The following is a 142,906-nucleotide window of genomic DNA, read 5'->3' on the forward strand; positions in this document are numbered from 1 at the left end:
CAGAGCATTGATTAATGGAAGTCTTAAGTAATTTAATTGATATTAATGTTATCGTACTGTCAACACCACTGCTTGCAAAGATGCACACTGATCCTTTTGCTTAAGCAAGACCCCTGCAAATACTGGGCCTGATTCACAGCTATCTGCTGAAATTTTGCACCAGCAGAACTTCAGTGCTCTCAGTGGAAGTAGGCCAAGTTTAGTGATATGAGACCGGGAGCAGCAAACCTAGCCTGTACATTTTCTTAGTGTTTTCCAAAGTCTTCAGCTGTGTTTTCAGAGTCTCTGCATTTCAGTTCAAATTCAATTATTCATGTTTGACAGAACCTGCTCTCGCACTATTGTGCTTTTAAAAACTGAAAACTCCTCCAAGGTATAGAACAGAAAAAAACCCCAAACTCACTCTATTGTCCTTGAAGGAAACACTGCAAGGCTGCTGATTCTGTTATTTCAAGCAGACTGATAGCTTTTTGTCCTATTGTGTCTGTTCATAGTTGCTGAATATATTCTAAAATGTCTCAATTACTCTCTATTTTACAGACATTTTTATTAGATCTATAATTTCATGCCTCATATCCTCAGAGGGTCCTCAGTGCTCTGCCATTGCAATTATCAGGGGGATGTATTTTCTCCCTGATGGATTATAAGCTTTTCTTCCAGAGGCTAGATTTTATTGCACATTTTATGTTGGGACAGTAGAGGCTCATTGTTTCTTCTTAATTGTTCCCAGTAGAAGTCAAAAGCATAAATACAGAAAGAAAACCTGGACTGATAATCCAGGCAAGAGAAAGCAAGCAATTTTTGATGTCCAACATCCTCATAAAAATTCATTTCATGTTCCTGCTGACCTCTTTCTTGTTGATTCATGGCAGATAAACAGAACACATATCTCTTTTTACCTCTGTCATAATGCATCAGAGAGGCCAGGCTTCTCTCTTAGCCAGCCTCCTTACTGCAGAATAACAGGCTACACAGTGGCAGATAATTTTGCAAACTTTCATATTTTTGCTGTTCTTTCTGCCCATGCTTTTCACTTCATCCTCTTCATATCCTGAAAAACGTCACCCACCATAGGTAGTCTTAATTTCACGAAAATCACCACTAAAAAAAATGCTAATGGCGTCCCCAGAACATGATTATTTCAGCTATCTGTTGTGCTTTCAACACAAGCAGAACTACACAGAAATATACTTCTGTCTTTCAGTTAAAAGTGCCAAATTCATTAATCAGCTTCCTATTTAATATTAAGTCTAAACCTCCATTGTCTTTCCTCCAGTGATCACTGAAGCAATCTCCTAGATAAATAAGACTTCTCAGGAGCATTGCACATGACCTGTTTCATTCATACAATGGGCACATCCAAACAGATGTTGTAAGGAATACATATCTTAATGAATTGAAAGGACAGCATGTGAAGGAATCAGGCTAGATTCTCAGCATCAGTATTTGGGAGATTTCCTACCAGCTGGCTGCTATGAAGTTGCCAAGACTACAGACTGCTGATATTCTTTAGGATGAAAGGAGAAGATGGGGAACATGGAAGTCAACGACACTTTGAGAAATGCAACAGCAAGGCAATCACAATAGACTTGCTTAACATAACTCCGATGGGTCCTTATGGAAGCACGTAAGACTGCAGCATAAGATTTTTCACTAAAAGGCCAATCACTGCAATGATTTTACTGATTTTGCTGAAAAAATATAATGAGGCTACCACTTCCAAGTTTTTTCATTTACTCTTCCTTCATTATGAACACCTTCTTTGCCATGCATTTGACAAGCACTTGAAATACCACTACAAAACAAATGCACACAGATTCAAGCTGCCATCCTTTTGAATAAATGTATTATCTTTAGAAACGCATATATTACTTTGGAGCCAAAGCAATTTTTAGAAATGTCCCCCAGAGGAGCGATAGGGTGAAATTATATCACTCTCCAGTAGAGTGCCAAAGACAGTAGCCTCTGTTGGGAGTCACTTATGAATTCTCCCACCTTAACAAAGGATGATAGGCTGATGTCTGAACAGTGCTATAGCTTTCACAGGTAGGATGTAGGGTCTCTCTCATCACTACAGAAACTGGCTTTCATCTACCTAGGGTGCATGTGAGAAGTTGGACCAGGTTCCTCATTATCTCACCATTCATCTCATTATCCACCTATCTCACCAGTAAAACTCTGAGATGCTTCATTCTTGCCAAGCAGCAAATTTGAGAAGTAAATAAATACTCATGGTTAATATTAAAATATTTAATATTTTAAATTAACTCTTGGGGTTTTCCCCCCCCCCCGCCAATTTCTTGCAAAGGTTACCTACTGCCTCCTTCCCAATCCTGGCAGCTGCCTATGTGTAGGAAAAGTCATGGCTTGGTAAGAAAAGATCTCATAACAATAGATTTGAAGTACTCAAGCCTCATAAGACATAGCTTTCAGGTTTAGAATGACCAAAACCCAATGTTGTGGGTCTTCCTGTATTGCTTCTTTAAAAGAATAATACAGTTACATGTGGCTCCTTTTGCTATTTTGCACTTCTGATCTGCCTTTTAGTTGGATCTACCCGGGTCTTAGGATAGGAACTAAACATTTGTGAAGGGCAAACGATGAGGGCTGACTGGGTTTCCAACCAAATAGCACAGTGCCTTACACAACATAGCTTGCTATGACTTGTGCTTCTATGGGGCAACTGCATTACAGTGTCTGAAGTCTCTTCATTATTTCCTTTAAATTGAAGATCTCTTTTGTTTTGTTGTCTCTCTCTTGTAAAACTACTGTTGTAAAATGTTTGGGACTTGGTTCTGCTGTGCATCTTTGACCATGTGCACAGCTAGCTCTGCATGATCCTGACCCCGAGCTAGGTTCATGAGAACTGGCTCTGCTAATTCTGGAGCTGGGAGCCTTAGGGGGTTATCCAGCTGACATCTGCAGAAGTGCTGCTCAGTTACTCCTTGTGTCACTCAATCAGCACACTGGCTCCATGCTGCAGTGCAGGGATGCTAAAGCTCAAGTCAGCCCACACCATGGCTCTCTGTGCCCTGCTCCATCCCATGGAACTCTGCCTGTCCCTCCTGGACACAATAATGCACAGAGAGGTTTTTAGGCAGTTTATCTGGGTTTGATTCTTTGTATCTGTGAGTGGCAGGACCCGCCTTGTGGTCATGGACAGCTGTCTGCAGAAAGCGAAGGTTTTGATTGTGTATATCCATGTTTTTATCTGCTTCAGTACACTACCTTGGGCAGAAATGGTAGGAAGATATTTGCCATACAATTACGAGGGAAAATAGAGTCAGGAGAGAGGACTTTATAGACCTACTCAGTACGTGAGAACCCCAATGGTACCACAGCCCTGACTGTCCCTGGCCATACTCCTGGGGCTCCCCCACACTGCCCACCCCATGTCAGCCCCCCAAGGGCCATCAGCCCCTGCTCCAGAGATGCCACAGCAGCACCAGGCTGCAGCTTCCTACAACTCTGTCCATCTTGTCCCTAACCCCAGGGCAGTGACCAATGCTGGTGCCCCTCCTTTGCCCCTCTCCCAGCCCAGTTTGTGCTCAGGCGGTAGCAGCTCTGCTGCTTTGCCTGAAGCTGTAGGACATGATGCTAGGAAAAACTACTGAGTTAAAAAACTGGGAATGCCAGACACAGGTTGTCAAGAAAAATGAAGATATTAATAAGAAACTAAGCATATGGCTACTAGGTCTGTATTACATTTCATTTCACCTTCACAGAATTACCCCTTTCTCCCTGTGAGACAGGCAGGGACTGGGTTAGTGTTACACAGGGGAGCTCACATCTAAGCAACTGCCAGAGCATTCTCAGCTACAATATGCCGACCTGCAACTTTACAGATGAAATGAATTTTTTTTTTTTGCTGTCAGCCCCCTTCTGCTTTATTAAAATTCAATTTTATGGTGCAACTTTCCCTATAGACATGTTTTGTTATTTGTTTCCAAGATGTGACAGAAACATTCATGTGCTTCTAGCAACTGCTGAAACCTAAGAGAAAGAGCTGATAAATTAGCAGCAGCATGCTGTAGTATAATAAACTCCTTACTTCTTTTGCTCTTTTGCTACAATATATGACCATTTGTAGCAGTTTTAATGCCCAGATATATACTCATCTATTAAATAACATTCTGTGTGCCAAACCTTTTACTTCCACTGTATTAAAGCATGACTGAGACCATTTTTTTTTTTTTTTTTTTTTTTTTAGGACTACTAAAAGCACCAGCAGTTAATGAAACCCAAAGTGTCCAAGGTCCTGCAAGTTCAGAAGTGTTGCCACTTTCCATTACCATCAAGATGTGCAGTTAGAGTGCTGGGAAATCTCTCAAGTGATGATTCTCTTGAGAACAGGGGATGAGAGCCTTAAACTTTGCAGCAATTCAAGGGAAGTCTGTCTCATCAAACAGCAAGAATCATCGATGTTATTTTGACTGTGTAACCTCAGCATCTGAAGGGAGATAACACAGTCATTGCATTGAAAGTGTCTTGGCATCTAGAGACATTTTTTAGAAAAAGAATTGTGAAAAAGGGTTAAATCATCTGCCTCTTTCTGGAATTATCTACATTGCCCACGGTTTTTGATGCTTCTGATCAGGGATGTTTTTTGACTTTGATCTGCAAGCTCAGAAAGGCAGACTTGGAATAGTGCATCTGTAGATTTCCATCCTCTCCTAACCCAGATCTTTGCACAGCAGATTAGAGCTGCGTAGCAGGGCTGTCAGCTTTAATGTGACAGTTCAGTTTGCCTGCATTCATTCCAAAAACAGTACCACTGGTTCATTCCCACAGCTTCAGGATTTGATTATACCAACTATGCACCTCCTATACATTTTGATGTCTTTTTGATTCCCAAGTTACTCTTTAACATACATTTTTCTGAACTCCAGGCTTGTTTTTTTTATAATCACACAGCATGATGTTTAACATGGTATATTGAGTGTTACAGATGTTTGAGTCTGCATTTCAGGTTAGCCATTTTCATCCAAACCTTATGAATGTTTGACGTATTTTACTTCCTTTATTATTTTAAAGACTGGTTGTGGGGATTATTTCTTCATTTGGTACTTTCAGTATTCTTATATAAGCAGTCCTTATTTGAATGCAATAAAGGTATTATCCCCTACTGTATCAATGAGCCAGTGGAAGAGGTTGCTGCTATGTATCCTTGCTTAGTTAAGGGCAGAAAACTGCTATCACTCTTTCCCATTAAAATACAGTTGAATTTATGTGGGCCCCTATGCTTATAGTACTTGCCTGTGTGTAATTCAGCAAAAACCTAAATAAGATGAAATTCACACAACCTTTCCAATCACAATTTTGAAAGTTTTTTATAAGTGATGTTGGCTTATTTTGTCTGTCCTTAATTCCAATAATACAATAAATCTAAAATACCTGCATGGCATGCTTTAAGGACTTCAGTAAGCCATTTATTTGTTCTCTACAAAAACAAACAAAACCAACCACAGAGAATTTAAACATCTCCCATGAAAAGCAAATAATCACCTCTGAGGTGATCAGGCAGTTGGACTAGATGATTATTATAGGTCTCTTCCAACTGAGCACTTCTCATCTCTTGCTCTTCTCTAATATCAGAAACTTTCTGGGTTTAATATTTTATTTTCTTTTTACTACTTTTGATAAAGTTTCCCTCTTTTATATTATTTTCCTGTACAATTCCTTTTTTCTCCTCTTACATGAAGGCAAAGTAGCTTTCATGGTCAATGAGTGAGCAGGTCCATCCCTGGCAATACACTTCCCTTCACAATAGGGTCTACACATTTGCTGCCATGACCGTAATGACAACAATTCCTGAAGAGGATTACAAAACAATAGTATTCTACAACCATGCTATTTATAGAAGAGTCTTATTATTTTATGTTTGGACATCACCTTGGTTACTGAAAATTATTTTAATTCAGCTAAGAAATTCTCATTTGTAAAGGGGAAGAGTGTCAGTCTCTCATGTTCCTCAGAGCTTGCTTTAGATCTGAGAAGGGAAAATATTTATTTAATTTGATATAAAGTACCAAAAAGAATTAATTTATTTGCTTTCAACCAAAGATCGTAAATGAAACTCTTAACTGTTATTTTTCTCTTTTTTTATCATTCAGCCCACTTCAACCTAAATTCCTGAGGATGCAATACTTCCATAAAGCCATTGTTGAATATTTATTGCATCATTCTCAGTGGTATATTTTTAAAGTAGTGGAATTACTATTAGTTTTATTGCTTTGTCACTGGTTTTCATTTTGGCAGTGAGATTCTGCCTCAGCAGCTGCCTGTGTTTCAAAAATTCATTCTTTGGCTGTATTCTGCACCTTCTCCAAAGGCAGCTAGAATAATCAGCCTAAGGCAAAAGATGTAAAGAGAGGTCCAGGAGAACAAAGGATAATGAAAATGAAAATAGAAAAGGAAAAACGTTCATGAAGTGTAATATAGTCATTTGCAAGTGTGTTCATTTTCCTTCACAAATATGGAGCATAATCCAGTGTCAGCTGTTGTATAGGGCTCATCACAGTAGTCCTGGGTTTCCCCAAAGAATGAGCACAGGCAGATGTGTTAGGAGAACAAACTGGTACCTGTGGCATGTTACTGAATGTGCCAAGAACAAGCTCTGGGGGAAAACTCACAGGAGACTAACAGCCTCAGATATGTTAAAAATTATTTTAGTGCACCTACTAGATCTACCTGGTCTAAGTAATGAGAACACCAAGTAATAGCCACTTTGACTATAATGAACAAAGAAAGGAGAGATGGTCCTTTGACATAAAAGAGAGCAGTAAAGTCATCCATGACTATGACATGGTATCAAGATCAGATATTTAAAATACAATGAGTGGGAAACAGAAACACATCATCTTAAAAGGAAAAAAAATGTGGGAATAAAAAGCCAAGTTAGATAACCCCACTCATTTTCTGCACTTTTAAATCAATGCAGAATTTATCAGCAGTGGAATTGCATCAGCAAAGATAATCACCTAAGGAATTAATACGATTGGTTTATGTCACTCAAGGGCTATACATATTTCATGCTAATAAGATTATTTTGGCAGAAAAGAAATATACAATAAAATGCAAAACCACCAAAAATGAAAAGCAAAGGTCCTTTGCTTAGTAATAGTGATTTACTCAGTGATTTGAACTCTGTGTTCAAATATTAAATAATGATTCTACAAAATCTTATTTCAAAGCAACAGAAAGTGACAGAAAGAATCTCTCCAGAAAGAATATTCACAAGCATCAGCCTGTGCTTACTGTTTTGAAAACACAACATTCATTTATACATTTAGGATTCAATAAATACAATTTGCTCAGGTTTTTTTTTTTAATAGATGTCTAGAATCTTGCAGTTTGTCCCTGTTTTCTCTATGTGCTTATGTCATCAGCATTATATTTCAATAACTCTATGGGGAAATCTCCCTGAATATAATTTGATACAGGGATTTGGCATCCATTTATACTGTAGGAAACTACACATAGAAAAGGCTACCTTTAAATGAAACGAGTGATAATTTTACCACTGGAAGGGCATTTCCAGCTTCCAGTTGTCAAATAGAAAGTTTGTTCCCCTAAAAGAAAATGAGGGGGAAACAGTACAATATATTATTTTTTTCTGATGTTTTATATCAAACATTGTCATTAGGCCTTTTTTAAGACTAGCAACCTCCTGGACTGTTTCCAAGAGAGCAAGAGGCTATGTAGCAAAAGAGAAGACTTCCTCAGGCAGAGTCATCCTGTTCCACAAAAGCACCTTTGCAGACCAATAGACAATATTACAGCTTCCTATCTCATCAAAAGAAGCTTGCCCCGAACAGATATACTCAAGAGGAGTAGTAGAGAAGAAAATGACTTTCCCTTTTAGGACTCCTGTCTATGCTGTGCATGCTACAAGGAAGACCCAGACACTGGATGATAATTCAGCTGGAATTTTCCCAACATTTTCCCCTGTTTTAGGAGGGTTGCTTCATGGTATCTAAAAGTGCCTGGCATGATATACAGTGCTATTTGGCAAATAGTAAAGGCTAGTGTAAACACAGCATCTGACTCTCTTCTCTTCACAGCCATGTAAATTAAAATGCCCACCACTGGAATTCAGAAACACATTGATATAAACTGGTGTAAGAGCATTGCCAGGCTCTCTTTGGTGATGCTCGAGAACTGCCTAATGCAGCCACTGTGACTAATCCTCTGCACTGTGCAGAGAAGAGCCTGACCACGCTCGGCAGCGAGGGAAATCACATCACCCACTGCTGCCTTGCACCGGCAGCACTGACTGACATGTGGCAGTACATTACATGGTCACACGGCCGAGTGGCTGCTGTCCCCAGTCATCCTGGCTGCCAGATGCTGCCACCGCTGAGCAAGGACACTTGATCCCCTCAGGAATCCTCTCCTGAACTGCCATGGCTTTCAGCCCAGGATGCCGAAAGCTCACGTTACTTTAGAAGAGTGGGCTGAAGCCTGCAGTGGTTCAGGACTGGACTTACAGCAAGATCTGATGGATCTGCCTTCCAGGACAGTCACCCCTCTCAACAGGGCGATGCAGTCAGGTTTAGTCACGCAGGTTTCATTCATATCCACACAACAGTCAGAAGCCCTGAGATAGTATAACAGAAGCAATGCCTGCAGTTACAGGAGGCACTGTATTGAACAATTTCACTATCTGATTTCTGTTTTCAATCATGCATATTTAATATTCTCTTAATGCACTTGCTTTGGGAGCATTTTCAGCTGGATTATATTTTTAAAGACAAATTCTCTAGAGCTGTCATGCAAACCCACAGGCATTCATTCACCCAAACTGGTGCAAACTGTGAGAAGTGGATGCTCTTCATGTAGGAGTGAATGCAGAGAGAAATCATAGACTTGAATAAACCCATGCAGAATGAGAGGTTTTATACATTCATTTTGGCAAACACATTTAGATAGGTGCATGTCATTTCCAATACATGAAGCACAAACAGTAATGTGATTAGAAAATGAAACACAGATAGGGAATAATAAAGATAATTACTCATAGCCCCTCTGCAAACATACACAGAGAACAGGACCATAACATGGCTTCTCCAGATATTCTAGCCCCTGGTAGTGAAGGGGATAAAAACCTTGATTTTTTGCGTCAGTGTGCAAGTGACAGCTATGTAAAGGGAAATTTCAGAGACACCTCAGTATGGTGGCAAATGCATCTCATGAATTATTAATTAGAATAGAATTAATCAAAACTATGTATGAAAAGTGAAGGACATGCACAACTGTTCTAAAGATACACATTTTTGTAGGGTTAAGTAAGGTACTTTTGACTTACTACCTATTTTTGGACTAATACATTCCAGTATTTTTACTTAAAATACTATATTTTATAATTTCTAGTACTTTTGTACTTAAAATACTTAAATACAAGCATTTTTGACCTGCCAGAAGAATAAACATTTAGCTTTAATTGCAATATTTTGTTGCAAAGTTCAACCGTTTATGCACACTTTTAGTTAAGTGTTGGATAGCATAATACAAAGCTACTACTAAGAAATGTGTGTTAAAAGTCTTTTATTTCACTGTCACGTTTCAAAGTCCAGTAGAAGACAGAAGCCATAAAAGCTGCACAATCATGCCTAGTACTGAATCATGTGTACAGATGTTTTTTGTATCTGCCAAAGGGCTTGTTAAAAAAGCTTGTAAAAGAAGATAAAGTTCATGTCACAGAATAGAGAATCATAAGAGTTTGTGCTACTTATTTCCCAGTTTGTCTGTTTTTTCGCTTGCCTGAAAATGGAAAGGTATCCAGACCTTATGCCCCTTTCCGCAGTGATTAACATAAAGCAAAACAAAGGCAAGAAAATCTATGTGTCTGTGGTACCAGTGAACTGTTTTCCTTTTGTGAGAATATGACCTAAAATAACTTTCTAGTGTGTGTGGTGTTTAACCAATATTACAGGCTTGTCCCTATTGCATGCCTGGTTAAGTAGAAGTGGATAAAACCTCTTTGGTCAATACAGAGAGCACTTCACACATCAGCTACGGAGCATTCAATGCAATCACACAGAAGAGCATTTCCTGCCATTGATCAACAATAATTCCTGGCATTTACAAGGCATCTTTAATAAGGGAGATAAAATTGCTCTGCAATGGTAATAAATTCGCAGAGTGCCCCCCCAAACGAGATGACAAAGTTTTGGATTTACAAGTGAGCAAAGTAAATCATAGAGAAGTGAGATAATTGCTCAACATCAGATAATAATTATTTTGGCAGAGTCCAGAAAAAACATCTAACCTTACAGCCTTTTAGATTTGAGGGAAACAGGAGTAAAATTTGTTACTGTAGCAAATTATCGGGTTTGTATCTGCCATTTGCTTACTCTGGAGAGACTATAAGCTCTTTGTAATTACAATGCAAAACAATGAAGAATCATGTTTCCATGCAATTACGTAAGACTGTATGTAGATAGGAAAGGACAGGGAATGCTTGAAGTGTGGAAAACTTTTTCAACTTCTAGCTTCTGAATGAGGAGCTCTAATGCAGAGGCACAGTTGCACAACGCCGTATTCTAGTTCTGCTGTTACTTGGCGGTAAAGGGACACCCATTCTGAAGAAAGATATAATAGGCTGCACATAAACTACACTCACAGATGAGGCCCCAGCTTAAACAGCAAAAATTCTCTGTACAGATACAGCTGGGAACAGAAGTGGTTTGCAAATGTATAGATCTGTGAAGAACAGGCTATAAATACCTAGATAGATTGTCAGAGTATTTGTTTACAGTCCAGTTCAGAGCTTTGAGACAAAGGATAACCTCTTCAGAGTTGCAAGGAAAAATAATCTGAATAGTAAAAATACTATAAAGATTTTTAGTTATTTTATCACCCTTGCTTTTATTATAAATAGGAGTGATGAACTGTCATGATTAATAGGATTTCTATTTCTGGAGGTTGAAAAGGAGGTAGGGGGTTGAAAACCCTCTTCCTCATGCAAATCAAATTGCAAATTATATCTAAGCCCTAGTACATTTAATAATATAGACAGTTAAAAAAAGATCCTCTCCTGTATACTCTGTGTCTTGTTCTGCTCTTTTAGCACTTCAGTCCTTATGGTTTCAAATATGTGCTTTGAGACCTGTTTCACACCCCCGGTTTCTAAATCTTATGTCATTCTTCTTCACAATTTTGAATTTAAATACAGAAAAAAAAGAGACATTTATGGTTTAACATTTTAATAACGCTGCAGTCAGATTTTATTAGGGCTTCTCTGTTACATTTTGCACGAGATAGGAAAGAGTAATGAAGAGAACATCATTGTAGGGTTTTAGGCTTATGAGCTTAATGTATTATGATACAACAAAATGTATTATCTAAAGGTCCCTTCCTCACAAAGGAAAATGAGAGCACCATAGATAAAGCAATATAAAGCAGCAGTCAAACCAGCAATAACATTCTGTAATTGCAAAACCATTTTTGATTAAAATGTAATTTATTTTTTTAAAAATGAAATAAAGCGCTTTAGGATTCCTGATCCCGGCTGTATGCACATTACGCAGCCTGTGAGAACAGAAATGACCAGCTGAACAGAACCAAGCCTATTTTGTAACTTGTCCCCAAATCCGCAGCCATCTGGGCAGTGCGTGTGTTGGGATGTGAGGAACCACCGGCCCAGCAGCGCACAAATGGCTGGGAGGAATTGCTTCCTCAGGAAGTCCTCAGGACTGCTGGGGGCTTTCAAACATTCCTGCAGCTGAGAGCGAAAACCTAATTAAAGCCTTCTTGCTTTCTGCCCATGCTCTCCTTTGCTACCCTAGCAGGCATGAACCTTACTCCCAACGAAAACTGGACATTCTTAATACGGAACCAAATCTACATTAAAGGTAGAAGGCGAAGGATTCTCTTTTCGCTCAAATTCCAACTTGTAATGAACCTCCCTCCTTATCAGAAGCATCTCCGCAAACCTATGCTACACTACATACTGATTCCAGGAGATCTGACGCTGCTGTGTCCAGACGATGGGGTGTGCAGACACACACGCACACACCCCAGGTGAGGTGTTGTGCGCCCGTCCGCGTTCAGCCGACCCTCACCCACAGCGGCCCGCCGCTGACGCGCCCCCGCGCGAGCTCCGAGGGGAAGCGGCGGCGCGCGGGGGCGCCGCGGGCACGCGCACTACCCGGCATGCAGCGGGCGCGGGGCTCGCAGGAAGATGGCGGCGCCGCTAGAGGAGTACGAGAAGGAGGCGGGCTGCGTCCCCATCCTGCACCCGGAGGTGCGAGCGGCCCGCCCGGAGGGAGCGGGACGCGGGAGTGGAGCTCGGGGCGCGGCCGGGACGGCGGCCCGCCGTGAGGCGGGGGGAGCGGGGCTCGGCGGGCGGGGTGCACGGAGGGCGGGAGGTGCGCCGCCGCCCCCCGCCGCCGGCCTGGGTGTGCGCGGCGGCAGCGGCGGGCCGGGGTGGGCAGGGCCGGGCCGGGCCGGGGAGGCGGGTGCGGTGGCGGGGTGCGGTGTAAGGTCTGCCGCCGGCCCTCTGTGCTCCGTCGCCGGCGATCCCGCCCACCCCCGAACCGGGGGGCGAAGGAGCGGCGGGGGCAGAGGTGCCCCGGGTGGTACCGCGGCCCCGGCCCCTGAGCGGCAGCGCTCGGGGCTCGGCGCCAGCTCCGGCCCGGCTGCCCTGGGGAAGCGGCCCGGAGGAATAAATGTTTCCCCTTGGGTTTGGATGGCACTGGTCTGCAGCTCACCCGCAGGTCGGGGCTGGCTCCATCCAGCCCAGCGCTCCCTGTGTGGCGTGGGCTTATTTTAAGAGCAAGCGGTCTGTTTTTTCCAGTGTGTTGACGGTGGGAGAAATGTTTACAGGTAACATGTAGAGGTCATTTCATGCCTTTTTTTTTTACCCTTTTATTGTGCCGCCCACCTTTGTCAGTAGCATGTGTGTATCCTTAAGGACTGGTATGATTGTTTTGAAACGTATTTTGAATAGTTTAGAAAAGCTTTTACGTGTGGACTTGTCACCTGATACGTTAAAGACTGTAAGAATTGATTTTTCAGCCTAAAAAACAGATAAGTGCGTATGTCAGGCTCCAGTTTTTGCTAAACAGATGGCATCTTTTCCTCTAACAGTATCTTAAAAGCCTGTTAGTTTATTTGATGACTGACAAGGCTCTGTAGGCCTCTGTATATGGTTGTGTACCTTACCTGCTCTACCTCTCTAAACTGTGCCCATGACTTTAGAATAGAACAGTCTGTTCTGAAGCTAGCAATAAACTCTAAGTATGTGTCTCGATTTTTTCGTTGTCGGTTTGGGGTTTTTTTGGGATTTATTTTGAGGGATGTATGTAGACGTTGCTACAGTTTTTTTCAGCCTAACTGGAGTCAGACTAAATGCAGTACCCTCGGCAGCAGTGTCTGATGATTTTCAGAAGTGACACAAGTTTTCGGTAGTGATCCAGACTGTAGGATGTTGATGTTCTTTGAAAGAAACTTGTGGAAATTTTAGCTAGGCAACCTAAGACTGGAAAATGGAATAAAAAGCATTTACAGCTTGTCAGAAATTCATTGTATTTTAAAGACTGAGGACTAGTGTTTGTTAACTTTGAGCAATTACTGCATAGCAAACTAAAATCTCTCAAATTGATAGTTAGCTTGTTAATCTGGTAGAATTTTTATACTGTTCTTTGGATGCATAAAGCTGAATGTGTGCACAAAGGATGGGAAAGGAAGTTAATATATATTGTGTGCTGTAACATCAACTGCAATCTTTAAATATGCAATAAATATCACTAATTTGGAGAGAATTTTACTCGATTTTTCCAGAAATACTGAGTGTCTGACAAGATCTTACAAGATAGTGTCTACATGGATTTGTAGAGTGTTTTCTTATTCCCTGAAGTCTCTGTACAGATAAGCTTTCGAAGAGAAGGATGTTTTTCATGTTGGTGGTGAGACAGACTGGCTGTTAACAGACACTCCAGAAATGCTCTTTTAAAAACTTAATGATTGTGTGCTGTAGCAGAGCTGTATTGTCACAGGCCTGCCCACTGAACAATGCACTGCATCTGTGTTCAGGCGTTTTTGAAGGTCAGGGGCCTTAATACATTGTGATCTCCACTTTTTAAGAAAATAGCACTATGTCCTTATGTAAGTAGTGACGTTGGAACATATAATCAGATTCAACATTTGTATACATTTAAAACTGATGCTTTTTATAGGACTATCAAAATCTTAACAATTTTTTTGGTTTCATGGTGCTGTTGTTTATTGTGGGTATCTTTTTCAGGTATTTTTTGTATGCCTTTTTTGTGAGGCCTTTGCTTCTTACTTTCTTTTTGTATTGACTAATTTGGATTACTTTCAAATTGTTTGAAGCTTTTGGTTTTGTTTGTTTTTTGTTTTGGGTTTTTTAAGGGATTTGTTTGTTTTTATCTGAGCTCTAAGGCTTTGCATTTTGCCATGAAATACTATGCATACAATATTAATGTGGTAGGAAAGGGGTTCTAAGGAGTAGTGAAAAACTACTTAAATACTGTTTTGCTGGGAGGTCTGTTGATTTACTTATTTGTGAAAGACTCAATTTAAAGGAATTCAGTAATTTCGGTAAGAAGAGGTAGAAACTGATGGAAATATGAATGCTTTAGGAAACTTGTGGTGGGAGTGCTTTTGATGTGGTCTGTGTGGTATCTTGCTGTCTGATTTCTTGGGCCTTCCTTGTTCCCTCCTTCATGAATGCAAGCTGCACTTCAGTAGACTCTTTCCAGGGATATTTATTCTGCCTTATGACAAATTCAGTTTAGTATGACAGTGTAAATCCCAGTTTTCTAGCTGTAAGATTGCCAGTGGAACCATATAGCTTCTGTAGATAATTTTAGTGGTGAAGTGCAACAAATAATATTAACTGCACATGTGATACTTGTAGAATGATGTTATAGTATGTGATAAATGCTTGGAGAACTGCTGACTAAATGAAACATTTTGGAAATAGTTGTTAGGATTATTCCTGAATTTCATTGTTCCTAAAAGTCTTGGAGAAGTTAGTCTACTAGGCTCAGATATTTTCTTTAATGATTTGGATGTGATATCAGAATTGTCAATAATAAAAGTTGCAGACAAACAAGATGGATGGGTGCTAAGCAGGGAGGATGGAACTGTGGAAAACCATCTAGAATTCATGTGGCACACCTTAGTGCAGCTATATTCAAAGTAGTGCACTGAAGGTAAGGAGCGTATGCATGGGATTGTATCCCAAAAGTTATTGACTGGTAGAATACAAACATGAACAAGCAATTCAGCAGAACTTCTCAGTATAATGCTTTGTTTAAAAATGTATAAGAACAAGGACATGATTTTTTGGCTGAACATGTGGTAATGCTAATGATGAAGTTTTGTCTTTAAAAATTATTGTTAAATAGTCAAGAGTATGGGAAAGGATAAAAAATTATTTTAATAATGCCTAATAAAAGGCCTACAAATGCCCTGGGCACAGTATCTGAAAAAGTGAGAGGTATCTTTTTCTTTGCCTACGTGAATATTTCCTTACTGAAATCCAGTGCTTTATTCAGCTTATGCTTAACAAGATCCGGTGACTGGAAAGGGAAGTTGAATGGGATCAAATTGAAAAGCACAAGTGGCAAGCGCTGAGGGTGGGTAATCATTGTAATGCAGGAAGGAGGGCAGTGCTGGATTATCCAACTGTTGATGTTTTCAGCTGGAGTTCAGAGATCTTTCTATTGACCAAATGCAAGTTTCTTAATTCCAGAAATGCATAACTGAGCAGCATGTCAAATATGTGAACATAGAGGAGTGTAGACTGTGTTGCAGTGACTCTGATTCGTACACATGAATTCTTCAGCAGGATTGGGAGGTGCATGGTCGAGTAAAGGCAGCCCCGTGGGTGTAGGTCTCAGAGTGGACATGGCATTGGTGAACTTGCAGTGTGGTGTGGTGGCTGCATTTTGAGGGATGCAGAGCACCCTGAGGTGGCAGAGTAACACTGGGCTAAGTAGTCCCTGCTGGTTTATTTCCTTCTCCCAGTGTTCAGGTTTCTGGTGACAGAATAGCAAGCTCTGCTTCCTTTTATACAGCGTAGTCCTGGTATGGGAATGCTGCTCATGCTGATTATGTTTGTTATCCTCTGATTAAATTATTTTAGTGGGCCAACAGACTTGACTTTAAATTCTTTGGATCTTCTAAATAAGAGTGAATTCCTGACTCTTCTGTGATAGATGATGATGATAGGTTTGGATGTTTTATTCTATAATTCAAGGATGAGGAAGGCAGAAGAATCTTAGAAAATGGATTTTGCTTGTAATGCACCTTTGTACCTGAAAAATATCCTAGATGTGTGCCTAGTATGGCTCTAACTGCCAAAGGTATTGCAGGTGTTGAGAGCTGCATCTCTTCCTAAATGGTGAGAATTGTTAGTGGGGATGAAGATCTGGTTTGCTACTTCAGTGTAGTGCATTTACCAGTGTCAGGTGGTGTGGGATATATTTGAGAAAGATGGAAGTTACTGTTTATTACAGACATCTCTTGGCATTAAAAAAATCTTATCCAAGAACAATCTTCCTGCAAAGCTGAAAAGCAATTTTAACAGTTATGGGCTCTGTTTGACAGGAATTTTTCCAGATGGAAGCTGTCATTCTTATCTTTGTCTCTCTCCTGGCGGTTCAATTTGTAACTACCTAGGAAGTTAGAAGCATATACGCTTGTGTTCCTTGTTGGTGATTTGAAGAAAACAACTCCATCTACTGTGAATAGCTTTGCTCTAATTTTTTCTGTTCAAAATTTCAGTGCAAGGCCTGACTTTCCAATTCTTTTCTCTGTGGAGTTTCGTAGATATTGTTGGGGTTCTACTGGAGTGCCGATTGTTCTTAATTGTCCTGTCCAGATGCAGGACTTGCTGTGTTGTTTAGTCAGGATCACTCCAGAGACTAGTCTTGCATTTGTGAGCTCATTCAAAGATCAGGTATCACTTATACTGCTTAGAAAGTACAACAGAACTGTGAAGTCTCAGACAAATTAGCATACTTGATATTGAAGGCTGAGCCTTGCTTTGAGTATCTTGGGTAGCTTTAGAGATTGAGGATAGAGAGGATCTACAATACTGCAGGTCCAATCTAACCTTGTATCACAGGCTGGAGTTTTTTTAAACAATTCATTCTATTGCCTGAATACTAATTATAAAGTAAAAAAGAAAATAAACTCCTACGGTAGTAGGTCATATTGCATAACTGGGAAAGTTGCCCTCAAATTTAATTAGTCTGTTTAAGACTTAAACATGTTTCTAGTCTGAATTTAATTTATTTCTGTTCATTACATCTTGCGTTATACCTATCCAAATATAGGTCTGTCTGTATCTATTTAATATGCTGATGGTTATCAGATCCCTGCACTACTGTTATGGTCTGCAGAACTCCTGACCCTTGTGACTCTTTCTTGTTCCTTCATTCTGCCAGTGTTTCAAAACACTGAAACCATCAATGGCTTTGCTGTCAGTGCAGTAGCTGTTGCAGGGACTTGGGAGCAGAGCACTACTCTGGCAGTCACATAGCTGTGGCAGTAAATGCCCTCTGGATGACCCATCCCTGGAGGTCTTCAAGGCCAGGCTGGGTGGGGCTCTGAGCTCTTGTCACAGGTGTCCTTGCCCACAGCAGAGGGGTTGGAACTTAGATGGTTCCTTCCAACCAAAGGCCATCCTGTGATTCCTGCTCATTGTTCTCCTTACATATATTTGTACTGGTCTTGTTGGGAACTGTGTCACACTGGAAACTTGTACTCAGGTAATGACCATCCCTTCGAGGTAGTTTCTAGGATAGGTCTTTATTTTAAATAGAGCTTTACTTTTATTGATATTTAAAAAACCCTAATTTTTTCCTGTCCCAACAATCCCCAAATTGTATCAAAGAGAGTATTAGTTATTCCCTTTTATCTCTCTCCACACACTCCCCACCCTTCCCTCCCAGTAAGAATTATCTCTAACTGTGGTTTACTTCTAGGTTGCAGGTGAAATAGGGTGGGTCAAGGTACAGCCTCTGAAGGCTGCTTAGTGTTCTCATATTGACACTATGTTTAAAAGTGGGAGCTTAAAAATGGGAGCTACTGAAAAAAACAGGACAGGAGTTTTTTGGAGCATGAACTCTCCTTAACTAGGAGAGTATGTATAACAGTCACAAAGCAAATGATAGGAAAAAAGCTTGCTTACCTATAGTTTTTAATACATGCAAGATAGACAACATTAACTTCCATTGTATTCTGATTTCTTGACTAACTCAAACACTTTGGACATTAACTGTGTTGGACCATTGCTACTAATTTATCAAATGAAAGTGGGAGGTTTAATTTCCTGTGAAGCCATGGTACTAATCTTTGCTAGTCTGCTATATTTCTAGTATTTGCTTTTTTGTCAGTTTAATATCAAAACCTAGAAAAGCCAGCAATAACTTAAAATGGTAATAGTTCATAAGCCATATAATCTTGGATCCAGACTGCAGGAGTTTCTTCTGGCTTAATGAATAGCAATATTCAGTCTTTTGGACTATGTGGTTGAGCCAAACAACCAGTATTTTACAGAAGTTTAATACTTTTCTATAGAAAGCGTTTTACTGGGGCAGTTTAAATTTTCTGTCCAGACTTTCTATTCTGCACTTACCAAACATTTTCACATTTTGTGGGTTTGTGTTTTTATTGACAGTTCTATCACTCTTACTTTGTAATCTTGACAATTTTTGCTAGTTTCTTTTATTTCTAGGATGGTGCTTTCCCTTATAGGGGTAGGGAGGTATTGTATCCGTTTGCTAGCATTTTGCTTTTTCATATTTTTCTAATTTGCTGTGGTCATTGCCAATGCTTCACTTGCCATTCTTAATTTTTTTTTAAAGTTGTTTTGTTACAGTTCCCTTTGTAAATGGTGCAGTTTCTCGTCACTCTGGTCTTTTTCTCAGTGGTACAGTTGTGGCTTCTTGGACATCTGGTAAAACACTTAAATTTGTTCTCAACTATTTACAATTTTTGTTCTACGTATCATCTTTTGATTTGGGCAGTAATTTATTTGAAAGTTAAAAATTTATTTTGAGACAGTCCCTCTTAATGCCTAAGAGATAAATATCTGGTTTTACCCATATTTGTGTTGATTCAGTTTGCCTTTACTTATTAAGCAGAGGCCACATTTTCTCAGATTTCACAGAAGATCAGTCTTTCAGCAGTTCTTGTTTCATTGTGTTTGCCTGTTTGCTTAGGAAAGTCATGAGACTTTATGAATGTGGAAGAAACTTTACAGAATTAAGGAGGAAAATATTTGTTTTCTGTTCCCATGAAAACTGAACAATATTGCCATTGGTACTGACATGTTTAGATAGGAGCAACCGCAGTAATTGATATTTCAGCATGCACACTGTCCTCTGTGACTTCTCAACGACAGTATGAGATAAAGATTTCACTTTCATGGTATCCTTATAGTTGAGGGAAACACTGGGGTATATTACAAATGAGACTGCAAAAGTAGAAAAGCTTTTTCTGAAGTCAAAGGGAGTCTGGCTGAATTGAAGCTTTGGACCTGTCACGCCCAGTACGTGGTGTAACATTAGACTACAATTTGTCTTGTGCAATTTTGAGATCTAGTAATTTCTTCCTACATTTGCAGGATGCCCTGAGGTATGTAGAAGTGTTGCATTGCTTCTTTCTGTAAGACAGGAGGTGCCAAAATGGGAGGGCAGTGGGAATTCTGTGGTCAGAGCCTGGAAAAGCTGCTCAAGATCAGGAGATGATGACGCAGACAGGAGGGAGCGCAGTGGCAAGAGAGGGAGGACATCAGAGTGTACTCTGAGGACACTTGCATTGCTGCCTCTGAAGGATGTGATTTTTGTGTTTGAGTTTTAAGTGATCCCAAGCCATGGTGGATCCTGGCCACAACTCCTCACTGTCTTGTGGTGAGCTCTTCCAGTTGTGTGGCCAGTGGGTGACTGGGGCTGGTGAGTCTGTGACCTGATCTGACACCTTTACTGTGCTGCTGTGAGGATGGGTAAGAGGTAATGGAGAAGGTGCAGCCAGGAGCAGGAGTGTGATCACCTGCCTGATTGCAGGTCACTTTTATCTTGTCTTAAACTGATTGTGATTTTGGTGCTTCTGGCTGTACTCATGTGCCACTGATGCTTGTCTGCTCCCAGGATGAGCCAGTTCCAAGTAAATCAGTAGAAAATGTATCCAGTAAAAAAAACACTGTAAATAATTTTCTGCCAGTTCACTAAGCCTACTCGTGGAAGGGTCAAGTGCACTAAAGCACTGACAGAAGGTAGATGGTGAGCTGACAGTCCTAGTTTGAAAAGTGAGGAGTTGGAGAGAATGGCACCCTTTTGCAGAGTTAGACCATGGATTCAGTGAGCTGTCTCATTTGCTGCAGAAGATTGTCTATCAGCATGACTAGAAACACCTTTCCTGCACTTCCTAGTGTTAACTGGTGGGTTAACCAGCCTGTATTCATTACAAGTGGGAATGGGAGTTTACTCCACTGGCTGTTGATGTGAGGCTCCTTTGGCTGGTAAAAAGTTGAGATGGGAATGCTGAATTGAAATTTTTTGTAAGGATTGAGCACAACTTGTACTAACTTTTTTCTCTGTATCTGCCAAGGAGAAAAGAGCATCTGTAGATAGGCTGACTGCTCGTTCTGTTGTGGTCACTTGATGAATGGAAAAAACATTTACCTTTAAAAAAGACTTTTAAGAATAACCTTTTCTGTGAATTTGAAGAAGAGGACTGTTTTTTCTCCAAGTTGCTGACTATCAGTGTTGAGCTAGACACATACTTGGGTGCATTTTTGAAGTTTAGCACTTTAAAAGAGTGAAATATGTAAATGGTTTTGCATTAATCTCATGACTGACTCCTAATGCTGAGTCTTTCAGAGATTTTTTTCCCCAAGGTTTTATGGCTCTGTAAGCTCGTGCATTTTGAGACCTAGACCTGTGTAAGTCACTTGGAAAAAGAATAGTTTCATTTTTGCCAAAGTCCTGAGATTTTTGGCTGAGAACATAACGCAACACTGCTTGGAAAGAAGGCCAAAAAGATAAATGTACATGTTGGTGCAAGTTGCTGACTAAACAAAAGTTTTATAGTGAGCTTTACAACATAACATATTAAGCTTTTAATTTTTTTAACCTTTACTAATGCTAGTAAATGTAGCACTTTTTAAAACACGAGCTCTTGATGCTGTCTGTGCAAATACAATACCTCTTTAAAAGCCTCTTTGTGAAGCTATGGCTTCCTAAAGTGTAACACTGCTCAATTTAGGAGCATCTTCAAGGAAATTACTAGAGAACAATTGACTAGTTGTAGGTGCTTGTTTTGAAGAAACAAAATTTACCATTATCAGCTGTGCTTTAAATCACATGAGCTCTGACCTCTGCATAGAGTGGTTGGATTAAGGCCTCTAGTTGAGCATCTCTAACTTGTTATGTAAAAAATTAGATCCATGTTGGAGAGTATGCAGGATTATGCTCTCTGTGTGATGCCTGACTTGCATGTGGGTGGAAGTCTTTAGCAGCAAAAGGACTGCTTTGTGGTGTTTGAGGTGAGGCTTTTCTCAATCTATTTCACCACTTTTTAAAGAAAGCATTGTCAGCTTAAACTATAGATTGATTTAAAAAAGCTTGAGTATTAGGCACAAATTTATTTCCATTGTGTATGTATTCTATAATTAGTTTCTCTGGGGATTTTCATAAATGCATCTTTTCTTTTAGTGCGTCAAGAAACTGCAATTAGACCAAAATTACAGGAGGTAAACTGAACAGACTTCACAAAACGCAGTACAATGCAAAAAGTAATGGAAAACAGTAACAGAAATACCATTGAATGGAAGTTTATTTTATCGGATCATACTCATTTTGTGTAATTTAGTGCTGTAATGGGGGCAGGGAGAGTCCTAATGGTAGTGGTTAAGGATCAAAGGAAGGCAAGTCTGACGGTATATATTTGCAAGCCAAACACTGAACTTTTTTTTTTTTAATGCATAATTTGATCAGTTAATAAAAAAAAGTGGCATGCTCCTTTTTTGTTTTAATGGAGAATGTAGTCTGGCTTAGGTGGAAATTTTCTAGCATGGATTAGCTAAACTGAAGGTGTCTGTGAATCATCCCAGTCCAGACAATCTAACCGCTAATAGCTACTGAACACTCCGACCCCTCAAAGGTATGAACCTACACAGCCCTAGAGAATTCTTCACTGTCTGGGCTAGGTATTTGTGTGAATGTCGGAAGGATCAGACCATCCCCAGCTGATGACAGTCAACAGTTAGATTAGCTGTTGCCGCAGTAAATGTTGGGAGGAACTGGTTTCTACAGAAGAAAAATCTGCTCTTCTTATGCCTCTAAACTAATTGTGATTCTCTCTAAAACTAAGGCATTTTAGCCTCTGTTTCTGTGATTTCTGTGCTGCAGAGTAAGCTGAAGGGGTAGGGGAAGGAAAATTACCATGAACTTAAGAGGATCTTCCATAAAAATATTAAAATACCAGCAGTATCTCTTTTTTCTTGTTGTTGTTTGTGTTTGATTGATTTGCTTGTATTTAGTGAGCATTTGTTGGTTCATGAGTGACTAGTTTTTGTGTATGTAAATGAACGTGGGTGTTTATAATATGCAAATAACTGTGTATAAATTTGTCTGTATAGATTCTTGCACCTTTTCAAAAGTAGGAGGAAAATTGGGAGAGCAGACTAAAAACCACTATATTGCAGTAAATGAAGAACAGAGAAATTGAACATCCAGATATGGGGGAAGGAATTCTTTTAATACTAACCTCCAGTAGTCCCTGCTAAATGTAACACACATACATGAGGGTTATTATTTAGCTTCCCTGAAACAGTTGCAGTCTCTTCCAATTTTATTATGATTATCTGACTGCAGCCAGATATGAAAACAGTGTAGTCATCAATTAAAAAAGAAATTACTTTGTTTCTATCAAGGAACAGAGGCATTAGTATGCAATATTTTATGGAAGGTAATACTTCTGTTTTGAAGTTTTAAAATAAAAACTTGTTAGTATTTTTTCTTAAAGTCTTGATGATCTTGGTCACCATTCAGAATCTGAGTGTCTGATTTTGATCATGGTATCACTTCCTTGCAGCAACCTTGCAGAATGTTAGAGGAAGCAGTCCTGACCATCTGCTAATGCCTACCAGAGCCATGTGTGGCAGCTGTAAGCAGCAGTTCTTTCCTCCCTTCCTTATGGCCAAGCAGGCATATTGACCTATTCATCTCCTCCTGCTATGTATAATTGTGGCTTAGGAAATGGCTATCTTGAATAATTCAGCCTTGGCCATCTTATTCTTTCATGCATAACTTCTTATTTTTTTCTGTAAATATTATTCTCAGTATCATTCTTAAGCTTGTTTCATTTAGGCTTTTTTACTGGAAAAGATTAAAAGCTTTGAGTATTGAGGGGAAATGAGTATAACTTTACTTGTGTGTTTGGTTATAAGGAGGACTGATTGGAAATGCTGATATTAGCAGAGCTTCCAAGAATAAACATTTTCTCCTCTCCCTTGCACTTCATGCTTTTTCCTTTGGGGTTATATTTCATATTTTGCATTATCTTCTCTTTCCCCATTTTTCTGTTTTCCAGAGGAGGTTTGCTTTTTTTCTTTGTTGTTTCTTTTTTTTTTTTTTTTACCAAAACATGTTGTTTTTGTTGTTGTTTTTAAAGCATTATTATCTTTTGTGAGTTTTCTCCCCTACACTGCATTACTTGCGCATCTGTGCAAGCAGTCTGAGCATTTTTTGACTAATGAGTAATGTCAAAATAGTCAGAGATGCATATGAGTGATTAGGGCCTTGCCAGAGGATAGTCACTGAAGTGGGAAGCTCGTCTAGAAGAAGTGATCCTTGGTAGAAATGAAGGAACCAAATATCAAGTCTTACAGATGAGCAAAATTTGTCTTTCATGCAACCTTCCATACCATCCACCTCTAATAATTTCTAAGCAGAATAATTTTCTTCAACCTGTCCGCCCAACTTCTTGGTTATATAAAAGCTGAAGTTTGTTGTCCATGATTACTTAGTCAAGTTAACAATTAGCAGGTGTAGAAATGTTCCTGGCACTTTCTGTTGGCTTGCTTTCCCTCTGTCAGTGGCTCTCAAGCCTGTTTTCACAGGAGAAAGAGATTCAGCTCTCTGTCCTACTAAAAGATTGAATTTTTTTCTGTTTCTTGTTGATGCCCCCTGCCCCTTTCCTGTAATGAGAGGAGTGGGCATGGTGTGAGCACAGCTCCAAGTACCAAAGCTGCCTTGAGTTAGGCAGCAGGAGCATGGAACTAAGAGCAGTGGGGAAGAGTGGGCACAGGAATGACCTTTCTCTTTTAACAAAGGTAACTATTTTGGCTCAAGTCCTGCTTGAAAATGGCTCCCTGAAACAGGGAAACAACTAGAAATCTAGTGTTTGCTCCTTGCCTATTTTAAATCAGTGACATCAGACCTCTGCTCTACTACCTTCTCACTGGTTTTCCTGTCTCAGCTGAGGAAGAGCCATTGTCAATAAAGATCAAAATAGCAAAAAACAAGGGCACTTGTTTCAATTAACTTTTCATCTTTTAATTGGCTGTTAAGGTTTTTTAACGGTCTATCATCATTGAAAAATTAAATTTTCCTGGAATAAATATTTTCATCAAAAAAAGGGAAAATATTTTAACACTTGGAAAGTGTTGTTGAAGCCATTTGTGAATGCAGTTTATACTCTAGGCTCAAAATGTTATGTTGCTACTTTATTATCAATCTGTCATATCATATGTTTAAAAAAGTCATAGTAGTTTCAAGAATTTAAAGTGCATTCCTAATTTGTGTGAGGTTGTATGAATTTAGGGGACGTTCATTCTTTAAAGTGAGAATTTAAAAGCCTATACTCATTATCTTTTACTTTTTTATACTTATTTCTGTTCCTTTAGTAGTGGGAGGCAGGTAATGTAGATCACTGTAGAATTTAAAAGTTGAGCTTTCTCTTCTGTCCAGCAAGTTGGAGGAAGTAATCTCTGTTTTGTGTCTTACTATTTTTTGTTAACTCTGAAAAGAGATACTGTGTAAATGTCCTTGGTGTGATTTCTTTCTAGTTTAGCTGCCAAAGGAAAATGACCTACCCTGGGCAAATTCCCCCCGATGCAGCACCACTGCAGTTGGTCCTGCTGGGGTGAGCAGGCTGTGCCATGCCTGGACACAGGGAGCTTTGGTCGGGCAGCCTGTGCTGTCCAGTTAGAGAGGTGCCTGGGTGTGTTACAGCAGTATCTGATGGTTGTGCCTGCTGAAACCATTGTCTGTGGTAGCAATGCGTATAAAAAGAGAATGTGTTTAGTATATGGCAGTCTTTTCAGTTGCTGTGCTAACCCTTTAGCAATGGGAAATGTGCCCCCTTGAGCAGATACATTGTTTGCGTTTATTCATTGCAGGTCTTGTAAAGGTCTCCTACTTCAGGCTCTCAGTTGTTTTCCTGGTATTCGTAACTTGCCCAGTTAGTGGCTTAAAACTATGTTGCATTCTCTTAGTATTAGTCTTCGGTTTTTCTTTCTAAATTGTTCTTTCTAGAATAATTAGGAAAAACTACTCTTCCGCATTTATATTCTGGTGCCCTGGCCCTGCATGGGAATTTCAGAACTCTGAAAACAGTTCTTTTCGGTTCCTAGCTGCTACCTTGCTTCTTTCATTTTTGCCTTGTCAGCCAAGCATAGTATATAACAGCATTATTTGCACTGACTTGGTCCAAATCACCTATCACCTATCAAGTATTACTTGACTCACAAAATCCAGGTTTTCCTTTCTCCTGACTCATGATAGCTTTTTGACTTAGGAACCCAGAGGTTACTCTGTGGATTACAGTCATAAACTAGGCATTCAAAATGCCAGGTACGAGGTACCCTCATAGAATGGCACTTGAAGTAGTCAGCATGCTACTGTCAAGTTGCATAGATAATAATGAGTGATAAATTTTGAGTTTAACATTGGGTATCTTTGTCCAGGCTGCAGAGAATTGACTGTATTGGCTGAGAATTCAGATTTTATATGCTTTACTGGGATTTAATGCTAAAGATTTACTTCTAAAATGAGCAGTGTCTGCATATTCTTCTCAGGCACATCTAAAGTCATCCTTTTTTCCACAGTTTACACTGTGGTATAGAAGACTCTGTGGTATGATTTTGGAGGCTGTGATGTTCATAAAACTTTGGGGATTTTAGGAATTGTTTCAACTACTCCTAAACATAAAATATGAACTCAACTGTCTCAATAAGTTATGAAACGTAGGGTTCATTTTCAGTTTATATTTATTGTGAGTCTTTATATTAAACAAATGGATTGTAGATGCTCATGTTCATACGGGGGGGGAAAAAGGGAGAACTGTTTTTTGGTTACTCCTGTATCATGCTTCACCTGCCATCACCTCAAATTTGAGCATTTTTCACTTTGCATTAATGTATACTGAAACTTTTGAATTCTGTTAAAAAGAGCAATTCAGAGATACTATCAGTACAAAAGGAATATATATATTTTTGAAGTTAAGAGTACTGTCATTAGCTTTAGGTTATTAGAAAGCTGCTATAACAGGAGCTAATATCACCTTTCACTTCTTGAGTTTACACCGTTACTAATTAATGCTTAAGGTTTTGTTGTAGTCCCATAAACCTGTTTGTGAAAACATAAGTATCATAATCACTCTAGGCTGACATAAAGGCACTATACTGCTTGGAAATGCTCTCTTGACTGACTGGTGTAGGTATAATGGGACAGAAACTGGGTTTACTTGCTTGAAGTGGTCAGGAAAATGCAAATTAATAAAAATCTCTGGTACACGAATATGTGACTGAAAAACGGCCTGAGTTTCTCTGTTTTTAATAAATGTTAGATGAGAGACTTTTTCCCTTTCCAGTAGCTGTGGGAGGCTAAAAAAAATACATCAAACTACTGTCTCCTCATCAAGATGCTCCTGGACAGTGAATGTTTTTTTGTTCAGGTCTACTTATTTTAGCATTTTGGGTTCTGAGCATTACAAGTTGATAACACTGCTGCCATTGTGTGGTGTAATACTGGGTTAACAGAGATGGTATAAATCCTGCTTTTTTTCCTAATATGATGGAAAAGAAAAAAATTCATGTGGGACAAAATAATGAATATAGTCTTCTCTTATGTTTTACTTTCTCTTTTAAATTGTAATGATCTCTGGTGTCTTTCCCAGTATCTTTTACTCAGATAACACTCTGGCTTATCTAGTAGCTGGGAAAAAAAAAGGTTTGGTTAAGCTGTTGCCTTTTTCAGATACAAAGCAAAGCTGTGTTTCTGAATTGTAAGAGGATTGGTTGTAACGTACTATTTGGATGACAGCAGATGCCCTGTTACATTTTTAGGTTGTCTCTCCTGTAGAGATGGCAACAGAGCAACCTTCCTGCTGGGCTGGCAATGCTTGATTGGTTCATCTAGGTAATTTTTCAGGCTAGGGAAGAAAAATTAAATGCTTCAGAATAATGTTGTGGTCAAAAAAAAGTATATGTATATATATAATCTGCTGATCACTTAGGTACTGTGTGAATTGTAAAAATTTGGTTTTTTGAAGAAAAGTCATGCATAAAAATAAGCCTGTTTTGAAAATGCAGACTTGCTGCACTAGTCCATCAGTGTTAGCTGTGTTCTGGTTTTAAAGCTCTAAATGCTTCAATATCTTGAATTTTTAGTGTATAAATTTTCATAATTTTTTCTATTTGTATAAATTACTATATTAATTTAGTGCAACAAAATGTACTTAATGCATTAGAAATTCTTACTTAGATTTGTTTTCCTTCTATCTCTAGTAGGTATATTGTGTGTAATGAATACAAACAACTAAAGTTACTCAGTTTTTAAATAGGTATTGAGAGTTTTCAGATTTGCAGCTAGACTAATTTCTTGGTAATTATAATTGATATCCAAAGTTTTTAGACTTCTGCCTAGGTGGTACTTCAGCATTTTCAAATCTAGAAATACTTAAAATGTGGGTTTCAGACTTAATTCTTTTTAGCCTCTTTAAAAGAGATGACATATGCAATAATTTTAGAGTAGAAATAGTTATTTTAAAATAGCAGCCAACATGCTATTTGGTTAGGCTGAGGGTTAGAGGGCAGTTCACTTAAATTCCCGTCCATTCAATGGAGAGCTGGTTAATGCCACAGGAAGCAAGAAAACACTTTGGCTCACTAGTCACAACTGGGCACAGTAAGAAGTTATTTCTCATTGTGCCTGACAGCTCCTTCTGCAGAAATTACTGCCCAGCTGAGAGAACTTGAGAAATTGGAAGGCCTGCTCCTGCTGGCAATTGCAACTCTCCCTAGCTGTAATACATCTCTTAGTTGAACTAACAGGGCAACACACACCTTTAGGAAGAGGTAGTAGTGGAGATTTGGGACTATGAATCCTTGTTAAGCTTGGGTTCACTACATAATCATTGTCTTGACTCATTAATCTTTATTAAAAAATTAAAAATCTGTATTGTATAATGAACAAGTTGATTGCTCATTTCAATAGCTAAGCAGAAGTTGGAACTGTTTTAATTAAACACTTCTCATAAGGTGTTTAAAAGTTTTTCCAGGTTTAGATTAAAGATGAATAATTCTTCTCATGGAGGTATATGTTGGAGAAAACTGAAAGTAATACATTTTAACAAAATCAACTGAAATGCATTTTTAGAACTTGCAGAGAGATTTCTCCTTTTTTTTTTTTTTTTTTTTCTTTTTCATCCATGTTGCAGTTTTGATGCTTTTTATGTAGCTATACTGAATTGCATGGCTGATGCACACAGGCAGTCAGTGATGGCATCTGCAACACATAGAAAATTGTCCAGAAGATGTATAAAATTAATTGTTCCATTTCAGCTTGCTGAGCTTTCATGTGTTTGTAAAGAACAACTGTGTGTTGCTGCCTTAGTGATGTATTAATGCAGTGTTTGAATATAGATTCCACCAAAGGAAGCACTGAGCCTGGAAGTGTTGCCCTTCATCAACAGAATTAACTCAGGGAGCCAAAGAACATGTCATGGTCATGCCATTTACTATTGAGACCCACAGCTTAAACATCGACAGATAATCTCTGCTGTTTGAAATGCAACATTTATTTGCAGTAACAGAGTGAGACTTGGCCAGTTCATGGCAAACAGCTTTTCTACCTATGTTATGTTATGTTTGTAAGAGTAAAGTAAAGCAAACAAAAAAATAAAACCCCAAACCCAACACTACATAAAGAAATTTTTTCTTAGTTTTTGTTAGCCTTCTGTAAAAATACAAGTAGGAAAAAAGTGTAGAATTTGGCAGAACCCCGTGATTGCAAGTTGTGTTTTCTTTAAAGTGTTTGAAAAGTGTACTGGAGAATATAGTGGCCTGCTTTCCAAAATGTGGAAATGTACCACTTGTATATTTAGGTGGCTTTATAGTACATTGAACTGTGTACTGGTTTTAGTTTTGCTTATAATTTTTTTTTCTCAGAAACTTGCTGATTTGAGTGTCCTAAAAGTAAATTCGTCTTTTTTAGGAAATAAAACCTCAAAGCCATTATAACCATGGATACAGTGAATCTCTTGGACGGAAAAGCCACATTGACGATTACAGCACTTGGGACATTGTCAAAGCCACACAGTAAGTTTATTTTTGAACGTTAGATTTATCTGTGTTTGTATCAGTTAGAAACAGTAAAATAGATTGTTTTATTTGTGTGAAGTGGAAGATAAATTTTAAATCCAATAGTAAAGATTTCAGAAGTACAGAATTACTGTTATGACAAATTTATGATAATTGTATTAAAAAATATGGGGGGAATTGTGGTAAGTTGTAAATATAGGTGGTTGCTGGACAGATTGTTGGAAGAGAAAATGGTACTGATGTTTATTTTCCATAGGTGGTGATAGGTAAGCAAACCTATTATATATGCAAATATAAGGGTTTGATCGATTTATAGGTTGGAAAGAATGTATCTCTAACTTCCATTATCTCTGATTTTGCAGTCTCAATCCTACTGTAGAATTGAGTTTAGTACTGAGGGAGGACTGCAAGAGTAAACTGAGTGCAGATTTAATTGCACTCTTTATGCAGATGTGTTATACAAATTTGTTTGTTTTACAGTCCTGTAGCAGACACTAATTTACAAGACTTTCCAGAAAGTTGTCACAACACTATTTTTTAGCTTGCTACTGTTTGCCATTCAGAAACCATCACCACCATCACTTTTTTTCAATGAGCTGAGATAGTTCTGTAAGGTTTACATTTTTATTATTGTATTGTTATTTTGAATGCTTAAACCATGATGAATCTTGCAGAGTTATTTGCCTTTTTTTTTCTTAAGAGAAGATTTTTCTTGCATTTTTTTCTTAGGAAAAAAATCTCTGCCTGAACTGAAAGCAGCTTTGCAGCTCTGCATGTGACATAGGCCCAGTTTAGGCATAGGAAGTATGTACTTTCCTTCACTTTTTGTTTTGACCTGTAAGGAGTTTAGCTTCCTGAAACAGATGTCTGACTCAGCTATTGTTGCTCTAAATACTTAATAGTAGCACTGCAACCTATAATAGTCACATTAGGGTATTTTTAGGCATTAAAATATTGGCATGATATCAAACTAGCTGCTTCTTATAAAAGTGTGGAAGCATGTTTGACAGCAGAAGTGGTTTTACAAGTTACCTACTTCTATTCTTGTATGCTCATTGCATGTTTGAAAACCTAAAATATCATTGTCCCTCTTAACCCCCAGATTCAGGCTGATCTGTGCTCTCCGCTGAGTTGTTACAGTTCTTTTCTGGTCTCCTTACAAGAACCAAGAGCTATGAGTTGACGTCTTGCCACAAGGACTGCAGTTTCATATTGTAGCCCTAATATTGTTGTTGCAGGGAAGGGGGACTGTCAACATGGTCAAGTTGTGGTATCAAGGCAGCACTTCCCTGACTCAAAGGAGAGATCATAGAATAAACTAGGCTGGAAAAGACCTTTGAGATCATCAACTCCAACCTCTGACCCAACATTACCTTATCAGCTAAACCATGGCACTGATTGCCTCATCAAGTCTTCTTTAAACACCTCCAGGGATGGTGACTCAACCACATCCCAGTGCAGCCCATTCCAATGCTGAACAGCTCTTTCTGTGAAGAATTTTTTTTCCAATATCCAGCCTAAACTTCCTCTGGTGTAGCTTGCGGCTGTGTCCTCTCAGACACATTATTTAAGCGTTTACTAGGTTTTGAAGGCCATGTCTGTCATAAAGAGAAATATCTCTGAAATTTAAGGTAGAAAATAAACCCACCAATATCACAAGACTTGCAGTAACATAAATAATGCTGCTGCTTAATTAGTTCAGTGTTCTTGGAAATATACTTTTTAACTAAAATGATGTAGCTATTTGCATTAATAGAAGCATAAACTATCACATCCATGTAGGAAAAATAGGTGATCTTGTGTTCTACCCTTTATCCTCAAATATTAATATTCACTGAGATGAAAGTATCTGCTGATTTTTCCTTACTTTCTAGTTCAGTGCAAATGTAAGAAAGATGCCACAAATATGTTTTTTTTAAAAAGGGGCCACACATCAGTCTCCTAGAACTCTTCCTCCAAGCAGGTCAGTAAGTTGAAGCAAGATGTAGCGAAATATAAGAATTATTTTTAGTCTCTTGGTTTGGGTGGGGTTTTTTTCCCCAAGTTCAGTTTCTCCTGGAAAAAACAATTAGTTATGTTATTGTGCCAACATACATGAAAATTGAGAGCGTAATTCCTTAATCTTTAAAGATGATAGTAAGAAAAATGGGATGAAAACATTTAAAACTCATCTATATTTTCTATATGCTGTTGGAGTTTAGAATTTTATTTTGACATGTTTTTATTAACACTAGATTACACAGAAATAAAAGAATGTTAATAAAATAGTCCACTCAATTTTATTTTTCAGCAAGGAAAAATAAGAGCTTGCAAACTCTTTATATTCTTCTATAACTTGCTTCATATCTTACTGGACTGTTTAATGCTTTATCTTCTTAATCTGTAGATTAGACACTAATTAAATTAACATGCTCATACGGTACAAGCTACAAATATAATAACTTCTTATAATCACATTAAGATTTTGTATAGAAAGCAGTGATTTGGCTCACTGAAAAGAATTTATTGGTATTTGTATTTTTTATCCAATATGCTTCTCATAAGTTCTCACAAAGACCTGGGGCCCTTGGCAGATTTTGTATCAAAAATAATCAGTCTCGGTTTTTCATTTTGCAGAAACTTTTGCTGGAGTGAAAGTCATAGTATTTGGTTTTAGTACCTATTCCTACAAAGAACACTTTTCACTGACTTTTATAAACACGTCCAAGAGCATCTAGGTAGCTTTAGAAGTTGCACTGTCGTGGACCTTCATGTTGCAGATGTTAGAACGTGTGTATAATTTTTTGCCATCTTATATTTGGTTATAGAAAAATTGTTTGGTTCATAGAAAGTCTCCACTCTGTTTCTGAAAGTAGAAGCAGGCCACTCATCTGTATTTGAAAAACTATATTCAGAAGAATAGTAAAAAATTCATCCATGCTTGCCTTTGGTTTTGTTCCTATCTGATATTCACAGTTCTCATTGGAGCTCCAGGGAGGGAATGGAGTCTTGTCTAAAAAAAACAAAACAAAAAAAACATCAGAAGTGATTTAAAAGTGAAATTTAATAGTGATACGTTGGGTATGTTTATTTCTGTTGTCTGACAGCAATAGCCCTCTCTCATCTAAGGCAGCAGTCATAAGTTTTAATATTATGTCTTGGGAAGCATTCGGTGTTAACTTGACAAAGTTGCTGCCTTCGTTTTGTTTTAAATCTTTTAAGCTGAGAAGTAGCTAAAGTTCTCAGGTAGAGAAGCATGTGATGGGCTGTCACTAGGAGAACAAAACCGGAGACACATTAATCGTTGCATTGTGGTGTTCTGTTGAGAGTGAATAGACACTTCTGGCTTGTAGGGAGTTTGATCAAATCCCAGCTTTGTTGAAAGTGAGTTAAATGACCATTATGAACATGGGTATTAAACATTAATGCTATTAATAAGTGCTTTTGTGACATTTGGAAGATTGATTCCTTGTGCTCAAGTGTTATGATTTCATTTTCACAAGATTAACTTTTCTTTTAAGTTTTATTCAATGAGATCATTCAAAATGAAGTTGTGTGCGTTGTGAAATAGTGCAGCGTAAAATATTAATCATGTTGAACCTTGCGAAGGGAAAAGATTGTTCGATACATACTTTTTTCATGACTATTTCTCATAAGTGTCATAGGGTAACTGATTAAAAAACCTGTATAGATGGAATAATTAAAATTGGTAAGGGTTCACCAAAGGAACAGTTACTCCTGGCTCTTTTGGGCTACTCACAGGAGAGAGTGGACAGACTGTGACATAAGTACATGTCCATTATTCCTGATTATTTTGTGCCCAAGGGGTTGATTATATTGCTGAAAGTGAAATGTACCTGACATTAGTTCTTGTGGAAGGGTGGGACTTTTTTAACCACATTAGTTTTATGGCCACAGCTGTCTAGATAATTCAGGGCTTTGGAACAGTATTTAAGAGCTGAATTCCTTTTCTTTCAACACTGCTGTTAATGGTCTATTAAGCAGCTCTTGAGTTAAGCCTTTTCTGTTGAAAACAAAACTGTCCTACTGTTAACACAAAAACCTTGAGAGTGTGTTAAAGGCTTTGTTAGTATTTATGACCATTATTCATGGGAATGAGATTTCCAAAGAGAAAAAAGATAATTTTTCTGTTAATTGCATTTCAAACAGCTTTGATTTGAGTTACAATGATAGCAAGATGAGGGAGCAAGCTCCTGGTTTACCTACTCTTTGTTGGCATGGTGATGTGCTCACTGTAGAGAGATTCCTTCCTATTTTTGTCACCAAATTTAATGTTAATCGTGCTGCAAAGCTGGCAGTGTCTATTTTCAAGAGTCTATGTGTTTGTATATAATAGAATAGAAAATGGATTTCATATTTAAAATGCAGAAGGCTGTAGAGTACTGTTTTTCAAAGTATTAAGGTCAGAATATCTTTAACCTGTGATGGCAAATAAAATGTTACAGGTTAGTTACTGAAATAGCTTAGAGGCCGTGGTACCAAAATGAACTTGCACAATGGTATCTTTGTCCTGGGCTTATTCCGTTTCTTTCAGAACAAGACAGACTCAATATGCTTTAGTTATGCTCCATATTGATGTTTACAGCATCACCCTCTAGAATTCACTCCAATGCTGAATATTTGTTAGATTAATATATATGTCTCCTGTGAGGATTTCAATCTTACTCTCCATTACTCTTGAAGGGCATAGAGCCCTTTATAACAGCATTGCAAGCGTGATTATGCTGAGTGTCTGAAATAGGTGACTTTGTAATTTTCTAACCTAACAGCACGTCATGAACCTTTGGAGAAGGCAAGGTGAAGTCAGCTGCAGCAAATGGATGGAACAAGGCTGTAGGTTGTTTGTGAGAGAAAAATGCTGCACTTCTGGGACAGAGCTGAAGAAACCACAGCTGCAGCAGATTGTGTTTTATTTAATTGTAGAAAGCCTGCTGTTTCCAGGAAGAGGAGAAAATTGTTGTAAATTCCTAACATTTTTGCCAGGCAGAGTCTGTCTGTCAAGATCCTTAAATCCTCTTCTGACAATTTAATACATTGAAGATTCATAAAATTTTACCTTGTGTGCTGCATCTAGTAAACAGTTATGATTGAGTTCAAAATACAAGACGTAAATTGCTAGGAACAGACAAACTGAAGGTGACTTAAATTAAAAAATTGCTGTATACCTCATTCTCAGTATCACTTTGGGAAAGAGCCTTGTTTTCCTGTCAAGGCTGTTCTGATGTATTGCAGAATTTCACGTTCTGTTTTGTGGCCAAGTAGTACCATGTACTGTGACTTGCAGATTGCCTTCTAGTGGGAAGAATAGAAAGTCTGTGGTGCTAAGCCCAAAAGAAGGAATCTATTCCTACTATTCCTTCTTGTATCTGAAGCCATGCCAGCAGTCTTTGCCCAGGATCTTACTGCAGTGTACAGGTGAATTCTGGAAGGAGGTACTTGTAACCATCAGTGGAGCATAATGGAGCTATTCTCTGGGAACGGCACCTGCATTCTGCCTCAACAGGCTGCAGGGTCACTTGTGACAGCTTTTGTTAAGCCAAGTTCCTTCAGAAAGTAGCATCACATTCTCTGTAAGACCGGAGTTTTGCTTTTAATTGAATAACCTGACAAATAACCCCTCCAACCTCCCCCCACAAAAACCCTTAAAGAATAATCGCCCCTCTTCACCCTTTCCCCAAGACTCTGACGGTGCTTCTTGGTTACACCTGTCTTAGCAGCATGGTCTAACAAAAGCTTGGGTAGCCATCAAAGGTTGCTTTCAAGGAGGTTCATTTTGCATTGTGTTGTCGACTTGGTAGGACACTCATCTTGAAGCGTATGTGCAGTTTGCCGTAGCTGGCCAGTAGTGATGGAGTGATTTAACTGCTGGGCAGCTGAGCCCCATGCAGCTGCTCTCTTGCTCCCCTCTGCTGGGATGGAGAAATTGACCAAAAGTTTGAGCAAAGTTTAATAGATAAAGCAAAAACTGCACACACAACAAAGCAAAAAAAGGAATTCATTCACCAGTTCCCATGTGACAGGTGGGTGTTCAGGTCCATGTAATGGTTACTTGGGAGGACAAGCACTTTCACTCCAGATGTCCTTCTTTTGTCCCTCAGCTTTTATTGCTGAGCCCACTGCCATGAATATCTCTTTGGTCAGTTGGCATCAGCTGTCCCAGCTGTGTCCCCACCCAACTTCTTGTGCACCCACAGCCTGTCACTGGCATGGCAGCATGAGGAGCAGGAAAGGTCTTGACCCTGTATAAGCACTGCTCAGCAGCAGCTAAAATGTTGCTCCCAAATATTAAACATAGGCTCATAGGAAGCGCTCTGAAGAACAAGTACCTTAATCTCACCCAAAACAAATACATGTAAGGAAAATCCTAATCCATTGCATGAAAGCTTTATGTGACTGCCTCTTGCATTTCATAGGAAGTTAATATTATTGTATCCTTACATTCTTTGTATCTTTCCAATAACTTAGAATATTTTATTTAAAAAAAAATTCTACTTGTTGTTTTGTACTGCTTGCTTAAGCAGGATGAGAGTCAGCTCAACTCAGCCTTAGACATTACGTTTTTTTAAGCTGATGATTGTTAAAACTGATAGCATTTTTTAAGCTGGTGATTGTTAAAACTGATAGCAGGGCTTAGGTGAATTATTTCTTACATTATGGTTTCAATTTGTAGTTTAAGTGAAGGCAGCAGGCTATCTCCAGCTGGAAGGAGTGTTAGAACAGCTGACTGGAGCAGAACAGCTTGTCAACAAATGGTTGCATTGCTATTCTATATGAATCATTTTCCAAGCTGCCTTAAGACACTGTAATATGGCAGTGTGATATTGTACTGTAGGAAGATCAGAATTTGCTGGCCTGGTTTCAGAGGTCTGTCTTTCCCCATCTCTCCTCCTTTCCCTTGACTCCTTGTTCTTGCCTGACCTGCCTTTTGTAGTCCTGACTTGTTTCAGTGGCCCTTCCAGATGGCATGAGAATGGTGTGTATGTGTTAAGCCATTTGAACAGGCACTCATTAGGCCACGCTGCTGATCTAAACTAGGACCTGGTAGGTGGTGTGCCTCAAGGCTGGATTGACTTCCAACCTTACCAGTTTTCCAGGCAGTTTTGTTTGTTTGAGTATGTGTATCTTGTCTAGCTGGTTGCATATTTTTAAGTCGTCGTAACCCAAACATCTTATTTCCACCTGCCCCAATGTACTAAAAAAAAAGCTTTGTTGTCACAATTGTTTGTGGCTGCTGCTTTTTTACTCAGTCTGAAGGACCACATTTTACCGGTGCGTTACCACTTGGTATATACTGCATGCAATAGTCTTTGTTCTGATCTCTTTTAATGTTTGAAAAGATAATAAGTATGACAACAATTTCCAGCATTTTTCATAGTTTCTCATGCAATTTCCTAAGAAATTGAAAACAACATGATATGAGTGGGCTGCTATGTCTAGTACTTTTTTAATAGCGTCCAACTAATTTCTGTACTTCAAATCTGTGACAGGCTTAGAAAGTATTCCTGGGTTTTGTTGGCTTGGGTCATTTGATCTTCATTTTTGGAGCACCATGCAGATTGAGATTCCATTCAAATACATGAAAGAAAAAGTAAGAATGGTAAATACCTTAGGAAGAAGGTCTCTGCATCAGTTATGCAAGCTGATCAAGTGGAACCAAAGAGCCTTTTCTAAGGCTGTCTCTTCTGGAGAAAGTATAACATAGAAGCAGTGTATGAAAAACTTTAACTAAGTCCCAACTTTGAGAGGTTGTTAAAATTCTGTTTTAGCAGAAGGCAGGTATCCCAAGGCATTGACTTTGATTTCAAGGTGTTCCCACATTCTCCTCCTTGAGATGAAACCCCTTTGGGATGTACAGGTTTTTGAAATCTAATCTTTACTCACTTTTTTGCATTGCATTTTTGTCACTAGAAATAGTGGTAAAACAGTGTAAACATGGAGGCAAAAATTATTTAATGTTGGAGTTACTCCTACATTAAATGCCCAAGTGATGTTTATGCTTCCTGATTTGTTTCAACTTTCAAATATGTGCAGAATTTTTTTTCCAATGGCTGTACATCACATTTAATAATTCTCCTTAATAAAATAATTAATTTCATATTAATGTACTGAATTTCAAAGTGCCCATAAAAATAAAATCATAATAACTTGTATCAGAAAGCTTACTATTTGTTGTCTTGAGAAGAAGAATGGGAAATACTTGAGCTGCTATGGTGTTTGTAGCTGGCTTGATGATCTTCTGAATTTTAGGAAAATACTGTCAAATCAGCTGACTAAGTTTTATTTACTCTTCAAGAGCTGGAAAGGAAGGCGAACCAAAGTGAGAGAAACAAAGGTGGTGGAGTCTCTGGAAAGTGAGCAGTTACTTAAATTTAGTATACTACTGGTAGATAAATACTACCAGTAGATACTTGCTGTGCAGTACTGTTTTCTGTGGACAAAAGTATTCTGTAAATACCTTGATTTGTTTAATGTAACTTCTGTCAGCGGAAGCTTTTTGTTGCAACACATTTGTAATCATATAGAAAAGGAAAGTTTCTTCTTCATTTCTCTTCTATTGAAGATTTTGTATTGTGACCAAAAGTATGGTGTTTGCTGAATGCATTTTCATCTAAGGTAAGCATTTTGACAAATCTTACTTTATTCTTCAAGGTATGGAATATATGAACGATGTAGAGAGTTGGTGGAAGCTGGTTATGATGTTCGACAGCCAGACAAAGAAAATGTAACACTTCTCCACTGGGCTGCAATCAACAACAGGATAGATCTGGTGAAGTATGTATTACACTTCAGGTTAAACAAAAATTAACTGTGTCCTTAAAAATGCCGATTTCTTTTTTTAGGACAACTTGATGTTTTTAAATTTATTGTGTCTAATTTGCATCTTCTCTTTATGCGGTTCTTCCACTTCAGGTTCCTCTGTTCCTCTCTCTTTCAGGGATCTCGATTTATTTTTGTTCAGTTACCTTATTGTGTGCTCTCTCACTCTCTTTTTGCAAGGCACTTGTTAATTTTATTTCCTCAGAATTAAATTATTTAGTGTTTTTTTTCTTTTTGTTCAAGCCTATCTTGAACATCTTTCCCCGACTGTTCTCAATTTCCCCATTATATGCAGTGGATAATTTCATTAATATGTTGGCTATTAAACTTAGTACTACAGAGATAAAGTTGTCTAGTATTGTGATACTAGATCTCAGTGTCTTGCTTAGTGGGTGTTGACTATGTAAGTTCTTTCCAGTGAAGTAGCTTAGCAGCTTCTCTGTGAGGAGTGCAGGCTTGGAATTAGACTTCTCTTATTTTTAGCATTTCTTCATCCCATCTATTGTGGACTTGAGATTCAGTGTAGATAACAGTGAAACCCATTAATAAGGAAAACTACAGAACCTTTTTGTATTTCTGTAGAACCAGGGATGAGTGTCTACGGCACTGTTCTGTTTTCATCATGACACTATGATCTATTGATATCTCCAACTCAGTTTTGTAAAAATACAAAAGATGGCCTTATGTCTCTGCAGTTACTTGCTTCCTACATTTCCCCATCCCCTGTGTCGAGCTTTCTACAGACAAGGATTTCCTTTCTACTTTTCCTTCTTCTAATAACAGTGACTGTATGGCCTTTGATTCCTCATGCACTGAAAGCAAGCTGAGGTAGTTTTCAAGTGCCTGCCAAAGACTTAGTGATCCTAATGTGGAGATCAGTGGAAGTATTTTCTTCTTAAGGTGACCTCTTATGAGATTTGCTTACTTTGAGTGTAAGTAGTTTGCTTAAATAGGACTTGTATGCCTGGAATCTTCTAGTGGAAGCTTAGATGACTCACTGAGTGGGATTGCCCAGTTCCTTCTTCAGGGTCGTTTTCACCTAGCACAATTTTCCTTCTGCAAGATCTGCTTAGACAAGGAGGTAAGGTTCTCAGTCTGGTTTTGCAGAAAAATCGTACCATTTCTGTATACTGAAACTGAAATGCAGTGATAAATCTCAACCAAGTCTAAAAACACCCTTAAAGAAACATAAAATGTTATTTCAGTGCACCATCTGGCAGGAGTTTGTCGCCTTGTCTTTTCCCAGTTGTCAAACTGCAAGTTCTTCCTTCTAAATAAAACCTACTAACCAGTAAGCAGTTCTGCTGTCAGTAGAATCTGAACGTATTCTGCCTTTCTGCAAGGACCAGTGTTTGAATGAAGACAATCTGTTTAGTGTTCACCTCCCCATGAGTGACTGTCACATCAGAGAGATGAATCCAAGCTTTGACTGTGAATTTCTATGTGCTGTCTTTTTATCTAGACAAGATTTCCTTTGGAGCTCCTTCCCAAGCAGGAATTAATAGCTCCTCAGTTAGTAGCTGTTACTTCACTGTGATAAAACTACTTTGTTTCTTTACCATATAATGTGCTTTGTGTTTTCACCTAGGTGGGACCAAGACTCACAAAATCTTTGCTTTTTTCTCATGGAGAAGTAAAAAAAAGTTCCCTTCTACAGAAAGATGTTGAAGTTTTTTTCTTTTAGTGTTGGAGACCAGTGGAGTGAACTGTCCTGCATCAATTGGAGCAGATCTTGTTTCTCTTTCACACTGTTGGGTTTTTTTTTCTTGTTTTTTTTTGCAAATCTTGTGTCTGATGGCTCTGAAGCAACTGTATTAAAACTTTTTCTTTAGATGTGTTTAGTCTGACATGCACTTTTCAGTTTCTGAAAGTTCCCAAAAGGGCTGTTTTTGAAATTTCATTCTCTGAATCAATGTGCACTCTAGAAAATGAAGGTAGTTATTTAAGAATAATGTTTTTCAAGTTGTTCTGTTTGTTGGCCTTCTTCTTGCCATGTCTTGAAACACTTAGCAGAGTTTGAGATGCCAGAAATTCAGTGGTGAGGATTTGAAGGACAGCTCATGTGGGTGGGAGAGCAGTGTTCATATATTCCTGATATGTATTTTCAAAGGGAAAAGTCTGTAGGCACAGGTACTTGAAATGTGCAAACACTTACAAATCTATAGCTAGGCAGTACTTTTCAAAGGTTAGATAGTGGTGAATGAAAAACTAGAGGCCTTTTCGGAAGGCCTGTATTTGAAAACATTATTTCTTTCTATAACATGCATTTTCTTTCACAAAAGAAAAGTGGTATTTGCAGTTTAGTGTCCCAGATAAAACATTAATGAAAACAGTTCACAGAAACATTGCAAGTTACTGTGAATATGAATTGTCGCAGTTAAAAATAGGTAACTTCCTTTGTTCTTACAGATAGCTCATCTTTTTACAAATGTTCTTCAGGGGAAAATAATTTCTATCCTATAATTTAGAAATATTTTTTAAATACTCAGATGATTTTTGTACTTTGATTAATGACAATTGAAAAGTATGTAAAAATCTCAGTCCTTCACTAAATGTATAACTTAAGTGTGATCTCTGGGATCAACGACTTCGGCAGGGTTATTCTAGTGATGATATAAGCTGCAAGTCTAATGGTATGTAATTTTACTATATAGCCAAAATTCTCTAAAAATTATAGTTTCTAGCACCATAATTTTTTATCAGTAATTCAGAATTCTATTTAATGCAACAGCCCTATAATATTTAAGAATAGTTTATTAAACACTTCAGTGGTAGAACAGTTTGTATTACTTTATATAGCAATTATTCCATTTTACTTAGAATAAAATTAGGAAATAGCATAATGTTTAAAACACAGTAGGAGGCATCTCTAATCTCCCAACCCATGTCAGAAATGCCAGAAAATTTCAAGTATATGCATGACCTCTAAAAAGTAAGGTTATAGGAAGGCAAGAGAAGGTTCTGGTCTTCTGATCTCTAACTGTCTCTTTTGCATAACACTGAACATGCTCGCTTGTGTCCTTTCTATTTAAACAAAACAAGCAATAATGTTTACTATTTCTGTTATTCCAGATACTATATATCAAAAGGTGCTATTGTTGATCAGCTTGGAGGAGATTTAAATTCTACCCCACTTCACTGGGCAACAAGGTAGGAAAAAGTCTTCTGAAATGTTCTTCTGTTTGTTTGCTTAACATGGAGTACTGATAGTTTTATGCAATGCTTGTATTTTATGGGAATACTTTGGACTAGAATTAATTCAGTCTTTGATAACTGGGCTCTCTGTAATGTGCTGTGTTTGAACTAAAGGAGTTTTCAGCATATGGTTTTCTCTGATACAGAGGAAGATGATTGCTGCAATAGGAAAACAAGTAAAGTATAGGCAACTTACCTTACTCTTACTTCTGAGGTGTTATTTTTGTCAAGTCATCTGAAGTTCAGTGGCACTTTTGCAGATGGGTCTTGGGGTGATTTTGTGTGACATGGTCCTTGCAGTGTCCTATTGCATATGTGAGTTTTTTTAAAGAGGTACTTTAAATCAGGTTTCTTATGTAGAAGATGGTCAGAGAATGATAAAATGGCTGAAAAAATTGAAGAAGTAGCTGCTCCTTCAGACAACCACCTAGAAATAACTGGGAAAGAAACAGTATCCATATTAATATTTTTAACTGTATATGGCAAAAGGAGACTTGGAAAATTAGCTTTTAGAAGATGTAATGTATCAAAATAATGTTTGCTAAAGGTGAGGACTTGCTTGTTAGCCTCTATTAAAGATTTTAGCTTCTATATTTCTTTTTGTTACAAAGCAGAGTCTTTAATTCTGTGTTAATAGCACAAAATCTTGACTAAATTTCCTGGTGTTCGTTCATACCTGTAATCAGTTCTGTGAAGCACTGCCCGAAATGGCTTCTGCAAAATTGAAAAGGTCTTTTGCTCATGTCAGAAACTGTGTACTGACACTTAAATGCTGTATCTAAAAGAAAGAAGTGCCTATGCTCATTATGCCAAAAAGATGCATAAGCTTTTAAGATAGTGTGAAGGAAATGTAGACCTTCAGTTTTCCTTTTTTCCTTTATTTTTGTTTTACTGCAGTTTTTAAGCCCCACAAAAAGTTGAGAGTATCTAGCCAGTTTGACATCTCTTCAAATAGTGATTTTCGTATGTGGTTTGCAACAAGTCACAGTAGACTAAATTTCTCAACTATAGCTTAGGGGTTTTTTTTGGGGGGGTTGTTTTTGGTTTTTTTTGGTGTCTTTTTTTTTGTGTCTTTTTTGCTATGCAGTACAATTAAGCAGATTGCATGTGATGAGTGCACTGTATGCATAGAATTTCTCATATGAGTTACTTTGCTTAGTCGGAGAATGAGATCATGGCAGTTGCTGTTTTTAAAGTATGAGGTAAAGTGTCGGAGTTAGTGTAATTAACTGCTAACCATACTTGTTGTATTTCATTATTCAAATTTTATTAGTTTTCCTGCATATAGTTATCCAGTTGTTTGTTTTTTGTGTTTTGTTACATTTAGACAGGGTCACTTATCCATGGTTGTACAGCTGATGAAATATGGGGCAGATCCGTCGCTAATTGATGGAGAAGGATGTAGCTGTATTCATTTGGCTGCCCAGTTTGGACATACTTCGATTGTTGCTTACCTCATAGCAAAGGGACAGGTAAATTTTAAGTAATACCATATTTAAAAGATTCTACTAAAATTTAGAGTAGGAACATATTTGAAACTTTCACCTGTCATTAAGGAAATGCAAAGTATTTGCTTGAATAAATACAAAAATAATTCCATGTCCTTTTTTGTAGACTACAGGGTTAATGTGCCACCAATTAAATTAATTTCCTGCAATAGTTGTCTGAGTACTTTGGCTTTAGTTCACACCTGTCTAATGTAGTATATAGAAATCCTAGCTCTGATAATTAATTTAATCTGTAAATGTAACTGTGATAATGGTAGCAAGTGTTGTAGAATTCTTCATAGAATCATCAGTTATACATGGATAAAGAATCTAGTGAGACATCAGTTGAGAACTTTTAATTTATTGCTGTTCATAATTACTTCCATGTGTAAATAGAAAATGAAACAATCCCAAACCTTCCTGCTAGCCCCGTGTATTACTGCTAGATCTGTGAAGTGTGTGTATAATGTGTATTCATTGCTGTTCCTGTTTTGTCCCATCTGTTGTTCTGTCTGCTCAAAAACTTGATCCTGTTTGCTACACACCCTGCACTGTAATTTGTAGATTTATTAACCCACAGGCATGTGCCTGAAGCACAAATTTGAATATGGTGTAAACTATATAGAAAGGTCAAAGCCCTCCTCTTCTATGACAGTCCTACTAACACACTTCTGTATTCTGCTTATTCTTTCAAATACCAAGTGAGATACAATCCAGTGAGTCATGTAGAATATGAAAGCAGTGAGTTTGATCTGTGTAAAAGAAATACTAAATTTGCTGCAGAAAATTACTTATACCTGTACATGTGAAAAAACCCAAGCTATTGCTCCAGGCAGTATTCAGTTTGTATCTGTTTGGCAAAACAGTACTTACTATATGATGAAGAGTAAACTAGGGAAAAGAAGAGTCTGATCCTATTTTGTATAATTGCTGTTTTATAAGAAATAATGGTTGGAGAGGAATGTGTATTTATGAGGAGAAAATTTTGTATTTCCTTCTCAAATTATTTGTAGTTAATTATATGTGGGTTTTATGTTACCAGAAAAATCTTACTGATATTACACAAGTATGAACTTGTTTTAAGCATAACATTAATAAAATATTAATAGTCTTTAAAGTATTCTACTGTGATTATGAAGTCTCTCTGTGTTCATCTTCATGTTTATATACAGATTTGTCTTGTTTATTTGAGCATATAATGCTTCAATCCAAAAGAAGCTGTATGTCTTTACATGAGTGCATACATAGGGACACAAAAATTGCCTTAAAATTTCAAACTTGTTAGTTTAAAAACAGCTCTTTTCAGTAGTTTTTAAAACACTGATTTTATTAAATTTCTCAAATATTTTCAACTATGATTTTGGTATTCTTTCTGTGATATAAACTCAAATTAACTTGAACAGTAATTTTTCATAGTGCTTCAAAAAGTTCAGCTTTAAAAATTAGGTATTGATTTATATGTTTAAAGTCTAGTAATATCACTAGCATTTTAATAACAATTCCTAAAATGATAGTTCCCTAGCTATATTGCATACAACTGCAGAAACTACATAGTTTATCTAGAAGCTGTGGGAGATACATGATTCTATTTGTTAAGTTTGCTTTAATTAGTGCTGAGGTCTTTAATCTCTTCCCTCTATTTCTTCTCTTACCTTCTTTGTCATGCTGAGATTTGGAAATTTGAACTGCTTTTGCTTCTGTGGGCTTACCCTACATATTGCTTCTTAGTTTACTTTTGTCTTTACAGAGGCCAGGTTCCTTTATATCCAAACAGTAGGCTAGCCTATGTTCTGAACCTAATTCTAGTACCTATGTGGCAAATGACAGCAAAATAAATGTCAAAAAAAGGGTTCAGTGTAGACTGTTGTGCTGTGTTAGTTCAGATCCTGATGCCTTTGTGGATGAGCCTGGTCAAAGAAAAGCCAACTTTCATAACTGAATAAAGGACTGACAGGTGGATAAAGAAATCGTTCCTAATTGCTACCTTGTCCATTTTTGAGACAGAAACAGAACCCAACTTCAGTGTTGCTGTTTCACTTTCTTCTGGGCTGCAGCAGCCAGTGGTAAAATTTGCAATATGAGGCTTGAGTTCAGCCCTCCAACTTCTGGAGTGTGGTGAAGGGGAAGAACTATTAGTCAGATGGCTTCTGGCTTTGATTGGAAGTGAACCCATTTTCATGCCAGCAAGTACTACTCAGCCAAGAGGCAGCAATGGTAGATGTTGCTTTTTGTTTAGACTGATTCCTGGCTGTATCAGAATTTGAACATGTTGTTTGTGTCAGTAGGTTGCCTGGGTCAAAATCAGGCCTGGTACAAATATATGATATAAATATAGTTAGAAATCAAATAACAGAATCTGTAGCACGGTTCAGGTTTAGGTAAGATCTTTATTTAAAAAAATGCAAGAAAGGAAAACTGAAAAAGAACTTGAAGGCACTTAAAAATGTTCAGTGTCCAATTTGACTGCCTGATATTTTGCTTACACTACTTAAAATACCAGAACCATGTTAGGACTTTGCATACACAAAGATTCACCTGGAATAAGTTAAGATATGGATGTGGTATACAAATGGTTGAAGAATGTGTTATCATCCTGTCCATGTGTGAGGTAACTTAATTACAGATAATGAGTGACTGTAAAATTGCTCGTAGGGTAATATCACATAAGAAATATTCTAGTTCTAAAATTATAGTTTTAACTATTTCATGCTCATGGTTCAACTATCATTTTCATAGTTTAACTTGCACTTACTCATCAAGTCCATTATTTTTTATTCTTAGAGTTGCAGTTTTGGTATGTTAATTAGTGTCTCGAGCTAGGTAGGGGTCACCTGCAGAGTTATGGCCTTGAAGTAGGTGACATCGAGCTTGAGAGATGCCAGAGTGGTACCAGCAGCCTTGGTTACTTCAGTGCTGTGATACATAAGCAGTGCTCCTAAGCATTGTCACCTCAGTTGACACTGAAGCTCTTTCTCTCCACCAAGCTCAGGGCACCGTTAAAACACTGAACCAAGTGTTTTATTTCCTAGACTAACTCAGAGCACATTACTTAGAGAATTATAAGTCCAGCTGGGTTCTTTCTTAGGACTGTCAAGACTGACTGTGTGTCTGGTGGACTAGTGTATTCAGAACAGAGCTTTTGTTTGAAGGAATGAGGTAGATTTAGTTGTGTGTGTTAATCTTCCTTGCTGTTCTGTGTGCAGTTCCATGGGAGTCTTAACAAAATCTCTGCTTCTATGGAAATCTTACAAAATCTCTGCTTGTAGTCAGTAACTAGCATGTCTTTCCTAAATTAAGAAATATTGTCAGACTTACAGCAGCCTTACTGAAAAATCTTCTTTTACTATATGCTTTTAAAGGCTTTTTTCCTTTCCCTGGGCAGCAGTTGATGTGAAAGGGATCTTTTCCTTACGCAGAATAGGATTCTGGACAAGGATGTGATGAGTCTTTTCTATGAAGGTGTGTGTTTTGTGAAATAAGCAGTAATGATTCTAAGGAGGATCAAACTCTTAGTTTCTTTTTGTATGATTTAATAAATCCCACTTTCTGAGTGCTATCTCTTGATGCAATATGTGCTTCTGAAAAGGCTGTATTGTATCACAGTACTGGTTTCACGATTGCTTGTTAAATGTCCTGGTAAGCCTAATGCTTCTCCAATCTCCAGCTGCTCTTCAGAATCCTTCCTTGTCAAGTCTTGCTTTCAGAAAGTAGTATTAAGCAGCAGAAGAGTTGCTGCAGCTCCTTTTCATGCAGAAATCTCTTGCACCCCAGTATTTTTTGTCTCTAGAAGCTTTTTGTGCAATCTTGTATTAGTGTCCTAGGATTAAGTCTGGTTATCTTTGCATGTGCAAAGCTTTTTCTGTTTCAGAACCACAGTTGCACTTACAAAACAAGAGGAATTTTTACCATTTGTTGTCCACGGAATTCGCATTAGAACCACGTGCAAAGGGCAGCAGTATGTGCAATTTTTGATCATTGCATCACTTATTGTTGGAATCTTTGGTTCTTGCAGTGCTTGCAACATGTCCTAACAGCACAGGTACACCCTTCCATGAGCACTGAGAATTAAACAAGGAAGTAATGCTAAAGTACCTGTTGGGACACAGCAGAATGGAAGAACAGTCTCTTAATATGAACCAGCTGCTGAACCACGTTTTTGCTTCAGCCCTCTCTTTGGTAAAAAGCAGCAACAGGACTTCCTTTCTAAAATGTGTCACTTGATCTGTGGTTATAGTAGTAATTTGGAGAAGTAACAAGGAACTTTTGATGAGAGGTTTGTTAGAGGGTGTGTCTGCTATCCGCAGCTACATCTTTGTTACGTCTATACAACAGTGTGCAAGTCAATCGTAGCTGCTTTGCCTCTCCTTAAAGTTCTTTTCAAAAGGTATCTGCCTCAGCCAACATGGCAGCTTAATATGAGTAGCAGCTGTGGCCTGCCTAGGTAACTTATGTTCAGGGAATTCTCTGCTGCTCATGGGTTTAGTTTTTTTCTTTTAACTGAGTGTCACCTAAGTATGCAAAGTGTAGTTTCAATTTGTCAGATGGAATCATTGAAGGAATTGTTCTACTTATATCCAAACACATTGCTACTGTCACAAGGAGGTGTTTTTCTATAAGAAATCTAAAGATGAAAGAGTAATTGTTCATTTTGCAGTAATTTGTAAAATCCTCCAAGTACACTATGAGCTGTGAATCAGTCATGCTTCTCAAGGATGAATGAATTTGAGATTGGCCTGTGATTCTAATTTCCTTTGTGATTTCAACCACAGGGGGTTAAAGGCAATGCCAGCACTTGCATGGTCCTGGTAGGCTCAAAAGGATTTAACCTATGCAAGTACTGTGGGTAAAGAGATTTATATCCTGATCTCAAATTATGTAACTCTTCTGAACAAACAAGCAAGTAAATCAAGTAACTGTTCTCCTTCTCTCAATCAACTTCAATCTCCTTCTCTCAATCAATCTTCTCTCCATCAACTATGTTTTTAAAATTTCTTTTTATTTTTAATTAAGCAACACAGTAAAAACTTAGAAATGTAAAGTTATCTCCAGGCTAGAGGTGTTTTAAAAGCAATTATTTGGAGGAACTAAGTTGGATTTTCTCAGAGACAACTGCCTGGGGTTGGGCTAGCAGCAGCATGAGTAGGGATCCCAGGGTGCTGGGCATTTTGTAGTTACTTGGACACAAGGAGGTTCTGGGGATGACAGAAAGCAACATCAGTCATTTTCTGGGTTTTTGTGAGGAATTTCTTTAGCAGATGACTTAATTGAAATGCTTTCCAATCTAATTTTCCTAGTAAAAACTGAGGGAAGTGATATAGGAAATGCTGTCATAGCTCTGTTACCTCTAAGGAAAACTTCATATCCTGCATTACATTAACTTGCAATGATTTTGTTAGTGCTGGTCTGTGAAATCTGCCCAAATGTGTTTGAGAGACTAATCTGCCTCGAAGTATTTAGGAATTACCAACTTCCCTAGGCAGGAGAGAAAAGAGATTATAGATCAGTTTTATTTCTCAGGAGGTTATTTTTATTAGTGGCTTTTTTCCAACCTTAAAATTCTCTGGCATTCATTAACTGGATATCCAGATACATAAATACCTTTGGAACACAGTGAGCTAAGGAAAATTGCTTTGCAAGTGGAAAAATAGGTGCAGCTATCATTTAGTAGAGTGTAGGATTCAGACAGTGGTATTTATACTGACTAAGCAAGTATCTTTTCAAATATTGGTGCATTATTTTAATTTTCTTTTGCTTTTTAATGCAATAATTCACCACCTATATATGTCTTTAATGTTGAAGGTTAATAGTAAGTTAGAAATTACTGGTCTTATACAGCATGACTGTTCCATAATTTCTAAAATAGATTGGAACAGTTATTTTTTGGCAGTGGTGGCATTAATGTTTGTTTTCATCTTTTAAATACTGTTTGAGTGCTAAAAGCTTGCCAGTTTTTCTTCCAATTTGGATGATTAGTCTTAGAACACTGCTTCTCATTGCAAACGTTGCATCTACTGGATCTTGAGTAGGCTTACCTCACCAAGCTTTTTTTCTTCTTTTTTTTTTTTTTTTTAGGATGTAGATATGATGGATCAAAATGGAATGACACCTTTAATGTGGGCAGCTTACAGAACACATAGGTAATATATGCAGTTTTTACTATATCTTAACCAAGTGGCATATAGTAGTGACTGGTTGGGGTGTTTTTTTGCAAGTTTTTCCTGTTCTTTCCACAGCTGCCATTTCATCTTTCTTCTTTTATGTTTATTGTGAATTCATCCCACTTGGTAGCTCAGCCCCACAGAACCACTTCCTCAATCCTCCCAAACAGGATGAGGAGAATCAGGAGGGTAAAAATGAGAACTCATGCTTTGCAATAGAGACAGATGAATAGATAAAGCAAAATAAGGAATTCATTTCTTACTTCCCATCAGTAGGCAGAAGTTCAGCCATTTCCAGGTCAGCAGGCCTCTGTCACCTGTGACAGTTACTTTGCAAGGCAGATGCTGTGACTCAGAATGTCCTCTGCTTCCTACTTCTCTTCCCCAGCTTTAATTGCTGAGCAACTGGCATGCAATATTGGATATTCCTTTGGTCAGTTGGCATCAGCTGTCCCAGCTGTGTCCTGTCCCAACTCCCTGTGCACCCCCAGCCTGCTCACTGGCAGGGCAGCAGGAGGAGCAACAGAGGCCTTGGCCCTTAGTAAGGGAAACTGCTCAGCAATAGCTAAAACATCCCTGTGTCATCAATACTGCTTTGGTCACAAATCCAAAACACAGCACCATAGGAGCTACTGTGGAGAAAATTAACTTGATTTTAGCCAAACCCAGTACAATGACTTTTTCAAGAGAGAAGATACTATGAAGGAGTGCTCACTAATTCTTCCTGTGGCAATGATTGAAAAAAAAAAAAAGATGAAAACTAACACTTCTCCAAAGATCAAATGTTTGAATTAGATTCCTGTTTGGAAGGGCCTATCTCTATAGATTGTTGGGAGGAACACAAAGTAGCTCTTACAATACCTGCCATTTCCAACATTCGCATTCTATTTTAGTTTCATCTTCTGGATTGTAAAGTGGAAACGTAACATGTTTTGAACTTTCGTTGTTGAAGTATATAATCATGTGCATGTTTTTACAAATCTAGTAGTGTTAGATTTTGCTAAACACAAAACTAGAGTTTGTGTTTGTAACTAGAACAGATGTTTCTTGTTATCCCAGAATGAGGTGTCATAGGGAGATCCTTTAAAAGTCAACAGAATGGTGGTTGGTTTTGGTGGGAAGAGATTTTGAGCCATTCATAATTGGCAGCAAAAAAAGTCAGTTTGCTATTTACATAGTATACCTGATCAATGATCTTCATAGAAATTGAGTGCATCAACAATAAGTTGGGATGTGTTTGAGTTAATCTCTAGATCTAACAAGAATTTTCTTTTCTAGTGTGGATCCAACACGATTACTACTTACATTTAATGTTTCGGTTAATCTGGGAGACAAATACCACAAAAACACAGCATTGCACTGGGCTGTGCTAGCAGGAAATACTACAGTTATTAGTCTTCTGTTAGAAGCTGGAGCTAATGTTGATGCTCAAAATATTAAGGTAAACATTTGGTCTGTTTTAATTGTAAATGGTTTGAGGCAGAAATAACAGAGCCTAAGATAAATCTTAAGAGTAGGTTATTATTGTGGGTATAATGGGATCACGAAGATGGAGCAAAAGCAATGCCACTACTGTGTCATTTGGGTTTTATTGCCAAGAGTGATGCATAACCACTAGATCTGCACCATAAAAGATACTCAAGTAAATAATACAATAACAATTATTTATAAAAATATGGGATTGGAGTGTGCAATTTGACTGCATGTGTGAAGATCGGTGTAATTGGATGCAAAATTGGAAACCTGTCTGACTATCTTCTATAAAGGTGTGACATTGTTTGTTGGAGTGAGATGTGAGGCATCTCTGTCCTCTTCCAGAGAGCTGACAAATGTTTTAGTCAGTTTCCCAGTGCCAGTAAGCAAATTGGCGGCCTGAAAATGCCAATAGAATAAAATAAACAAATGGGTTCTTTTCCTGCATGTGAACTTAACTTGCCTGATTACTCAAAATTCTTAACAATGGATCTAGATTCTGTACTAACAGAGCCCTTCTCCAGCATATGTTAGACCAGCGAAACAGCTTTTAGAATTTCTGCCATGGACCTGGAGCTTCTCCAGCCTTGGAAGGTGTGGCTTTGGAATGTGGTTTTCTCCATTACTTCCAGATGTTCTGTATATAAAATTAGATGCATTTTGCTACCAAAGCTGTTTCCTCTCTGGTGTCAGAGAAGAATTCACTTTTAAAAAAAGAATTCTCTACTCAGTTTCTCTTCAAATATTTGTATTTTCCACTTAAAGAGTGTTACAGGCAGAGTGGTTCTGCTTGAAAACACAGCTATAACTTAATTTGATTTATTTTTTCTTTTACTATTTTTCCTACTAGTTATGATGGCTGGAGTCTATATTGCTTGGCCACAAGTGATCAAGTGATAGAAATACATACATACATACATATATATATATATATATATATAAATAAAAAAATGTACACATCAGTTTTCTTGAAGAGCATGGAACAGCCTTTTTAAAGGAGCAGCCAAATCTTGCTGGCAGCTTTCTAGGTCCTACATCCACTTTGGAATATCAGAAATGTTTCTAATTAGGAATGAAAACTCATTAGAAGGAATTACTTTTATACATGTTTAAAACAAATCAGCTACCTTCTTGCATATACTGAGGTGAAGATATTTATTCCTGGTCTGTAAGGTAATTTGTGTGGAGGAGTTATGCTTCTAGTCTCACTTCTTGTGTTGAAAAGCTATTTTCCTATGCCATCTCTGGAAAAAAATAAAGGTATTTTTGTGGAAAAAGAATCAGCATGTCATACTCTGCTTCTCTTGACAGACTGATTAGTGTGACAAGAGTTCTAAAGTCATCATCTTACCTACATTTCTGGACTGTTAAGAAATCTGTAACAAAAATTTTTGTTTGGCTATATAAAAAAGTATCTGCTTGCCTGAAGTACTTCATGGTCTTGCCTTCTTTATTGACAGACAGCAGCAGTCAGTAGAAAAATAGGTTTTTGAACCTGCTGGATCATGATATCTTTCCAGTCATGCCAGAAGACTTGTCTGGTTTCACTGACCACTATCTGCATTGAAGTCTATGTTTCTTGCATGCCTTCCCAGGTTTTTAGGATCTTCAGAGGATCAAAATAATTTGAGCAGTGGCAGTTTTGCTATCCAGCCAGTGAATTTGTAACTCATGCTGGTAGTAAATATAGAATAAATATAAAAATTGGTTGCTTCGTAAAGGCCAATAGAAACTCAGTTTGGTGCCCTTCGTTCGACTGTTCACCAAAAAAGTTTTATTTGAGCCAGAAACTAATTGTTTGGCTCATGTTTCCTCAGAAATAAAAGGAATTGTGAAAGGCTTCTTTCTGATGCAGTCAGTTCTAGATTTCTGCAGCACTCTCTAGTAAAGTCCTTTTCTCAGCCCAGGGAATTGACCAAGAATCAGGGTAAGAGAGCTGAGATTATAGATATACATTGGCTGAAAGCTGTTCATCATCTTCAAATGAAAAAGTGACTGCAATATTAGATGCGAGCTTTGACTTAATTGTTATCAGCTCTAGTCAGTCTGTGTTAGAAAGGCACATGCTGCTGGCTGCCTAGGCTTGGAGCAAATTGGGACCAGTCGTCTCAGTAAGGTGTTCGTTACTTTGCATGATAGTTTGTGAAGTATTTGAACAATAGCACTCCTATTCTAGAGAAAAGCCCGATACAAACAATGAGTTAGTCCTGTTTTGTTATTTACCCTCTTTTTATTATGTTGTACAAGAAACTAATATTTTCCTTTTGGTTGTAAGATGCTTCTTTTTTCATTTTTGAGAACTAGATTGATGCTAAAGATGGAAGCTGCTTTTCAGTAATCTAAGTAGAGTGGAGGTTTTTGTTTGGTCGATTTTTATTTCTTAAGGAAATTAGCGTGCCATACGAATAAACAGATAGGGTAGACAAGGACAGGACTTCCCAGGGAGCCGGCTTATCACTGAGGACTTGGGGAAAACTTGTAAATTTTATTTAAGTATGAGCAGCAGAAGCTCCTTTTTTTGGTAGAGAGATATAGAGACCTAAAAGAACTTACGATTAAAAAAAAATAAATAATCTCTTAAGTGAATAATTTATTGAACTTACACTGCCTAATCAAGAAACTACATCTAATCTTAGGCTTGTCCGTGGAAGTCTGTATGAACAATTCCCTATCATAATGACTCTTCAGATTATTTTTTTCTACCTGAATACTTTAAATATATATTATTGAAGCCTTATTGCTTGCTGACAATCTTAAGTGTGTTACTAGATTAAGTTTTCCGATGCATTTTTTTTTTTTAAATTTTTAAGCAAGTCAGACGTCCACTATTCCTGTAAAGACGAGGAAAATATTAAAATGGCCACATGATGAAAAGTGTAGTCAAAGATTTCTTTAAAGCTCCCTCAACTTTTTTGTCTAGGCAGTTCCTAGGTATTTCATGGCCCTCTAGTGGAAGGGATGCTTAGCTGGACCCCAGGACAATTTCAGGATTTACTTGGGAGATCAACTCCCAGAGGGGATTGCTTGTCCACAGGTAATCTTTACAGTCTGGATATATAAGGCTCACTAAAACAACAGCATCTCTGGAGTTTCCCAGATTCAAGGTGCAATTCAAGGTGCTATCAGAGTTGTAATGAAGCAGGCGCCAATAGTTTGATTTCAGGCATTTCTGTTGAGAGTGGGGTTAATTTAATCTGTTTTTTAAACATCTGGCTAAATAACTTTGAAGCCAAGTTAAGTCAAAAGGTTTTTCTTTTTAAAATGATTTTTCTAGTTAAACTTCTCACACAGAAGGTGTGAATGGTCCTGTTAACTAGCAAAAAATCTTCATCTCATAATTTATATTCTGTGCTGTTTACTCTCCTAAAGATTTTGGGCAAGATTTCAAAGGCAGAGATGACAGTTAAGTACTCAATTCCCTTTGTCTTTCTATGGGATATAGGTAGCTAACTATAGTTTTAAATCTTTAAAATCGCTTCTGTCTATAGTAATTATTGCCCTTTCTGGGTAGTTTCAGTTTCTAGTACCTGTCTCACTTTTTTTTTAGGAGGGGGCCGAGCGATGGAGGATTCAGCCATTTTTCAAGCCTCCATGAATGGTTTGTTTAGGAGGGGAGTTAACTCCAGTAGAAGAGAGGAAGAGTCAAATGCAAAACTGAAGCTGGAGGTACCTACAATTGGTTGTCTCTTGCCTCCTCTATAATTTTAGACCAAGTCAATAAGTTTTTCATTTAGCTCTCTTCCTAAGCGCTTAAAAAGCAATAAAATCAAATCAGTTTGGTAGGCACCTTTAGTCCCTGTATCTTTCACTCTGTGTTTCTCTTTTGCTTCATCTGTTAGTCCTTTCTGAAATTATGGAAATAAAGACACAAGCTATTCATTGCTGGCTTAGTACCCATACAACATGAAACACAAGCTCAGAGTAAAAGCTTGGAGTTTTGAAATAAGCTGGACATGAAGACTGAGTTTATTCTTTCATGTTTTCTTCCTAGTGCTTCTTTAACTGAAAAGAACCTAAGAACATTAGACTTGTGGAAAAAATAATCCTAGAAGCATTCTATAGTATTAGTAACTTCAGTCTGCCAAAAAGCAGAGAATTACCTCAGAAGTCAGGCTTTAGACTTGGAAGAGTTTCCATGATCCAGTGGGTCACAAGTTTTTGTTCTTTGCTTGATTTCTGCTGCCTGTCAATAGCTGAGGGGGAAAGCACAGTCTTTCATTTACAGACTAGTAGACTGTGTGTAGAATAGAGGAACATAGATTTGTTCTCTGCCAAAGGCAACAATTATTACTGTGAGGATGTACATCTTGTTGGGATGATACATTTAATATGCAACTTGTCCATTCTTGTATAGTTATGGGAGAGTGAAAAACCAGAAGGGATGAATGATGTTTGATGTCAAGTAAGCTGCAGAGCAAAAAGTATGCTAGAATTTAGTTAAACAGGTTTAAAATATGTGGGTTTTAATAGCCAATCTTCTGTTTCAAAAGTACTCTGAATGCATTTTATTTTTAAATTGGATGTTTCCCACATTTATACTCTTGACAGGGAGAATCACCACTTGATCTTGCAAAACAAAGGAAGAACGTTTGGATGATCAATCATTTACAGGAAGCAAGACAGGCAAAGGGGTATGATAGTCCATCCTTTCTGAGGAAACTAAAAGCAGATAAGGTAAGTAGTAGCATAAAGCTTGTGTAAATCAATCTTACAGCTGCTCTTGGTTTGGGGACCTGTGCATTTGTTCAAAAGAAGTTCAGGGTTGTGGTTTCTGCATATTTCAGCTTCAAGGAATGTCTTTTTATTATGACTAGAGTAATTGTAAAAGAAAAAAAGTTTATTTAGGGCAGGAGGAAGTAAAACCCTCCGCTTCCATACAGGTAGTTTTTGTGCTAATTAAAAGAAAGTGTTAGCAAAACAGTGAGTGGTTTCGTATTTTTGGGTCCATAGCTGACTCTCAGGTAGCTGAGAAAAAAAGCATTTTGGGTATCCTGAACTCTGATCTCCTCTCTAATTATGTATTGTTTATTGTTACTGTGTTGAATGAAAGAAGCAGTGAGTCTTAGCAGTATAAAGTAACACATAAATCTCTAATGTGGAGACCTTTTGCTTCTCAGAGTATTGTTAAATACTGCAGATAGGAAGAGGATGTAAATGAGGGTGTAAGGGGTAAAATACTGCTCTAGTTGAAAAACTGTCCTCCTGTTTATTGTTTGAAAATCTAAGAAGAGTTAATGTTTTCTTCTTAGTATCCATCAGCACTCAGGTGGAGCATTGTGCTGGATATTAAGTGTTGCTACCACTGATTTGTTAAAATTTTTTGAATTAAAGATACATTGCATCAGGATGCTTAAAGTACTGCTACAGTCTGGGCTTTAACCCTGTGGCGCTGTAATGATGCAGTGATTATTGACCTGAAGTGGTTTGTAACTTTCATTGTTGCTGTGCTTTGATTATTTGTAAAAAATTTTGTGCTCTCATCAGGAATTGTATCCACACAGTGTAAGACAAAAAACTCCTATCTTTATTCATAAATGCTTCAGTATGACTTAAAACCTGCAGTTACATGAGTAATAAAAATTTACTGACATTGTCATGTGCTGTGCAGCAGTTCATACACTTACAGATTCTTTAAAAAGAGCTAAAGTTGCCTTGATTCTGGATTAGAGGCCAAGTCTCTAGAAGACAGCTCTAAAACCAAGTTAATTATTTGTAATAAAATTTTAGGAGGGTTTATTTTCCTTGCAAATTTACTGGAGGTGTGTAAAGATGGAATGAGAAAAATGTATGATAGTTGTCCCCCACTGTCAAACTTCCTGAAAATTTACATTTTCATGACTGTCCTGTGTATTATACAATCTGTTCCTGAAAATAGAGTTACTTACTGGTGTTTGTTTCTATATAGGAATTCCGTCAGAAGGTGATGCTGGGAACTCCTTTCCTAGTTATTTGGCTGGTTGGGTTTATAGCAGACCTAGACATTGATTCTTGGCTCATTAAAGGGCTGATGTATGGTGGCGTTTGGGCTATGGTACAGTTTCTTTCAAAGTAAGTGTTTTACTGGGACACCATCTGTTTAGTGTGCATGCAAGAAATATTTTGCTGGCATCTTTATTGGATAGATAACCTTAAATTTCCATTTGTTGGAATTGCCCTTTATTTCTGTGAAAGATCTTGTGCAACTATAGCTCCTGTAATGCTTGCTTGTCTTGTGAAACATGGAATTATCTTGGGTGAATACCACTGAGCTAACAGAAGCTAACAGCAGAACAGAAATTCAGTCATTATCCAGAGGAGGGTGCTGAATGTCTGTCTACAAAGAGTTATCAGCATGAATATTGCAGAAAGCAGGCAATGGAAAAGTTACTATAAAGTAATAAAGACAACGTGCAAGTGTACTATTAAAAGTGTTTTATTTTAATAATTTAAAGGCACAAAGGCATCTAAAGAGATTTATAGAGAGAAATCAAATTTTTGTAGTTTTTGTTGTTATGGAAATAAGTGACTAAAGAAAAAGGCTACTTTCTAGTAGTGTTTCTTGTACATCTGGTTACCCAGTCATAAAAACTTAAAAACTTTTAATTGTATTTATGATTACTTTAAATGTCTGTAAATGCATATACAAGTATATATACATACACGTGTAGTCATGCTCCAGTGGATTTTCAAGATCTGTATGCTATGTCATCTTTCCTTTGCTTTTCATTATCACATGTGGCCAAGATAGGAGAACTTGTTGTATTCTGGGCTTAGATGTAATGTTTATTTAGAACCACTTGCTTCCCTTTTTTTTTTTTTTTATTTTCTGTATAAAGAGGCAAATATATCTGCTCCTTAAACTGAGTTAACAAGATTTTAGTGAACTTAGCAGACCAGGAGGGAAGTGGAAGGTTATCAAGCTTTTGCAGGGTCTTGGAGATGGTCTGCTTAGTCTTCTTGTCACCTCTGAGGCTGTGCGATTTGCTGACCACCTCTCACAAAAAAAGCCTGTTTGTCAGTGCAAATCCTCAACTGTGCCTCCTACAGAAAGAAAGGAAATTAGAAAGATTTCTTCTAATCTCTCAAGATCTGTATTTTGTCAAGTTTTATATTTTTTGCCTGACTGACATGACTTCAGGGTTAACATTTTTATTTTCTCTTATCTGTTGCTGTATAAATTTTTTTGAAGTGTTTTTCACAAATCCCAGGTTTGAATTAATGAACTTGTGCTGTTACCCTAACAATGTTTTCTTTCCCTATAAAATTTTAGCTAATCTGCTTAGCTGTGTTTTCCTCCCTACTTTCACACACACAAAAATGCACAGAAGTCACTGAAAGAAAGATTAGTGCAGAGTAACTACCGTGTGTCCAAATGTATATTCACTTATTATTTATCAGATAAGCTCATGTCGCTTACAGGGTTTTGTCCAAAGACATAAGGAACTTCCACTAGAGAAGAGAGAGATACTGTAAGGGAGTAAAGAAGTGAAATGGAAACTACTCCCTGCATGCTTTTGTGGCAGCCTTGAGGGAAGCAGCAGCACAAAAAGCAAAATGGATTAATATCAGGATATTTAGGCAGATGATGCAGAAATTTTATTTCAGGGAGATTTGTTGTTTAGTGTCGCTTTCCATAGGTTTCGTAGCAATTTCTTCTTGAATATGGAGTAGCCTAGTCATTCACCTAGTTTGTCTCAACTGTATTCAGCTTTATTCAGAAGAGCCTTTAAAATGAAAAAGTGTAAGAAAGTTAAATAATTCTGAAGGCTTAATTTTTTTTTTAAATTAATGTGGCAGCATTTTATCTTAGAACTTGGCAAGTATAGTGATAGATGGGAAATTAATTAGTCTTGATTTTTTTTTTCCAACTTTCTATTGGCAACTGTAGCAAAAGCAAAATATTGAATAATCTGAAATATTTCAAGTATATAGGCTGATAACACTAAGGTCTTTTAGGCTTTTTCCTTAGTGAAATAATTTTAATGTGCACTTTTAATTGAATGGGTTTCCAAAATGTCTTAAGCACTGAAATGTTAAAACTTAATATAGCTTGCAGCCACTGTCCATGTTGCTGAGGATCTCACAGGTTCCTAACTGCTTTCACAGTGTAATTTTAGCATGAGTGTTTACTCATTCTGCCTGTCTTGGTAGGTTAAAAGTGAGAATTTCTCTTGAACTTTGAACAGAAAAGTGAGGGAAATGTGTCTATGGTGTATTTTGCAGTATCCAGTATAGTACATATTTCAATAGGAAGTTTCTTCCTGAAGCAGTAGTTCAGGATTTACATTTTATAAATTGAAACTTACTGTATGACATTGTTCCTACATTACAGGTCATTCTTTGATCACTCCATGCACAGTGCACTGCCTCTTGGAATATATTTGGCAACAAAATTCTGGATGTATGTGACGTGGTTCTTCTGGTTTTGGAATGATATCCTTTTTTGTGTACAGTAGTATTTTTATTCTTGTTCATACTATGAGGAATTACACAGCTATATCCTGTATATAACAGTAAGTAAAGTAATAAAAATTTTAAACAGGGAATCACTACTGAACATTGCTTTCTGTATTAATGGTAATTATTCTACTGCTTTAAAAATGTTGTGCATGCTATTGCTGTGCTTCAGTAGAAGCAGAAGTAGAAGATTTTCCTCAAAATTTACCTACAGTAGTCTGCAGAATTTCCTGTGCTTTACCAGCTTTTTATGTGGAGGAAATGTTAGCAATTTTGTAGAATATTCTCTGGCTGTGAGGTGACACAATGTAATTGACTGCATTTTTTAGACACTATTCTGGAAAGGTGCTTCATGGTCTGTATCAGTTCCAGTGGAATTGGTTTCATAGTTAGGTCTTCCTAAAGATTTTGGAAATTCCATTTTGTACCAGCCTTAGATACGTTTGATAACTATATTTTCTGTTATTTAATATATTTTAAAAAATGTGTATTAATAACACTAGATTATAGAGATTCAGCATATTGCCATATATTTGTGTCTTTAATTGTCTGTCTAGATATGTATTTCCCTTACTCATGGAGGTAGAAATTGATGCAGAGTTCAGTGGGGAATGTTAGTTTTCCATGACAATGAAATAGATTCAAATTTTTAAACAACTTTCTTGGGTACTGTAATTTCAGTAGCCAAGAAATCAAAGTAGAGATTCTATGTTTAAAACAGTTCCTATAGTTGTAAATAATTGAAGTGAATTTTATGAGGATGTTGGTTTGGTTTTTTTAGAATCTGGTTTTCTTTTCATCCTGAAAGGAATTGCCATGAAATAGGATAGTAACAGTGCTTTTGTTTTGGCATCTTCTTTATACTTTCTGCAAGCCTAACTAAATCAGCTGTGTATTTTTGGGCTGAGAACAGAGAGGAGACCCTGCTTCCATGCTACCTTTGGCTTCCATTTTGGCAGTGTTTGCAAATATGCTGCTGTGAATAGCAGTCCCATGCAACTGGAAATGACTGTTATGGCAGGTTAAAAAAAAACAAACAACAATAGCTTAAAAATTAAAATCTAGTTGCTGCTAAGTTTAAAAAAAAAGAACGATACCAATATTAGTATGTCTTAAAACACTGATTTGGAAATATTGGTCCTACTACCAGTGTCTCTGCCTAGCCTGATTTTTTATGTTTTTACGCAAATTTACTAGTGTCTGCAGAATGAGAAATGTAGTGCAAAATGAATATGAGATAGATTTTTAAAAACAGTAATTAGAAATAGCAGCTCCTGTTAGCCAATGCTGTTACATGTTTTGGATTGCAAATGTTGAGGTGCTGTGAAATGCTTTCTTGTGTTAACATGACATCAGCTTGGACCTAATCTAAGAATGTATCCAACTTTGATTTGAAGTACTTGACCACGTTAAAATGGCTGTACAAACAGTACATGATGGCCTGTGTCTTCATATAGAAAGCTGTCCCTTAAAGCTGGCAAATTGTGAGGTTTTTATCCTGATATCACGTATTTCATTCATATTTCTACCAACCTGCGTAGATTTTTATTTCTGTTAGTCATTCTGATTAAATAACTTGAACTTTGGCTTTTTTTTGGTCATAGAATAATCTTAGTTGTTCGTTAGAAGTATGGACAATTACCCAATTACAATAAAACAGACTTCAAAAAAATAAAAAAACTGTCCTGCTTCTGTCCCAAGCTGGTGTCTTAAAAACTTTGCAACAGTCTTTTTGTTGTAGTCTTTATACTACGTGTGTAAGTAGTGGTCTAAGACCGTTAGTTACTAATTACTTTCATTAGAGCTGACACAATTCTCTGACAAGCTGTTTTAGAGACCAAGTGCTTGAGGCCATCTTCCTTTAATTGGTGATTTTTAATTGGAAGTCTTTGTAATAAGATTCCAAATTCATTCTTCTTCTGGAAAATAGCCCTGCAGCTTTATTGCAAAAAGAAAATTGCATGCCTCCTCTATTTTTATAGCATGGGGCACAGGATTGTGGCTGGATAAAGGATTCCTGTATTTTTACATCTTTATATGACTAGTTACAGCAACTAGAGTACTGCGTTATACTTTGTAGTGTTCAAGTAAAACCTGTCCCGGTAGTTTTCACAAATTCTGAGTGACTTTTGCTTGGGGAAGAGACCTTAACTATGAGGAATTGTCTTACTGGAACTTTATATTATAAATAACATAAAAATCTTAATTGCTGCAAGTGCAACTTTAAGATTTAGGTGTGTGGTAAGAATTTTCTTTTCTCGTAGATGTGTTGAAGGTGTCTGGAAGGTCATAAACTCTGGTGTGTTTAATCCTAATGGGACAGAAAAGGGCAGTTAATGCAATGTATCATAAAGAAAAATAAACCCAAGGATTTGCGGCGCATTTTCTTGAATATAAGTGTGGTCACATGAAAAATAACTCTCTAAAGTCTAAGGTTTAATGATGTGTCTTTCAAAAGGCCAATATTTTAAGTGTACTGAATTTTTTGTAAATGTTTCCATTCTATTGGATCTTTCTCAGCAGCTTCTGAGTCCAATGTATTTGATAAGTAGAAATCCTATTATTGCAGGGAAGGAGGAATATGATCTGTTTATTTTTGAATCTGTATATGAGTTTATGGTCCTGTGCCTCCCTTGCCACTGTTTTGCTGCATCCCTGTAACTGTATTTTGCCTGTAACAAAATTATGTTATGTCTTGCTCCATTAGTGTATTCTAGTTTTTGTAGTGTTTCCAGACCAGGAACAAAAATGCCCTCAAAAATCCTACACACTAAGTCACTATGTTTTAATTTAGTTTTATTTTTAAAAGAAAAAAATCTTACTTAAAATTACACCTTTAACAACATGAAACTAGAATTTCACATTTAATTCTTTTTCATTAGTATTTATAGGTACAACATTCTCTTGTGTCCTGTAAATGTCCTACCAAGATTCTGTCTCAGTTGTTCATGCAGTTTTTTCAGTTTCAGCTGAATAAATACTGCTTGTTATGTCAAAAGGTTCATACACTGCTCTGTTTTTCTAAGATGTCAGTTTGCTGTAACCCAAAATATTGTTTCTTCTGCTTCCATTTGGTGCAAATCGAAGTGTGCAGCTTTAATTAAGCAAGCTTTTATAGCTGTCACATCCTATTTGCAATGATGAGATTAGGAGTTTTGTATTTTTAAAAATAATTTATCATTGACTAATATTATATTGATTATCTTATTTCAGATACATCTCACCAAATGATGGGGTCTAAGTTAAAGAAAACAAACACTGCACATTTTTTGAATTAGGGATTATTTTAAAACTGGGTGTAAGAGAATTCATGATGATTTTCATTCTTTCACAAAGCTGATTAAATTGTGTAGGATTTTAAAAACTGTAACAAGCTAATTGGTACAGTTAAACAGGTAAAAAAAATTATTACCCAAGTTAAGTTTCAGTAAAAGACCAAAAAGCCTTCATGCAGAAAAAAAGAAGCCAGCAGCCATGCTTCTGCAGGAATCAAAGACCCCAAAAATCCAAACTCTGGGCCCAACTGTCTAGCACTTCTGTTTCCATGTCTAAATACTTTTTCTAAAGTTAAAAAGTTAAGAAAAATATGGGGTGTAGGAGAATTTATTTGTAAGCTAAGGGCTTCTTTTATGTCAGGTAGAATTGGAGTTAGAGGGCTTTTGCAGAGCTTCAGTTAATTACAAACCGATTTTGTCAAATAAATGCCTAGTAAAATGAGGCTGTTTGTGTAGCTATCTGCTGCTACCTGCCTGGACTCTTCGATCCAGATATACAGCTGTTGTGAATTGAGGATTTGGAGCATCTTTCTTACAAGGAAAAGCTGAGGGAATTGAACCGGTTGAGACTCAAGAAGAGATGATTGAGAGGGGACATCATCAATGTTTTAAAAATCTGAAGGGAGGGTGTCAGAGGACGTTTCTAGGCTCTTCCTGATTGTGCTAAGCAATAGGACAAGAGGTAATGGGTAGAAACTGATGCATGGGAAGTTCCATCTGAATATAAAAGGAGCATCTTTACTGTGAGAATGAACATGCACTGGAACAGATTGCCTGGGGAGGTTCTGGAGTCTCCCCTCATTGGAGGTATTCCAGAACTGTCTGGACACAATCCTGTGCTGTGTGTTCTGGTATGACCCTGCTTGAGCAGGAATGTTGGACCAGATGACCCACTGTGGTCTCTTCCAGCCTGACCCATTCTGTGATGCTGTGATTCTGTGAATTGGCAGGTTTATTAGCGTGTATTTGATGCTGGCATCTTACACTGGCTGCAGATTTTTCTGTGTAGCACGAAAGGATTTTTGATTAGTGAAAGGGCACATCTGGATCTATAATGTGCGTTTTGGCTTGATTTCAGACTTGTATGATAACTGATAGCAAGAAGGTGCATGTATTTGGGGTCTTTTAAATAGACAACAGTTCGCAATGAAAAATTAATTTATCCAATGTTTACCTAACTCAGGGGTTGTGTGGTGCTTGTTTGGTTTTAATTTTCTTTTTAATGAGATGAACATTTTGTTCCAGTTCCTGGAATAATTTTCAGCATCTTGTAGTTGTCCTAATAATTTAAGGGCATTAATCGGGACTAAAAGTAGGAAGTGTTTCATAGTGTTTCTGCTTTGTCTCTCAATGAAAACTGGGGAAACTGCATAAAAGAGGAGCAAATTGGTGGCAAGGCAGGAGGTATGAATGCCTGGTATATTATGCATTTTGCAGCCCTTTATAATATGTAATGTACTTTTTCCTTGTGTAGCTGTAAATGAGGATTTTAACAGAAAAGGTGACACTCTCTAGAGAACCAGTTTCCTACTCTGAAGCTGTTTTAAACCTACAAGGGTTTCTTACATGTGAAGAATTTTGAGAGGTGTCTGTGATGCCAGTTGCTAAGATCTCTTTTGAAGTAAAGAAGGGGAAGTTCAGCATGATTTTAGCTACCTCTAGTGTGGGCATCTGTATTGTAATTTAAACACTCTTCATAGCCAGTGACAAAAAATAGCCATTTGTAAGGCTCTGCTTCTCTTACGTAATTTAAATATCTTGATACTGAAGATAGATTGGATGTGGCTTTTTATTCCTTCCTGGTGTCTGTGAAGGCATACTGTGTGATTCAAAAGTGGGTGAGATGAATCCTACAGCTGAAGTTGTTTATCTACATCACGTACTGGAAATACCCTGGAGAAGAAAACTCTTGAACTCTCATGTAGTCTCCCAGCTGCAGCACAGAAGTCCCTTATCTGCCGCAATTTCCACTGTCAGCATTGCACTCATCGGACACCACTTGATAAAAGGACACAGAAAACAGGCTCTGTGGAGCATCTCTTGTGTTCTCTCTGTAATTGAGGGAATAAACTAGGGGAGGAATAAATTTAGACAATGGACAGCTGCTTTGTTACAGGTTACCCAAATTTAAGTTAGTAGAAAATTCCAAAGCATTAAGGTTATAAAAACTCTCCAAGTCTTTTCTCACATCTTCTTTAAAAGTCTAGACATGACGTATAGTATTTAGAAATGGGTCATAAAATTGGTTCCAGTTGTACCTTTATTGTTTGTAATGGTTGTCTGATTAAGGTACATTTAATAGAAAACCAGTTTTCACAGTTGTAAAAAACCCAGTGATTATTTTAGTATTCTCAATAAAATGCAGTCTCTCTCTAGCTAAGCAATTCAGTTGCACCAGCTTATTCTTGGCAGCTTTAGGAAAAAAAATCGGAAGAAGTTGGATTGTGTAAATTTTGAAGTCTGAGCTTTTCATCTCTAATGTACAAAATAGAGCTGAGTGTTTAGATTATAGTATAGCTGATGTTTTTCCCCCCCTGTTATAAACTTTTAGGAAACATCTTGTTACTGGAAAGATTAATTGCCTTTGGTGAGCTGATACTAACATTCTGCTGTATAAGATACATTATTAAATTTTTAATTTAACTTGCCAGTTGTTTTTTATTAGAAATTCAAAGCCAATTCCTTGTCTCAACAGGAGGAAAGCAAAAATTATTTGGGATATATTTCAGATGAACAATGAGACTTCCTTGGCATTTCAGAAGTCAAAAAGAGGCCTATTTCTATTTGTTTGCATTTCTTCTGTATCACAAGCTATTTAGATCTGAATGTATCTAAGTCACTCAAAATACAATGTCATTTGGGTGTGTAGTGCTTTCTGCCTGAGTACTAGGTGTCCTTTTTGTTTGGATAATGCTGTAGAAGCTTCTGCCGCCACAGATTTGTCAGCTAGGGCATCTTCTTGCAGTTATAACTGGCAGCTGGCAGCAGGTGTTTTTAGTCAGTTTTCTCAGGTTTTTTGTTTGTGAGAATAGATTATTTCCCTTATATGGAAGAGAAACATCTGAAGTATTTGGTTTTTCAACATTGCTGCTAAAAATGTTTTAATTCTCTGAAGTGATGTCTAGTACTGTAAGACTAGCATGTTACATGGCAAGACATTGAATGCAGGAAATGTATTTTAAAACAAATGGTTATTTTCTGTCTCTGTGGTAAGTGATTTTATAAACACTAAGAGAATAATAAATCCTGTGGTTTTTAAAGTATTAGACATATTAGTATGTTAAAAATAACTTACAGTGATGCAAAATATGGGCATTGCCGTATTACTGGACCAGGTTTCAGACACTACCTTTCTTGGAGATAAGTGGTGTTGAGACATGATTGCCATGCAACAGTGGCCATTGCAGCAAAATTCCTTCTATGGCTACAAACAGCCCGTCCTGTGATATCACAGGAATGTCAAGCCACTGAAGACATAGGCAATCAAATGTCTGTCTTATAAATAGAGCTTCAAAATGTTTATTCTGAAAACAGGAAATAGTTATTAAGAAGATAAATTTCATGGGATTTAATTTAATTAAAAAGGAAAACAGTTACAAAAACTGGACTATCATCATTCATCCTTTAGAAGGATAAAGGCTTTAGAAATACCTCATGGAACAGACCATTCTTAAAAGTAAGTTTTGAAGTAAGCAATGAAAAATGCCAAGTACCAAGCTAGTTCTTACAGCAGTGCTGAATTTTGTTAATTCTGCTGACAGTCACTCAAGGGCATTAGTAAAATTTAAATTTAGTTAAATTTTGTTTCAGAATTCTCAGTGAGAATGTTAAATGGAAATTCAGTTTTACACTTGAGATTCCTTAACTGTAAACACATCTCAATTTTTTCTTTATACATCTTCCGTTCCTTGCTAATAGTGTTGCACTTTTCTACAATTTTGGAAAATCCTGGAAATCTGATCCAGGAATCATCAAAGCCACAGAAGAGCAAAAGAAAAAGGTAAAGCCAAAAGATACGAACTTCTTCAACAGCCTTCCACCAGCTGATCAGAATAGTTACTTTACTGTTCAGTACATTACATTTCAATAAGTTGTTTAACAAAAGGTTTAAAATGTTGAAAAGTCTTCCAGATTTTTTTTAACATATAGAATGCGTTTCCAGTTGTAAATGGTGCAAAATTGCATATTGGTCATTTTGAGTAGCAAAATAAAATTGCGACTTGAATTTTCAGTTTTAAGAGTTTGAAAAGCAGTTAGTGAAAAACTGAAACAAATAGTCTATTATGGGAAAAGTATTAGTTAATTTAATGAAAACTGTCCAGACTTTTAAGCACCTCTAATTTTCTTTAATTTTGTATCTAAAAGTATTAGACTGACAAATATTTTGGGGCTAAAACCGCTAAAAACCCAGGCAGTTTGGGGTGGGCTTTTATTTTGGCATAAATGTCAGAGAAAATATAGGTCATCTAATGGTATCTAAGACATTGTATCATTATTAGCATCTCATATTTTTGTTTTGAATTAAGTGCATTGTTCTCAGCAGCCAAACTGAGCACTGAATAAGCCAAAATTATACAAGCAGCAAAAGTGTTTTGTTTTGTTAAAGTTTCCTAGAAGCCAGCATTCCACCCAAAATGAACTTTGAACTTCTACTTGGTGTTTATTTGTGAAAAGACTTGTGTGAATCCAGATCAGACTGGTTGGCGTTACACCCTTATGTAGGAATGAAATTATAATAACCATTAAAAGGATGGCATTGATGAAATAACTTTTATATTCCGCAATAGGTTATAGCTGAGTTCTTAGTCAATGTCCAGATTTGGATTTACTCTGAAAATTACGTTTTTGTTATTGCCAGTTTGCCAAAATAAATTCTCAGCTAAATTCTCCTCCTTCAACTGGACTAAATTAAGAATAGTCAACCATGACACTTTGGATTGGATTCAGCAAATTGCAGAGATATGCAGTTTATTTGATCTACTTGCTTAAGTACACATGTGTGGTTCCAAAAGCCTTGTTGAACTGGGTGGGAATTGTAAAATGCAACTTCTTGAAGCAGATGCATATGGCTGTGAATGTTTTGAATTTCTTTCATGGCAACTAACAGCATGATAATATGTTCTTTTACCAGGGGTATGAACCACTTTAGGACGTGTGTGTTGTCTTCATGCAGTGTAGCACTTCCTAACGTTTTCAGAATTTGTCTTCAAGTATTTAATGCTGAGTTAGCCTTTAGCTTTGAAATAAGAAAATTATCCATTTCAGATGACTATGTTAAGTATGTTTAGAAATGTGTAGTAAGCAACAATCTCAAATGTTTGTTGTTTTAATATGTCATGTCCTTTCTTCTGTGTTATAAAATAACCCAAGTCACTCTTAAAGCAAGAGAAGGACTAAGTAAATAAAATTTTCTTTTAGTTCAAAAGCATAGAAGGTAGACAAAGGTTTACAAAGCACAATGATGTGAATCTAACTAAAGTGATCCTGGGTCTGCACAAGACTTATATTTAAAAGCTGTTCATCTGCTCTTGTTCAGTTCTCTTCTCTTGAGGTTTGGGATTTTGCTTGTGGACAACACTGAACTCCAGTGCTGAGTGTCAGACCATGCACATTCCTTTTTGCATCCTTTCATTAGTCTGTAGTGTAGTCCACTGAAATCAGAGGGACTAATGATGAAATTGTCCAGGGTATCAAAAGTCACACCAGCAGCACTGGAATCACAGTAGGTGACTAGGAATAAATATAAGCTAGAACTAATTTAGAAGTAAATATGCATATTAGTTTAATAAAGTAGATTAAAAATCAGTTTCATTTGAGTTGAATTTGTTCCTGTGTGTAGAAAGTACCCAAAATAAAGGGATCACAGCCACAGGTCTGAAAATGCTTGTCACCATTTGTTTATATGCTAAATTCTAGTTTTTATTTTTCCTGCAGACAATAGTAGAACTTGCAGAGACAGGAAGTCTGGACCTCAGTATATTCTGCAGTACCTGCTTGGTAGTATATTTTTTAATCAATTTCACTGTTGATTATTTTCTTCCTTTAATGCTAAGCCAAAATTAGTGTTCCTGTAATTGACACATATTCAACCTTATTACTACAGTTTCAAAGGCAGAATTTGTTTGTACTATTTAATCTAAGCAGTGTTTTCAATACATAATATGTACACAAAAAAAAAGCAACAGTGAGAGGAAAAAATTACCACTGTGGAAATAACTTGCCAGTGTCAAAATTCAAGTACCCATTATGTCTACCACATCAGTTGCACCTAGCAAGTCATAAAAATCACACTTGAAGTTCCACTACCTCCGTAACTCACAGTAAAATTATGTTTTGCTTCTAGTAAAATACAGTTTTCAAAAACCAAGTGTGTTTCTGGCAATAGTCAGGAGGGGGAAAACCATCTTAATTTTTGTAAAGCAAATATAACGTGCTTTTTCTTTGGACGTTAACTAGCAAATACAAAATGCTCAAGCATATCAGTGTTAACACTGCAAAGCTGTGATGTATGTGGAATATTAATGATGTTTGTATCTCCAAATTTCAAACTGGAAAATTACATACAGATGTGGCACCTTAAAAATTATGTGTCTGTATATACATATATATATATATACACATATATACATATATACATATATATCTCAGACCACTTCTCTCAAGATAGAACCTTTCAAGAAAAAAAATTTGGGAGTAATTTAGCACTTTAAGTTCCACTGAGTTCTGCTGGTTGAGTCATATTTCTGCCTTTAGAAAATAACCAGAAAAGTTTATTCTACGACTTGGTTATGAATGACACAGAATCATGGAACTCAAAACTCACTCTATATTTTTATTGTTAAAAGCTGAAATGAAGCTGGTTGCTATACAAAGCTCAGTAGCTGGAGGTGGTAGAAGAACTTCGTATGAAAAAAAAAAAAATCCTTTGTATAAGAAAAATAATGTGCAAGTCATTTCAATGCAGTTGTAAGGATGTTTGTGTTAAAGAGTGTGTAGATTAAACTAAATAGCTAGGATTGCCTGAAGAATTAGTTTCAAGTTTGAAGTTCTCTGAGGAATTAACAATAGCACAATCAACTTACAGTTAAATTGAGGGTTTGTGTTTCCCTATATTTAAAATATGTCAGGGTAACTTGCTTTTCTAAACAAATGTTTTTATCCTTTACAGATACGGAAGCCAGTGAGGTCCAAACACTGTGGTGTTTGCAATCGATGTATAGCGAAGTTTGATCACCACTGCCCGTGGGTGGGGAACTGTGTAGGTGGGTCATTTACTAAAATGCTCTGCAAGGTTTTGCCTGTTCTCATTTCACTGTGGAAGTGACTTGGCTTCTTAAAAGCTGTTCAATATTGAGCTTTTTCTTTTCTACATGTGATTCTCTGCATTATTCTCAATTGTATTATCTATTATATACTCATCCTCAAAATTTTTCTGTGTCTAATTCAGTTTGCTACATATATATTTTTATTGGCAATAAAGTTTAGTAATGAAAAGATGGAAAGCTTCACTGCTGAAAAGGCATGTGCCAATTCCACAACTGGTTCTTACCCATTACATAAGATGAAAATTTTCATTTTGGCCAATAATATTCAGTAACTTATTGGTAAAATATGCGTATTTAAAATGGTTATGATTATAGAAGTTAGATACAGAATTGAGGTATTCTCCTCTTTTCAATTATCCAGGTTGTCTTTTGTTCTCCCTAGTGATTATGAAATGAATGGATATAGAACAGAAATAAAGTCTCTAAATGCTGCTATTCTCAGTCATACTTTCTGAGAAGCTTATTTGAAAACCATTATTACTATTATCTCAGCTAGGAAATGAGTGCAGCTTGCTTCACATATTTAATTTTTTAGGACATAAGCAGAGGTAACTTTAATATTGGAGAGGAATTAAGACCTGGGTTCGCTGACAGTTGACAGTTCATAAATGCTTCATTGTAGTCCTTTCAAATAGATATAATGATGAATAATCAGAGTAGTTTGGTCAGAAAATCAACAGTAAAATGGTCAGTCCTGGCATTTAAATTGTAATAGAACATCTCTAAAGTCTCATTGAGATCAATTTATATCACCACCTTCTATTTTGTTTCCTGCAGATGTTAACTATCTGAGATATTTTTGGTTTATATTTTAGATGCTTTACAATGAAAAACTAAGAAATTTTTTAATTCAGACAGGCAGGGGAACATGGGCTCAGGTTTTGCAAGAGCGCTGAGGAGTGCGTGTCAACGGGACAGAAAGAAAAAGTATTTTAATCAATAACTGGGGGAAAAAAACCACAAATGGGGGAGGAAAGACCTTGTGTGCACTGAGAATGTCTGTAAGTGATGGGATTAGAGTAGGTGGAGGAAATGATTTTTAAGTAGCAGTGATGATGGAAAAGTAGAATCTGTCTTTTAGTGGTGGTGTCCAGAGTGGGGTAACTGGAGGTAAAAGTAAACATTAAGACCTTTGAAAGTATTCTGGGAAAAAGCATTAGAAATAATAGCATGGGAGCTGGAGCTGAATCAGAGGGAGTGATGGTCTGAACAACCTTATATGGCTTCTCTGTCTCAGATTGGTGCATGGTCACTCTAAGCATGGGATTGCAAAACAGAATCCATTCTTAAAACAGCATTTGTGATATGTTTGCCAGAAAGGGAAACATGAGTCATGCCTTTCTGGAAAGGTGGAATTTGGATGTGTGTGGAATGTGTCAAAAGGATAAGAATATTGCTAAAAATAGGACTGAGGAATCTTGTAAGAGTGTTTACAGACACTCTGAAATGAGTCCTTTGGGGATAAAACTTGGCACGTAAAGAGACTTAGAATAGTTTTACCATTTTGAAGATGTTGACAAAAAGAGGAGTTTATTTGAAAAATAAATGAATTGGCAACTAGGGCAAATTGTTTTCCTCAAGATTTTACCTAAAATACAGCAAGCAAATATCTAGAAGTGATTATATTTATCTTCTGAATGGAGTATCAAAATAGCTTATGGTTTTTTACAGTTTTTGGTGGGGTTTTTTTGTTTGTTGTTTTTTTTGTTGTTTGTTTGGTTTTTTTTTAATTTTAACTGCAGGAGATTACTCTGTTCCTGCCAGTCCAGGAGGCAACTGTAGAGCACAGTACTCTTTTGCCTAATCTTATTCAAAATACAGTTTCTCCAGTTTCTTTTTCCACAGATTATTTTTTTTTAAACTGTGATAAAGATTGTATTATTTCATTTATAGTTTTAAATGTTACACCCATGTTTTTACCTCACGCATATGGATTTTCTGTTAGGCAGAATTTAGTATCATTTAAGATGTTGCTGAAAGAGGCATCCCATCAGATGCCTCTCAGATGGACTTCTAGGCCACTGTTTAACTTCTGTGTTCTTTATAGAATGTCTTTTATGAAACTTAACAGTTTGAAACTTAGAATGCAAATGAGAGTGATACCTTAGGAACATTCCCAACACTTTTTCAAATGCCCTTAGGTGATTGAAGGCAATATTACAACATAATTTTGTGTTTTCAGGAGCTTGTTTGATTTTCAAGGAAGTATCTTATGTTTAGTCTAGCTTGTGTTATATGTATGTTTTTCCTCATCTCTTATTTATACAGTCTTTCAGTGCACTTGATTATTTTCTGCCTCCAGAGGATGCTCTTGTTTTAGCAGGGAAAACATTTGACATAATAAAGAAGTAAATGCTGTGCTGGTAAATGATGACAGCCGAATCTTTTGTAGCCCATTATCATCTCTGTGGGTTTAGTTTACAGCCTGGAGCTGTTGGAAAGTTGCAACACTGGACATATTTTACAAACAGAAGAAAGGCTGAGTACTCCAGAATTATTATATACTCTCCTAAGAGGCATATTTTAGCTCTACTACTATTAAAAATAGATCAGTATTTTAGTAACTTATTTTTCTTGCATTAGAATTCTGTCTAAAGCAGAGTCATTTTTTTTATCCCATTCATTGTTATAGTTAGGTTCTTAGGCCTTTTCTGTTCAGTTACAGGTATTTGTTTTACAAGTTTTACTAGATATTTTATTTTTAGCTAGCTTCATCAAGCATCCAAACATAAGATCTGAGTTAGCTTATTATCGAGGAAAGTTGTATATTTGTTCATATTTCTGTTACTTTTAAAAAGTGAACTCTGCAGTTTGATGGTTTTTCAGTGGCTTTTAAAAAATACTTATTTATGTGTAATTCCTGGCTCTTAAGGCTCTGCAACAGCTGTCACCAACATTGCTTTAAGTATTGTCCTATCAATAATTTTATTAGTTCATGAAAGAGATTACAAACGAATTAGTGAATTGCAGTTGTAACATGACAAAAAATTAAGTCACTTTGTTGTCTGAGAAACAAAACAAAAATCGTAAGTAAACCAGCTAATTTCACTGTCTTGAAGTTATAATGGCTTAATATTGCAGAGTAATGTTTCTGTGTACAATAATGAGCAGTACTTCTAAGCAAGTAATTAAACTTTCTGGTGTAATGTTGTCTTTCTGCTGCTGAAAGTGTAACTTAGTCCCTGTTGTGCAACTTTAGGAGCAGGGAACCATCGCTATTTTATGGGATACCTGTTCTTCCTGCTTTTTATGATCTGCTGGATGATTTATGGATGTATCTCTTGTGAGTAAATGTGACTTTTCATCTTTTTTTAAAATTGCTTTTAAATGCCTTTATCTCCTTGTATGGATTTCTATAGATCTTTGCCTAATCAGAATTTTGGGTATTTTTATCCTGGAATTTAACTACACGTTAATATTTGACTATATTGGGTATTTTAATTTAGAAGATGATGTTTTTCTTGTCCTAGATCTTTTCTTTCTTCACAGACAAGTATGTGCATATGTCATGTGTCCAAGGAGTTGGGAAAGGAAGAGAGAACAAATAAAGCTCTTCTGGCACTTGTCATTTTCTTATTTAATTTAACACATTCTAATGTGGGCATATGTGGGCATTATATGTTGCTATAAAATAAACGTACCTTAAATCTTCCCTTTTTTTTTTCCCCTCTCTAGACTGGGGTTTCCACTGTGAGACAAGTTACACAAAGGATGGATTTTGGACCTACGTCACACAGATTGCTACCTGTTCTCCGTGGATGTTTTGGATGTTTCTCAACAGTGTATTTCACTTCATGTGGGTGGCTGTGTTACTCATGTGTCAGATGTATCAGGTATGGAACAGCACTTCATTCATAATGTTGTGCCTTGGGAGTGAAATAAGAATATCAAATAGTTCTGTCATTTAAATTTTCATGTTTGTTGTGCTAGACCAAGTGTTTAATCTCTCAGCCTTGCTGGCAAGCATCTGCTGTCTTTCAGTATTAGGCATTATTCAGTTCTAATTCACGAGGCCTTTTTTTCTTTTTGGTGCAAGAGGTTAAAATACCTGCTTTCTGCTTATCATCCTCAGAATGACAAAAAGGTAAAACAGACCAGAAAAAGGCAATAAAGACTAATACAGGATAAGAGCTGTGGGGCCAACTTATAATAAAGCTGTATGCCATTAACAGAAAGGGAGTGGTAGCTTGAGGATGCAATAATTTCTTAGGTTGCTTCATTGTGAGTTGAGGCCATATTATTGTACTCTAGTCTGACCAAACCCAAGTTTTCTTTATCATTTCTAAGGAAAGAAAAGTCATACTGAAAATCCTCAAAGTATGATTTGTCATTAATAACCCACGAGGCTTAATCTTTCCAGAAAGATTTCCTGAAAATAGAAATTATCCTATAAAGCTTAGGTAAAACTTTTCAGTAAGTTTAAGTTTTATCCTCCATTTTTATGATATTCATTACTTACAACATATACCCATTTCAAAATCTTATGGTTTATGTTTGCTCCTGATAATATCCCCAGTCAGAAACTCATTTGTCAAAAGAAGGACTTTAAACCAGTACATTTGGTCCTTTTTCAGTCTATCTCATGCAGTACTTGGTTGCATGTTTTTATGTGAGTTAAATTACTTATTTTTCCTGTCTTAAGATATCTTGCTTGGGTATCACAACAAATGAAAGGATGAATGCAAGAAGATACAAGCACTTTAAAGTCACAACCACATCTATTGAAAGCCCATTCAAGTAAGTTTTGAAGCATATACAAATTTCTTATTTGTATAGCCTTGCATACATTTGAATCATGTTGCTTGTTGAAACAGAACACACCTAGATACTTTCAGAATATTTTCTCTGCTGGGAGTGCTGAATCTTATCAGATATTTTCACAGTCACACATTCTATCCAGTTAAAGGAAGTGATTAATGTTTTGTAGTGTAGGGTGCACAAACGCAGAAAGGAATGCTTTCCAGCAGTGGTTTTATTTCACTGTAGAGTCGGTGGGGAAATATATACCCTCTTTATAAAGCAGATGCTCAAACCAGAGCTAGTTGCTTTACTGCAGCATGTCTGTGTTGACTTGGGCATTCATTTCCATACTGGGCACTTTCTTCTGAGTGATACTTTTTTGCTGTTGAATTTGCTCTGTGCAGTAGCTTTTCTTTCACTCTACTGTGAGAAGAGAGGCTTCACTTTCTTCCTATGCATGAGGAAGAGCATGGCCAGAGCTATTTGTGGGGAAGGGAGCAGGATGTCCCAGGAGTTGAAGTGGATGTTGCGTGGGTGAGAGCATGCTGTTGCATACAGTTTTTGGGCATCAGTATGTAAAAGGGTAGGTTGGAATTCTGGTTCCTGTAGTGAGGAGGGTGCAAGATGAAAGATGGGGGCTTGGGGATGAAGTAACACTGAGATGGGAATATGGGGTCATGGAGCAGCTTGTGGAGCCAAAACAGGACATAAATGAACACATGAAGCTGGTATATTGATGGTGGGTTGAGAGCATGTTACGGAAGGAGCTGGAAAAAGAAAATAAGCACATCTCATCCTGCTGCATATGCTGTGTCTCCTGTGGGAGCTGCTGCTCTTTCTGGTGCCACAGTGGGTAAAGGAGACAGGAGATGGTAATTGTGGTCAGGAGCAGTCAGCATGGATTCACAGAGTCCTGTGCAGTGTGCTCTAGGATGACCCTGGTTGAACCAGGGACCCACTGTGGTCCTTTTCAACCTTGCGCATTCCATGTTTCTGTTACGTAGCAGAGGGATTTCTGTGCTAGAAATTTGTGTGGTCTTTTTTTAATACGTCGTCATACAAAACTTGTAGTGAGAAGCAGACAACCATCTCTGTGTAGTTGCAGTGTTCTTACAGATTAGTATTGTAACAAAACCAGATAATTACTTTGCCTGGAAAACACAGGGTGGTGCACAGGATAGGAAAAAATGGTTAGTTTGATCCCAAATGACTGTCACATTCACAAACCATTTTAACTGAAATAGCTGCTATTATAAGAATTATGCCTGAAAATAACACCAGCTGTCTGAAATAACTGACTTAGCATCATCTGTCACGTGAAGCATTGACAGCAAATAGTTTAATCTCCTTTTTGCTTAGACCTGCTCTCACATACATCATTACAGTGGCTTCTCTTCCAGAAAACTGTGATCTATTCAGCCCATTTCTAATTAAGCTTAAAACCCCCCCACCATGTTGGGAGTTTTTATGTAGGTTTCTTAAATATTTGACAGTTAATTGAAGTTAATTGATTCAGCCATAGAAAGTGCTTGAATAGTTCGTTTAATTCAGATAATGCTTTCTTAATTTTGTGTTGTAAAGGGACCTGGCTGACCCTAGACCTGCAGCTGGTGAACCAGTATGTATGCAGAAACAGATATCAGTAGATATGGAAATTATTCAAGGAAGACATTCACTTCATGCCGTTTTGTTTTGCATCCATCTGTACGATGCAACTGTCCTCTTAGAACAGATCTGAACCAGGTTGTGCTACATGGTGGTGGACTGCTATAAACATATTTTGGTAGATAGTGGAAGGAAGTTGGCATCTTCCAAGAATCAAACATTCACCAGTCTGGTGACCACTTCTTATTTCAGAACTTGCTGATCAAGTACAAGGATAATTCTGAACAGAGTTGGTTGTCTGAAGTTAGAAATTTTAAGGGTGAAGAATCAAATTTGTAGATAGGCAAAAGATTATGTACTTTGTTGGATGAACTATGATATTACTTGCTAATGTGTGTTTTTCTTTTCTTTTTAGCCATGGATGTATAAGGAACATTATAGACTTCTTTGAATTCAGATGCTGTGGTCTTTTTCGGCCTGTTATTGTGGACTGGACAAGGCAGTATACAATAGAATATGACCAAACTTCAGGATCAGGCTACCAGCTAGTGTAGCACCACCTTCATCCTGTGAGCATATCATACTGAGTGGTGCCTGAAAAATTCTCTCTCTCTCTCTCGACTCCGCATCACTTGAAGAGTAGCATGCTATGTGTAGGGCTGATGATGAATCATAAAGGTACCTTCTCTTCATCAGAGTTTTATTAACAAAAGTAAAAATGGACAGAATAAACTGCCAAACCTGATACGGAAGAGGAGGAAGAACAAAAAGGGATTTTAACAGTTCTTAACATAAGAATTATTCATGACAACATATTCACAGTATTTGTTATCAGGTTTTTTATTTAAGGTCTTTCACAATGGAGCATGAGATTATTGAAGTATTGACATAAGTAGTTATGTTGTGCTGAGCAGAAAAATTTGTATCCCAGTATCAGTAATTACACTGAAATGAAAATCTAGACTATAAAACTAAATTTCATGATGCAGAATTCACTGATCGCTATGTTGTAGTTATTGTAATGTGATTCTTTTAATACAGATTTTCTGTAGTAAGATGTACATTGAAAAATGTGCTTTTCAGTACTGTTATAAACATCCTATGGTGGGGATCCCCTGTAACATGTTAAGTTATAGCAGTAGGGCACATCAGGTAATGTTCAGTAAAATTATATTGCCCATATTTTTTGGTGATTGTTTTTGCCACCAGTTAGTGGTACAACTAAATACTTGTAATAACCCTGTTTTGAAATAATGTAGTCTGAAATAAACAACTGCGCCAATAAGGAAAATTTTCTGTCAGAGTTAAAGCCCTGCTTAAATGCATGATACACCTGTAAAATTAGTTTACAGTATATAATGTTCAGGGAAAAAAGTGGGGAAAAAATTATCTTTGAAGTAATTGTATAAGCAACTTGCAAACTAGCAATGTTTTAGTGTTAGGTTTCGTTCTCATACAGTACCGTGTAGTGTATTTGGAGACACATTGGAAGAGAAATTACATGGGCAGATACCACAGATGTGAAAGCAAATGTCTCAGTTATAAAAAGACAAGATGATTTTAAATTGAATGCAATTGCAGAAGAACCCAAATTTGCCTGAAATGCATATTTTGTTTGGATGTGAAATTATGTAACCCAAACTTTAACAAAAACAAAAAATTAAGGATCCCCATAACAGCACGTGCACATAGAAAATGCAGGGTGGTGTTCTGAGGAAGATGGTGTAATTGGCACGTGGAAGTTGCCCTTAATTTCTGTTTTTAAGTTCTCATGCTACAGATGTGTTTGGAAGGTAAGGAATGATCTGAAATTGCATTCCAAAGGGGCTTTTCTTGAATGTGATGCACTGATTTTTGTTATGGTGTTTTCATATACTCATAGTGAATTGTTCACTGCTTCCTTAACTATTGTTTACAGAGAGACTGAGAATCAGTTTAGTTCTCTTCTAAGTGCTGTAGCAACCCTGTGGTTCAAGGAACCTGTGAGGGGAGTTTGGGGAGAGACCTGAAAGCAGATGTCTGAGACCAGTGTAAAGAATGTGTATCTGTATATAAATAATTTATCAAATAGTTTTTTCTCCGTGCGTGTGTGTTTAGTGTATTTAAAGCTGCTCATTTTCATTTTATTCAACCAAAAAAAGTGTAGGAAGATATCTAATGAGCTTTTAGTGATGTTAAATATTGCTGTTAATAGGCATTATGCCCTGCAAATTCACTGCATGTTTGATGCTTGGCAAAATTAGCGTTTTCTGTAACACGCAGATTACAGGTAATAAAGCAATCTAGTGGTATTCCCGGCCCTTGCCTTAGTAAGAGGAGCAGTGAAACTGTAAATAGTTGATGTTCAGTATTTGCAAGTAAACATTTTTTCTGTAGTTGTTCATTGATCTCAAGACACGCACTTAGTTTGCAAGTACCAGATATCAGGATTTACAGAAGTGCAGCATTAGATTCCTTGAACGTTTAATACTGGAAAAATCAATGTTGTCTTGGACACTTTTAACAGGAGGGGTTTGGGAATAGGGATGGCAAGAAGCTTTGGCTACTGTTGTCAGACAAAATTTGTAATCCTAACAAAAACATGCTCTATTTCTGTGAAAACAGTTGAGTTCAGTTATTATTTTTTTTTAATCAAAAAAAAGGCATGAAATCTTTACACTGTGGTTTGTTTTAATCACCAATGATGTTCTGCATATTTATTCATTGATTTCTTTTTTCACATTTTAGTTGGGGGTTGGTTGACTTGAGGAGCTTCAATACACTTTAATAAATATCAGCCAGCCACCAGAAGAGCACAGGGCATGATGCAAGTTTTGGTCGTATTTGCCCAGTAGCATTAACTGCCATAAATTGCATCATGCACTCCATGTCAAAAATGTTTGCAAAGGAGGAGCTGATCCTTGGTAGCATGTAGCAAGTTCTACACTATTTATATGTCAGTAGCTCTCTGGTGATAGATTTCTTGAGACCTGCAGAATCTGAGCGATAGTAAGTAGTCGTGAAAATTAACATGCATATATGGATTTGGGATGTATGAAGTTTCCAGTGCAAAATGTAACTTGAGTAACACTCAACTGTTGCTGTGAAATTATAAAGCAAGCAGGGGGGAGCCAACTATGCAGCATTTTTCTGTCAAGTTATCAAACCTAAATTTCACTTGTTGAACCAAAACTGCATTGCTTCTGAAACTCAAGCTGATCCAGACCAACAGCAGATCAGAACAACATGAACTGACATAGGTAGAATAAATAGAAATTTTGTCTTGGCCCTAAACATGTGCTGTTTCTTTGCAGGTTTTTGTATTCTTTGATGTCCACCAGATTTTTTTTTTATTTTCAATTAATGTGTAAAACAGCATCACTACATTTTAAGCTGTGGATTTTTTGTATATTATTTATAACTGTGCCAAGTATTATTTTAATACTGTCGAGATCTTGATGTGTATTACATTGTGAACAAAAAAATCTGTAAAATGTTTAATAAACTAGCTCTCCTTACATAAATTAAATCTGTTAAATTTTGTAAGTTATTAATCAAATAAATATTGACTCTTAGATGCAGTGTTTGTATTGACTTGGGGTGTGATTTCATACAGTGTAGTTTCTGTCCAGTTTCAGAAGCCTTTCTGGAAAAATGTACAGGTGTCTTACAGATGGCATGCACCCAGATCTGTCCAGATGTGAAATCCTGTGAGTTACTACACTGTTGTGGTAAATTACACCTTTGCACTACCAATTAAAGTTAGCATTCACTAATAAAAATATTCCTGTCTTTTGAGTGAAGGAAATGCTGGCAAGGTAGCATTTCTCAGGGGAGAACTCCATCTAGGGAATATTTCATGTGGCCTAATATACTTACATAATGATATTTGAGGTAATCTGAAGGGTCAGCCAGACATCTTGGTGTCACCAAGATGTGTGCTTCTGGGTGGCATTTTGCAGGAGACAGACTACCTTGGCTCTTTTGATCTGATAGAGTTTGAGTAGAAACAAGGTAACAATCCAAGCTGGAATTTAATCAGGATATTTATAACCAGCAATATTTATTAAAATGCACATCTAAAGGGAAGGAAAGAAATGTTTTCTACTGAGTCTTGGTTTGACATTGAGAATTGGTGGTGGTGTTTTCCCCTTCCCCAAGCAGTGTTTTTGGTGAGGCTGTGTCCAGGCTGACCACCCTTTGGCTTGTCAGGGAAAGGACCAGGGAAGACTTTTGACCTGTGCTGTAGATCATCCAAGATTTGCAGTGGGGTTTTTTTGCCTAGTTTTCCTAGGCTGTGCCGTGGCTTGCTGCCTCACTCGCACCTAAAATGTGCTGTTTCAGACTTACCGTTGTCTTTTTCAGCTCTAATCATTCCTGCTCTGTGAACCGGACAAGCTCTTGGGTCACATTTTCAGCTGGCTTGTTTTTCCTCCTATCCACATTGTTCCTTTTATAACCTGTACAAAATCCTCTTTGTGTATTATTTTGAGTAGTACATATTTTTCTAATTAGGCTTTTGGCTTGGACTGCTTCACTGCCTCAGACCATGGTCAGAGATGTTGCTTGAAACTGCTTAATGTTTTGTTGCAGCAGTCCCAGTCTTGAATGTGTTTCTGTAAATTCAGTGTTGTGAAGGCTTCTTTTATCTCAAAAAAGTATCAGCCTGCTTCCCAAACCAGACAAGAGTTTCCAAGTTCGTTTTTTTTTTTTTTAACCTAACTTCTTAATCTGCAGCTGTCTCAGTGGAGTCTTCCTGCACAGTAAATTCTGTGCATAACAACACCTCAGTCCAAAGCATGCACAGCCCCCCAGAATATTATGGTGAAAAGGTTTGGTATTTCATTTACTAGAGACTGTGCCAGAGGCAGGCAGCGATTTAGGCACAGTTATCCCCTATCTATCACTTTTAGAGCTGTGGCACTGCACAGAGCAATAGATGAAGATTTACAGCGTCTGTGCAGTGAGCAGGTCATTGCCTTGCACATGCATATATGATGGTGTGATACCAGAGGAGAGTCATTCAGCTCTGAAGGCCATGGCTGTGTATGTCCAGCTTTCAGCAGAGCTGTGCATCAAGCCTATAAAGCATTGTTCTTCCACCCCTGAAGTACCCAGCACTCCCCTCACTTTGCTGCCAAAGCAAACAACGCTCAAGATTTAGGGTGTATAAACAAGCAAAGCTTTATTGAATATATACTCAGTATTAAAAGTGTTACAGTGTGATATACAAGGCAAAGAAAAAAAGCAGTGTGTGTGTTTGTTTTTAAAATCATTAGCTGAAGGTACACTACAGTAACTAGTATCTGTTTCACAGTAGTTAGTAACATTAAGGAAGCTCTGTTGCTCCTCCTAGCAGGATCTCTGCGGAGTTAGAAGGCATTTTCAGGCCCCTCACTGGGCGTGAACGAGGGCACCTGCTCCCTGGCCGTACCCAAATCCCTTGGGGCCAAAGTTCTTCGCGTAACAACCTGTGAGAAAGATGAACACACAGTAGCTGAGTCTTCTGGCACATTAATTAAGAACAGCACTGTCTAGGCTAAGCCTCTCAGCAGCTTCTCCTTAGTCGCTAGAATATCCCCCTGGGAAGCAACACTTAGAAACATTGTTAAGCTGCATAACAGAACTGAACTCAGTAGCCAGGACTGTTACATTGGTGTAGCTCCCAGCCCACTCTGTGAGAGCAACTCACAGGTTCGTTCTTGTGCCTTGGTGTCTGTTAAGGCACTTGTTATCACCAAACCACTCTGTGGATCAAGCTTATATCCACAACCACTCAGGAAGGCAGAACAGGATGCATGCTGGCTTGTTTCCTTACTCTGATCAAGCACAGGGCAAGGCTGCTGCTGCATTTCTCAGTGTGTGATGTTTTACTTGATGCAGGTGTCAACTACATCAGCAGCTTCAGTAGTATCTATTTCATTTTTTACTCTATTCCTATGACTTACAGAGCACTTCCATGTGAACATGAGCCTGAAAATGTCCTATATCAGCAATATACTGACCATTTGTCCTTGTAAGACATTATCTTGAACCATAAACAAGTGGTCTTTGCTTCTTTTCTCACCTTTACAATAGATTTCTCCCTCTTTTTCAGTTAGGGTTGTAGATTCTAGGCTTTTTCCACACTTGGCACATCGGAAGCAGTTCTTGTGCCATGGCTAGAGAAAAAAATAAAATAAAAAAGATAGTATTAACACACAGGCTGCCCAAAAACCACATTACCTGGAGATATTGCATCCCTGTTGATTAGATACTGGTGCAATGAAAGCCAGCTGAAGTGTACCAGTAGCAGACAAGAGCATCTGCATTTCTGTAAGTAGCACAAAGCCCCAGATTCCACCCAGCATCCTGCTTAGAGCAGCATTCTGAAAGGTCTGGGCTTGCTGTGATCAATTCAGAGCACATCTTGGCTCTCTGCAGCAAGTAAGTCAGACATCTGGCAGACTGCCATGCAGTTTTACATGGTATTTTCAGAGACCATCCCCATTTTGCTGAAACATTCAGCCTCCCTCACAAGCTGCACACCTCAAGATTGTTTCCTCTTCTAGGTGAGAGGGGCTTCTGTAGTCCGTGTCAAGTCTCTAGCAGAATACTATTAAATCTTCACCTCTCAGATCTAAGATGATCACTTACCACCCTGCATTTCAAGTGCTTCTTTTTCAATTAAGTTGATTTGACTATTTCCAGTGCAAAGAAATGCAATTGCAAGGTAACTGCCCTGCAGTTGGTTCCCTGCTGGGACCGACATAACACACCTTGCTCAATTTAAAGTCCACATAGCAGGTATGAAACAGCACATGCAGCTCCTTACCTTTCCAGCTCCTATTACTTTCTCTGCTGCATAAACAGAATCACCACACCTCGAGCATTTCTCTGTCCCTCCAAACTTCTGTGCAAACTTGGACGGGTTTGGATTTGTGGTGGGCCGGTGAGGAGAAGGTGTACTAAAAGAAACAGGACATTTGTTTTATCTGTTCTTTTACTAAATGATCTCTTGCTCTGCTTAGTGACAGGAACAGACCAGCATCCAGCACATGGTACAGAATACAGTACTGCTGCAAAACTGGAGAAGTTACCAGCAAGGCTATCCAATTACACATGGTAGGGGAAAAAAGCCCCAACAACAAAAAGAGAAAGGGATGCTTTATAAGATAAAAAGAAGCTACTGTAAAGGCTAATTTCCTCAGGAACCTTCCCCTTTTCACTTGGAAGAGCTGAACTCTATCAGGACATGGATCTTCAGATACTAAGCTACAAATAATTCTATTAGGTTCCTATCCACTTACTTTTATAATCAGGAACTCGAATGGATCACTGAACCTGGTTGGAGAGCATAAATCATATAAACATTGAGCAGTAATTCAGGAACTTGCATGAAGCAAATTGTGAGACTTACCTCAGCTTCTTTGTACATGCTTTTCTTTACATCAAGAACTTAGTCAGACTAGGAATGTTTGCTATTCAGTGTGACTTTTGGTTTTGGCCATAGTTAAGCACAAATGGTTATTCATTTCCTATTAAAAATTCATTCTGCTTGTAGCCCCAGATTCTCAGCTGTCCAAATCCATTCCTGCAAGAACCTGTTGAACATTTCCAGCTTATTTAGGAGAGCAATGTGAGACCCACAGCCACCTCTGTGAGCTCAGGCAATGCCATCAGCAGCTCCATAATCCAATCCCCTGCGGCTCATTCATAGGATGAGTGTGTCCTTGCTCACACTAACTCCTGCTTCTACTGTTCCAACTCACATAGTCACCAGTGGGAGCTTTGTGCAATGCAGGTTCAATGCCCTGCATTCAACTAGATGGGATATTTTGCAGCATTTCTATTCCAAACATGAACATAAACAAAATCCAGCCTGAAAGACTCCTCTGAAAACAGTACTGGACAGGACAAAGGCCATGCACCCCCCAACTCACCTCTCAGGCTTGATGCCTAGTCTTTCTCCCCTATCCATGTTCAGCGTGCCTGCCCCTTGGCCGTATCCATAACCTTTTGGGCCATACTTTTTCCCATAGCAAGATTTGCAGTAAACTTCAGCATCATGAATTGCTACCGTTGTGCTGTCCAAGTTTTTCCGGCAGACCACTGGAGGTAAAAAAACCCAGAAAGTTAAACTGCCTTATGGACTATTTCCATCAGCACACATAGTAAGCCAAAAATCAAGTGAGAAGTGATGTTATGGGTTTCCCTGTCCAAAATTCTTCCCATTAGGCTGTGGGACCACCAGAGATTAGTGGGAGCAAGTTGCTGTTTGAATTTATGAATTATGGGCTCTATTCCCTCCCACCTCTTCATGACCGTGACATTTAAAGCCTGGAAACTTGCTGTGGTTTGATGAACGAGGCTGCTCAGAAACCCAGAGAGGGCAGTCAGCAGTTTCCCTTGACAGATGCCATACAGCATGAAGCAAAAGCCTATCAGTACAGAAGAGCCCCTGTCCTGCCCTTTTGGCCCAGATGGGGCTGGGAAAAAAAAACAAACCTTCAAGGTTCCCCCCTGCCCCCCACCTCAGTACTGCTTCAGGGCAGAGCTGGAGCTGGTTCACAGCTGTCACTGGAGGGGCTGTGCTTTTCTGGCATTCCTGCATTGTGCTTCAGCACAATGCAAGCCCTCTACTCAAGGTTACAGTAGAAGGGAGAATTATTTCCTTCTTAAACCTCCTTTTGTATCCCAACTGGCACGCTCTTTCCATCTGCAACAGTATTATGCCCATGAAAAAGAATTTGGGGAGAAAAAAACACATGCCCTCATGAATTTTTTGTTTAAAGATTTTAATGTCTTCAAAACACCGGGTGACTTTTGCTTATGGCAATCATTAGCCCGAGGTTCTTTTTATAAGACACTAATATCCAATAAGTAAATCAATTAACGCATGTTCGTTAAGTCTACGGACTTTAACCCCAACAGAAGTATGCAATAAGGAAAACTATGTATTCAGACACACTAGATCCATTGTTTGACTCTAATTTCAAGGTTTATTTTAATAGTAACTCCCATAAAAGGCTGCAAATGAGGCAGCCGAGGCATCTAATCTTTTTTTGTGACCACTGTAGAGCTCGAGGAAAGGAGCGTAGGTGTGCCGAGGCTGTCAAGGCCAGCACAGCGCACCAAGGTTAGGCAGCAGACTTAACAGCAAACTTGTTTGAGGGGCCCAGCTGTAACTGCAGCCAATGTAAGAAGACTAAACCCTAGCTCTGCCCATAAGTATTAAACACCAACAAGTGGGGCAAAACAGTACCTCATGTTTGCAATAAGGTAAAACTCTCTGATTCAGACAGAGAGGATGTCTGCTTGCAAAGTAGGAACCTCTGATTCACAGTGACCCTTTGTTCCCTTCATCTAAGCAGAGGTATTTTCAGCAGAGAAAGCGATTTTCAATGCCTCTCTGGGCTTGTTGGTTGGACTGGAAAATAATGCTTTGGACTCCTTTCATCTGAAATAAACCACAGGCTCCTGTGCCAAGAAAGTTTAGGCTTTTGGCTGTAGTAACACATCAACAACTTGGCTGTGCTGGTGCGCACTGCTGTCCTGGTCTGCACAGGACTCCAGGGCAGCAGTTTGATAACTGTTCCTTCAGCTTCTGCCAGCCCCAGGACCACAGGGAGAAGCCCAGCCAATCTCACATCAGTGCAAACAAGGCTCTGCCACCGGGCTTCCTCCTCTGCATGAGCAACACTAAAGCCAGGTTTCCAACCTCAGGATCCCTCAGACTCCTGAGTAAAAGGCTGGCAAGAGTGCAAATGGCTGTGCTCTGCTCTGAGACATACACCCCACCCCAATACAATAAAACCTCTCCAAGAGGTGAGCTCTCAGCCAAATCCAGGAAGCACACGGGGTGTGAGGAATGAGCCCCAACACATGACAGACAAAGTCACCTCTGGCCACTGCCATCCCCAGTGTGTCACAGGTACCAGCTGAGTCTGGGACACCTCCTGTGGACCAGCCCCTCCTGCTGTGACCCCCACAGCTATGCCAGGAGAGATTCTGGAGGAGAATACTTACTGCAGAGGAAGCAGCACCGGTGGAAGCTCCTCCCGTCACACTGCACTTCCTCGGCATGGTAGACGGTGCGGCCACAGGCACCACACTTGTTGCCACCTCCCCAGTTCGGCATGGTGGTTCTGTGTGCCCAGCCAGGCAGGAGGGGAGAAGGGGAGATGTTTGTTAAACACAGTGTCCTCCACCACCCAGGCCCCAGGACAGCTGCGGTTACAGGCTCCTTTAAACCAGATCTGTGAAGTTTGTGTGGCATCAGAGCACAACCCTGCAATTTCATCAACTGTTTAAAAATGTGACCTTCCACTGCGTGAGAAGTTTTTGGGACCAGTTCAATTTCCCAGCTCTTCAGATGCCAGACCAGACTTAAAGGCTTAGGCAGGCTCTCTACGGCTATTTGTAAAAGCAGACAAACTGGCAAGGGGAACAGAGACTGCTGCTGCTGAACAGCAAGAAAAACAGAGACACAGTCTTCATGAGCCATGTCCTCTGTCCCTGCCTGGGGATTTTGAAAGTTACATAAATTGGATATGCACAAATTACAGTTTCATGCACAAGAGTTTTACTGTACCTGGAACGAATGCCCCCCCAGATGGATATAATTTCAGTTTCTATGCTTCATTAATGCTGGGCCTCTTGTCTGAGAGAACAAACCAGTGGTGCCAACAACGGCATTTTGTTTTACTGCAGGGGCTGTCATTTGGGATGTGGTACAAGCCAAAGTTCACTTCGCCGGAAAAACACTTATTTGGGTTGTAGGAATGTTCTGAACTCCTTTGAGATCACATTGCACTTCAAAGAAATTTAAGGGGGATTACTTCCCAGGGACTCCACCCCTGTTACATGAACTGCACCTATAAGGCAGGTATATCAACCAAACCAAACTGCTCAAGTAACCGCAGCTGATTTAAAAGGAAGTGAAACAGACAGAAAACTATGGAGACAGGCATCTTACCCACTGCGTCAACCTGTAGCCTTGGGAAGGAATGCTCTCCTGTATTAAGCCAGAAGCAGTGGCTGTTCCATCTCAAGCTGATCTGCTCCCTCCCAAGCTCCCCTGCACTCCCTGTCACCACCACCAGCAGTTCCCCCCCCCAGCTCAACAAGGAGCTCCTCCAGTTCCTCCCATTAACTGTCTGGGGTTCAAGTTCCAAAGCAGAGCCCTGCCCATCATCTTTGGGATTTCTGAGGCTTTCCTCTGGCCCCCACCACCATGAGCTAACACAGCTGTTTGCTGAAGGCTCATCTCGCTGTCAGCCCTGAACTGCCCTTGGCTTGTGACTGCTGTTTAATGCTGGTTTCCTCTCCTGCAGCTCAGTGCCTCTCACCAGCACAGAGGCCAACAGCAGCCAGACAGGGTTACTGCCTCCATGAGCTTAACCCAGCAGAGCTGCTCAGCACTCATCACCCCCAGTGCTCCTTACTGATCCTCGTTTCACACAGGGTTTTTGGGTGAGGATCATGCTTTGCCCACTGGAAGCCCAGAGGGCACTTCTTGCCACCCTACCCCACAAGCGAGAGCATTCCCTCCCTGCAGAGCTCCCACAGCAGCACTGCAGTACAGGTCAACTATCAGGGAGGGAGGCTGGGAAGGCATTTCTAGAGAGAATTTCTGACTTTTCTCTGCCAAACTCACCTTCAGTTGCCCTGAGAGGCTCTCCTAGGCCTGCCAAGGAGAAGATACGCATAACAGCATCCACACACAAAGCCCACAGCCTGCTGCCTTCAGTTAACTTTACACTCATCCCTCTGAGCCAGAAGCAGAGGACTACCAATCTCCAGTTGCCTCTCTCAACAACAGAGTGGAACTGGAAGTGCCACCACAGGGAGTCAGACAGGAACACTTTGATCAAGAGCTCCTTTCTCTAAGGGGCTCCTCTCCCAACATGTGGGACAGACCTCAATGCAGAGCGAGCCTCCTTGCACCCCAGGCAAGGTGGAGCAAGCTCACAAATCACAGCTGAGAGCAGCAGTTTTGGCTAAGCCTGAATTACAAAACAAGCCTCCTGCCCCAGCAGCATGAGAAGCAGTTCAGCAGTTTTAGGGATGCAAGACAGGATGTGTTGTTCCCAAGTAAGACATGCTTCCAGGTAGCTGCTACAAGACCCTTCTCCAAGACAAGGAGACAGATATTCATGGCATGTGGGAAAATAAGATTAATTTATTAACCTAAATTGGGGCACCTTAGGTACATTCCTAAGCAACAGCTTAGGAAACTGCCTCAGAGTGGTTGAGCAGTGCCATTTGCACACTGACACCAATTACTGAGATAGCTCTTTGTTTAATACTTCCATGGGATTAGCATCATTACTGCTCCATGGTTTAGCACTAATACCCTGACCTAGCTCATAAAATTAGTTTTATGACATTTCCCACTTTGCTTTTGTCATTCTTGGCAGAACTGTACAGTCTAAAAATTGAGATTCCATTTCTTTTATTCAAGTGCTTGGCTGTGCTACTGCACAGCAGCTGACATCAATCACAGCAAAGAGTGTCCTTAGTTAAAGAGAATATAGGCTGCACAACGCTTTGGAAAAGGAATGCATGGACTGGGAGGGAAAAAAAAAAAAGGAAAAAAAGGAGAAGAGATTCCTTTCCACTCTGTATGCTTTCCAAAACGTATTGGTATTCGGTACAAGAACTACTTCTGGTTTTTTCCTATCACTACCATACTCATGTTCTTTTGTGCATTTACATCAGCCTACATGATTTTAATCATTTTGTTAGCAAACAGTAATTTAGTTTTCATGCACACTAGAGCTGAGGACCTGAATCAGGTTTCCCCAGCTTTGCCCCAGGTTTCCCATGCAATATTGGGCGACACAGGGTGCAGCTCCACCCTTTCTTCCGGAGAGAGACAAAATACTAAACCCGACAACCATTAGCTAACTCCAAACTTCTGATAAGAGCTTTGGGAATTCATTGAATGAAAACCAAAAAGGAACGGAAGCCGGTACTTCAAGGTATTCTCTTCCAGAGAAGGTATTTCCATTTATCCAACCCACGATGTTTCCATGACGGCTTGCGTGGGGAGAACGGCGATACTTCCTCAGTTACTCGACAGCAGGAGCTCGCTCCTGGCAGCGGTGGCCCGGAGGCGGCCGAGGGGCCGGTGCCCTGCAGCAGCCGTGTCCCGGCACGGCGCCCCGGCCCCTGTGCCCTCCCGGGCAGCGCCCGCAGCTCCTGCCCGAGCCGCACGGGCAGCGAGCGGCTTCAGACCTCCGGCCCCGCCTCAAGCCCGCTCCGCTCCCTCGGGACTCTCTGCCTAGGTCACGCAGCCTCTGGAGAGCTCCAAAGCAGCAATTAAACATCCAGGTGATCTCGCTGCCAGCACCAACAATTCTGGCTGGACGGGCAGCCGCTTGTACCCAGCGCGTCACCCACGGGACGAGCCACGGCAGCCGCCAAGCCTTTCCCGACCCGTTTGTTAACGGCAGCCCTCATTCAAGAGACCCGAGCCAGCCGCAAGACAGACACACAAGAAGAATTCCAGACTATCCTGTTATCCTAGACAGCTCTTTCGGCGGCCCGTCGGGGAAGCCCGGTGCGTGGCAGCTCCATCATTAGAGCAGCCAAGCAGCGGGAGCGGGTGAGCATCGCTCCCCGCCCGCATCAGCTCGCCCTGTGCCGCCCGCCGCCCCCAACCCCGGGCCGGGCTCCGAGCTGGGCTCCCCTGCACTCACCTCGGCTCGGCTCGGCGCCTCTCAGCCCAGCGCGGCCCCGCGGCGCCTTAAAGCGCCGGGGTGGAGCCGTGAGGGGCCCGGCCCAGCTCCCTGCCCAGCCCCCGGCCCCGCTCCCGGCCCAGCCCCCGGCCCAGCCCCCGGCCCAGCCCCCGGCCCGCGCTGCGCCCTCCGCAGCGGGACCGCCGCCGCTCGTCTCTCCCGGGAGGCAGCAAATGTCCCAGCTGTAGCCTCGGACCGCAGGACTCCAGCTTGTGTTTTTACCCAATGTTAGGTTTTTTGCTTGGCATTCTTGCAGGCTCGGTGACCGTGTTTCCCCAGAGCACGGGGAAAGGATGCAGGGCTCGGGAATGAGGTTTCCCGGGACGTGTGGAGCGGGTGAAGGCAGGAGCCCGTGCCCGGCTCATGGGACTCGGGACCGCAGCTCCGCTGAACCCCTGCTCCAGTGGGCGCTGATTAGGAGGGGCCTTACTGGTTTACACAAAGGGCCAGCTATTAGGGCTGTCTACAGCCTGCTGGAGAAAACCGCCCGAGGCTTCAGCTGCTTTTGGTGGGTGTCCCCGTCTCCCAGTTTTCCAGGGCCGTTACACACTGGCTCTGTCGGTTTCAGGATTATGGACAAGGCTCCCTGTGTCTAGCGGGAGATGTGGGTTTATCCCCTGCTCCTTGTTAACCCGGTACCAAATCACCTACTCGTTGCCCGCAGGAATGCCGGCAGCACGGGAACGACCTTTTCACACGCACCAGAGACAGAGCCCCAGGAATGAAGCCCAGCGAGCCGGGAGGCAGCCCCTAGGAACCCTCCCGCACAAGCACTGCGCAGTGAGATGGTCTGTGCGCTGGCTGGGGTGAAACAGGTCCCGCGGAGCTGTTGGCACAGGGTGACATGCAGCCTGGGCCCAAAATGCCTGTACTGTGAGATGACCGATAATGACCTCCACAGCAGGTCAGAGAATGGGAAGGGTTACCTGTTCTCTCCCCTTAAAACGTTCTTTCCATGTACTGCAGCCTGCATGCTGGCAGCTGCAAATTGCTGAGATTTTTTTGCTTTCCAGTTTTTAATTTTCTTTTTTTATTTGTAGTGAATTTTGAATGATCAGACTGTGCATGATTTATGTGCATATCAGAGTCCTGCTCCATTGGCAAAGCCAGTATCTGTTCCAGTGGAACAAGCTGGGGTTCCCTGTGAGCAAGACCAAGAGTCTGACATCAAGCATCATAGCAAGAACTTTATGCTAGGCTTTTAGGGAAGTGAGCACTAGGAGAAGTATCAGCAACTGTTGTTTCTTGGATTGAAAGTTGCATGAAGGGAAAGGATCTCTCAAAGTCGGACAAGTAAGAGGCGGATGAGTCAGAGCAGACAGACTCCATTTGCTGCAAGAAAGGCCTGTGCTTTCTTGTCCAACCTGTCCTGCTCCCAGCCCTGCTGGAACTGCCTGTGATGATGCTACGTTATTTACCATGTCTCCTCGGGTAGCCTCCAGAGCTAATAGATTTTGTCTTTTGATAACATTTCCTACAGACTATAAAAAATAAACAGCAGAGATCCCAATGGGAAGAGAGAAGCTTTGCAGACCTAGCAAGGTCTGAGCATACTCAAAGAAAGGAAATTCTCACTGTGACTAAGGGGCCATGCTGGTATGAAGTAAAACACTCTTCAGTGCTGAGGCACTGCTGAGTGAGCTAAAAGACAGTCTGACATCCAGTATTTCATTTTCTCATGTTTAATAATTAGTCAGTTTGTCAGAATAGGGTAACTTTGAGGGTCAATCAAGTAAGTCCATTACTATAGGAACAATATTAAGGGATACATTACTGCAACACTTGGGAATAGTACCTTGAACTGAAGAAAGAATGAAAGCTTTTATCACATACTTTATTGATATGGACTATTTTCATCAATAAATTTTATAAATATAAGTATGTGTATGTATATTTGTTATCTATATATACATAGTTATTTTATTTATAAGCATACTTATTCTATCTCCTCTGCAGGTCTGTTTTTCTCTGTTTCTTTCCTGAGAGCATAGTTCAGAATTTATTTAAGATAAAGTCTGAATCCAGCCCTGCTGCATTCCTCCTTGCTGTCCTGCACCCCTTCAACCTGTCACCCTGAACATGATGGCCATTGCCCAAGCAACCCCACTGCCCTCTTCACCTTCCTCGGCATCCTCCTGACCTGATCCTATCCTTCCTTGTGCTCCTGCATAACACCTGCTGTGAACTACTCTTTCTGACTCACCGAAAATTTCAGATGATGCCTCTACTAACTGGCCTGGGGAGGAATTCCTTCCTAACCCGCATGGCAAGCCTCAATAGGCAGCCTGGCTCCTGCAGTCTGCTTTTTGTCTGGCTTTTGCCATTTTGAGCTCGGCAGATTATAATAAGGACAGTTTCTTTCTGAAAAGCAGTGTTCAAGTGTATTAACAGTTCCTGTTCCTTTCTCCTGCTGATTCAGGAGCTCAGGGGCGGGGAGGGTGGTGTGTGTTTCCTCTCTGTTCTTCTGCTTCCTTAGCCACGGGAAAGCCCACGGGCTCTACACAGAACTAGTTCTCCCCTCACACGTAAAATTCACCTGAAGCACATTTATCACCTCCGAACAATTTTCTCAAAGTTTTAGCCATGCGGTAATTTTATGCAAGAGCTGTTTCCCGTGTTTTGAAAAGCTGAGTAAATCATCAGCTTGTTTGACCTAGTTACTTCTAAAAAGACTTGACACACATCAGACCTTTTGCATCCACTAAATACCTTCCACTCACCTGGGATTATCTTATCCTTGTTTGATCTCGTAAGCATGGCCCCGTGTGTGCCTATGGCAGTGTCAATCTGCTCTGCTGGTAATCTTTGCTATCATTTTCTGAAAGTTTATTCTAGTTAGTCTCGATATTTCTTTGCAGGGGGTATATTCATATACTGACACCTTTTTGTCAGAACTAGTTTTATCCAAATACTCTTACTACTGACTAACTACGTGTCCTAGGGTGATGCTACACTACTCTATGTTCTCCTAAGAGCATAATTTTAGCTATTTTTACCCAGTAGGAAAGCTGTTTTAAAGCTAGCATTACAGTTTATAGTTTACCAGCCTGGGTGGTCAGACACTGTGCAGTGCTTCCCGTGGTGCCTTGGTTAATTTCTCACTGGCCATCCCCCAACCTTGCCCCTAGTAGAAGGGATTTGCAAGTGCAATATCAGCTGGTGAAAAATTAATTTGTGCCCGGAATTACACACATTTGTCCTATCACAGAAGGAACTGTGTGTTTAGCTAATTTCCTTGTCCAAGCATCTATGTATCTCAAGAGTGTTATATATTTATTTTACAATAAATATGATAATGATAAATTAGTGAAGTTTGCACAAATTAATGAAAATACAGCAGACAATTCTAGAGTTTACCAGAGCTGTGATTTTTGATTTTTAATTGTTTCTTCAAGTCCAACATACAGGTATGGAAAACATTCTCAGTATAAGAAGATTGTGCTTTCTGAGGTTATTAATTTCTTCATTATTGGTCATGTTTTTATTTTATTTTGCTTTAGGGGCTCCAAGCAGAAATCGAGGCAGCTGCAGAGCTGCCCACTGTTACTAGTGTGAGTGCCGGTGGGATTTTAAGGAGATTGAGCCATGGGGTTTGACTCAGAGGCTCTCAGATTCCTCCCCAGTTCAGCAAAATTTTTGGGACCCAATGTGTTCCTGGACCCCCAGGGAGATGGATCCATTCAACCTGAGGGTCTTGCATGCAACGATTCAGCCTCATGTGGGACTTACCTAAGTGAAACATACAATTTTCATCTAATCCTAAATATATTTAGTGAGGTAAAGCACAGTCTAGGCTGCCAGTGATGAAGTTATCAGATCACATCACTGTAAAAACCCAGCAAAACATTGAAGTGACTATACTGAAGTTCTAAGGATTTGAACAGAGGTTTCTGAAAAGTCTGGGGAAACATGAGCTCTATTTTAGATGCCAGCTCAGCAGAATATGAATACCTGGACTAGTAATGATGTCACCTCCCTGGCAGGAGGCATAATCTAGGCTGAAGGTATGGATTTCCTTAATAAAGCTTGATTCTTTTCACTGTATGCTCACAAGGCCAAATTATCCCTTGTGCTGTGCCATGGAAAAACCTGCAGGCAAGAGCTTCAGCAATCTTAAAAATGTACAAGTTCTGTTGCTGACTGACAGGATATCATTAGTGGAGGACAAAATCTGAGGACCCACACAGCTTGTTCCAATAATACTGCTACTGATTTTGAGGAGGGCAGGAAAATGTGCTTAATATTAGATATAAAGCAAAGAGGTTATATCTAGGTGAAACACTCTGCTGTTTTCAAAAACTTCCCAGCTCCATCAGACTGCTGAATAGCGGGCTGCTGAATTGCCGATAGCAGTTTCTCCAAATACATAATTTCAAAAACCACTGGTTGGGCTAAAAAAAAGAGCCTATATGATTCCACCCCCCCCCCCCCCCCATTGTCCCCTTTCCCGGTGACTCTCAGGACTTCAAACCCTTCTGTACCACGCCAGCAGCTCTGCATGCAGCTTCATGTCTCGATAGGAAGAGGAAGCTCAAAGGCAAGTTATGCCAGGGTGTTACATCACCAGTGAGCAACCTTCCTCAGAGCCACTGGCAGTCTTGTGACAGAGCTCCCTGCTAAGTGTTGTGAGAAAGAAGAGGGCGGACGGTTTCCAAGTTGCATTGTGTTGCCATTACATGAAGTTTCCAGCATCCTTACATCAAAGGAAAAGCATTTCAGACTCCACAGAAACACCTAGGGGGTGGTCAGCAGTAAACCCAGCAACGTGCTGGTGCTTGCTGCAAACTATTGCTGCAAAAGCTGTCCCCGCCCCTGGCAGCACAACATGCTAAGATGCAACGATGCTTTACCTTTCCCAGGCTAGGAACATGACATGTAGAGAAAGGAAGTGAAAAAATTTGACAGAAAAACTATCCCCCTGAAGGAGAATAAGCTATTGAGTATGGTGGGGCAGGTAGTTTCTAGTATGTCTCTTTGCAACCAGCAGTGCTTTAATTATCCTGACTCTCTGCAAAGGGGCTTGGTGGGATTTTGTTCTCATCTGAACAAAACGTGAGTGTCAGACTCCTTTTATCTGACTGTAATGCCAGTGACAAGCGCGTGTCATTCGGGAGTGTATGAGCATGCTGTGAAGCCTGTTTTTCTCCAGCAGCAGAAAAGGAAAGGGTAGGCAAACCTCATCTCACATTGAATCTCCTGGTGGGAGAAGGCCAGGACTCTCCATAAATATGATTGTGTTTCATTAGCAGCCACTGAAGGGGAATAGGTGGCACTGGTCACCACCTCAGTGGTGCTTCTAAGACTGGATGTGGCAGCAGCAACAAGAGCCAGCCATAAGATAAAGCCCCCCTCTGATCCATCCCTTTACTTGAAAACTAAGCACTTGAAGCAGGCTCTGTCTTAAAAAGCGAGGGTATTCTGGCTGCAGGCAGCTTGCCAAGGGAGACCTATACCTGAGAGCAATTCCCAGCCTGCAGAGCTCCTGGTTTAGTGCCTAGCAGCTGTGAGTCTGAGCCCCTGTGGTGAACCAGCAGCAGCACTGCATTTGTGTGAAGCCTTTCTCCAGTGGATACCTGCCACAGGTGAGGCTGCATTAGCTCCTGCCAAGAAAGTAAGCTTCCATTAAGCTCTTGATGGACCCATTTCTGTCTCTGACATATCCCTGGTGTGCAGGATCTGTGGCAGCAGCTTTAAAAGACGTTTTCATTTAAAAGACAAATATCTACCAAGGAAGGTGGAAAACTTCCTGAAATAAAAAGCCAGTCCTGCCACCCCCCCGCCCCCCAAATTATTGTGACTGTGTGACACAACAGTAATACCTCACATGTGCATTTTGAAGCTGAGCTGCTCACCTCAGGGCCACCTGAGGAGGAAAGAATATCTCGTCAGTTCAATCAGTTAATCTGGTTATTAATTAATGTAGTTATCATCACTGGTTGGAGTATTTTAATTACCTCTATCACTAAATCTTTATTTGAACCAATAAAACCAGGTAATAATACTACCATAGAAATGCTGATTGTATGCAAAGGTTTCAGGAAGGAGAGGATGTCAGGACTGAGTGCTTGGAGAAGTGTTTGTGATTGTATTAACATAAAAGCCATTGTAGTGCACAGTGAGCACCCGATGCGAGCTGCCAGGCAGAAAATGCTCATTTGGGACGCTGTTTTCCCCCTTCAGCAGATAAATCCATCAACCAGCACTGACACTGGAACTTCCCATGTTCCTTAGCCACAATGCTCATTCCTACACCCATTCCTGCCCATGCTTTACCCCTCTTATTGGCCACAGCAGTAATCAGGGTGCTCAACAGTTCCCAGTTAAAACCAACTGGGCAGAAATTCTACCTAGTGGCCATGCTGCATCAAGAACAAATTGTTCTAAGGCGCTCTGCTTGTCTGTGGTTTCTTTGGATAGCAATTTATGACCCCTTCCACACACAGCGAGTGAAAACAACTGTGCTTAGGAAGAGCCCTTTGGCCAGCTTGTGCACATCACACAGTCTTGGCAGTGGTCCCTTTTTTCTTGGCACAAATACAGAAGCTCTGGGAGGCTGAGGGGGGTGTCAGAACCTCGTCTGCACGGCGCCGATGGTCAGTTTTCAGTGCTTGGCTTAGTCATTGTTGTTAACGCTGTGTTCAAATTATGACAACCATTGTCATGTAATGCATGGTCTCTGACAGCCACACACCATCCTGCTGTGATAGACCACTGCCTATAAAGTACAGATCTCTTTTGCTGAGAAATGTGGGTATAAAAAAGCAATGAAAGAGCTGAAAGGATTCCTATAGAAATTTTATCACTTGGAAAGAAGATCCAGCATCAACAACAGTGAAATTCCATGGTCAGGAAAGAGCTCGAACAATTTCCAATATTTTCCTTAATTGGATTACAAATGTCACCTTTGGAATACATTTTGAAATCAATTATTCTTTTCTCTTTGTTGTGCTGTCAGTTTGTTTTTTACACTTCATTAAGCAAGGCAATGAAATGAGGCTGCTTTGTTTCTTATTGATTCTGCTTTGTGTTTGAAGTCAGTTTATCTTCCTAGATGTTAGGCCACAGTAAACTGCTTTCTTTTCTAGAACAGATGAGATACCTATCTACACAAACTTTAAAAATAAGAGAATTGCCATTGTCTACCACAGATTAATTTCTGGTCTTCCTTGATGTCTATATTCTTCCATGCATTTAATTAAAAGACATATTACAGCATAAAAGAGATTGTAGGGAGGCTGGGAAGACAGCCTGCTTAGCCCAACCCCAAGAGGAGGTGTACTAACAGAGATTGAAGGGGAGGTGATTGAGGTTTATTATCTAAAGGGTACTGATTAAAAAAGGATTTAAAAAAGGAATGTTCTGGAGGCTGTTTTGTAGGCGTAAGTGGGGACACTGAGACAGGCAGAAGAGAAAGTGTCAAGTTCAGAGTGAGCATAGGAAACAAAAAGATTAAACAGGGTAAATGCGTAAATACGGGAGACAAGATGAATGGTACTAAGGGAAACTGGAACAGAGATAAGTAGGAAGATAAAATGCAAGATCCTAGTGGGAAAAGATTCTGGAGGAGGACAAAGAACCAGCATTTAATGCTGTTTGAGAATGGAGACTGACCTAGGAAGACAGTCATCAGCATGAGAGAAGTTTTAGTATTAGGGTAATTTTTTTTAAAATTCCAAAGTTTATTAACTCCAAACTAGCTATGAGATGCAGGAATACATGTATTTTCTGTATTCCTTGCTAGTTATGTTACTGCTTGTACAGTTAGATTTATCTTTGATTTTTTTTCCTATGATGTAGGTTTTTCCTGCAGTAGTCCAGGTGTTTAAAAGGTTTAATAAACAACACATCAATTGGAATTTAAAGATTTAGGGGTGATCTTTTCTTACCAGTGGAAAGCTTATTCTTGTAACTGAAAATAATTTGCACATTTTGTCAGAGACTAAATTTTAAGTCAGAAATGTATACAGCTGTATGTATCTACCTATGTATTTATCCATCTATCTGGGTACAGATGTGGACCTGCAGGAATGGGTGCAGAGAAAGCCAGAACAATGATCAGAAGTCTGGAACGCCTCTCCTATGAAGGCAGGCTGAGAGAATTGTGGTTGTTCAGCCTAGAGAAGAGGAGACTCCATGGACACCTTATATCACTTTCCAGTGCCTAAAGGGACTGACAAGAAGGCTGGAGAAGGACTTTTTACAAGGGCATGTAGGGCTAGGGTAAGGGGAATGGCTTCAAACTGAAAGAGGGTAGGTTTAGTTTAGGAACTAGGAGGAAATGCTTTACTGTGAGAGTGGTGAGGCACTGGAACAGGTTGCAAGGGAAATTGTGGATGCCCCCATTCCTGGAAGTGTTCAAGGACATGTTGTGTGGGGCTTTGAGCGACCTGGTCTTGTAAAAGATGTCACTACTCATTGCAGGGGGTTTTGGATGAGATGGCCTTTAAAGGTCCATTCCAACTGAAACTAATCTATGATTCTATGATACTGATGTCTGTGGTTTTTTGATCCTAGGCTATACACATTATTATTTATTCTCTAGGAATTGCTCAGCAGAAGTACACACCCCACCAGCTCAATGTAAATGATGTAAACATTTCTGCTCTCAATTGAAAACCTGTAAGTTATCCTGTTGTACCCTGCAGTTTAATACTATGCTTTGTGTGCACGTAACAGCCTCAGTGGCATGATTCAGAGTGGGAGGAACAGCAGAAAGTTTTGGCATTTCTCTCTCCCAGGGGCTGCTGTAGGCAGCTCTAGAGCAGCTCTGGCTACTGGCTGATGCTGGGCTGCAAAACCCTCTAGTGTAGGCGATCCCCTTGTCTAGCCAAGGCTGAAGCCAAATCAAAAATTACTAATCGTAGAATCATAGAATGGTTTGGATTGGAAAGGAACTTAAAAGTTTACCGAATTCCAGCCCTCCTCCCCTCCCCCCACCATGGTAGCTAAAAGAAGCCCATGGATTTCAGTAAGGTTTGGATGGTTTTTTGCTCCCTTTCCTTGGCCATCTTACCCCTGTCAAGTGAGGATGCCAGCTAACATTGTGATCACTGAGCAGAGGCAGTAAGTTTTAGAGAGCCACATCCCTTTCACAGCTGGTTGCAACTGTATGTAAAGGTCACTAGTTAAAGGTCAACAATCTAGTCTGAAGATGAAATGTTAGGCAATACTCTTATGGTGCTGGTCATTTAGCAAGCAGCCTGCTGTCTGTCTCTCCTCCACCATACGTGGTTTCAGTCTTGTTCCTGCAGTAAGCCACAGCTTTTCTTTGTCCAATAGCAAATCCTCAGCACAACCCAGGCCAAATCCTACAGAAACAGCAGTGAAGCAAAGTGCAACAAACACCGAAAAATTTCTGCAGGTGTTTCAGCATTAAACGCTTAATAATTTTTCAATCGAAAACCTAACCATTGTGTTTCCTTTACAAGAGAATGAAAAGACTTCAGTTTGCAGCCCATGATAATTTGGTGTTAATCAGGCCTGGCAAAGGCCCCTTGGTGTTGTATGCATCTTCCAAACCTGGCTTTTAATGTTCTAGGAGTAATTACGTGGGCCTGAAATTCACAGCTAAAATTGTTTTGATTTATTTACATGTAATTGTTGTCAGGCAACCAGATACTGTTTTCAATTAGGCATTATGTTCCCAGCAAGAGGGTTAGCAGAAATCAAAAGTAATTAGCTTTCCTGAGAAGCAGCCATTTTATGCCAAACAGGCATAAATGCCAAAAATGCCATAAAATGCCAAAAGAGGGTTTTTATTTTTGCAAGAAAATGTAAGGTAAAATAGAATTGCTTTGTGGGTTAGCACAATTTTTACTGTTTGGTGATGCCTTTGATGGTCTTAAATAATCAGAGAAGAGAAAGAATGGGGCAATTCCATTGCCTGTGGTGAATTTGGAGTCTGGTGGCAAAACCAGTATGGAAATCAGCTGAGAGATGAGCGTTCAACCATTGGACAAGACCTTTGCTCATAATTCGGGGTAACCAATGCTGGTAATTTCCATCAGCAGTTTTGCTTGAGCAGAGGACTTCCCAGATTTAGGGCATATAGCAGAAGCCCCCTCATGTACATATTGCCTCCTCTCTCAGCCCACCTGGCTTGTTCTTACCGGTTTGGTATTTCAGGAAAATGTTCTCTAAGAGCTGGTGTGCTTCAGGAGCACAGCTTGTGTTTGGAGAGATGACAGGCGGGCTGGTTAGACACTTAATCAGCTTTTGATCATGCAGATTTACTGTAGGGCACCTGGACACCTTGGAGGCTTGGAGGTGTTGGAGATTTCTATCAGTTTGTTTCCTTGCTTCCAGCTTATTATTTCACAGCTCAGCAATAAGTACAAGGCTGGCATGGCACACAGCCAGACATTTTTTAGCTTGTTTGCCCATGTTTTGTTCCTTGTTCTGGGATCTGATTATATGTGCTCAAGTCTGTGCCAGCTCAGTGAGGCTTTCACCACTGAGCTCAGAGACCCTGCACTTGCCTGTGGATGTTTGTGGGGGTCAGCACATCACTGGGGCCTTGTTTAGAATGAGTTTGTATAAATGAGGAAACAATGGGTTGCTTGGTCCTGCAAGTGTAGACCACTGACAACTCGCCTGCCATCAGGACCCTGCTCTTTCTGCTTTGGACTTGGACAACCAGAAAAAGTCCTCCTTAAACAAGGGAAGTTGGTGATCCTTGGAGTTGTCTATTTTAGCTACTGTAACTTTGTATGATACTCAAGTCTGTGTGAATGAAATCCTTGTGTTTTCTATGCTAATCACCCTAGTAATGTGTATTAAAGTAGTTTCTAGGGGCTGTTCACTAACTTACACAAAGATTTCCTGATACTCACTTTGCTTTCATTGCCTTTTTGCTGCTCCTATTCTCACTGTATGGAAAGTGCACAACATAACATGTTGCTTATTCCTTTATTTTCCCCCATGCCTGGCAGTCTTTGTCACCCTCACTCCAGAGCCTTAATCTGATGTATTTTACTCCTCCTTGCCTTAGAGCAGCCCTCAAATTGGTATGGAATGCACATACATGCACAGACGCATGTGCACATGTATGCATATCTATAGACAAACTTATTATTTTCACGTGGACTGGGAGGACAGCATGGTTTACATCATCTCCCATCTATTGCCCTGATCTTTTTAAATAACTCATGTGAAGTTTCAGTGCTGTTTATTTTGTCTTAGTAGCGAGTCTGCAGTTAAATTTATATAGTATTTTATATTTTGAGTCTTTTTTCCCTAGTTCAACTGTACTTCAGGGAAGAAATGTTGGAAAAAATAAATATATATGAAGTAAAATTGTTGTGCAATATACCACTAATATACAAATATATCATGCAATATACTCTAATGTTAGAATGTCACTGTGCTATAAATAATTTCATGTGTAGATGAGGAACAGACTTGATTTACTACTGTCTGTCTGAATTAGTCATATATGGTGAATTTCTCTAAAGGGGTCATATTTGACCTAAGGTGTCTGTTATTGTTGGCATTAAAAGTGATATACTTTCTAGAACTGCTAGACCACTCATGGCACTAGACCAATTTGTTATTTTGGGAGTAGATAAAGTCTTTGTTTAGCCTTCTGGCACTCAGTGTAGCTCTTAAAAATGGTTTTCTTTGTTTTGCTAAGGTTTTCTGTTCCTTTTAAATCTACCCCGGTCTATGGGGTTTTGTCAAAGGAGACAAGGGGCCTGAGTATTAGGTGTTCTCTTTCTTGGATGTCTTCCCAGAAGGCTCAATTTCAGGTGGGTGGGAGGGGGACCGAGCAGATAATGTACAATGCTGTGCTTGTACATTGCAGCGTCAGCACTCCAGCATTTGTCTAAAACCAGCAGCTGTCACTGTTGCTGACATTCACTAGATGTCAGATAAGATTTTCATACTGTACAATAGTACCTGGAGAAGTTGAATCATATTTTTTTTTCCACCTGTAAGTGTTACCTCATTTTGTAGAATTTGGAGTCAAATCCAGTAGAGGACTTGGGTAGTGAAAGAGTGGGGATTTTTTCCTGGTGGCAGAAGTTCCTCAGCTTCTGATTTTAAGATGGCTGGACCTGCATGTTTGCACAGAGCCAGAGCTTCCCCAGCTCTGGCACAGATGTTACCTCGGGCTGTGGAGGATACCGAAGACCAGCTGGGATCCTAAGCAAAATGTTCCTGCCCCGAAGCCATTGCCGTGCTGAGTACACAGGCAGGATTGTTCTCGCAGAAATACCATTGCCAGCTTCTCTGAAGGCAGCTTATGGTGCTATTGTGTGCGACAACCTTGCAATTAGAGCAGTTAACGAGAGTCTGGGAAACCTGGATTTAGGTCTCTTTCCAGGCAGAAGAGATGCCAGCCGCCCCCTTGCCAGGCTCCAAGCCGCCCTGTGGGAGTAGGACTGTCACTTGTGGGTGCAGAAGAGCCTTATCAACCCTGCCCTTCCTTGTGCCTACGGCTGCTTTAGCTCATCACACAGGGACCGCATCCTGTAAGAGCATCCATAGGGGTCTGAGCATCTGTACTGCTCCCAGGTCTGTGGGCTTGATCCCAGCTAAGGCTTTCATCCTGTTACACAGTTGAGACAGACTTATGTGGAGCTCAGGAGGTCAGTGGGCTCTGCTGATTTACAATCCAGAGCAGTTTGCTAGATTCAGGCTCTGTACTTACCCTATTTTTATTGCAGCTGTTCCCAACAATGCCTTTTTGTTTGGTCAGGGATGAAGTAAGTAAGATCCCTGATAAAATGTCCACTAAAGGACATACTTAAGTCCCCATCAGCTTGGATGAATCTTAAGTAGGCTCCCCATAGCTGCTTTGCGGAACAGAGCTGTGACCCTCAGGACATGATCTCACTGTGTTTGCTCAGGCATTATAGTCAGCGGGACAAAGGGGCTGGTGTTGGTGTGCTATGGCTCAGGTCTTGGAGCTCAGTGAGGGTTTCAGGCTTTGGTTCTTAGTAGAAGACATGAGCACCCCTTTGGATGTATAGCACAGAAGTGGCACTGCGCTGTCTTTCTGTACAAGCCTGCCACAGCATGTTTCCTAGAGAGTTCAACAGAGGTGGGAGGCTAAAAACATTTTTCCATTTGAGGCTTGTAAAATATCTTTCTTTCCTCAGCCTTTTGAAATGAAGCACTTTCATATTTTCTCAAGGCACTTATAAAAATGCCAATCAATGAAAACATCTCCAGGAATCCAGTTTTCCAGGAGACATCTCCTCGTTCAGCATAAGTTCCAATTTACACTGCAAAAGGCCCAATCCAGCAAATGTAAACACAAAAATTTACCTTAAGTATCAAGGGAGCCTTGCTGGGTAAAGATCTGGCTTGCATTAGCATGTGTTTGAAAAGCCTGAACACAGAGACCCAAAACTGGAAATTTTTATGATGGTTTGACAGCATTTATTTGGCAATGTAATTCCAACATACAACATTCCAACCTGTGGATCTCACTCCAACCCTCAGGAAAGCAGCAGGTGGGTGTCACTGATGGCCTGTGCTGCAGGTGCTCTGATAACAAAAGTTTAAATTATTTTTAGGGGGATGAAAATATGTTTCAACACTTGGGTAATTTTTATCCAACATGTGCCCAGTCTGTATAATTCAGAAGGCTAAATGTCAGCTTGCAGTGTTGCTAAAAATGTAGGGCTGTACTTTGTAGTCTTTTAGTGGTTACTCGAGGCTTAGGCATCTGGATCTTCTGAAACTCAGCTGAAGGAGCTAATGTGGACAGTCCTGTGTCACAGGTATATGCAGTACTCCCAACATCCTTGTTTTCCTGAGAGCTGGGCTTCTGGCTGTACCCTTACCTTTTGTGGGGCCTGAGGGGAAGGACATGCCCCAACATCCTTATATATAATCCACTCATTTTGGAATCAAGGCTTTGAAGTCTCACAGATGTCCTTTGGCTTGTTTGTAGTTCATGTGAAGTGGCAGGACAGGGAGTGTTAGATGCAAAGAAGGGAGACGATCCAAAGAGAGCAGAGCTCAGCTGATGGGAGCAGGCTGGTGAGCAGCATTGACCAGGGCTTGTAAGGTACCAGTGTGCTATTGCTGGCCACACCCTGAAATCCTCATGCTGCTGCTTGCTCAAGCAGGCTGTAAACATCAGATGGTTTGTCTGTACGAGGGGAGGTGTATACAGAATAAGAGCACTGGTATTTGATGTCTTACAGAGAGGAAGGGAACTGTAAAACTACAAGTAAAGAATACACTTTAAAAAGCAATTTGAAGGGCAAAAGCGGGGTGAGAGGTTGGACAGGAGGGCAAGTCTCTTCGTTTATAGCTAGAATGGATTTTAACACAGAAGAACATCGCAAGTACAAGAAGATTCAGCTGCTTTTTTATATTCAGTGTTTTTGCCAACTCATCGCTTTGCTTGCTTTTGTCTGAGTGGCTGTAGTGGCTTGTTTCCATGGTCATCATTGGCTCATCAGCTTTGCTCAATTCTTTGGCATTTTCAAAGGGACCAATTAAGGCCATTTCCTTGAACTTCATCATTAGAGACAGTGCTCAGTTTGTGCATTCTGGTTACTCGCCAGATCTGGTGCAGCTGTCCCATGTTTGGGGACTTGTGTGCAACTTCATTTTGTGGAACTGGGATTTCTCCTGTCAGCAGAAGCGAAGTTTTCTACCTGTCTTGAATTGCCCCAGGCCTAGAATGATACCCAAGAGGAAACTGGAAGCCATTTTTCTTTTATTTTAAATAGATCTGCACAAACATCTGCCATAAAGGGGCTTTTGAATTACTGGGAACAGGGGCAAATGGGAGCACTCCCTAGGGTATGGAAACATTTTGTAATGCATGTGATTTGGGTCCTAATTTGAGTTTAGCCAAAAGAAAGGCATCAAAATATTGATCTTTCCAAATTCTATGCAGCATGTATTAGAGTTGGCTGCGGAAATTTTACTACAGTTTGCATCAGGATCATTGATACAAGTTACTAATATGAACATTACTAAAAGGTTCATTTTTCTCCTTTAGCATGGCTTTTGGTGCTCTGGAGTTTTCAGTTTTGATTTTTTTTTCCTGACTATTGCTTACTAAAAATACACACTTAGTGGCTTCCAGTTTTGGCCAGATAGATACTTTATGATGTGGTCAGTGATGTTTATTGAACAAAGCTACAGCTTGAGTCAAAAGTGATGCAAAATTGCAACTGTGCATTCCTAATATCTTTTAATAGGAAAGTAATGTTGAAGAAATATAGTCACTGTCCTGCAGTACCTGACAGTGGGTGCATTCTCCTACTTGAAGATTTCTTAGCATCACATCTCATGCGAGGAAATGAAACATATTAGATTTTTCAGATGAGAAGAGAGGTATGTGGACATTTTAGTCACAGTTACCCCAGCCAAGAGCCAAGCCCCACACAGCTCTCATTCATTCCCCCACCAGCAGGATCAGGGAGAGAACTGGAAGGGTAAAAGCCAGAAAACCCATGGGTTGAGACAAAGACAGTTTATTATGGAAAGCAGAAGCTGTGCAGAAAAGAAAAGCACAAGAAATGCACTCATCACTTTGCATGGGCAGGCAGGTGTTCAGCCATCTCCAGGAAGAGCCCCATTAGTTGTAACAGCAACTTGGAGTGACAAACACCATCACTCCAAACACCATCCCCTTCGTCCTTCTTCCCCCCACTTCATACCCTGAGCAGGATGTCAGATGGTCTGGAATACCCCTTTGGTCAGTTTGGATGCCATGTTCTGGGTGTGTCTCTTCCCAGGCACCCCCAGTATCCTCACCAGTGTGGCAGCATGAAAAACAGCAAAGGGCTTGGGTCTGTGTAAGCCCTGCCCAGCAACAACAGAAACATCTCTATATTATCAACCCTGTGTTTATTACAAATACAAAACACAGCCCCACAGCAGTCACTGCGAAGAAAATTAGCTCTACCCCAGCCAAAACCAGCATTCAGGAAGTTAGGATCAAAGAGCAGAAATGATGCTTCATCTTTGCTTTTTTCCTTAATGAATTAAACAAGTTATTTCTTCCTGTCCTGGGCTCTGGCAGCCTGAAATGCATGGATCTGATGATGGCTGTTCTGCAGTAACAGATTCCTTCTCTCTTTTTTCCTGTTCCCAGCTCACCTATTTGTTTCAAATATATCCATCATTTTCTCTAAGTCCTTGTAACTGGGTTTAACTGAAAAATTCAGAAGTTATCTGTTTCCAGATAGTAGAATAGTTGTTAGGAATGTAAATTCAGATTGGCCCAGGTTATGCTGTACAAGCAGTAAATGTACTTCTGCTACAGACGATCACTCTTTTTGCAATGTTTTGAATGAATGAGCAAAGTGATAGATGTCAAGCTTTTATAGTATTTTTTCCTCAGAAAGCGGTACTAAAAAAAGAATTCATAAATTTATTTTCAGTTCAGTACTCACTTGGATTCTGTTCTGAGACATGCAGAAGCTGCATCCTAATTGTGTCTCTGGTACCCATTTCAGCAAGTCACCTCAGCTGAAGGCCCTGGGGGTTATACCACATGAATATGCTGATTTATGCCCAGGATGACACGTATGTTCCCCATGTACTGTGTACAAAAACCCTGTGGTAAATAAACACTCCTCCAAGGGTTCCCATCAAATGCAGTCATTGACAGAACTGGTTTTGGATGAGGCAATGAACTTGGGCCTCGCTTTGTATCCGCTAAACAGTCTTCTGCTTTTGGAAAACTGACTAAGAAGCTTATTTGGCAGTAGATTTCCATGCTGAACAAATGAATGCAGGAAGTAAGGAGAACTAAGTACAACAGCAGATGTAGGTAAGGATTTAATAGCCCAGAAGGAGCAATGAAAGCCTTAGGATGTGGAGTTTTTTTCCCCACTGCAGTGTTACAACTCTTTTATATTGTGAAAGGGAAGATGATTAACCATAGCTGTGTTGCTATAATATTATAAAATGGATGGGATTGTATCTTTCAAGAAGACTATCTAATGATCCAGTAGCATGGATAACTAACTGCAGATTTCTCTCCATGACAAGACTAAGTTGTAATAACAGCTTGGGAATAAATCTGGTACATTTTTCCATTAACAGAAGTTTAAGTTTTGTAACTTTGACAGATTTTTAAAGTAACGTAGACATTTCTAACCACTGAAACCCACATCTTTATTACAAAGCCAAACTGTTCTCTCTGAAACCACATTATGCATGTTGTAACAGTACTCTCCCACAGATGATGAATACTTAGGGCATATTTTTCCATGTGAATCATCCATTCACTTAAAAATAAATTCTCTTTTAAACAAAATACAACCATGTGACACATTTTGTAGGTTTGTCTCTCCTTTTCATTAGCTTATCAATGTTTTATTACTGCCTCAAATAATTTTCTGATGACTGTATTATTTTTCCTCTTTACCCCTTCCTCCTCTTCTTTTCCATGTAATAAAAAGCAGCTTCCAGCCTCACTTTGTTGCAAGCACAGTTCAGTAAAATCAGTGACCAAGAACTGATCCTGCAGGGAGATGAGTGCAACTAGAACTGGAGTGTTCCTTGAAACCAGTGGTCACACATCTGTATATGAAATTACATGACTGCAATTCTCTGCTGGATAAAGCCCCTAAAGAGAAAGCCATCATTGCAGTTCCTGAGCCTGATCTCTGATGAAAACGGTCTCCACAATTTTTAAAATTTTCCTTCAAAACCAGAAGGTTACAAGGGTGCACAAAATGCATATGTTGTTGTAATGCTGGCGCTCTGGGTGAGCATCCATCACGAGATGCTAAGTCTTGCCACAGGTGATAAGGTTTTCATGGTTGTTATCAGACTGCTTCACAGCCCCAGATAAAAGATAAACAACATCCTAAGTTCCAGGACTGATTAGTTTTGATAATTGTTCTGCTGCTTGCTTTGTGCAATTTACTTCTATAAATACACACTAGGGGAATCATTTGTCTAGTGTACCATGGCACAGTAATTTCCTATATAATTTCATCCAACTGCTGCAGGAACTCATTTGAGCAATTGTTAATTAATCATCAGCAGTCATTAACTTTGGGTAGCAATGATTGCTAATCAAGATTTTCATGCTGCATTTTTATTTTTGAAGTTCCTAATTAATCAAATTAGTAACATTTTTTGTTATTTGAGAAAAAAGAAAGAGTATGTTTCTAGCAGAACTGTTAGTTGCATCTTTACCTCCAAAATCCTTGCATGCCTTCACTCTGGCTGCTTTTTTGCTGCATAAATTGCTGGAAAATATTTTGCAGTTTAAGTCATAAATGCTCTCCCATTGTTCATGCTGTTGGCAATTATGCTGCTAGGAATAACCATGAAAGTAGTGACACCACTCCAACTATTTCCCTCATGGTTAATTTTCTTTGCCTCATACCTCATGTCTTTGAAAAAAAGAAAAAACCCCGATGATTATCATACTTTTATGGCAGTTTTTTCTCAGTGGTGTAGCTAATAATAATCTATTTTTCTATTAGTGTACCCCTGTGGCCCATCACCATCATGCTTGTAGATGAGGTGGATATTGTTACATCAAGGTTTTGTGCAGCACCTCAATAGAAGAGCATTAAATTCCAATTCCAATTTTCTCTTACACTGAAGTGACTTTGCAGTGTCCCTTTAGAAAGAACGGAGTGGCACGACCCATGGATGATGCTGGGATGGAAATTTTCCCTTAGGGAGAAAGGTTGGCCAGGTATCTCTGCTTTCCTTTCTCCACACCTTTGCCTGCTACCCTGGATAGCAATGATGGTGGGAAGAAAGGAGTAAAGGTTGAGCAGAGCAGCAGCTGGGCTGCACCATATCTCCAGCAAGGACCTTCACCCTCTGTAGCTTGGCCAGGCTGCGCTGGACCCACACAGAATTTAGGGTGACCACGTGCGAGAAACTGGACTTAGAGAGTCAAATATTTCCCCTTTCTGAGGCAATGGAGAAGTAGCCCAGAAGCTGTCAGGTTCACAGCGGAACCTTTGCAAGCACTGGGAAGACAAGGACAATGGGCTTCCTAAATTGGCAACTGTATCAGCTCCTGCACCCCAGCTTTAGGCAAGCAACTCCCATGCGTCAGTGCCTTCAGCCTGGCCAGAAGGGTTAATAATTAACTCACAGGGCTGTGTAGTACTTGAACAAGAAAAGAGCGCAGCCTATTTGAACAGCACCTAAATCCAGCTGAGCCTATCTCCGCGACGCCAGGGCCAGTGCGGGACGGGGTGTGACCCACCGGCCTCGGGATGGAGAGATTAACCACTCCTATCACTGAGATAAACTGGTCACACACATACCTCACTGGGAGCTGCAAACACTAAGGCTGGCAAACCCCTTGACAGTGAAAATGCTATTGAAGTGTGCTAACGCTTTATCACTGATGCATTCTGCACAAATGCTTGCTATTATATCTATTATGAAAACACATTTCCTATAGAGCTACAGATTGCAAGGCTATGAAAAGTAAAAGGCTGAAATCAGAGTGATCTTTTTTTTAAGGAATTCCAGAGGAATGAACAATAATTTGCCACTAATTGCAAAGAAGCTTTGATAAAAACTCTGAACAGATTCCCAACAGCACATATTTTCCAGAAGCTGCCTGGTAATTTTCAGTAAAACCCAAGAACAATATGACTATTTACTTGTATGTTAAATGTCATCCAGATTTGTTCATATCATTCTACTCTGCACTGCTTCTTTTCTAGGCATGTTTTCATAATTTATGGTGTGTGGCCACATTTGGACTCACTCAGTTACACACCCATGGAAAAACATTAGATGAAGGTCAAATGAAGCCCACACGGATGGTGGTTATCTTTCTCATTTGCCTCTTCTTTAAAAAGTACCGAAGTTACCCTCTAGCCTGTGGCTTCATTTGTAGACAGATTGCATCTTCACAGACCTCTTCCCACATAAAGGTACAGTCAATACTTCCTTGAAAGGAGCAGGGTCACAAGCAGTGATGGCATTTGATGGCACGGTGAACCCCTCAGGGGTGGCTTATGGCACTGTCTGCAACGCTGTGCGAGGGCAGGCTGAATGACAGGTTGTGCTTGTTGAGAAAAAAACCAAACCTCCTCATGCTTGGCTAGTGCTGCTGATATTGTTTGGTGGCTGTAAATGTTCAGAAAATTGCCAGCTATTTGTGAGGCTGTGCTGATGGCTTCCCAATTCTAGCAATGCTGTTTTGTTGTTGTGAGCTTTATACGAGGTACAGGTTGGGTCTGCTTAGATTTGTTGCCATTTAAATTTCCAATAGCAGTAATCCATACCACATGACTTAAGTTACCAGTCAAACAAGACCGATGGATAGTGGAAACAATTTGTAATACCTCATGGGAAAGTTAATTGTTCAAATTATTCAGCAAATATTGGAAGTTCTCAGACAAATAGAACATTTGAATATTTTGTCATCATGAAAGATCTATGTCTGTGCAGAATATTATTTTAAATTAATATTACAACTGACTCATATTTTATTTCTTCTGTGTAGCTGGCTGGGTTTTGTCCTATTCATAGAAGAAGTAAAAAATGTATGAATATGTTCTGATTCCCCAATTGCCTATTTAATAAAACTTATTAAAAAATTAAAAACAAGCTTTAAGACATGTCCTGCTGTGTGGTTAGTTCTCTTAAGAGGATTAGCAGACAATCCTAGCTGTGCTGTGATCCCAGCAGCCAGCGGCTAAAAGGCTGGGATGCACAAGTCATTAAAAAATACAGTTGTTGATATTTTTAAGTTGCCTAAATTAGGAGGGGTCATGATATTGCCTAAACTGGGGGATGCACACGATAGTCATTAGTTCAAATTCTTTGCTGACATAAAGCCACAGAAAGAAACACAACTGATTCTAAAGATCTAGAAAGACCTTTGGCACAAGACTTTTTATTTCAAAATAAAAATACCAGCTATTATAGTCTTGTGTTTAAATACTAAGGGTCAGTGTAGATGAGATTCTTTGTACTTGGTAAGCATGCAGGTAAGGTTTATTGTCTCTGTCCTGCTTTAAGGTGTCCTCTCCAATTTAATGACTTTGGTGTGGCCACTACTCTTGCCAGTTATTTGTTGGTCTGAAGGTACCAAAGAGAAATTTTGTATGAGTGTCTTAAAATTTAAATGTACTCTGATTTAAAATGAAGAACAGTGACAGATGCTGACATATTTTTTTCCTGAAAAATGACATGCAGCTTTGTCATTTAATGAAGCCTCCTCGAGAACTTTTGTATGAAAGAAAATGTACCCCAGCAAAGCACTGACACTGCTGGGACATATTGGTCTAGTTTTTTTGTGGATGAAAATGTGACAAGTAAGGCAGCAGGCTATTGAAAAAGAGGGGACTGTGTATTTCCTGGGGACAGCAGATTTCCCTCTGCATTAAGTTACAGAAGCTGGTGTGTGGAATAGAGCTGAAGAGCCAGGGTGTCTTTCTGGTTTCTGGAAGGTTTTGCCCTAAAGGATGTGCTGGATTTAACTGCATGTGAACATTCATTAAATGATAACTCAAACTTCCTAAAATGCCTGAAAATCTGGTGCGGATGCTTTCCACATACTTGATCAAAGGTGTGTATCTTATCCAAAGATAAGGATCGAACGCTTGAAAACCATTGCAAATGTTTATAGCTGGTGTTTTTTAATAGAAAATCCATTACAGCTGCAATTCTGAGGCAGGCACAAAGTAAAGATGCATAGGTGGAGACAAACTGTAAGACAAACCCTGGCAAAGGGCTGAGAGGGTCAGAGCATGTGCACCAGCTTCCCCCATTCACATCTCAGCCTCTGAGTAGGTTCTGCTACAAAAGACAATGGACACTGACATATTTATTGAAGTAGAATAGTCCAAGTTTAATTTGTCAGCTTTAGTCTAACAATAGGAAAAAAAAGAGCCAAATAATACGCCGTAATAACACCCACTATTAAAAAAACCCCACGGTTTTCATCAAGACAAAATACAAATCTGCACCTCAATTCTCCTATTGCCAGAAAGCACTAAGGTGGCAAAATGCTTATCCTTTCAAATATTGATGCAAAAGGACATGGATAGCTCTAGTATTTTCATTTTGCTGATTTATGTCCTTTTGTGTAATAACATATTTTTAAATTACACCCTTCTGATAACTTTAGAGAACAGCTATAATTTATTTTCTCCCTTTTTTGCCATGCTTTGTAAAGTCACATTACACTGTAACACTTAAAGCATGGACCAAATTTGACAATACCTCATACCAAATGTACTTTTAGGAACAAAAATATTAAATACCAAGGAAATTGCTGTTTTTACTGTTATTGTCCATTAAATCCAAGGAAAGGGAGAAATACACTGCAAAGTTGGTAAAAGACCTATCAGCTCAATCTGGTTTTTAAACACAGAAGAAATCTTACTGATGTTTTCTACAAACAGGAAATTTTCAAACTAAGAAAATTTCATTTAGAAACCACTAATATAAATGGTAAGCTTATTTATACTTTGTACTCTATTCTGCAAAAAGGTTTTCCATGCTTTTGTCCTTGTATTAGGTGTTCCATCTGAGGCTGGGCAGACTCTGTAGGGCCAAAACCTCAGTTGTCATTAGATTTATGAATCAGTTTTGCTACTATAAAGACCTTTAAAGGAAGTGAAGCAATCTGATATTTCTGCTATAGGAAACAAATAGTCTTCCACAAACTCAAAAGTTTTTTTTTTTTTTTTTGGTTGCTTAATGATAATATTCTATTCTCTTCCTGATTTACATGTTTTGGCCCTTCCAAATACCCTTTATCTTCCAATTAGTTTCCCCATTACATGTATAATTAAAGACAAATCAGATTATGGTGATTAGCATATATTATAAGTCATTTTACTAATTTCTGAGGGCATATTCCTACAAGGGATAACATAGAAATGAAAAGACTAATTAGGCTAAAATTACCTTTGCTAATGAATCTAAGCAGTAGTTAAATCCTTGAACAAAAGAGACATTTTTGCTCTTTGGAGGTTGAAGGTATGATTCTCAGGAACCAACTTTAGGAATAAATCTGTGGAGTTTCAATATCTAGAAAGAGCTCCTAAACAGCTGAGCTAATTCTCTGAAAATCTGCTGCCATTGGGTCTAACTATGGGTGCTGGAGACTCATAAAATAGCTCTCCATGAAGTACACCTCTTTGCTCTTGGGACTCATGAGGAAAAAGAGGAAGGGTTTAGGAGTGAATGCTGAATTTTGTTTGTGATGTGAGGTTATGGTCAGGCAAGAACAACAACCAGCAGGATAAAGGCAGGGTGTTTGTCCATGTGCTTCCCCTGTTTCCCAGGCAAAGAGAGGTTGCATGAGCCTTTGATACAGGGTCATGGTCAAAGTGTTAAAGACAGAAACTTGCAGTGGAGGAGTTCCTTGCGCCTGTCTGTCCATGTCATGTGTGCATTGTTCTCACTCCCTTGTTGAAAGTATTCTGGACTCAGGAACAGTTGGAACCGAACAAAACATCTCTAGGTGTCAAAACACAAGCCCAGAGCTCAGGAAACCCATTGTGATTTGAGGCCATGCAGTGGGTACACAGCCTTTGAGGGTTAGTTAATCCCAAACCTTCACATGCATTTGACTGGTTGAATATCCTTTAATTTAGGAACCAAAATACTTTTGTGGGCTCGCATCTCAGTATCCTCATCATAGAGTGCTCTGTCTGTATAGAGTAAAAGAAATTCTGCCTCAGATATGCTAAATATGCCAAAGAGGGAGGGGTGGTTCAACAATAGAAGTGAAAGGCAATAAAAGTACTTAAGATCCACCAAGTAAGGGCTGCCAGAGCTGTTGCTGGCACAGTCTTTCTCCAGGCTTGGACTCACAATGAGGTGGCACTATTCATTATTCACTCCTTTCCCCCAGTTCTCCACTGAGATAAGTGTCTGTGCTCATCCTGGAACACAGTGCTTCTTCTCATTCTTAATTGGATGTATGTTTGTTCCTGGTTAACAGCTCTATTTTCAGATGATAATTACCTGCTGAAAATTTGGGCCTCTGAGCTTAAGCTTTCCAGACCAGGTTTCTACCCCAGATTAATTTTAGTTAGAAGTGTAGTTAACTAAGAGCAGCTATTCTTGTAGCCAGGGGAAATCTCCCATCATCTGAAGGAAAAAAGAAGAAAGTGATAGATTGTTTTGAACAGCTTTGGTGTCAAAATGGGTGGGAGCAAGTAAAGACTGAAATAGTATAGGAAAATAGTCCTTGGAGAGGTGACAAAACTTCTGGAATTCCAGTGAAGCTAGCCAAGGTTTGGGTATGATAGTTTCCATATGTATAAGTGGTTTGCACAACCATTCCCCCACTTTCTGCATAAAATGAAGCATTGCTGCACGTGGTGATAATGTTCTTTGTACACACTGGAGAACCTCCGTGGCTGGTGAGGTGGGCTGTGCCTCCAACACTCTGCTACAGGTGAGGGTGCAGGAGGAGTGAACATGTGGAAGGGAACAAGCTTTATCTTGCAAAGGTGTCCATTGGAAGTGATGGAGGTCAATTTGTCCGACAGCCAGACAGCTTTTTCCTTAGAAAAAAGAATAGGAGAAGACCTGCTACTGCAGTCACTGAGCATGTGCATGTGTGTAGGTAGGCTGAGCTGATTCCAAGCTATGTGCCTCAAGCTATTAAGATTGAGGCAGCATGCAGTGTCAAAGAAAGTGAACTATACATTTCAAGAGGAATATTATGGACTCAAAAACTGAAAGGAGAAGAAAAGTAGATAAAAGGGGTAAAAGGGTTTTTTGGAGGAACTGACTCACATTTGGGCCTTCTAACTGTTTTTCAAATCTATTAGAAGTCCCAAGGGCAGTTTTCAGTGTGACACTGACAAAATAGTTGGACTTGACTTTGGAAATTAGTTTGTTTTTTGGTACATTAACATCAATTTTTTATTACCAATTTGGATTTTGAGGAAATGAAGATGACTAAGCAAACAGGAAAACACCTTTCCTCCTCATTCTCCTAACTCAGCTTAAGCCAGACACCTCCCAAGCCTCCGATTCCTTTGCTCCTGCCAGCCCTCACACCCAGCCCCTTCCAGGTCCTGTGGTGAGGTGACAGGCACTGCTGGATGGTGGATCTGTGCATAAGGGTTTCTTTCAACTACTAGTTCTTTCCTATTTTTTTCATCTGTTCACCAGCTGCAGGAGTTTCCCTTCCCTGATGTGGGTCATGACTCCTGAGGTACTGCCCCAAGCACAGAGCAGCTTCCCCCAAAAGTGCATCCCCAGAGTGCTGCCAAGGAGGAGAGAACAAAGTACCAAGTGTGAGAAGTAGGTGCAGAAGAAATGCGAAGGAGGTCAGATCTGAATGCAGGAATTACTTGGCAATGGTTTGGAAAGAGGAGGTGACATCCCTGGTGCACAGCAAGCAGTGTGCCTGAGAGAAGGGCACACACTCCTGGCCAGACAGCTGGCCAGCAGGGGCTTGGGCTGGAAGTCCGGTGTTGGCATGCACCCCACACCCCCAGCAGGTGTTTCCAAACAGGGAAGCAGTTTCAGTTTGCCTCTAGACATTTTAGGAAGTTTACCTAGGATTTTCCATACCCTCCTGACAGTAATTGGCTCAGTGCCAGCATGAAAGCATGGATTGGGCTTGGAGAGTGTAACTCAAAGCCTCTTGCTGTTCTCATTGAACCAAGAGCCAAATAGCCCACCTGAAGTATTTATTAAGTACTAAAGAGAAAGAACAAAGAAGTTCCATGCTTTTCAAGGTGTTGTAGCGAGTAAGAGACTTGTCTCTATACTGTGTTCTGCTTTGCCTTTGTTTTTGTATTATTTTCTTTCCTTATTACAACATTTTGATTTTTCATGACACACTCCATCATGCCATCTCGCTAATTTGATTTTAGCCAATTCTCTGCAAGGGCAGGACCCTCAGAGGTACTGAGAAAACCCACAGTCCAGCTCCAGGAGTTTGCAGGAAAATATCCAAGCCCAAGATGAGTATGATGAGGTTAGGTTATATCACGCCCTTCCTTTAAACATTTCCTTTTGGCTGGGTCAGGTTTCTGCCTCTTAACCTCCAATGCTGGCAGAGTCAAGGACTGTAAATACTTCTCTGGAATGCAGCCAGCTGAAAAGCTGGTCACTACTGCAGCAGCTTGTTGTGGTTTTAGATTTGTTTGCCTGTTCAGAAGACACTGCTGGTAGCTCTGCTCCATATACAGTGCCCCCCCCAAGCCAAGTTTTTCGTGGAAAAAGCTAAGTCCTAACCAGAATCAGGTGAATGATGTTATGCACACTATAACTGGGCAGGGACTAAGAGACTATCTAAAAAGAAAAAGCTGATAAAGTCCTGGTTATGTAAAGCAAAATTCCCTTGAGGAATTTATTGGCTTATATCCTGAGTGATAAATGGATGAGGTCCCTTTCATTTTCCCTGGACATCACTGCCACTCAGCACCTGTGCTTCCTTTTCACCATGGTCTTCCTTCCTATGGACTTGCACAACAGTTTGCCCTGGCAACTGTGAACTTGGTGGTGGCCCTTTGGCAAGGACATAAAACAGCCATAAATCACAGCTTAGCTCTCCAGCACTTGGTTTAAAGCTTGGCCACCAAAAATGACCATCTTCACTTGGAGGAGACCTGCCTCAAGGCCAGCATGAGTGGAGCAGCTGGAGACCTTCTAAGACATGTAGTTCCCAACCTTTCTTACTGTTGTTTGATTGATCTGTGTGTCCTTGACCTCTGAAGCCAGCACCCCTCAGAGGGGTGTCCTTGAGCTCCAGGTAGCTGGACTTGTTCCCACTGGCTGTCTATAACCATCACTGCAGCACATATTTAATCTCTTTAGAACATTCGCTTAGCCTCAGGAAGGTTTTCTGTGAGTGCAAGCCCTAGGAGATACCCTGATTAAGCCTGAGTGAGTGTAGTTTTACTGCCTTGGGAAGAAATGGTTTCTGCAATGTAACATGCAACAATTTATAACACTTTTCTTCCCTGTGGCACTTAAACAATATGTCAAGTGCAAAGAATCCCAGCCAAATATAGAATTTAAAACACAAAGAACCTTAATTAATTTTCTGGAAAAAATTATCATGGGGGAATCAGTGGGAGGTGAGAAGCAGAGCTTTTTGCTGTATTTCATTTTCCTTAGCTGTATGTGACAGTGGCTGTCTCTCATCATGGCTCTTTCTTGTAAGCATGCTCAGATGCAGCTGATAGCTGGTTAGACTGTGACAGATGGTGCCCAACCTCTATTGTTTGGCTGGAGGTGAGTATTTTGGAATGGTTTTGCTTTGAAAACAACTCTCCTCCAAACTTTCCATTCTCTCTGAGGTCCAGGAAAGGTTTCCAGTGAGGCAGGAATCTTCATAGTGATGTAAGGAGTATAAATCTTCCATTACTCTGAGATCACTTCTATAGGCTGAAGGATGGAAAAACTCAGAAACATTCCCATGCCTGGTTAAGCATTACTGCTGAGCCATTGCTAGAATGTCGTGCTCCAGGCTTTCACCAAGGGGCAGACATTGCTGGTTGTGTACAATTACAGCTGGCTGGGAGCTCCAGCTAGGCTTACCCTAGAAATGTTGGCTGCTGTAGGAATGTTGGCCAGGGCAGAGGCATGTATTTTAATACAGAAGATCAGTGCCAATAGCAGCCGTAGTGTGGATGCAGCCATGCTAACACAACTGCTCTTGCCAGCACAGTGTGTACAAAGTAGAAGAGCCACAGACTCCATTTTTGCAGTTCTTGACATCCACTTGGGGAACTGAACTAGAGCCAGCTGCAGAGCTGAGGCCTTGGAGGAGGAGCAGGTACTGTACCTGAGCTGGGCATAACACGTCTGCCAGGAGATGATGGCTGCTACTGCTGTCCTGAGCACAGCCCCAGAAACCAGTGTCTCCCACTGATAGAGCAGGTTGCACCTTCAAACAGGGACAAGCTTTGGGTGCAGAAGGAGCTGGTTCTTCCCATGCACTGGGGATTGCATGGATGTGCCTGTACTGGGGTCTCCTGAGAGCTCAAATAAGGACTAATCCCCTTTATTGGTAAGTCCTTACAAAAATTCTGCTATGTGTAAATCTTGGTAAACAGCCGTTCCACTTGGCAAGAGTCACGGCCGGCTGGCTGAAGCAGACTGAGGTAGCTGCTGCTGACTGTTTCTTCAAACTGAGCACCCACAAGGCCCTTCGGAAAGCACCCCCACTGACATTTCCAGGGCCAGCATTCTGCAAAAGCCAAAGGAATCTTGGGTAGAAGGGATTTTGTTTATTGCCGGGGAGCTTGACATCCTGTAAGAACGGATTACCTGGTTAGAGGCTAGCGGGTGCCAGTGGGAGGGAATCTGTGTTCACTAGACAAATGCAAATTCCAGTGAGGAGATTAAACTTGTAAGAGTCTTATGGAAAATAAACATCCTGGTTAGGGAGGGAGGCTGGAGAAACAACGCTAAGTATAACCATTGAGTGCTTAGCCTCAGCAAAGAGTATTAATGGATAACTTGATATCCAAAGTGCTAAAGAAAACCTCAAAAGCCCATTTGAAAGGAGTTAAAGAAACTCTCTGTGTGTATAAGATAAGGAAAGAGGCCCACAAACAGCACTGTTGAAGGTGCTGGGTGTGATTTAAGAGACAGGAAGAAGATCCAAAAAGCTGTTAAGACTGCAGGAGACTCTACTTTCAAGGGTAATGAGATTCTGATTTTCATAATCTGAGGTGCAGGATACAAGCAGGAAAAAAATTATTTTATTCTCAATGAAAACGTAACCATTTGAGTAGAAAGAGGCAGAGCCAAAGCCCTTGCAACCTGACTTCTATTATAAGCTGTCCTTTTTCTGTCTAAAGCATATGCTTTTGGGAAGGAGTAGGATGATAGGGAAGAGGGTGAGTCCTGCCAGACCTTTCTTTGAGAAGCTCTCTCTCTCACACATACACGGGGGGGTGAGGGGGGTGGGGGAAATGCAAGTATTTTGTTCTTTACAGATTATGTAAAGTAAAACTGGTAAAACTCTGTGGGTCTCCTGAGGTTATATCTGTTCTGTGATCACACCAAGGCACACAAGGCCTAGGTGATTATGGCCTTCCCCTCTCAAGAGATGCTAAGTTCTCACTCCTGTTTACACCAGAGAACTTTTTCTCATATGCTCTACAAGTAAAGGCATACATTCTTATAAGTATTCTTTAGGAATGTCACTTAATATGGGAAGCTTGATTCTTCACTACTCAGTGCTTGAAAGCAAAGAGAAACAAAAATGATTGAAGAACTGCAATGACTCCTTGGGTTTGCTAGCTTTTTTTATTTATTCAGTCAGCTCTGCACAAGCATAAGTGAATACAGAATGTGCAAAGCACCAAAAGCTGCTGTGTGATGTCAATGTTATCACAATGTCTTTGTAGCCCATACTTTCTTGAGACAGCATCAGAAGACAGAAGCAGACAACTATAGAGCTGTGTTCATCCTACCCATGGAGGTACTATGGGCTTGTTTAGATAACAAATGAATTTGTTATTAAAAAGGGTATCCTTTAGAAGTGGTTCCATGTCAGCATTCAGGATGGAAGCTGATGAACTGCACACAGAAATGAATACACCAGGTGCTAATAGAAGGGCAGGCAGCAAAGGACGTGCATGAAACTGTTGGTTCAATATGTACACATAAAATCAAGAAGGTCAAAGTCCTGAGCTGATATTAGTGAGGGATCTTAAGGATACTAGGAATCCTACAAGCATGCTAGTTGCAGGAGTGGATGCAGGTCAGTTGGAGGAGACAAGTTAGTTTTGGACAATATGGAAAAGGCAGAGAAACTCAAACAACCTTTTGCTTTGGTTTTCACAAGCAAAACCTGCTCCCAGGCCATGTGTACATCAGCACATCTTGGAGACTGAAAGGACACACAGCAGTGGGGGAACAGCCCAGTCGGTTCTGCCTGGAGAACCTGGATGAATTCAGCCCTGAGGGGCTGGATGAAATTTTCCTGAGTGCTGAAAGAATTGGCTTATGTGATATCACCATGTTTTAACAGCTTGTTCTCTCTGACAAATCTGATGAATGGGAGAGGTCAGTGACAACTGCAAAAAGGCTCGTAGTAAATCATTAAGAAGTGGAAAAGGGAAGAAATTACCTAGGAAGTCTCACTGTGTGAAGGCCAGTCAACTTCACTTTTGTTCCTGAAAAGATATGGGATATGTGTTCTTGGAATCCATTCACAGACATGAGACGGGCAAGAAGGTACTCAGAAATGGCCAACATGGATTGTTCTTCAGCAGTGTGGCTATGTGGAGAAGGAGAAAGCCATGTAGGCAATACACTGTGACTTTATTAATTATTCTGGTGCCATCACCCACAGCATTCTCATTTGGAAGCAGAAGAAAAATGAGCTAGAGAAATAAAATGCTTGGTGAACTGAAGAGCAGCTGGACCTCTGGGCTCTGAGGGTGGCTCACATCTGGTTGGTGGTCACTTATGAGAGGAGTACTGAAGATGTTTAACATTTTCTTCAGCAGGCTGAATGATTACACAGAATGAACCATCAGTGAATTTATACAAGATATTTAATTAAAACAAACATTTGACAAGATGTGTGTCAGAGTTTCAATCTAAAACACCTTTGCTAAACATAAGGACCAGCACAACCTAAACAAGTCAAACAGTTTAACAAGAAGAAATGCAGAGTTTTACACCTGCTGCAGAATAACCCAACGTATCAGCACAGGTTGTGAAGTGTCTGACTAGTGGTAGTCCTGCTCAAAAAGTCCTGAGTGTTTAAGGATGCTGACAGGGCACTCTCATTGCAGATAAGTCAACCCATATTTCACTTGCAAATAAGAAAAGGCCTAATGTAGCTTTTCCATTAGGAAGTCTTGGAATGGTAACAGTCCTGCTTTGAACATGAGATAGGAGTAGGTGGTATTTAAAGATATATTATAACCCACAGATCCATGATCCTACAGCTTCAATATCAACAGCAACTTAGTCTTTAAATGTTGGTTTGTTTGTTGTTTTTCTTTTTTTTTCCCAGCAAATATGTATGAAAGATTCCACTCTCTAGGTGTGGAATTTAGACAGTACTTGAATTTTCCACAGAGTCATCTCCCTTCCCAGGCAAGAACACTTACCATGAAATCATAAGGTAGACAGAAGAATATGAATGTGGCATGTGAAATTTGGGAGTTGGGCCAGTTACACTCCTACACTGGATATTTCTGGTTGTCTTAAAACTACTTGCTTTATAGCTTAGCTAATTGATGTTGGTTGTTATGAGTCTTGATAGCTGGGAGGGATTGGGTTATAGTCCTTTCTAGTTTTCATTACTGGCCTGTATAATTACAGTTAATAAAAGCGATGATTTCTGAAAATGCACTTTGTGTGTTCCAGGTGTCCTCAGACAAGAGAACAGTATGTCTTGTTAAACACTCACGCTTTACAGCAGCAGCATAAAGTCTAATGTTCTCCTCTGAATCATGGGAGAGGATAATGAAGTACAATCCTTGCTGAGAACACGGTTTTGAAATAATTTTCTCCATCTTGCTCTGGTTACCCAAACCCCAATTTGGTATACTCATTTATACACCCACTCTCTTTCTAAATTGAAAATGGAATGCTTTGTGCTTTTGGGGGTTAGTGACTTCAGCAGAGCCACTGAAATGAGATCAAAGCTCATAGGAAAATGATGAGCTAGACTTTCTCTAAATGAAAACACAACAGAAACCCTCTCAGGGTCCTGTTATTGCAGTAGCATGAACACCTTTGGCCCAAATTCATCCCATCACATCATAAGCAGTTGACAAGGCATCTAAATTAAGAGTCTAAATGCTTTAAGCTCTCTTATTCTTTTAGTCAACAGACTCTGGAATGTCATTTATTCCTCTTACACCCTAAATTATTCTTTCAGACTATCCCTCACTGGATGCTCAGGAAGCCTTGGGTGACTCAGGGAGGCACTCCAAACTTTCATTTTGGTATGACACTCAGGGTCTAGATATTTTTCTATGGAAAAATTACAAGTTGTGGTTGATTCTGTTGGTTGTATGATTTGATGCTATGAGCCAGCCTGGAGCTGACACACTGCTGATTTACTCTATCCCTTCTAGAGGATGCTACAGAGGAAACAAAGGAGTCAGTAACCTCAGTGACTCTGCTGTGGATAAACGGGCATGAGATTAGCTAAGGGTAAGATCTGGACTTGAAAAACAGTTCCAAAAGCTGAGCCTGCACAGCAGCCTAGCACTGTCAACATGCTGCAGCTGTCCTCCTTCCACTTGCTTCCCTCTCTCTCCTCCTTGGAGGCATCACACAGGCTATAAGAGCAGTATGGTTTGTGGCATTGGTCTGCATGCATTGAAGGAACAGACTTCCAAGATTTCCATGAGCTTCTTTGTACATACAATGACTGACTCCATTGTTAGCTGTTTGAGATTCTGAGGCATAAATTAGGTGGGAAAAGACCTGCCATAGTGATCTAGTAGCACTTATCTTCTAGTAGCACTTACCATCCAAAGAATGATCCAGTCCCACTGGACATGCAAGTGTTAAGGAAACTTCCCAGTCTGACCATTCACAGTCTCTCTGGCCATCACACTCCCAAGAGATTTTCACTGCTGGGACCAAAGCCCCTTCACAGGGGGCAGCTCCACTGTACCCATGGGTACCCTGCTTGACTCCCCACAAACACCATTTACACTTAGACCAGGTTTCCTCACTGGTTCAACCCCAAGTTCAACCCCACAGCAGCATCTCAGATGTCTCATTCCATAAAACCATTTACTCAGAGTGCAATAACACAGAAACAGCCTGAGCTGGTACCTCCGTAGAGAGACCCTCCAACCAAGGAACTCAGTGCCTTTTGTACCCTCACAGTCTGCTTGTGCACCAGTCTTGCCCTCCTCCTGAGACCTCCTCTCCTGCTCTCTCCGTCAGTGTCATCCACCTGGCTGATGCCTCTGGTCTTTGTGCACTTTGCTATCCAAAGGGTTGGCAGTTCATGGCATTCAGCCTCTTATCTCAGGCTCCTGTCCAGAGGTCAGCCTGCACCTCAATCTGCATCTCCACCAGCAGCGAGCTGCCTGCGCCAGATGTATTCCTTAACACAAATGTGAGCTGAGGGACAGTTCCCTGACCCTGTGCCCCCTGTCAGCTGGGCTCTTTCAGAAGAGTGTGAGATGGTTAGGGTGACATTCTTCTGTGCAGCATTTGGCACACTACCTGTGTTGAGGATAATGACATTTAGCTTTTGTTAGGGTTGGATTGTCTCCTTCTAATGGTTTCTTTACCAACAGCTTATGTGGATTTCTCTTGGCTGATTCAACCATGTTATTTCTCAGCACCATCTCCAAATAGTTCTGGAATATGGCACTGTCTTTCTTCTCCCATTCTAATGAATGCAGTGATGTCTCCCTTTCCATTTATCACACTCACCAGGATTTTTTTCCGGACACACTAGTTGTGTCATACTTCAAGAAAAGTATTTATTGTCAGTGTATGGACAGAAACAGAAAAGGGCACCACAGAGACAAGCTTTTGCAATGACATCAGGGAAGATTTTTTTAACAACTGTACTAAAGTAAATCAAGCTAATTCCAAGTGGCAGTTGGTATTTTTTAGCTTTCTTCAGGTTCCATCTGAAAATGTCCATCTTTATCTACTGTTTTCTTATCCTAGAGCAGGGCTGGACTGTGCCATGACTCCTGAAGTGCTAAAGGAGGTTGTCTGCATCCTGGAAATCCTCTTTCCTGCTGTCAGCCTAGAAAATACATCCCAAGCCTCAGAATTGTTTCTATGAAATAATGGTGTTGGTACCCATAAAAGATACTGGCTTTCCTGTTCAGATGTCCAAATACACATTCAGCTTTTGTTTCATGCAGCTACCAACTTGTTTGAAGTTGCAAGCACATGCTGACTGTTAGTTTCCTTCTTTCCTTGTTTCAAAGTGTACACTCCATGTCTGTATAAAAGTATCTCGAAGTGTAGGAAATCCTTCTTCCTTTCATTGTGCATCTATTGGACATGTGATCCATTTGTGTAAACAAAAAGGGAAATTTTGAAAAAGTGGAAGGAAAATCCCAAACACTTAATTGAATTAACACATTTTTGGCCATTCAAGAGGTGCATTTACCACATTTTCCAGTGTTACACTCCTGAAGCTTTCCACACATTCCTGAGGGACCCAAATTTTCCCCTAAAGACTCAAGGTATTGGAATAATCAGGGATGACTCAGATGGCTATGTAAGCCTGGCTACAGACAGTGGGCTCGTCCTCACTGGAAATCATCTGCAGGATGTATATTATATAAAAGAAATAGAAGTTCTTAGTTAATTTAGGCAGAAGTAAACAGTGCAGAGACATGTAACCACTGCACTACTCAGAGGAACCCTTCTCCAGGGCACATGCTGCAGCCACAGGGAAAGCCAGCCAGGCTGGGCAGCCAGTGGGTGCTGCCAGCTGCAGCATCCAACCTTTCAGCCACGCAGCACCAGGAACCTGGAGCAGCTTCACAGCCTCCAGTGGCCAGAGCACGGCTGGCCCAGCACAGAGGACCACAACAGTGGCCACTGATGTGCAGCCAAGTGTTTTCATATGACTTCGAAGTGCATTTTTTCCTTTTCATAAATAGCTTGCTGTCTTGCTTTCCCAAAGAAGCACAGAACACGTTTTACTTCCCAAGGACACCCATGTGCCTGTGGGCAAGAAGGAAACACCTGTGGAGGTGAGCAGGCATGGTGAGTAGTTTTTGTTTTGTGCTGGTTTGTGGGAATTTATTGCAACCCATTTGAAGGTTTTATATAAAATGAGTAGTGTGCTAATGTCCTGGCCTTCAGGAATATTTCAGGGCTGGGGTTTTCCATTCGTTTTATATTTTTCCTTGTTAGGCATGAGATGCCAAAAAAATTACTTGGAGGGGCTAAAGCTGCAGTGGCACTGTCTGAGCAATGTCCACCAGCTTGCCTGGAGCCCAAGCCCGTGTCTGTCAGACTAAAGAGCACGCCCAAACTGATCAGGTGCAGGCTGTTCCCAGGGCACCTGGCAGGACTTGGAAGGCAGCCTCTTGGCATCCCCACTCTATACAAAGCCCACATATTGTGTGCCACTTCCACACATCATGTGACACAAATGGTGGGGACCAGGGCTCCAGGGCCTCGGCACACTCTCGGCTGCTCCAGTCCTCAGGGTGACTTGGCACAGCCTGGGCAAATGAACTGCTGAGAGAAACAGGCCACAAAGATGTCATACAAAGCTACTGCTGGAATGCTGGCTGCTCAAGCTGGTTCTGGAGAATGTTTTGGAGACTCATGGGGCATTAAGCTGTGGTAATTCAACATTTAAAAACAAATAGGTTCTCCTGCCCTACTTATCCACTAGGCAATGATGTTGATCCAAGATATTCACAGTGCCAAAGGCCTATTCAAAGTGATAGAGGCTTTGAATCTTGCCTGTCAACCCTCGGTCTTAACATATGTCTCCATGGAAATCAGTGCTACAGGCCTAATCTGGCAGCCATGGCTTTGGAACAGCCCAGAAGATTTGTCTGTAAAAGAATGACAAAAGGGTACTCTGTGGTATTTCTAATCCCAGTTGCTGTAAACTATAATGGGATCTGTAATGCTGTAGTTGTTCAGATAGGTGCCTTGGCAATTACTTTCTTCTCCTGGCATTTTCCCATTATTTTTTCTTGAAATGCATGTATAAGAAGTAACATTCTATTTTATGGAATTGGTCAGAAACTGGAAAAAAAATCTACTAGAGCAGGGGCTGATCCTATTTTGAAGTAACTTCTTGCTATCACTCTCTCTTCTCCAGGCTGGCAGCTTGCTTCATTCCCAGGCATTCTCTTCATTCCCAGCTTGTAAGGTCAGAGATGAAGTGCTATTAAATATAATTAAGTACATTTAGGAGACACAATCTACAACCTTGGTGGTATCTATAAGAACAGGTGCTTAAAAGCTGCATGGAAAAAGAGAAGTCCATTTTTCCGAGTGTAGCAAACCTGCTGTTCAGTAATGCTTTCTGTCAAACTGAATCTCCATGCCCTACTGTTAAAACCCAGGAATCTGGTAGAGTATTTATTTCCAGAAAACCTTTTTTTTCCCTACTGTCTGAAAATGGCCTCTTAGTTTTAAATTATGATTTTAAAACACACCAGAAATTTATTTTCCTGCACTGGTTATTCATTCTGCCTTAAGAATATATAAAAACCAGATGGAACTCATTTTCTCTTACTTGGTCCAAACATTTCAACAAGTGGGTTATTTTTCTTACCAGCCTTTGGACTCCCTACTGTTCTTAACAGGATTATTTGGATAAATAAACTGATCCAACTTTGACCCTTTACTAACCGTTCACCTGAGGCAGAACATACAGAAGTTAAGGGAAAGAAAGGATGTCTGTTCTGGTGAGAAGTGAAACTTTACTCCGAAAAGACATAAAATTATTCTTGTCTGAAACAAAAATCATGAATTTTTGGCATAAATATCCTTTTTTTTTATTATTATTTTATTTCTGATGTAGCTGAACAAACACCAAAAAGTTAACAGGTTGGAACAGTTTGGGAAGGAAAAAGAAGGAAGGCGTATTCCAACTACCTTATGGGTTACAGATGTTTTTCAGGTAGGCATATAGATATCTCCTTTGTTTCAGAGTTATCCCTGTAGGATTTTGCCAGTGTTCAAACTCATTTTTCCCTTTAAGACTTTGTCTACCTTAACTACAATTAGAGGAAAGCAGGATACATTCTAGCATATAGCAAAAGCAAGAAAAAAACAAACAATGAGACAAAACCAGTTTCCGCTATAGATAGGAAAGGAAAATTTTCAAAAAGTGAAATGATAAATAAAATAGGACAGACATCCTCCTTGTTCTTCAGGGCTGAGTGAATTAACAATACAAAGATGCAATGAGATACCTGTATCAGTGATAGGTTTCAAAGACGATAGTGAGGTGGAGATCCTGAGCAAGGGAGATAAAAAGCTGAGCAGTGCTGTGTGAGTATGCAGGTCACCAAAGAGGTGCAGGTTAAATTCACATATGTCATCCTTCAACTGCTTCCCAGCTCTGATCTCCAAGGAGCTGAGGTGCTAGTGAAATGTTCCAGTGAGCTGTACCTACCTCTAGGATTAAATATTTGGATGCTATGAATGACAGCTATGACTGAGGTGCTCTGACATGCCACATTGTGTGAGGTTTGGGCTTTCTCCTCATCTGGTGTTTTTGCAGAGGGACTGTAGGTGCAGTGGAAGTGATGCTATGATAGAATGGAAGCAGGAGTGGGACTGAAGCATCACTTGTGCCTGGTGACAGAAGGCATAAGTGACATCTGTGTGTTGTCCTAGAGTGCAAGGAAGCATGCTTTGCAAACAGATGCAGCAGTGCAAGAGGGCTGCTCCTGCTTCTTTTTGTTTCTGCTGGGCTGCCAAAGGCTCCTGTTTGCTCAGATTTGCTAGTAGGGCTACGTGTGAAACTCCGTTCAGTCCCTGTGAGCTGAGGTAACCAACACCTCTGAAGGGAATGGTTTGGACTAAGAAGAGATTGAGGAGATGCTCTCCTGAGGAGCAGGGCAGAGTGGTGAGGAGTGGTTTGCAGCAAGCGAAGAGCGCTTGTCTCTTTGGCTGTTGGCGCTGCATTTGTCCTTGGTGTGAGGCCCTGTGAATTTGGCCCAGTCATTTTTCACCCTGCAAACAAGGATCTGGTTCCAACTGTGAATTCCAAGAGCAGGCATATAATTATAATGTTTTGACCAGCTCCTTCAGCTAGGACTGCACTAGGACAATTAACTATGGCTACTGAGAAACTCAGCAGATCTGTAAAAGAAAATTTTCTCAAGCAATCCTCTTATATTATATATAAAGTACTAATTAAATATAATTAAAGTTGTGGAAGAGGGTGAAGGTAATTGCTCTGTACCATAATTTCTCTTTATATTTGATATTATGGGACTAAACCAAGGAGACAGAGCAGCATATTTGACCAGAGGCAGAGGAGACGACCATACCCAGGACCATTTTGTTTCTGTATGGGACATATGTCACAGCTGCAGTAGTGTTCTGCTCTGGATGAGAAGGGTGTGCAATGTAATTTTAATGAAATATTTAAGACCCTGTTCCCAATGTGAGTGTAGTCTAATGAACACTGTGTACTGATCTCCATTAACATTGACTGCGTAGTGACCTTGGATAAATCAATGCATCTCTTTGTCCATAAGCTCATCTACGAAATGTCTTCCTCACAGATATGTAGTGAAGATTCATTAGTTAATACTTACAAATTGAAGAATTAGTTAATACTTACAAATTTGAAGTTATAAATAAATAAATACCATTATTACTTTAACAATGCTGAAGTTTTGACTTCTAGAGGGCATTTTAATCCTCTGCATCCCACTGCCAGTTGGGGGCTACAGTGACTGTCCATAAGTAAATGTATCTTTCAGATTGGTATTTGCACATAGCTGTTATCTTCTACTAAATGTCATTATAAATCTACATGGTCACTGGCTATCCACTGTCTTAGAGTGCCCAATCTTTTATAGCAATTAAGGAACAAATTATAAAAATTTTTGCAAAAATTGTACACTAGAGATGAAAATCTTTTGTACACACTGGCATGATTTGGCAAGTACAGGGCGATTTCGTTTCAGTGATTCCTTCGTTAATCTAATCCATAGCAATTCATTTCTCAGGCAAACAGCAGAATCGTATCTGAACCTGGGGATGACATTAAAACGAAACATGTTTGAAATTCATAAATATATTTCATGCCAAATCCCTGGAACACATTGGCATAGTTGTGTCTTTTCTGAACTTTCAGATTAATATACTAAACTGATACATCTACACTTCTTATGCTGTAGTTTCATATGCAACAGGAGATCTCTATAGCATAGTGAAGTAACAGAAATCTTGATCAGAACTATCAAAAAAAATGCATTCTCATAAAATCTCACAAAAATAGGATAAGTTGCTGAACATTAGATTTCTACCAATTAAAGTTAAATTAGACTTTGTCCCAAAGTGGTTGTTAAGGTATTTTTGGGGTATTTTTTTCCAAAAGGAACAGCACTGCTGTGGAAATAAATAGGAGCTAAAAACTACTGGAGTAATTCAATATTGTTTCCATGTTGATAAGCATATAGTTACTATCACGTCTTCTCTTCTTTTGTATAGGGGCTAAATGGGTTCATTTCCACCACAAAAGGAGATACATGGAGATATGAGGAAAAAGAGCTGTGTGTCTGGCATGGCATGAAACAGACCATGAAATAGCAGATGAGGTTACTTTTCTTTACCAGGAAGTGAAGGAAGTCCATGATGATCGTGGACATCATTCACCGATGACAAAACAAACAGTGAAGCCACAGGTTTTTTGGCTTTGCTGCCATCTAGCAGAATAAGGACAGCCTGACATCCATCCACCCACTGGGACAGAGAAGAATGTTAGATTGCAGAGGTAGGTGGGAGATAATGTGGATTATGGTTCAGGTCCGAGCTGGCCACTGACTAGCTGACTCTTAAAAGGTGGCTTGTTTCTGAAAGAGCAGATTTAGAAGCAGAACTAGCTGAGACTCACTCCTGTTGCTGAAGGAGTGAAACAGGTTGGTCTCCCCTGTTGATACTGTTGGATTGAAGGAGATGTGAAGCCAAAAGAACAAAACTTAGGAAAATTCAGATGTGCCCTCTAGACAAAGACAAAAGGCAAGAGGCAAGATAAGGAACATTTTCCTTTCTGGGGAAGGGCAAGGACTCTTTGTGTGTACAGACCACATTTTAAAATAATCAGTTAATAATATCAGTCACCTTGATCAAGGTTTGGTCAAGGCTCATGCTAAAAAACCTTTTAGCTTGTAACACATTTCAAGCAAGTCATTAGCTGATTCTGAGTGTATACTGCTTTATCATCTGAACAGTCTTGAACAAAGTTCAGTTACGTAATGATCCTGTTAGGCTCCTAAATGGATTTTCTTTCCTGTAATTATTAATCCTTCAGCTTCTCTCTTTCTTGCAATCTCATTTTCTCCTGCAGTGTATGTTCCTTTTGCAGGGACAGATAACTGTGTCTTGCAGACAGTCATTTATGGTCTGTGTTCATTAGTTCATAGGCAAAGGAAGCAAACCAGACTATACTCTGATTTTCCCTTTGTGCAATGGAAACTGAACATTTATTATGGTTTTGTTGCTGAGGAGAAGTTCAATTACTAATGTAACACAGACTAAAAATTTGCAGAAAGAAACGTTTCATATTCTGGAACAACTGAATTCACATGTATTTTAGTGGGAGGGAAAAATTGGCTAAACCTCGGTTGAGGTGTTCTTGGGAAGCTGACAAACATTATGATAATGTTGTGCTTATGCTCAGAATAAGGATTAATCAGCCTGGAGGTTAAGCTTTAAAAGAAACTGAGACAAGTGAAGATAGAGGACTATGCACACAAATCTTCCAGGTAAGTTTGCCCTGTAGCTGTGTTCTTTATATGATTAAAAGTAAATTATTTTCTTTCCAGATCCAATAAGACTGAATTTTTAAAGATAAAGTGAGAAGTTTAATTCCTATTCTTCTTCTATTTGACATCACAATATGGCAAAGGCCATTTGCCTGTGAGAAGCATATCAGAAACTATGAGGCCCACACTCAGCTGAGTTTCTGTGATGCTGCTTTTTCCTAGGGCTTATGAATACAACAATAAGTTATATTCTAGGTGTTAAAATTATGTTAGATGTCATATGAATGCAAATATATGTTAAGTAGTTTAGGAAGTTGTCTTGGGTTATGTAACCAAAAAAAATGTTTATTCTATTCCATCTGTTGAAACCAGTTGGGGAGGTGTTTTCTTTATCTCTTGTAACTCCAAGGAGGAGGGGACTGGTTCCTTCTGATAGTGGGCCAGCTGTTAGAACTGAGTGGGGCATTGTTCCTTGTCTCTTCCACGACACATCCTCCTTCCAGGAGATATCGCTTGTTAATGGGCGGTTAAGGCTCACTAATGACATGACACATTACATCATCCCTCTGTGAGATGCTCCACTCGGGGGGAGTCAAACCATTCCTACCTTGATAAAAACTGAGATGTAGGAACACCAGGAACTCTGGTTTTCCACTGGATTCCTGAAGGAAGGCTGGACACATCTTGCCATTAGTGGACCCTTTCTACAGGACCATCTCTACTCCAACAGAACCACCTCTGCCACTCCAAGAGGGCTTACTTTGGACTGCTTCCAACACCCTGACCAACAAGGCATCAGGTTGTATTTCTGGGTCTATCAGGGTTTCTAGGATTTTTGTTTGTTTGTTTGGGATTTTTTTTAACTACTACATTTGTATTCTTAATATTCCTAGTAAAGAACTGTTATTCCTAGTCCAAAATCTTTGCCTGAAAACCTCTAATTGCAAATTTATAATAATTTGGAAAGCGGGGGGTAGTTTACATTTTCCATTCCAAGGGAAACTCCAGCTTTCCCTGGCAGATACCTGTCTTCCTAAACCAAGACAGAAGTGCCTTGGGGAGGGGATGTTGGTGACCCTTCCATGCTGGAAGGGCATAGAGCATGCCTCACCTTCCTCAGGGGAGCTGTCAGCTGGACAATCCCCTTCAGTCCAGAGCAGGGAAGCTCTCAAGGGCAGAGGAATCTTTCACACATTCAGCACCTCCAAAGCCACAAGCATTCTCCAAGTGCTGTGCATCAAGATATCACTTTCCAAGGCCTGTGCCTAGTGCGGGACAGACATTACCGCATGAACATCCTCTTCAGAGTGCTGGGGTGGTGGGCTGGAGGGAGAAAGTGAGCTGGAGAGTGAAGGTGCCCAAGAAACCATTATGGCCCATCAGGATGCATGGTTTGCCCAGACGAAAAGCCTGGGTGCTGTGGGACCCTGTCCTATCCTGTGCATTAGAGGCACTGGGTTCTCCTCTTTACTTTGCAGTAGGAATATTTTAAAGTGACTTTATTTCACAAGCCTTCTTCAACTATGCCTTTTCCCCAGGTCCCGTAGATCAGAGGGGAGTGGTGTCTCTGCTCAGAGATGCCCCAGTACCCAGCCCTGAAGAGCTCTACCCGCTCATGTGGTGTCTGCAATGCAGTAACATGAACTGCATGTGTTCCTTGTGGGGCCAGCCTGGCAGAGTTCCATGGTTCGCCTCTGCTCTTGATTAAGAAGGAAAACATTCATGTATGCTTAAGTAAAATAAAAGACCTTAACTGAGAGAAAACTGAGAGAGTAACTTTAGCTTAAAACCAGAATAATTTTCAAAGAATATTGTCAGTGTCACCAAGTAATGGTTTTAAATCCAGTTAGATCAAATAGACTACTTTGTCAAAATGAGTGTCTCATGCTGCAGAAATGTACATTTAAGCCATTTAAACAACACTATTGTGGCAGTAAAATTATTATTTAAAGGCAGATTAAAAGAAATTGATTTTTGCATCTACACACTGATGCCTTTACAATCATTTTAGTCTTTCTGAAATCCACTCCAATGCATATTCCCTTTCTGAACTGGGAACTCCTAAAAACTCTAGAGAACATTCATTTTTTTATGTTCACCTGGTCCAGACTGGTAGATTTTGTGTTGTTTTTTGTATGTACCATCCAAGCCAACGTCTAAAGGCAAAGTCTGTGTAAAGTAACAATCAGATTCAAAGATAGTGGAGTTATGTGCATGCTTCTTATGTTATTCTGACTGACAGTTTTATTAAATCACTCATGGGGGTGTAAGTGCTTTCTGCAATAATTTACTTGCAGTTGGTCTGGTGATGGGAATGAAACATGGGTATTTTAGTGCGGTCTCAAATGTAGGATGTTGTTGGTGATGCTCTGAGCATATTTTGACTCAAGTTAAATATTCAGGGCAGGAATCATATTTTCAGATGTGCATATTATGTTATAGTATGACTGCTTTTTATGCAAGCAATAAATGCAGCTAACTAGAGAAGGCAGAAACTTGTGTCTTTCATTTTGTAGAGGGTGTGAGGTATTGCCCAGAAAAGAACTGTTTGTTCAACCAACATGGAGTTAGCTAAAATAAATGTACAAAATCCTGGTATTAGATGATGGATTTCTGGGCTGCTGGTAAGTGACTAAAAGCAGGAATGAGCAAAGCTGCCTAAACCACCACTGTCTCTGTTATAAGTGTGTGTTTATGCCTTCTAACATGCATTGATGATATTCATTCACTCTTCAGTGGGTTTTGTTAATTCTTTTTAACATATTGTCTGGTTTTCCCAGTGGAGGAGAAGGTGGATCTTTTTGTCATCTTCTCTCTATAGTGTTTTCACTTCCTCACTCAAACCAACAGCTCTTTGTGTGCAGATAACTGAATGGACAGTTTAGCTTCCAGCAGAGCCTTACATGTTCAGGAGATGTCAGTTAGCCATGGAACAGTCATGGAATTATGCTCCAGAAACCACAGTTTTGAAGCATGATGTTATCCACACAGCAACTATCTGTTCTCTCATGTGAAGGCTGATAACTTCGTGGAAAAAATGCCAAGGGCTATCAAGGAAAAGGCTTTCTAAAAACTCTCAAAAGCTAAAGGTTTTTAAAAAATGTTTTTCAGAATTTTTTTTAAAAATTACCAAAAATATGAGGAATGGCATCTTTCTGTCCGAGATGGAAACCATAAGCAGAAATAGAAATTGTCTGTGCTGCCCTGCTGTTGAGATATTTCCAGTCTCGGAGAACTTATGGCTGCTTGGGAAAACTCTTACCTGGGTAGAAGAGAAACAAACATAAGGAAAACTGAAAGACATGCCAAGGCAGTATCATCAATGTTATTTAAACGGTTAGGAAACTGGAAATACCCCACTATGTTTATATCACCCATAGATTTAATTTCTTGCTTACTAAGGAAAGCTGAAATCACTCACTGCTTTTTGGAATATGAGTGCAATATGATCACTTCGTAATGCTGGGGAAAAGACTAGGGAGTTCTACATGACAGAGATGGTCCCTGGAGGCAGTAGCATCATTTGATCTTTGGCACAGCCAGTGTCTGACATCATCTGAGACCAAAGACTGTCAGCTTAGCAGCTTCTATCTGTTGGGGTGGGTGGAGCCCCAGCTGCTTTGCCCTGGAGAGGGCCAAGCTGAGGAGTTAAGAATTTTGCAACTTCACCCAGAGCCCCTAAGGCAAAAGACAAACCTAGTCACGGCGACCTGTCCGGAGACCCACAAGCCCCCTCGGGATTTTATGTAGATCTGTTACAATTGATTGGTTTTGTACTCTTTTCCTCCCACCCTGGTGTCCCATAAAAACCCCTGGGTTTCCTCTGGTCAGGAGAGGCACCTCATCCCTGGACCCCTTTTGCTGGTACCTTTGCAATAAGGTACCACCTGCGGAAATTCCATATGAGACCTCTCTCTCTCTCACCATGGCCGGCTAAAAGAGGGGCAAACTCACAAGGGCAGGAGCTGAGAGCACTGAGCTGAAATATCACTGCTCTGTCCTCCTGCTGAGAAGCCCCTCTGTCCAGCTGAGGAGAGCCCTGACCCCCCAAGGAGCTGTTTCTAGCGAGACATCTTTTGGGGTGGCTGTGGCTCTCTGGGTCCCAAGCAGCGGACCCCTCGACCAGCTGAAATAATTTTCTTTACATAAGAGGCAGCAGTTATACACTAACTGTTGTTTGAAATTCCCATGCAACAGAATAAATGCCCAGTGCACAGGTTATACTTTGCACATACCCTGAGGAAATGTATGTACCTGGCTACAAAGAGGGAAAATGAGGGCAGGCACTGGCAAGTTGGCTGGACCCAGAGACCTGTTTTATTCTTGCAGTTGAGCTATTGTCAGCAATGCTGCATTTCTAGGAGCAGCCTGTGCATTCATTCCAGCTGGAGACATTGCTTATGCTTGCCAGAACCCCAGATTAAAGCACTGACTTGCTCCGGGTCCTTCTAAACCCTTCCTATGCATGCACCCTTCCTGTATGTCGCATACACGTGCAAAAAAAAACCCCAAGAAACCCTCAAACAACATTTTGGTTAAAGTACATTTAGGTTATGAGCCTATTTGGGTCTTGAGTGCAGCATTACAAATTTCATTATCAAAGACTGTCATCAATTTGAGGTCACTTGGTGAGAGTCTTAGTAGTAAAAAACTGAGTGGCTGTAGTTTTGCTGCTGCTGGGGATTTGGGGTGGTTAAAGTGGAGTTAAGAAAGTTTCTTATTCAACCTCACAGTGGGTATTTGCTTAGAAATCAGCAAGTTGTTCACGTGGACAAAGCTTGGCAGAACATGAACATATCAGCACTTGTGTAGTGAAGGATGCTCCCACTTAATTGTCCTCTGAGATCCCCATTATTGAGATGCATCTGTGTCTAGGACTTTCTGGAAACTAAGTTTCTTAGAGCCAAAATAAACCTTTGTAATTCTCTCTCTGGAAGAAGTGTTTGGAAGAGGAACCAGCTGCAAGTGCACTAAGAACTATGACAAAATGGTGTTGAATAGATGATGAGGAGCACTGCTAGCCAGGCTGTTAGGAGCTCTTGGAGACTATTCCACTTCTACCTCCCCATTCTTATCTTTCTGAAAAAATACCAAGCTGTACATAGTAAAACAGTAGTTTTATAAAGTATTCGACTTCTTCTATCTGTGTTAGCTAGAAGACCCATATAGCACTTCTCTAGCTCTTCAAATACATCATATTTGGTACATGATTTTCTTGGCCACAGCAGATTGTGGTTTGGGCATGGCAGTGAAGTGCTCACTACCATTTGTTGCTAAGTTTCATATCAAATGAAATATTTTGAGTGTGTACAGCTCCCATTCCAGATGTGCATTTCAATGGCATAAAATCAGAAGCTATGAACATCTTGTCACACTCTGCTCCAGGGACAAAGCGTGTTGACAGGACAGAATTTAATTGAGAAAAATGCAGCGAGATAACAATCTTTTGTGATATGACCTTACTGCAGGCATTAAAAAATGTCTTAAAATGAGACACCTTAGCCTAACTAGCATACTGCTGAGATATTTCTCTTAGGCATGAATTTTCTCTGCATCTCCAGCTACATCCATTGTCCTGTACTCAGAGAAATCAGTCCCACAAACCTCACAACACTGAAAGCTTTAAGAAGCAGAGATCAAAGCAAGCTCCTTTGACAGTTTTGGTTTCTTGCCCAACAAACACTCTCCTTGTAGTATGTCATAACATGAATTCTGATGTGTTTCTAGTGATATTTAATCCAGGTCCAAAGTGGGATTTTTTTTTTTTTAATCTATGTTATAGCATGACCAATGTCCCATAGGAGTGACTCATTACTCCCTAAAATCCCTTGGAACAGAGTGACTATGCAAAAGGATATTAATTGAAAAAAATCTACTCCCAAACAACAAACCAAAACTGTACAGTTGAATTACACACTGCTAAAAACAGGAGGTGATTGTGGTAAGGCTGAATGCTGAATCCACTAAACTGAGAGTTTAAAAAATACCTGTAATGTTTTATATATAGAGATATATGGATATTTTACACATGATATAATTTTTACTATCTTGAGAGAAAGCATGAAAAGATTTGACTCCTCTAACAGAAACCACAAATGTGATTTATGGATTAAAACAGATCTATGAAATTCTTATGAAAGAATAGATTATTTACCTAAATGAGCAAAAGCTTTATTCTGCAATTCCAGTGGAAGAGAGAGAGAAAGAGGAGAAGGCCAGGGCAAAGAAGGGCAGGGCCAGGCCAAAGACTTACCCAGAATGATTCCTCTCATGCCTCCCCAAGTGACTCCCATGCACAAGACTCCCATGGACCACTGGATATCTGGTGCGGCCTGTGGCTCCTTTTTATCTAGATGTTGATGTTTGGCTCCTCCTCCCTGCAGTAGAGCCCCTGACAATGTGATGCTGTAATGTGTCATGTCATTGGTGAGCATTAATTGCCCTTTAGCACCTGACGTCCACATGCAGTTCATGGAAGGGGTAACAGAGATAAGGAACAATACCCCACCTTGTATTCACAGCTGGCTTGTTACCAGAAAGGCAAAGGTAATTAAAGGTAATTAAAGGTAATTAAGATAATTCGATCTTAAGAGTCAGCAAAGAGGAAATTTTAATTCTTCTCAAACTGTCTCCATTTGCTTTATTCACAAAAATCTGTTGGTAAACCTTGTAATCAAAACCTGCAAAGACCTCTTTTACAGTTCAAACAGGAGGGTTCCTTCTCAACAACCTACAGTTTCTCACCTCTTTGATGACATTACATAAAAATACTTCACAATTATTTGTTTAACTGACATTACAGAACTACTAGGTACTAGGAGATTTTGCTATTTGCAACCACTCTTGACCAGAAGTGAAAGCTATGAAGATATCTATGAAGATAAGGTATGATAGCACCTCACTTTCTATTGTATATCTGTTTTCCTCGCTTCTTTCATTACCAAGATGACTTATGTTTTTGTTAGCTTTTAATGAGAGGCTAAATCAGTTTGAGAACACAAAACCTCTCTGAAACAAAAAGGTCATTCTGCTGGAAAAAGATCCTGCACTTTAACACACAGAAAAAAATGTCAGAGGCACCTTGTCCATTGACTGGCTTCTGAGTATAAGCAGGCCAAGAGTACAGTAGAATTGATTGCTAAAACACATCACAGCATTATCAATAGCCTGCTGCTCTTTACAATGTCAATCTGTTTCATTTTCATCCTGAAATGATTGACAAAATGACTGACTGTTATAAACAGTGCTGAGTTTGATAGCTTTACCATTCCTTAAAGCAGAGAAGTCAAAAGGAAGATGGAAAAATCAAGGAGTGTAATGGTGCTTCTGTTATAATTCAGTTTTATTCACACAGTACCGTTGAAGCAATGATAAGCAACAGTCTATTTAGAAACTTAGCAGGTAGTCAAATATGGCCTGTAAAGTGTGAGGTTTTTTTTTTAGCATGTGGAACTTGATTTGAGGTTCTGCTCAGGTTTTCATCAAGAAGAGGATGCATGTTTTTCTTCCACAACAACAACAACAAATTATACTACTGAGAAAGAGATGCATTAAATAGAGGAGCATCTGTGGGAAGTATTATGGGAATGAAAGGGCTTTCTCTGCTTGCAAAGGTATTGAGAATTAATGTGCAAACTGGTTCAGGCAAGTCTAAATTATACTTACCTCTTTATGCTACCAAACCCTTCAAAATTCACGACTCAGAAAGGTTTTATGAGCTATGATATACATACTAAATAATTAATCTATTTTTATACTGTCTTCTTCACAACTTTTTTATTTAGCTTTGGTGGCAATTGGAAGTAATCAAACACGAACAGAAACATTATAAATATTGTTAAAGCTCTGTCACAGAGTGCCAATAATCCCAGTAAAGAATACAGATCAGCAGGATACTTGCTGTATTCCAACAGTACATAACACTTGGACTGTTGTGACTATAATCAAAGGATTTATAAACTGCAATTTCTTAACTGTGGTTTTGATCACTGGCTTACTGATATGAAATTGTGTTCATTAGTACTTTATTTCCTCCTCTCCAAGAAGTAGAACTGAAGCAAACAAGTGCTTAATTGCATATATCTCAATATAGAGGGAAAAATTAACCAAGCCAACAGCATTTCACCAGTTAAAAACCTATGTTCAGACCAGGCTTCAGCTTCCAACAGCAACAGTTTTCACACATAAAGAAAGCATTAATTATAAAGAATGCAGTATTTTATTTCTGCTCTGACCAGAACTCAGTACACAGTAGCCTGTGAAGTAGAGTATTTCAATTCTTTTGCTACTCAGACTTCTGTTTCTATAGCTTAGCTGTGTGTAAAAGAGAGCACTGATAATTCTCCCAAGCTAGCAAAGCAGGATATAGTTTTTTTCTCCTTACTGCTATTAGTACAGCAAGTTTGTGGCTCCTGGGAAGAACAGAGTCCTTAAAAACATTGTAGAAGACCTACAAGTGGAATCTCCCCTCTTGCTTCTCCCAGGGAAGAAAAACACTCTGCTTAGACGGAGAAACATGAGTGCCATCTTTTCAGAGAACACCTATGAATATTGCTCAAAGTCACGTATAATCAGATTGAGTGGATGTACACTGCACAAAACACTTGCTAGAGGGAAGGCTGTGATCTGCAGACTGGAGAAGTTTCATAGAGCATTATTTGTCTGCAATAGGATGATCTTTCATTGAATCACTTAGTTAATTTTCTATCTCTCTTTGAAGAGGGAGTTAGCTAGAGGAAAAATGGAAAGGAAGCAACAAAAGGGAGAAGATTACCTTGAATTTTTTGTATTTTTTTGACAATTATTTGACCCCACTGAAGACCATGAGGCACTGTTGAGCACGATCCTATTCACAAGGTGAACATATTACAGAAAAGAAGACCTGGAACCCCTGAATGACATAGTTATCACAAGTGTTTGGTGTATTTATTAGAGCATTGCACCTTATCAAAACATGTTTTGGCAGACTGCTGTGGGATTGCTGGACCATGCCCAAGAAGCTTCTCTCTGTTTGCCTCGCACATTAATGCAGCTACATCCTCCCAGAATTGCATCTGAATGCTTTCATTTCATGAATGGCAGAAAGACATGTACAAAGGGCAGGGCCACAGGCTCAGAATTGGAGACTGCCTCACAAGCCAGGATTTTTAGACACTTAATTACACTGCTGCATTTGAATCTTGTTCTGAACAGTGGGGGTACTTCTCAAGATGGCTTGGTATTCTTTTTCATCCCCAAAGTGAGCCCTGAGGTAGGATGGGCTCCAGGAGACCAACGCTTCAAGAAAAACAGCAAAGGGATTGCTGCTTTTTGGGCTTTGCCTTTAAGAGTTTGCTTCATGGGAAGTGAGAGGGGGATTTTATCAGTGCTATGAAACATGTCCAGTGATATAAAGACAGTGAAAGCCATAGACAAAATGCATCTGTCCAGTAGCACAAAACATATGGCAAAGGTCAGCCCAGGAGAAGGGGATTTTTATGAACATGTCTAAAGGACAGGGGTCACATTCATGCAGGATTTTTACAGTCTTTTCAGTGGACTTTATTTCAGAAAAGAAGACAGGTGCGTGATGGTTTGGCCATAGGATGGTACAAAAAGAGGTACTTCTATCTACCACATGAGAACAGGGGAAGAGGTAACTGTACGACCCATGTCATTAGCAGATTGCAAGTGTTTGTTTAGCCTGATAATTAATTATACCCCACTCCAGCTTCCTACTGAGAGCCTGTGTGAACCCAAAACTAGGTTGGGATTGGCCAATTTACTTTTTTTGTCACACTGTTAAAAAGTTAACATTTTAGTACTGTTCCCCCTGAACTTTGTGAGTACCCATTGCAATTGCTTGTGAGCCTCATCGCCCTACAGTGAAAGGAAGCCTCTTCCTTCCACTTGCTTATTTCTCATGGTTGGAAATAGATTTCCTCACACAGTTCCAGTGTTCGCAGTACAATATATAAAGCTCTGTGTAGATGGAACTTGCTTTTCTATTTTAAACAACAAGATCCCTCAAATTAACTTCTTCACAAGGCAAAAAGTGGTCTGCAGTGCACTGACATGATTTCCTCTGACAACACTGCCAGTTCATGTAGGAGTAACACCAAGGAGACATGCTGGAATTAGAAAATACAGGCAAGCAACAGCCAAGAACCACACGACAGCGCAGCTTGGCGATAGCTGCCAGTTGCATGTTCAAGTTAGCAGATGTCTGTGGGGCTTCTGAGCTTTAACATCTCCATTGCTTTGCTCAGACATATCATGTCTTTCTTGTTAGACTTTGTGTGTTCTTTTCTCCCTCCCATGGGCTTTTATGCGGTGGTGCCCTTTCAAAATGCGGCTGTGGTAAGTTAGATAAATAGACATTTCTTCTTCATATTTGCAAGGGCCGTGTGCTTTTGTGCTTTTTGCATTTATGACATAAAATATAGACTTTTGGATTTTATGCCCTGCAATAATAATTTCCAATCTCATAATTTCAGGCCTAACCTTTATATCAAAAATAGAGCTTGTGTCAGCAACAGTGTGGCCAGCAGGACAAGAGCCCTGATTGTGAGCCTGTACTTGGCTCTGGTGATGCCACACCTTGAATACTGCATCCAGTTCTGTGCCCTGCACTCCAAGAAAGACACTGAGATGCTGGAGCCTGTCCAGAGAAGGGCGGTGGAGCTGGGGATGGGTCTGGAGCACAAATCTTTGGCTGAGGGAACTGGGGTTGTTTAGCCTGGAATAAAGGAAACTCTGGGTGACCTTACAGCTCTCTACAACTACCTGAAAGGAGGTAGATGGGGGTCTCTTCTCCCAGTTAGAAAGCAAAGGAACCAGGGGAAACTGCCTCAGGTTGTGCCAGGGGAGATTTACATTGGATATTAGCAAAAATTTCTTCATGGAAAGGGCTGTCAAGCACTGGAACGGGCTGCCCAGGGCAGCGATGGAATCACTATCCCTTGAGGCATTTTAAAGATGTGCAGATGTGGCACTTGGGGACTTGGTTTAGTGGTGGACTTGGCAGGGCTGGGTTAGTGGTTGGACTCAAAGATCTTTGAAGTTTCTCCAACCGAAACGATCCCGTGATTCATGTCTGGCTAATGTAGAGGAGATGAAATTCCCCAGAACACAGTCCAGTGCCCAAATTATCTAATGTCTAAAAGGAGATACTCTGAATACTCTGCTCCCACTGGAAGAACAAAAGTAGAAGGGCTGTAGTCAGAGAGCAGAAGAGAGGCTAAACTGAGCTGAGCTGAGCTGAGGTTCCAGCCTGCTCTCCAACCACCAATCCCCACTGCTGCTCTGCCTGTGCAGCAGGACTAGGCAGTGCAGAGGGACAGTGAAAGGACCAAGGACCCTGTCGCTGCAGGCATCCATGCAGGCATTTTGTAAAGCAAGAGGCAAGTTTTTAACACGAATGGAGAAATTTCACAGCTTGCATGCTTCCTAAATAATTTCATTTGGTTTGTTCCTTCTTTATTAAAGATGTCTATTATATACCATTCATAAATGTACATAAACAAATATATAGCTTAAATTATCTTAGCTAGATGTGGTTACAGGCACATATTCATGTACATATCATTTTCCTTTTTCAAATTCCATAATGAATGGGTATTGAAAAAAACCTAATCTCTTGAAAATCCAGCACCATTGCTTCGTACACTCTTGGGACATTCTGATGTACTGGTCTAGCTCACTGAAACATTTGAATTATTGCACGTGTTCATTATTTGTCCGGAAAACCAGGTGAAATTAACCTTGCTAGTTTTCTCCTAAAAATTCAACTCCTGCAGCAGCTTACCTTACCATGGTATTTGCCAGGAGTTCAATTAGGACTAGCATTTGTGAGTTATTTCCCAGGCAGCTGCTTTTTACTCAGACACCAGGAGACTGTGGGAGGGATGCTCAGCCAGCACACAGTCTGTTCCAGCTCTTGAAAAACCCTCTTCTCACCAGGGCCCCTTTTGGCCTCCCAGGCCCAGAGCCCACAAGTATTTGAGGTCGGTGGGACGGCTGGGAAAGCCTGTGGTAAACAGTTTGGGCTTCAATCAGCTGCAGTTTGTTGGTGCTGCAGGTCGCTGGCTCTGCTCCCCCAGGCACAGCCCTGGCCGTGGCTCACGCCAGAGCCAGGCTGATGGTGCTGCAGCCAGAGCCAAGCCCTGTATGAACGTGAGCCAGAACACCACCTGCACTCAGGGAGGAAGATCTATAAGGAAAATATGATGGCATAATACAAAGAGGCTTTTTACCTGTTAGCAGGGTGATCATGTGCATCATCACCCCAAAAGAGAGGTAGTAAAACCTCTCTTGTGCTGTACTAGATTCCTGCATGCTCCTCTGCAAATCCCAGAGCAGGTGAGCTGGAAGTGCAGTGCCAATCCTTGACAGGGCTACACTTTAATTCCCCATATAAATACTACTTCTCTCTATCCAGCTCCTCCAGCAAGCTGTTGAGACAAGATGCTCTGAATAGCTTCCTGGAAATGCCTACTGATGGGATCTGGGGGCTATGCCTATTCTAGCACACAAAGCAGGGTGGCAGACAGAGCACTGGCCTGTGATCCTCCTGCTATTTATCTGAGTAGATGAGTAACACATCACCCAGCATGGATTTGGCCCGTGCCAAGTGGTGCTTTCCTGGACAGCCCCCAAGCACAGTTTGTGCTATACACAGGCCAGGATCTGCTTCCAGGAGACAGAACAGGTGTAGTCACTCTGCCCAGGAGGAAGGGGGAAAGCAACTTCTGCTACAGAAGTACAGCCCAGAGCTTGCCATTTCCCTTCAGGGAATGAAGAATGGATGGTCTACCTAATTTATTGACAATT

At 39.7% G+C, this 142,906-nt stretch overlaps 2 protein-coding genes across 2 annotated transcripts; one reads left to right on the forward strand and one right to left on the reverse strand.

Moving 5' to 3' along the window:
• The first annotated feature begins 12,172 nt into the window (after positions 1–12,172).
• On the forward strand, positions 12,173–78,984 carry ZDHHC17 (zinc finger DHHC-type palmitoyltransferase 17). The gene is made up of 17 exons (XM_066319207.1): positions 12,173–12,247; positions 29,481–29,584; positions 38,237–38,359; positions 41,477–41,554; positions 42,927–43,071; positions 49,159–49,223; positions 50,523–50,685; positions 55,266–55,391; positions 56,623–56,765; positions 59,029–59,129; positions 66,304–66,428; positions 68,363–68,425; positions 69,597–69,690; positions 72,953–73,036; positions 73,429–73,586; positions 74,396–74,490; positions 76,514–78,984. The coding sequence occupies exons 1-17, from the start codon at positions 12,185–12,187 to the stop codon at positions 76,650–76,652; spliced, it is 1,869 nt and encodes a 622-aa protein (XP_066175304.1). The 5' UTR covers positions 12,173–12,184; the 3' UTR covers positions 76,653–78,984.
• A 2,252-nt stretch (positions 78,985–81,236) lies between these two features.
• CSRP2 (cysteine and glycine rich protein 2) lies at positions 81,237–86,232 on the reverse strand. The gene is made up of 5 exons (XM_066319208.1): positions 86,086–86,232; positions 84,000–84,168; positions 82,892–83,024; positions 82,145–82,238; positions 81,237–81,548 (listed from the first exon to the last, which is right to left on the reverse strand). Exons 1-5 carry the CDS (start codon positions 86,195–86,197, stop codon positions 81,472–81,474), a joined length of 585 nt encoding a protein of 194 aa, XP_066175305.1. The 5' UTR covers positions 86,198–86,232; the 3' UTR covers positions 81,237–81,471.
• Positions 86,233–142,906: the final 56,674 nt, after the last annotated feature.

This window comes from Sylvia atricapilla, chromosome 5 (assembly GCF_009819655.1).
Source record: "Sylvia atricapilla isolate bSylAtr1 chromosome 5, bSylAtr1.pri, whole genome shotgun sequence".
In the NCBI taxonomy this organism is placed as follows: Eukaryota; Metazoa; Chordata; class Aves; order Passeriformes; family Sylviidae; genus Sylvia; species Sylvia atricapilla.

Coding starts and splice junctions, on each gene's coding strand:
- ZDHHC17 (XM_066319207.1), top strand. CDS start 12,185: ATGGCGGCGCCGCTAGAGGAGTACGAGAAGGAGGCGGGCTGCGTCCCC. Junction 41,555..42,926: donor CCACTTCACTGGGCAACAAG/GTAGGAAAAAGT, acceptor TGTTACATTTAG/ACAGGGTCACTTATCCATGG. Junction 66,429..68,362: donor CAGAAGAGCAAAAGAAAAAG/GTAAAGCCAAAA, acceptor TTTTTCCTGCAG/ACAATAGTAGAACTTGCAGA.
- CSRP2 (XM_066319208.1), bottom strand. CDS start 86,197: ATGCCGAACTGGGGAGGTGGCAACAAGTGTGGTGCCTGTGGCCGCACC. Junction 83,025..83,999: donor CTAGGCATCAAGCCTGAGAG/GTGAGTTGGGGG, acceptor TGTTTCTTTTAG/TACACCTTCTCCTCACCGGC. Junction 81,549..82,144: donor GGGAGAAATCTATTGTAAAG/GTGAGAAAAGAA, acceptor TCTTTCTCACAG/GTTGTTACGCGAAGAACTTT.